Genomic DNA, 144,179 nt, shown 5'->3' on the forward strand with positions numbered 1-144,179 from the left:
TATTCCCATTTGGGACCCGTTGCCAGTTCAGAAGATCATAGGTTGCTCGAGGATCACCATTGACGTCGAATCTTACTTCATCTCCAAATGCAGTTGTAAATTTCACCTTCTTTAAGTAATGCAGGACCTTTGCAAATAAATCACATAATATTATTTTATATTTTGATACCTGCTATGTTTAAAACCAACATTGTGTAATTTAAATTCACTAGGAAGCTGAGGCTATGCTGTAACATACACCTGAGTTTGGAGTGGTTTTAGGTGTCAATTAGGTATTAACCTATGAGTCACAAGTTTGTGGGTTCAAATCCCACTCCAGAACTTGACCATATATCCACAATGGACACTTCAGTGAAGTGTCGACGGAGTGCTGCACCATTGGTGGTGTCACCTTTCAGATGGGCATCTGACCTCTCAAGTGGAAGTAAATGACCAGATGGCACGATTTGAATAAGAACAGGTGAATTCTCCTGATTATTTATTCCTCAACCAAAAGCTGAAAGAGATGCTCAGGTCATTTATTCCATTACTCTTTCTGGGAGCTTGCTGTGCATGCTGGCTCCTGTGTTCCCTACATTACAAAAGCGACTTTACTTCAATAGTGCTTCATTGGCAAGTGTTACATCGATGCAGGTTCTTTCTTTCTTTGAAATTCAAAAATGGCAGCATAATTCTGAAGTCCGGCCCGTTTTTTATTCTGGACTAAAGACAAGTGGTCTGATATTCCAATGCTGGACTTCCGGGCAACACACTGGACTCATATTGGAGACTTTTTAATAGTTTGAGAAGAGAATGCTTTCATGCACATTTTGTTAACGATTGGAGCTCTGTCTGTATTTTCTTTGCTGCCAATTGCTTCTCTTCATGTTTCGCTGTTATTGGCCTCTAATTGGGAAAGAAGGCAGCATGTTAGCACAGTGGGTAGCACTATTGGTTCACAGCTCCTGCGAAGAGAAACGAGGTAGATGACCAGATGATTTTGTTTAGATAATACACTAAGGGCGGCGTGGTGGCACAGTGGTTAGCGCTGTCGCTTCACAGCTCCAGGGTCCCAGGTTCGATTCCTGGATTGGGTCACTATCTGTGTGGAGTCTGCACGTTCTCCCCATGTCTGTGTTGGTTCCCCCAGGTGCTCCGGTTTCCTCCCACAAGTTCTGAAAGACATGCTGTTAGGTAACTTGGACATTATGAATTCTCACTTTGTGAACCCGAACAGGCGCCGGAGACTCGGGGATTTTGATACTAACTTCATTGCAGTGTTAATGTAAGCCCACTTGTGACAATAAAGATTATTAAAATTAATGTAAAAGCAATATATTGTGGATGCTGGAAATCTGAATGACAAGCCATAGGATAGATGGTAATGTAATGGCAATGTCACTGGACTTGTGGTCCAGGTCAATACCTGATGGGTATGTGTTCAATTCCCATCATGGAAGCTGAAATGTAAATTAAATTGATACATTTTAATGATGGCTTTCTAACCATCCTTTATCATTTTTAAAAAACTTATCTGGTTCACCTCTGTCCTATAAGGGAAGAATATCTACTATTCTGCCTATATTTAGGGCAGCCTAGTCGCACAAGTGGATAGCACTGTGGCTTCACAGCTCCAGGGTCCCAGGTTTGATTCCCGGCTGGGTCACTGTCTGTGCGGAGTCTGCATATTCTCCCCGTGCCTGCGTGGGTTTCCTCCGGGTGCTCCGGTTTCCTCCCACGGTCCAATGACGTGCGGGTTAGGTGGATTGCCATGATGAAATTTCCCTTAGTGACCTAAAAGGTCCGGAGGGGTTATTCGGTTACAGAGACAGAGTGGTAGTGAGGGCTTAAGTGGGTCGGTGCAGACTCGATGGGCCGAATGGCCTCCTTCTGCACAGTATGTTCTATGTTTTATGTTCTATATGTGTCTCCCAACCTAAAGCAATGTGGTTGGCTCTTAACTGCCCGCTGTAATGATCCCGTAAACCAGTTCAGTTTAAGGGGAAATTAGGAATGGGAAACAAATGCTGGCTATTCCAGTACTGCCCACAACCTGTGAGAGAATTAAAATAAAGCTTGACAAACTCAGCAGGTCAGGAAGCATCTGTGGAGAGAGACAGAGTAAACATTTCTGATCGATGAGCCTTTATCAAGTTCTGATGCTGGCTGACCTGCTGAGTTCTTGTTTAGGGCAGATTCACTTTGGTTTAACGTCCCACCTGAAGAATGTAATAGCAGTATGAGGAAACAGGCAACCTCCAAACTGACTGTACCTGTTAAAGCAGTAGATCCTCAAATTTACAGCAAACTACATCAGATAGACAAATAATTTCAAAAAGTGAATGCGTGGAATTCACTGCAACTTCTCAATTGCTTTTCTGAAAAGCAGCAGTCAAAGTTGAATTGCATTTAGTTGTGACACTCACCAATTGCACGCCTGATTATATATTTATTGGGATTAGTACAACTGAGTGCGATCAACAAAAGGCAATCACCAGAAATCCAGGGTGGAATTGGGAAGAAACCTGTTCACTCAAAGAGTGGTAAACTGGACAGGCATATGCAGGTGAAGGGAATGGTTGGTTACAATGGTAGATTTAGATGAGGAAGATGGTGTGGGGCATAAACACCAGCCTAGACCAGTTGGGCAGAATGGTTTCTGTGTTCTATATCCTATGTAATCCTGTGTAATGTGACAGAGCATTGCTGGCTACATTGAATGGAACTTTGATTTCAAACAGGCCGGTATTCTCCGATCGTTGGGATTCTCATTTCCCGCTAAAAGTGCACCCCCTGCCTGCGGGTTTTCTGGTGGCGTGGAATGGACTTCAATGGGAAATCCCATGGAGAAGCGGCAGGAAAAGAGAATCCTGCTGCCAATGAACAACGTGCTGCCAAGAAACACATGGCTGAGGAATCGGAGAATCCCTCCCATGATTTGTACAGGGGGTGAATTTATACTGTAATTTTTTATAAAAATACAACTTACCTGCCAAGGTTTAAGTTTTGAAATGTCTGGGCATGTTTCGTTGACAAATGGCCCTTGGCCTTTTTTACACTGTAACATATTATGGATGGAATGGGCCACAGCATAAACAGCTCGATAAGTATTATATGAAACTCTCAATTGTGTTTCATCAGTGAATGCATTTTGTGCAACTTTTAAATCTTCTTGCCCAGTGCACACATGCTTTAAAGGCCCAAGCCTTGCGTTCTCTGTGTCGTTGTGTGATGTCCATGTGCAGTGAAACACAGTTTCCCAAAGCTGCTTAATATATTCATTCCCTGGATAGGTAGATGGATGGAGCCTGACCAGGAACTGTTTAATTCCTGGAATATCGGCCCTACGAATTGCCAATCCCAATGTCCCACCCATAATCTCGGAATTGGCTGCCGTTGACAGCAGTGCTGCTGTGCTCCAGCCTTCACTCGCTAACCATTGCAGTCCAGTGACATTCTGCCGCACAAGTTCTTCCACCAAGAAGTTCAGGTCTATCTCTGGAGCAAAGACAAGAATAACTTTAACATTTGAATTTTTAATGAGCTCAACTTGATGCAAGATTTTCTCCTTGTCATTAAATTTGGGAAGATATTCAGCGAAAGCCACGCAGGCTCCAATTTTAGTGACTTCTTCCACAAAGGCTGTAATACCCAAGTGGCCATAATCATCGTCAGATCCAAACGCCGCCAGCCAGGTCCAACCAAAATGTTTCACCAGCTGCACAAACGCTGCGACCTGAAAATAATCGCTGGGTATAGTTCGGAAAAACGTTGGAAATTCCTTTTTGTTGCTCAGGCACATGCATGACGAAAAGTAACTAATCTGTGAAAACATCAAAAAGAGATTTCATTTTTAGTTCAATACCTTCATCATTCAGGAAGACCAGCCTTCAAAACGTCCCTTCAAGAAGAAGCAGATTTTCAGTTTGCTGCCACAATGTGAAACTGGCATTACGGATTGGCCGACTGTTAAAGGGTCCCACTCGGTTCAATCACCATTGAATTCAATGCAAAGTCAAATTGAGCAGGGCTCGGTCATGAGTTTTATGCCCAGGTGGGAAGCTGCAAGTCCAACCTTAGTATCCCTCACAGATTAGCACATGTACACATTCAGAACAGTTATGAGCCGCACATTTGGCCGAATTTGCTAACTAAAAATAATGTGCCAATGTCACAGAACACAGAATCGTTACGCTGCGGAAGGAGGCCATTTGGCCCATTATGTCTGCACCGGTTCTTGAGTGTCATGACTTAGTGCTGTTCCCCTGTCTTTTCCCTGTATCCCTGTACAATATTTCTGTTCAAATAACCATTTGTGCCTCAATTGAAAATGCCTCCACCACTTTTCCAAGGCATGTGCATTCCAGACTCGAACCACTCATTGTGTGAGAAGACTTTTTCTCACATCATATTTTACAGTCCAGTCCTTCCTTTAATAAAGATCCTAATCAACTCTGAATAGTGGAGAGCAGAATGTCTTATGAATGCTGTTGGTACCTGGCCACTATTATTTATTATAGTAACTTGTAAGTTGTTGTCCATTCATAGATGTACGATATTAGGAATTCTTCCAGGTATCAATTAAATGGATGTTGGCACGAGGAAATAAACTAACTTTTCCTTTTAGAAATCCTATGGATTTCTAAATATGAAGATCCCAAGTTTAATGCAGACTAAAGCTCTCTCTGCTTTGACTTAACAATGTATCTTCGCGCAAACCTTAAAGAGCACCAAACTAGTCAGACCTATTTTGTCGGGTACCAGGTAACGAGTGAGATCAGCAATAAGTGCCAGTTTGGACTGTGGGTTGAATAGCATCAGGAACTGAAGCGAAGAACCACGTCAAAACAATTTCACATAGAACCCTGACAACCTGGAAAGAGGGAATACATGTGTTTTGTTTCTCGGTCGAAGGTTTGGATACAGATTCCACTGGTATTGTTTCACTTGTCACTGAACCCACATGTCCATAAATGTATTTAGCAGGACTTGGACTTGTTCGTCTCTCTGTTTTAAGAATTCCTTTGAGTGTTGATACCAAGCAGCAATATTGTGAGAGAAATTTAGAATGTAGAATTGGTTTCGATTGAATACTGCCTGCATCTAGAACATAGAACATAGAACAGTACAGCACAGAACAGGCCCTTCGGCCCTCGATGTTGTGCCGAGCCATGAGTTTCATAAGTTCTTTTGCTTTCTCTCTTTGTCTCAAATTCTCCAACACACTCATTTGAAAAAAATACAATTCCAGGTCAGAAAGGTTCCCTCCAATATCTCAGCTTGTGGGAGCTTTGACATGGTTTATGTGCACGCTATGAGACTCTGAAGAGTGCCAAAGCTGAATATATTCTCATCCTTCTGCGCATCAGCTCACATACCCTTTCGACGGGGCTCAGTGAAGCAACTCTGGGCTATATTTATTTTCCTAACCCAGCGCCAGTATGACTAATGCTGCACCCATAGAACTGCCCAAGCCTAGGTTAAGTAACTCAGAACAAAGTGCTCAAAACTGGATGTTTCTTTGTTGAAATGGCTCAGAGTGACTGAGGTACATTGGACTCAGGAGGAGGCCATTCAAATGATTTGGGCCGAGCTACTCTGCATTCAATTTATCTGCACCTCAAGTGCATTTAACTGTCTTTGCTCCACAGCTTTAACAAAAAAACTACCAATCTCAATCTTCAAGCATCAGTTGTCCCAGCATGCACAGCCATTTGAGAGGGGATGAGTTCTAAATTTCAGCCACACTTGACCTCCACGCTAATGACAATGTTGCTAACACTTACATGTTAAATGTTTTATTGCTTACCATTGGTATTCCAAAGAGCCCCGCTGTCCTGGCAATGGTTATGGATTGTGTTGAGCCAGCATCTGCAATAAGTGCATGCACCGGAGAGCCTCCATTACATCTCGAGAGCGTAACATTTTCTTCTTGGCCATTAAGAATTGTTAGGGCTGCTCTAAGAGCCAATGCTGGAGTGGCACAGGAATCATAAATCTTGTAGCCCAGCGTGATATTGGGAAGAAGCGATGGGTCATTATTAATTTCTTCAATGGCAAAGATCATCAGTTGAATCCAGCGGAAAGCTCTCAGGTTAAATCTGATGGAAACAAAGACATTTTGACTCTGAAAAAATCACGGAATCATAAGTATTTATGCAGCTGGGTCTATCATACACTACGACACCAGAATGACATAATGAGTATGTGCATTTATATAATCACATTTCCAACCTCTGAAGAAATAATGGCATATGGTATTGAAGCGACTAGAGTCTATTCGTGGATTGGTGAAATGATCCATAAATAGTGCATTGTATTACTGTGCCAGATGTGATTTTTTATTGATTTGATCAAGAAATTATTTTACAGACAACTAAAATGTATGTTCAGTGTAAATAGCTCCCCTTTATAACAACATCTCCTTTGGCCCGGGATCTGTCCCACAGCCCTCTAGTTTCTGACTCCTACCAAAATGCACTCCCTCCCTTTCTCTGGCTTCACCTAGCTTGGACCTACTCTGTGGAATATCTTCCTGAAATATCTTTGAATCTCTACTTCTTCCTCCACTTGTACTCAATAATCAAGAAGACTCTACTCACTCTAAGCACCGTGGAGTCTCTGGTTGTGTTTGGTAAGAAGTCCTTGGCGGCACACCTCGGTAATGAATGGGAAAAATTCCACCAATGATGATGTCTCCACCTTGCGTGAGTTCAGGCAAATTAAACTTTCCTTGAAGGCGGCAGATTCGATCGTCTTTGGCAAACACACAGGTCACCAAAACAAACAGCACCCACCACAGCAAATACATTGCTATTGTTGCTGGCAGGGTCTGCTGCTGGTAATTGGAAACAGGGCAGGTTTCATTTCTTATATTGAGTTATTATTGCCAATTGAACAAGCAACCAAAAACATAATTAAAACAACAGAAATCCCACATGAACTTCAGGTTTAGCAACACCTGTGGCATTTTCTGATTACTGTGTTCCATTGCCTGCACCTCAGTTAGTTTAACTTTTTAAAAAATAATCTTTATTGTCACAAGTAGGCATACATTAACACTGCAATGAAATAACTGTGGGAATCCCCAGTCGCCACATGCCAGGGCCTGTTCGGGTACAGGGAAGGTGAATTCACAATGTCCAAATTAACAAACAGGACGTGTTTCGGGACTTGTGGGAGAAATCCGGAGCACCCGGAGAAAATCCACACAGACATGGGAGAACGTGTAAACTCCACACTGACAGCGGCCCAAGCTGGAATTGAACCCGGGGCCCTGGCGCTGTGAGGCAACAGTGCGATCCACTGTGCTACCGTGGAATTATTGTGCGGAGGGTAGTAATAAAATAATTATTTTCCCTGTATTTCTAACTTGTACGATGAAAATCGCAGACAGGGAAGAAGAAATCAGTTGGGAAATACATAGATACATAGAACATACAGTGCAGAAGGAGGCCATTCAGCCCATCGAGTCTGCACCGACCCGCTTAAGCCCTCAATTCCACCCTATACCCACAGGCCAATAACTCCTCCTAACCTTTTATTTGGACACTAAGGGCAATTTATCATGGCCAATCCACCTAAACGGCACGTCTTTGGATTGTGAGTGGTAACCAGAGCACCCGGAGGAAACCCAGGCAGACACGGGGAGAATGTGCAGACTCCGCACAGACAGTGACCCAGCGGGGAATCGAACCTGGAACCCTGGCGTTGTGAAGTCACAGTGCTAGCCACGTGCTTGTTATGTACTTCGCACACATTGTAATTTGTCTGTTCTCTCACACCAAAATATATTTCCAGGGTTTCTATTCTTATTAAAGATTTCCTGCATTTGCAGTTTTCTATTGTTTTCCATTAAAGTGTACTATTTTGCAAAATATCCAAAATGGAGTAAATAATTAGAGACACTGAATTGGACACAATTGAGCAGACTTCAAACTACATCCTCTGTTGGGCCCGTTTAGCGTTGTGTTTCTTGGTGACTGCAGCGCTGATGAACACCCAGCAATTCAACAGCACTTTGCCATTTTATTGTCCTCGGGGAGATTCACTCCACTGAGGCTGCACAGAGGGATTTCCTGCTGGTAACTGAAGCTTGAAAAGCTTGAAAGGCTCCTCACAGATCGGGGCGCCATTTTGACCGGCTACCCCGATCTACGCCCCCCCACTTCTTTATTGACCAGCCTCTCAATCCTCCCCCCGCCAGCCTGGAGGAGGCCCCTGGGAACATACACCATACCTCCTCTCCAAGTGGAAAGGTCCCCCCCATAGCCAGGTGCCTGGCAGTGCCAGCCGGGCAAACTGGCACTGCCAGCTGAGCACCGCTAGACAGGCACCCTGGTAGTGCTGTCTCGGCACCCTGGCACTGCAAGAGAGGCACTGCCAGGGTGCCAGGCAAGCGGTGCCAAGGTGTCCAGCTGCCAGGGGGAGTGTCAGGGTACCACCTTGCCCTGTCACCCACCACCTGGGAGTCTCCAATGGCCTGGGAGACACCCCAGATGCCATTACACCTGATCCACGTTTGTGTGGACCAGTACAAAACAGCACCCTAGCGAGGTCTCACAGGTGCAGCCATTGAGTCACGGGCGCCGGGGGAAAACTGTCGGTCTGGATATTTAAATGAGTCCAGCAAGTGTGAGATACTGATCGCGACGGGCGATATCGAGTTGGGAGACTTGTAATCGGCCTGCGCGGAACCCTAGTTAGTGTTCTCGCGTAATCCACCCGTTGCACCCGGCTCCATGTTTGGAGTGACGGGAGTTGCTGAATCGAACCCATAAGGTCACAATTACAGGGCAATGAAGAGGGGATAGCCAGTGGGACTGAGCTGGTGCAATAATAATGGACTGAGTAGCCTTCTGTGCAGTATGGTTCTATATTTTTAAGCAACATTCAGGTTGGCTAAATTCGGAGCACTTTTGCTTCTAAATTATGAGGTAAGAGTTTAAAATCCATTCTTGTGCGTGAGTGTGCAAGGCTGACACAACTCCTATCCAACACTTAAACAATGGCACTGCAATTGCTAACCCTGGGACAGGAAAGGTGGCTGATGTTGGTTGAGCCTGTAGTTAGAGATAGCAGAGTATTCAACGCTGCTGAACACTCCTCCCTCAACCATACCGCGTAAAGTCTGATGAATTATCTTACTGCAGTTTGCTGATCCAAAATGTTTATCTGTGCAATGACAGGCAACATATTTCAAATTCAGAAACGATTGGAAGGACCCAGCAGATATAGCAGCAAATGAAGGCAGAAAAAGAGAGTTGATGGCACAGATTGCTCCTGTATCTGCCTATCCGACCCAGGAACCGAAAACTGGACCACCTAAGGTCTGAGTCCTTTCATTTGGAACTGAGAAAAGCGCGAATTGTGACAGGTTATGAACAAGTGAAAGGTGGATTGTGGGAGGAGCAACCAAGAAAAGGTTAAGGCAGAGTACAGGAGAGATTAAATGACAAAAAGTTTCTCCGTGCACAGGCAAAGGCTGTGGGAATGGGGCAAATAAAGAAACAAAAAACTGTGGCGAGTGTGGTGTTCTTTGTGGTCTAGATCCTAGGATAGTGTTCACTATCCTAGTATTCACAAAGTGTTCACAAAGACCAGAACTAGCCGTTGTATTAAACAAAGCTAAAGATTTATTTACAGTACTTAATTGAATTCGAACTCTTACTTCTATATAATAAACAATTGACAATAAACATACAATCTACACTCATCTACCACTAATCTCTAGACCAATACAATAACTCTGATTTGCTCTCACTCACACTAACTTTCCTACAGTCTTTCTCCTAACCTTCTCCTCAACACTCTCCCAGAAAGCCCAGCATCGATGCTTTATATAATTCTGCATCTAGCTCCCTCTAGTGGTTCATTCAGACATAACATCACCGCTTACAGTTCTGTACATTTCTCATAATGACACAGCAAGATGAGGGATGAATGGCAAGAAAGCAGCCGCTGAATGCAAAGTAGGGAGAAAACGCGTTTTCATTTTTCAAACCAAATTTATTACAATTTCTTATTTTTCTCCTAATGCTTGTGTCCAGATACATTTTGGCAAAGGTATCAGAGCAAAATATTCATCTACTGTATCAAAGCCTGGAGTGTAAGGAAGTGGGGCATGGAAGAAAAACAAAGTGACCTAAAACGGCCAAATAATGCCGATATTAGTGTGGTATCACCAGTGACGTGCACTTTGGCCTGTATGGGAACCTGCTCTGGTAATCAAACCCTCCTAAAGGACTGTTTCTCTTTTGTACTGTGTTGAATTTTCCCTGGGAAATGGATTAGTCGTCCAGCCTTAAATCGGGATTATATGGAGTTGGATTCTCCAACTTCCCAACAGTTTCCGGGCAGTAGGAAGTGACGTGCCGTTCGCCAGAGATGGGATTCTCTGCTCTCGCTGCTATCAACAGGAATTCCCATTGTAGCCACCCCAGAATGCTGGGAATCCATGGGCAGGGGTGCACAGCCGATGGAACCAGAGAATCCCGCTGTCAGATAACGGCTGGAGAGTTCTGGCCATGGTGTGTAAAGCCAGGCTCAAAGAGCTAGGTGTTCATTTCCGCTTCTATTTTGCTGGGTGTCTGATGACTATTTATATAAATATTCCTTTTTTTATTTGACCAACATGGGGAGTTATTGAACAGTGTGAGCTCCACCTGACCTGTCACAATACCCAGCCCATTGAGACATCACATGAGCTATAAACAATAATATATGTTTGGTGTACAGAACTTGAGCATTGCTGAAAAAAGCGATATTCTATCAAAATTGTTCAGCTTTCCCTCATCATGACATTGATGCAAGGCAAACCAACTCTAAAGGGAACAAACAATTCACTGTTTTCTGCTGCATTCTCCATGGCCACACATCTACCAATCAGAATCCACTTGCCAAGGAAACGGTGCTCTCTTCCCATGCATTAAAAAAATGTTTTCTTTATTGTTGATTTAGTTATTTATTTTTAAAAGTTAGAGTACCCAATTCATTTCTCCAATTGCGGGGCAATATAGCGTGGCCAATCCACCTACGCTGCACATCTTTGGTTTGTGGGGGCGAAACCCACACAAACAGGGGGAGAATGTGCAAACTCCACACGGACAGTAACCCAGAGCCGGGATCGAACCAGGGACCTAGGCGCCGTGGGGCTGCAGTGCTACCCAATGCAGCACTGTGCTGCCCTTGCTGTTGATTAATCTTGTGTGGCTGATCTGATGAATACAAGATGAAAAGCTTTGATAGCATATGCCTCAAATACTCAAGATATAAATGTTGGGCAAACCAAATGGAGTTTTAAGGGATTTATATTCGTAGTAGTAAACATTAAAATAAGGTATAGTTTTAGGTGTGTTTAATTTAATGTTTTGGTGCCTGGAAAAGATTTACAGTTAGATTCATGCCAGACAAAGGGTTTTGTTGGTGTGGGGCTTGGATAAGTTTCAACTGTGATAGAGAGAGTTGCTTGACAGATAGAGGCCCCTGTAAGGGAAATGATTCCTTTGTTCTTTAGTTTGAGCTGCAACCTACAGTAGTTTGTAGGTAGACAGCTGGAGTGGGAACAGGTCCTATAGCTGTGCTCAAAACAATGGTTTTATAAAGCTAGAGAGGAAACAGCTCTTCCAGCTTTGTTAAAAGAAAAGCTATGGAATGCAGTAATGGTAAGCTAAAGAGCAGCTAGTTAAGGAAACGAAGTTAATGAAAATTAGTTTCCAGGTGATCTGAGGGTAAAGGTACAAGAAGAGAGAGTTCTCAGTAAAGACAGAGAGTTCAGAGGGAGGCTGAGACAGAGAGACATCTGAAATGATTTTCAGGTTTGTGAGATTTTAGGACCGCCTATAGAACGTGAATTGGAATATATGTGGAATGGGTGGCTGGATCTCAAGTGTTTAAAAGCAGTCAAGACAAACAATATCATGAAAAGGGTCGGTGTAAAATCGTAGACTGGATTCACCGGTAAAAGTGGAGCAGCAGTTCTATTCACAAGTGTTATTTGGAAAACGTGGACATGATTTTAGGATGCAAACCATTAATAGAGATATGAGAAGATTTTAAAGCATGTTTTGGGGATTAGAATTTGAAAACTCTCATGTGACAATCATCTGGTTGGATTCTGAGGAGAAATCCACAGATACTAACTTGGGTTCAGAGTGGATTGTGTCTTTGAAAAAAAGGACTTTGTGCGAATGAAACAATTGTAGTTTCAAAAATACTGTGCCATCTGTGTTAAACCTAGAACCTCTATCTAATTGTCAACCTAAGTGGGAGGAAAGGAGAATTATATTATAACCTTTTTTTCAATTTTAATGTTGTTTCCTCTGTTAAGACCAATTGGCGGTCCTGTGATTCTGTTCCTCTACATTTAAAAAAAAGAAAGTGAAAGTTACGGGCCTGGATTCTACATCCCACCGTATCAGATTTCTGGTTCAGCATGCCAGCGGAATGCTCCATTTCGCCGGCTGGTCAGTGGGATTTCCCATTGTGGGGCACCCCACACCATTGGAAAACAACCGCAGGCAAAATAGAGCGTCCCGACGGCGGAGAATCCAGCCCACTGTGTTTTGAGCCAGGGTTCCAGTCTGGGATCATTCCATACGTTTATAACATCAACTGGACCACATAAAATGTGGAGGCTCGTGTGGAATTTCCAAAATGTGGGCAAAGGATGACTTGATGCTGAACAGTACAACATGTTTTGGGATTTATGGTTGAATGGTGGGATCTGTGACTCCGTAATGAAGAGTAAGTGGGGTAATGACGTAGTGGACAAAAGAATTTGAGTTACTGTGAGATATATTGGGCTCGATTCTCCCAGAGGCCCGACGCCGTCGTGAAACCTGGAGGGGTTCACGACGGCATCGGAAGCTTCTCCCGGCCCCCTATTCTCCCCTCCCCGGGGGGATAGGAGGGCCATGTCGGGAAACTCGGCCGCGGGGCATTGACACTGGCAACAAGGCCCGGCGCGCCGAAAATGTCATTAGGCACGTCAGCCGCACATGCGCAGGTTGGACAGCGCCAACCCGCGCATGTGCGGTTGCTGTCTTTCCCCTCAGCCACCCCGTAAGACGTGGCAGCTTGATCTTGCAGAGGGGAAATAGTGCGTCCGATTGAGATGCCGGCCTGACGATCGGTGGACACCGATTGCGAGCCTGTCCCCTCCCGAGCACAGTCGTGGTGCTCATTCCCCACCAGGCCCCCTACAAGCCCCAAACGGGCATCTCACACCCGTTTCACGACGGCAGCGACCAGGTGTGATTGTGCCATCGTGAAACGGTCGCGAACGGCAGGCCGCTCGACCCATCAGGGTCGGAGAATCACGGGCTGCGGTGAAAAATGGTGGCCCGCGATTCTCCAAGCGGCATGTCGCAAAACGCGACACGCCATTTTGGGGGGGGGGAATAGCGGGAGGTGCGAAAAACTTGAACCAAAGATGGAGATGCAGGAAAAGCAAAGAGAGGGAAAGAGAGAGCTGTTCAAGAGGAAATTGAAATGAGGACACTTAGATTGGATTGGATTGGATTGGTTTATTGTCACGTGTACCAGAGTACAGAGAAACGTATTGTTCTGCATGCAGCTCAGACAGATCTTTCTGTACATGAAAAGAAAATACATAATAGGGCAAACATAAAATACACAACCTAAATACATAGACACAGGCATTGGGTGAAGCATACAGGAGTGTAGTACTACTCAGTAGAGAAGGTGTGCGAAGAGATCAGATCAGGTCAGATGAGAACTTGACATGGTAATCGAGAAAAGGCGACAGGGAGAGAGAGGAGCATGTGGAGGAAACCCACACAGAAACGGGGGGAACGTGCAGACTCCACTCAGTGACTCAAGCTGGGAATTGAAACCGGGCCTTGGCGCTGTAAAACAATAGTGCTAACCACTGTGCTACTGTGCCCCCCCCCCCCCCCCACCCCAGCCAAGGGTGGTGAATCTGTGGAATTTTCTGCGCAGTGAAGCAGTTGAGGTTACCTCATTGAATGTTTTTTGGAAAATATAGATAGATTTTTTGCACGGTAAAGGGTTGGTAGGCGATTAAGTGGAGCTGAGTCCACAAAACAATCAACTTGATCTTATTGAATGATAAAGCAGGCTCAAGGGACCAGACTCCTGCTCCTGCTCCCAGTTCTTATGTTGTTATATGTGAGTGTTACTGCATAATCTCACTATGATGGCTCTCACCTGATACCCAAACATAAACACTATCTAGTTGGGACCATTAAAGGGCAGATTGGAAATAAACATGACTGATTTGTCCTCTCTTACCAAAATCTCATTTTCAAATTCTTTGAACTGACACCAATTCATAAGAAGAGTAATCAAAAGCAGAATTATCACAAAATGAAGGGAGAAATTGGAAGAAAGTTATTAAGCATGGTTCATATATTTTCTGTTGCAAGCCTTGGATTTATATCACAGGAATATAGGAGCAGGTGTCGGCTATTTTCCATTGAGCCTCCTCCACTATGCAGTATGATTATGGTTGGTCATCACTTCAGTGCCCTTTCCCCACACCATCCTCTTATCCCTGATGTCATTGGCATTCAGAGATCTGTCAATCTCTACTTTAAACATGCTCAATGACTGAAATTCCACAGCCCTTGATGAGAGTCTAGAAACCCATTTTTCTCTTGTGACTCCTGAACCACAGGGAAATGTTGTTTGATAGATAGCTTTGAAATCTCGCCTGTGCCATCAATTTCACAATGTTTATTTACACAGGATAAAGGGGTTTGATGTGCTTTCAGTTTCTGCTATAGATAGTTTTATGAATATAGAAAGTAATCAATAAATGATAGGGGCTGGTTTAGCACAGTGGGCTCAACAGCTGCCTTGTCAGGCTGAGGAAGGCCAGCAGTGCGGGTTCAATTCCCGTACCGGCCTCCACGAACAGGTGCCGGAATGTTGCGACTAGAGGCTTTTCAAAGAAACTACATTGAAGCCTACTTGTGACAATAAGTGATAATTATGTTTTATTATTATTATTATAACTTTCTTTTTTTTAAATAAATTTAGTGCATACAATTAATTTTTTCCAATTGAAAAATGAAAATTGCTTATTGTCACGAGTAGGCTTCAAATGAAGTTACTGTGAAAAGACCCTAGTCGCCACATTCCAGCGCCTGTTCGGGGAGGCTGTTACGGGAATTGAACCGTGCTGCTGGCTTGCCTTGGTCTGCTTTCAAAGCCAGCGATTAGCCCTGTGAGCTAAACAGCCCCCCAATTAAGTGGCAATTTAGCGCGGCCAATCCACCTACCCCGTACATCATTCAGTTGTGGGGGCAAAACCCATGCAAACACGGGGAGAATGTGCAAACTCCACATGGACAGTGCCCCAGAACGGGGATCGAACCTGGAACCTTTGGCGCCGTGAGGCAGCAGTTCTAACCACTGTGCCACTGTGCTGCCCCTAAATAGCTGTTTTTTAACGATTTTTTTAACTCATTCCATTGTCCCCAACGTGTCCGTTGCTTCACTACAGTATATAGTGGGTGAATTAGCATGAACGTTACACAACTTGGCATTGGGATCATGAGAGGTTCTTTGGGTGGTATACCTAGGAATAGGAGAATGAGGGGCCCTTAATTCTGGGGGCCATATCTTGACATGGTGGTACGAGAGGCCATATGGGTTGTTTGGGGGCATACCTTGGCACGCGGGCATAAGGGGTCATTCTCATTGTGTGTAGCTAGTCCTTGGCGTAGGAGGCATGAAGGATCATAGGCGTAGTTTGGAGGTCATAGCTTGGCATGCGGACATGGGGGCCACAAGGGTGGGTGCAGAGGCATGAGGTGACATGGATGATGCATGGAGAATAGGTGGGGGGGTGGTGAGGGTGAGAGGACATTTCTGTTTTTACAACTGGGTAAAGGTCCCACAACAATGAGGCTGGCCTATTAAGCAGCCTGCCTTGACCACAGGCAACCCCTGTGGCTGCCTTCAAACTCTTTCCTGGGTTGTCTGAACAAAAGAACCCCACAGCCACCCACCCACAATACAAATCCCATCCTTGCGACACTTTCTCTTGAGGTGGGCTGGCCAAGCAGGAAACTTTCATAACTCCCGCTACCCGCCTTGAGGATAAATATCCAGTGTGTCATGTACGTTGTGAGGATATTGAGCTTGACATGTATGATGCACTCGAGAACTTTACACAACAGCTGGACATTGCTGGATGGAATTAATTATGATTTCAGCATGGTGAAGAGTTGAAATGTGATGCCCAGAAAGTAATGAAGATCCCATCAATGGCACCTTGCATCATGGGGATGCTTAATATCCTCACAAAGCTGTGTACTCGCTCCACCTGATTACCTCTGGCAAGAGAGAATGAAATGCATTCAACTCTTGGAATACAGAGAATGTTTTGTTTATTAAATAGACAACAGTAGCAAAGATTTGAAAATCAACTCCATAACTTTCCACATGTCTGACTAACCAGCAAACAACAAGGGAAGCCACCGTTCCATATTGGTACCGTCAGAAAGCTAGATCGGCTCATTTTCGCAATAGAAAACAAACACACGGCATCGCCTATTGCAGGTCATTCAACAGAAATTGAAGATAAGTCTGAGAATGTATTATCATGTCCGGAACTTTGTCAAAGAAAAGATCTGTCCATCAATGTGTGACGTGTTCCACGTATCAGAGCCATTCTCCATCCAGGAGCCGCAGCTGTTCAGGCGCCTCCCACACGGCCCAATCTCACCGGAACCAAATCCTGGCATCCACATATTCCACAGGCGCTCAAGATGCAGTTCAACACCCTGGACTTCCAGCGTGTTTAACCCGTGGGGACATGCCAGTTACATACAGCACTCACCAGCAACAAAAGCATCAGCAATCTGCAAAAGCATGTCTTCAACGGCATCATCAGGTGGCTCGTTTGGAATGCTGTTGTGCACCAGGTCCCGCAGCGACTTCTTGCTTCAAACCGGATTGCTTTCTGGACACATACATTCCCCGAGCCCGGTGTTCCAGGACCCAGGCATCTTTCTTTCCGCCTGCAGAAAATGAAATAAACAGCAACAGCAGCCTCCAGGCATTGAGTCAGTGACTTCCCTTCTGTGACAGTGGATAACAAACCACGATCACTTGCTCCAGTCTGCAAGGAGGCAGATGGATAGAAATTAATGGCCACAGTCACAGCCACTGTGAAAGCTGTCCACTGTTGGCTCTAAATCTGCATTTGTTGCTTCAACAGGTGGAATGTTCACAGCTCGACCCTCCACCTCCCCCCCCCCCCCCCCCCAAACCGAGCAAAGTTGATGGAGAGCTAACTCACTCCATGCCGGCTCGCTCCACATATAATGTGCTGCCTGTGGGCTTAATAAAGACCAAGTGAGACTTCCGCACTTCACTAGAGAGGGAGTCCTCTACTCTGGAGCTGCTGGCAAATCTGATTGGCTGGTAGCTTCATCAGTCCCGGCACCATCACAATACATTCGTGGCTGCTGCTGGGACTGAAACAAGAGGAGATAGAGGCCTGTGGATCCCTGAAGCCGGAAAGTCCGGTGCATGGACAGGGAGGGTTTTGTTAGATCGGTGGGGGGGGGGGGGGGGGGGGGGCATAGGGGGGATGCTGTTGGTGGGGGGAGCTGAGTTTAATGCTGTGGAAGGTTAGGAAGAAAAGGGGAATTCACCCCTCCTCCTGTCCCCTCCCCTGAATATTCAATCCTCCACTGTCCTCCCCTTTGCTGAATGTGGTTTAAAAACTGAGCCGTCCATTCCTGCCTGACTGCCCACACCGGCCGTTTTAATATTTTTAACCAGCCTTAAAAGTACAAAGCCAATGCACAGAATGGACAGGGGAAACTTTAATCCATCTCATTGCTTGCTCCAAAAAAGAATTGCAATTCAATTTTAAGGCCATGGGCGGGATTCTCTCTCCCGCCGCGCCACATTTCTGTTTCAGTACGCTGGCGGGATGCTCTGTTACGCCAGTGGGCAATGGGGTTTTCTGTTGTGGGACAGCCCCACGCCGTCAGGAAACCCCCAGACTGCCGGTTAAACGGAGCATCCCGCCGGCGGAGAATCTCACCCCAGGTCTCCACAAGAGAGACATACAAGATCCAAGCTGACAGTAAAGGTATTGCACCTCATCTAGGGCTTGATCTGATGCTTGCTCTTAGCATAATATCAGAGTGAATGGTAATGATCCAAATTGGCCCTTGATTACCTAATTAAATATGGCGAGTAGGCTGTCAATTGTGGCACCCACCCACCCGCCCCCCCAATATTATGGGGGTGAGCTCAGGGTGGACAGGAAGCTGGTGGTGGGAGCACCTGCCCTATTTTACATGCCGTGCTTCCAGAAACACGAGTAAGCATATAAAATGCAGCCCGCAGTGAAGTACAGCATGATAGCACAGTGGTTAGCATTGTGCCCATTGAGATAGTACATTGGATTATTCTGTCAATTTTACACGTTATATCATAGAAGTGCCCACATATTTTATTTTTTTAATTTTAATTCAGTGGAATTGAATTATTGTGCAGAGCTATTGAACAAAAATTAAGAATTATTTCCGAATTTAAAAACATTGTAGTTTTCACAACTTCAGGAAATCCCAAAGCATGTTTCACAAATTATGGGCAGATTCTCCGGTTGCATAGCCGCGCGTTCCTTAGCGGCGCGCTGTTCGCTGGCAGTGGGATTCCTGCCGCTTGTCGATGGGATTTCCCACTGAAGCCAGCTACACCGCGGGCAAGGGTGCATTGCTGGCGGTAACACAGAATCCCAACAGCCGGAGAATTCCGGACTATGGCCGCGATTCTCCACCGGCGTGGTTCTCCGTTTTGCTGGCGCCCGGGGGTTTCACGACGGTGTGGGGCTGCCCCACAATAGGAAACCCCATTGATCGGCTGGCGGAATGGAGAATCCCGCCGGCCGGTCGGGGGACAGATGTGACGCAGCGAGGCCGAGATTCCAGACCAATGTTTGTTAAAATTCGGACACTGTTGTAATGTCGGAAACACAGCAGCCAATTTTCACACTTCAAGCTCCCACTAACAGCAACATGATAACGATTAGATAAACTGTTTTAGTGATGTTAGTTAAAGGATGACTATTGTTCAGGACACAGTTTAAATAGAATTGTTAAAGGGATGGCTCAGCAAGCACTCACATGTGTATATTAATGTTTATTTGCACTCATAAATTTTCCAAGGAACCTTTTCTATGGTACAAACATTACAATATACAAAAGTGACAAAAACTAATTTTAGCATTGCAATAAAAGCCATGACCCTTGCATACTTTGTTTTTGGACTGGCCAAAGATTATTAACCTTCCAGCATTCACAATGTGTTCGCGGGTGGCCTGCCCATTAGATTTTTCTTGGTGTTCAGTTCCGGTTTCAATAGAATGATATAAACCTTTGGAGCAAATATACAGCTAAGCAAACCAAAACTGGAAGACAATATTGCAAATATCTCCACAGCTACTGTGTCCTTTCCAGAGTTGATGTAAACTGGAATGAAAGTTATCCAAACGGCACAGAAAATCAGCATGCTGAAGGTGATGAACTTTGCTTCGTTGAAGCTATCTGGCAACGCACGCGCTAGAAATGCAAGAATGAAGCACATGACAGATAGTAAGCCGATGTAGCCCAACATGGAATAAAAGGCTGTTGCTGACCCCACATCACATTCTAATATAATGGTTGCACTTTGATGTTGAAAATTTTTGGCAGGATATGGGGGTGATAAGGTCAACCAAAGAATACATATCACAACTTGAATTGAGGGCAGGGAAAATATAGAAAGCCTTCGCTGCAGAGGGCCAAACCATTTGCCCACATCATTGTTTGGAAGCCTTGCATTGAATGCCATTAACACCATGATTGTTTTCCCAAGGATACAAGAAATGCAAAGGACAAACACAATAGCGAATGCTGTATGTCGCAACATGCAGGACCAGATCGTTGGTTGACCGATGAAGAGAAGAGAGCAGAGAAAGCAGAGTACCAATGAAAATAAAAGAAGGAAGCTTAATTCAGAATTGTTTGCTTTGACAATAGGAGTATTCTTGTAACGGTAGAAAACAACAATAACAGCCATTGATATACAAGCACCGGATATGGACAATGCTGTTAATACGATCCCCATGGTGCCTCCAAATGACAAAAATTCAATTTCCTTGAGGATGCATTTGTCTCTTTCTAGGTTTGGCCAGTAATCTAAGTGGCACGCCAGGCAATCCACTGCATCTGTAGGAAACGACACAGAATATTTTTCGAACAAATGTCCAAGACAAATCTATCTATATTTATCAAAACGGATCAAAAATAGGACACACAGAACTTGTCAGTTTTGAGTTGGTTTGTTCCCCATTGATCAATTGTGACAAACTGCTCAAAAATCATCGGATCGGATTGCTGAACCTATTTGTGGGTTTGGAATACTCAGCTGGTACCCCAATGTCATCAACGCAAAGTACAGGCTTATCTGCTAAAGTATGTTAGTTACAGTTAGCAAAACTAGGATTGCTCACCTTCAAGCAGACATTTCAGGAGGAGATGCAATAGAGGTGTTAGGTATTGGTAGAGTTAGGAAGGAGAGCCTGTTCCCACGGGGAGTAAGAACTACTCAACAGATGCAAATTTAAGGGCTTGACAAAAAGCATAAGAGGGATTTTGTTTTTAATATGGCAGTATATCATGATCTGGAATGCACTGTCTGAAATGATGATGGATTTAGATTCAATAGGAACTTCCAAAGGGAGTTGGGTAAATACTTGACCGGGGGTGGGGGGAGGAAATTGTAGTACTTTGCCGATAGTGCAGGAATGTGTAACCAGTTAGATAACTCTTCAAACTGCCTGCACAAACACAATAAGCTTACTGTCCTTGTTCTCTGCTGTAAGATTCTATGATCTGGAAATATCTATAAACTGGCATCAAAAGATAATTTTCACCTACATTCTGCAGCATAAAATACAAATATTTCCTGTCCTCTTTTCATAAAACTCAAGGATCTGAGGTGATATTATCTGTGCGAGAGTTAAGAGTCTTCGGAGTATTTTGCCGAAGTTCCCTCCCCTAGGAAGTTGGGGATGCTGTTGATGAGTATATTCAAGGCTGAGAGCAAGGGATTTTTGACACTCTAGGATTGAGGGACATTGAAATTGGATGGGAAAGTGAAGCTTAGATTAAAGATCAACCATGATCTTATTGAATGGTGGCGTAGATTCAAGGGGCTGTACGGCCAACTCCTGTTTCTTTTTCTTATGTTCTTATGAAGCATTGAACTTGACAATAATAATAATAATCTTTATTGTCACAAGTAGGCTTACATTTACACTGAAATTAGGTTATTGCGAAAAGCCCCAAGTCACCACATTCCAGCCTCTGTTCGAGTACGTTTTATAGGGAGATTTCAGAATGTCCAAATTACCTAAATACATAATTACCTAACAGCAGGTCTTTCAGGATTTGTGGGAGGAAACCGGAGCACCTGGAGGAAACCCACGCAGACACAGGGAGGACATGCAGTCTCTACACAGACAGCGGCCCAAGCCGGGAATCAAACCTGGGACCCTGGAGCTGTGAAACAACAATGCTGCCCACTGTGCTACCATGCATGGGAAAGTAAGTTAGGTGGTGTGTAAAACAGATTGCCAATTTGCTCTGGTCCTTTGTGCCATATTTTCCCCAGAGCAATTTAACCTACGTACTTTTTTATAAAGGCTTGACTATTAAATTCTTATCTCGCTGCTAAAGAGTAGCCTTTTGAGTCGACAACACCACCGATCTAAATAGACACATCACAAAACCAATTAACATATTGCTTGTCCTCAAAGTCCACAGATATGTTTGTGGGCAGACAAGTCAGGATAGACAGAGACAGAGACAGAGACAAAGGCAGACAAAAGGCAGACAAAGACAGACAGATAGACAGATAGATAGATAGATATACGCACCAATTTCATTACTAATTTCACCTTCAGCACAGGGTATACAATCATAACAACAAATTGGCTCCCCTGTTCTGGCTCCTTTTCTTGTTCCAGGCAGACAAGATACACTACACTTTGCCTCAATGACCTGGATGGGAAATGAAAAATACGTTTAAATTTTATTACGTCTATTTTATGCAGGATTACAGATAAGGGGCGAAATTCTCCGACCTCCAGCAGGGTCGGAGAATCGCCTGGTGCCGCCTAAAATCCCGCCCCCGCCGTGGCAGAGATTCTCCGCCACCCGGGAAGTGGCGACGGCAGGAATCTCCATCCCGGATGTGCCGAAGTCCCGCCGCTGGGAGGCATCTCCCGCCACCGAGGTTTGAACCACCTCTGGAACGGTGGGATCAGCGGCGCGAGCGGGCCCCCGGGGTCCTGGGGGGGCGGGGGGCGATCGAACCCCGGGGGGTGACCCCACGGTGGCCTTGCCCGCGATCGGGGCCCCCCGCTCAGACTCCGGGCCAGTGCCCTGGCGGCACTCTTTCTCCTTCCGCGTCCGCCATGGCGGAAGCGGAAGAGAACCCCACATCGCGCAGCGAAAGCCTTTCGGCCAGCCCCGCTGCCGGGGGCGCCGGTTTTTTGCGCCAGTCTTCTTGTGAAAACCGCTCCGGCGCGGGGCTGGCCCCCAAAGGTGGGGAGAATTCCCCACCTTTGGGGAGGCCCGACCCCTGAGTGGTTGGCGCTACTCCCCTACGCCGGCACCCTCCGTCACGCCGGGTAGGGGAGAATGCCGCCCAAGGTTTGTTTGACCTTGAGAAAATTATGAAATTTGTTTGATTATCTGCCACGTGTACAAAAATAAACTGATGACTGGTACATTGATACAGAATAGCTTTCACTGTTCTATGATGAAGATTTCAGTCATTTTAACATTACAAATGAATCACAGTATTTGTAGTGATGTCATTGTGTTGTAATTCACAGACTGACAGTAAAAACAACACATCTCCGTGATCCCCTGCACAAGACAACGGATTTCACTTGGACTGAGCAACATGAGCAAGAGTGGAAGAAGTTCAAGACTTCACTGACCACCACGGCAGTTCTCACATTATTTGAGCCATCTAAGCAGTTTGGTGTGTCAACAGACGTATCCAAAGATGGCCTGGGTACAGTTCTTCTGCAACTCAAGCATGATGATTGGAAACCAGTCGTGTATGCATCACGGTCCATGATGACAACAGAGCAGAGTAACACTCAAATCAAAAAAGAATGCCTGGGTTTATTTGCAGGCTTGGAGATATTCCACGACTATGTCTATGGACTTCCAACTTTCACAGTTAAGACAGATCATCGTCTTTTGGTTAACATCATCAAAAATAAATCTCAATGCTATGACTTCAATCTCATCTACATGCCAGGCAGATATTTATCCTTAGCAGATGTATTATTATAAGCACAGATGCAAAGTATTGGTGGTGAGATTACTGAGGATGTTGATCTGCTCGTCAATTTTATTTCCACACTACTACCAGTATCAGATGCAAAATTAGATGAGATCCATGAAGAGACTAGGAAGGACCGAACACTTCAGGAGGTTATGAGGAACATCAACTCACATTGGCCCATAGGTCAATGTATGGAGTTCAAAAATATAAGATCTGAACTCAGTATCATTAATGGAGTAGTACTTTGTTTGAACAGCATAATCATACCTCAATCACTTCGCAAGGATGTATGTAAGAGGATACGCGAAGGACATCTTGGGATTGAAAAATGTAAACGGAGAGCTCGCGGCTCTGTTTACTGGCCAGGTATAAACCAGGATACTGAAAGGGTGGTCAGCTGTCGTGACACATGCCAGACGCATTGTTGCAAGCACACAAGAAAACCAATGCAAATATCTGATTTACCTAGGGCATTATGGCAGCAACCATAAAATCATAGAACTTACAGTGCAGAAGGAGGCCATTTGGCCCATCAAGTCTGCACCGATTCTTGGAAAGAGCACCGTACTTAAGCCCACTCCTTCACCCTGACCCTGTAACCCAATAATACCATCTAACCTTTTGGGCACTAAGGGGCAATTTAGCATGGCCAATCCACCTAACCTGCACATCTTTGGACAGTGGGAGGAAACTGGAACATCCAGAGGAAACCCACACAGACACGGGGAGAAAGTGAAACCTCGACAGTCACCCTGGAACCCCGGAGCTGTGCGGCAGCAGTGTTAAACACTGCACCACCATGCCGCCCTTGAAAGTAGCTCTTGATCTCTTTCACCTACGGGGGAAAGATTATTTAGTGATCATAGACTATTTTTCAAAATATCCCAAAGTGGTGCTACTGTCAAGCATAATGGCAAGCAGTGTAATACTGCATACAAAGTCAATTTTTGCTTGACATGGGATTCCGCAAGTCGTCGCCAGTGACAACGGTCCTTGTTTTAGCTGTAAAGAGTGGCAACACTTCGCAGTCAAATTTGATTTCAATGACGTCACGTTCGTTGTACCCTCAAGCCAATGTAAAAGCCAAAAAAGGTGTACCTATTGTTAAGCAATTATTGAAGAAAGCAATGGACAGCCAATCTTATCCATATCTCTCACAATTGAGTTACAGAGCGTCACCATTGTCATATGGTAGATCGCCAGCAGAGGTACTCATGAATAGAAGGTTGCGTACCACACTTCCATACTTGGCAAAGAAGGAGGAGAATGCAGTGATACTGCAGGAAATGCAAAACATTAAAGGGAAACAAAAGTAGTTATAAGATACAGTGTCCAAAATTAATACTGTTAGACTCATGGACTCATGATACATGATATCACATGTAACTACACTGATGATAATGTTTCATTTATTCTTTCAAAGGAAAGGGGTTTTATTGATGTCATGATTGTGTTGTAATTCACCGACTGACCACTAGGATTCCCACCAGTATATAAGGGAATATTAAAGTCAGTTGACCTCAGACTGGCTGGAGGAAGTTGAAGAGAGAGATTGCTTTGCATGAGTTTATTGTTTTTCATCTGTTGTCTTGTATATAGTTTGCCCGCAGTTAAAGTTAATAAATTGTTCATAACTTAGCTTCAAGTGTTCTTGTAATAAATCAGACCATCCGCACAGAATATTGCAGTATTAGAAATACCAGAACTGATTAATTAAAACCTCTCTTGCCATCATCTATCTATCTTCATGAATCTTTTGATAAGATTAATTGTGTTTCTGGTTCTCATTGGTGAAGATCTCAATTTTGTGCGATTCACAATGGAGGTAGTGAGTTGGAAGACCTGAAATTGCTAGTTCCATTAAAATGGGGAGAGTTGTAAAATGGGCTGTCAACTCACTTTTACCTGATTGACAATATTGAACAAAGGCAAGATCCAAATCCACTCTGTACTATCTCCAAATCTTTTTCTTTTGTCTTTATATCTTTCTGATTGTTCGAATCTTTTCTCTAATTGGGTACCACTCATTATGATGAGATTCCAAAATCATTATCTCTTATTCTATGTGAACATCTTTTGCTCCTCTATCCCTTGATCTTTATCATTGTTATAGCGGCAAACACTAGTTTGTTGCTGAACATAATCCTTACATCTAAGGTGACTTTTGCCACCCAAACCTTTGGATGCACTGGAAAAGGTATTTACAGAATTGTGCCTTACCATTTTTTCTCCCCCACTCCACACTATACCTTCCTTCTCTATAACAAGTTGGTTGTCTGTACCGACAGATGCATCATACTCGCCAACTTTAATGTACTTCATATTCCCATTTGGGACCCGCTGCCAGTTCAGGAGATCATAGGTTGCTGGAGGATCACCATTGACATCGAATCTTACTTCATCTCCAAATGCAGTTGTAAATTTCACCTTCTTTAAGTAATGCAGGACCTTTGCAAAGAAATCACAGAAAATTATTTTATATTTTGAAGCCTGCTATGTTTAAAACCAACATTGTGTAATTTAAATTCACTATGAAGCTGAGGTTATGCTGTAATTTACACCCGAGTTTGGAATGGCTTCATGTGTCTTATAGATATTAGCCTCTGAGTCACAAGTTCATGGGTTCAAGTCCGACTCCAGAACTTGACCACATATCCTCAGCTGGCACTTCAGTGAAGTGTCGAGGGAGTGTGGCACCATTTGTGGTGTCACCTTTCAGATGGGCATCTGACCTCTCAAGTGGAAGTAAATAACCAGATGGCACGATTTGAATAAGAACAGGTGAATTCTGATACCGTGGCAATATTTATTCCTCAACAGAAAGCTGAAAGAGATGCTCAGGTCATTTATTCCATTACTCTTTCTGGGAAGTTGCTGTGCATGCTGGCTCCTGTGTTCCCTACATTACAAAAGTGACTTTACTTCAATAGTGCTTCATTGGCAAGTGTTGCATCGATGCAGGTTCTTTCTTTCATTGAAATTCAAAAATGGCAGCATAATTCTGAAGTCCGGCCTGTTTTTTATTCTGGAATAAAGACAAGTGGTCTGATAGTCCTATTCTGGATTCTGGCAATTTACTAAACTCATATTGGAGACTTTTAATGGTTTGGGAAGAGGATGCTTTCATCCACATTTTGTTAACGAATGGAGCTTTGTCTGTATTTCGATTGCTGTTAATTGCTTCTATTCATGTCCCACTGCTATTGGTTTCAGATCAGTAAATTAATCTGTCTGGAACCTAACCTGAAAATCTAAAAGTTTTCAAATGTATCTATCATACTTAAGGTACTATATTTGGGCACACAAGCAGAATATTTATTTTAAACTTTCAAGGAAAGTATTAAGAGAAAGAAAATCTGCTAATTTCAGAGATATTGAAATATCTCATGGTAATGAGATTCTAATTGATAAAGAAACTTTCCCGTTTCTACAGTGCCTACCACAAGGTCAGGATGTCTCAACAGGCTTTGTAATCAATATGTACTTTTGGAGTGTAACTAGATTTGCAATGTAATAAACAAGGCGGCCAATTTGAGCACAGTGGACTCCCACTATTAACGAGGGAAATGACCAGATGATTTTCTTTAGATAATACACTAATGTAAAAGCAATATACTGTGGAAGCTGAAAATTTGAAACACAAGTCATAGGATAGATGGTAATGTAGTGGCAATGTCACTGGACTTGTGCTCCAGGTTAATGCCCGATCGGTATGTGTTCAATTCCCATCATGGAAACTGTGAAATGCAAAGTCAATTCATACATTTTAATGGTGGCTATAAAACTATCATTTTTTGAAAACTTATCTGGTTTACCTCTGTCACTTCAGGGAAGAAAATCTACCATTCTGACCTGTATGTGTCTCCCAACCTAAAGCAATGTCGTTGACTCTTAACTGCCCTCTGAAATGGTCCAGTATACCAGTTCAGTTTAAGGGGAATTAGGAATGGAAAACAAATACTGACCATACCAATTATGCCCACAACCTGTGAGAGAGAGGCAGAGTAAACATTTCAGGTCGATGACCCTACTGATGAAAGGTCATAAGATGCTGGCTGACCTGCTGAGATTTTGTTCAGGGCAGATTCACTTTGGTTTAACGTCCCATCTGAAGAACGTAATTACGGTATTAGGAAACTGGTTGATTCCAAACTGACCGTACCTGTGAAAGCAGTATATCCTCAACTTTACAGCAAACTACAACAGATAGACAAATAATTTCAAAAAGTGAATACATGGAATTGACTGCAACTTATTGTGAGAGTTATTCACCTTCTCAATTGCTTTTCTGAAAAGCAGCAGTCAAACTTGAATTGCATTTAGTTGTGACACTCAATCAATTGCACGCCTGATTATATATTCATTGGGATCGGTATAACTGGGTGCTATCAATGATGGATAATCACCAGAAATCCAGGGTAGCATTGCAAAGAAACCTCTTCACCCAAAGAGTGGTAAACTGGACAGGCATATGCAGGTGAGGGAATGGATGTTTACAATGGTAGATTTAGATGAGGAAGGTGGTGTGGGGCATAAACACCAGCATAGACCGGTTGGGCAGAATGGTTTCTGTATTCTATATCCGATGTAATCCTGTGTAATGTGACAGAGCATTGCTGGCTACATTGAATGGAACTTCGATTTCAAACAGGCCGGTGTTCTCCGTTGGGATTCTCATTTCCCACTGGAAGTGTACCCCCTGCCTGCGGGTTTTCTGGTGGCGCGGAATGGACTTCAATGGGCAATCCCAAGGAGAAGCAGCAGGAAAAGCGAATCCCGTTGCCAGTGAACAACGTGCTGCCAAGAAACACACGGCTGGGGGACGGGAGGGTGGGATTTGACAGGGGGTGGATTTAAACTGTAATCTTTCAAGAATAATACAACTTACCTGCCATGGTTTGAGTTTTGAAATGTCTGGGCATGTTTTATTGACAAATGGCCCTTGGCCTTTTTTACACTGTAACATATTATGGATGGAATGGGCCACAGCATAAACAGCTCGATAAGTATTATATGAAACTCTCAATTGTGTTTCATCAGTGAATGCATTTTGGGCAACTTTTAAATCTTCTTGCCCAGTGCACACATGCTTTAAAGGCCCAAGCCTTGCGTTCTCTGTGTCGTTGTGTGATGTCCATGTGCAGTGAAATGCAGCTTCCCAAAGCTGCTTAACATATTCATTCCCTGGATACTTGGATGGATGGAGCCTGACCAGGAACTGTTTAATTCCTGGAATATCGGCCCTACGAATTGCCAAACCCAATGTCCCACCCATAATCTCAGAATTGGCTGCAGTTGACAGCAGTGCTGCTGTGCTCCAGGCTTCACTCGCTAACCATTGCAGTCCAGTGACATTCTGGCGCACAAGTTCTTCCACCAAGAAGTTCAGGTCTCTCTCTGGAGCAAAGACAAGAATAACTTTGACTTTTGTGTTTTTAATGAGCTCAACTTGTTGCAAGATTTTCCCCTTGTCATTAAATTTGGGAAGATATTCAGCGAAAGCCACGCAGGCTCCAGTTTTAGTTACTTCTTCCACGAAGGCTGTAATTCCCAAGTGGCCATAATCATCGTCAGATCCAAACGCCGCCAGCCAGGTCCAACCAAAATGTTTCACCAGCTGCACAAACGCTGCGACCTGAAAATAATCGCTGGGTATAGTTCGGAAAAAGGTTGGAAATTCCTTTTTATTGCTCAGGCACATGCATGTTGAAAAATAACTAATCTGTGAAAACATCAAAAAGAGATTTCATTTTTAGTTCAATACCTTCATCATTCAGGTAGACCAGCCTTCAAAACGTCCCTTCAAGAAGAAGCAGATTTTCAATTTGTTGCCACAATGTGAAACTGGCCCACAGATTAGCCCATGTACATATTCAGATCAGTTATGAGCCGCACACTTGGCCGAATTTGCGAACGAAGAATAATGTGCTCATGTCACAGGAACACAGAAATGTTAATACATAGAGGGGGGCCATTTGGCCAATTGTGTCTGCACCGGCTCTCCAGACAAGCATCATTACTTTGTGCCATTCCCCTGTCTTTTCCCTGTATCCCCGCACAATGTTTCTATTCAAATAACCAGCTATGCCTCAACTGAACCTGCCTCCGCCACTTTTCCAGGCAGTGCATTCCAGGCCCGAACCACACGTTGTGTGAAAATACTTTTTCTCACATCACATCTTTCAGTCAAGCCCTTACCTTAATGAAGATCCTAATCAACTCTGAATACTGGAGAGAGGAATGTCATATGAATTAATCATTGAATCATTGAACTAAAAGTGCAGAATGCTGTCAGTACCTGGCCACTATTATTAATTATAGTAATTTGTAAGCTATAGTCCATCCAAAAATGTATGATATTCAAATTTTTTCCAAGTATCAATGAGATGGATGTTGGCACGAAGAAATAAACTAACTTTGCCTTTCTCAGTGTCAAGATACCAAGTTTAATGCAAAATGAAAATCTCTTATTGTCACGAGTAGGCTTCAATGAAGTTACTGTGAAAAGCCCCTAGTCGCCACATTCCGGCGCCTGTCCGGGGAGGCTGGCACGGGAATCGAACCGTGCTGCTGGCCTGCTTGGTCTGCTTTAAAAGCCAGCGATTTAGCCAGGTGAGCTAAACCAGCCCCTGCTCTCTCTACTTTGACTTAACATTATAGCATCACGCAAACCTTAAAGAACACCAAACCAGACTGACCCATTTTGTCGGGTACCAGGTAACGAGTGAGATCAGCAATAAGTGCCAGTTTGGACTGTGGGTTGAATCGCATCAGGAACTGAAACGAAGAACCCGTCAAAACAATTTCACATAGAACCCTGACAACCTGCAAAGAGGGAATACATGTGTTTTGTTTCTCGGTGTTAGGTTTGGATACAGATTCCACTGGTATTGTTTCACCTGTCACTGAATGCATGTGCACATAAAGGCACAAATGTATTTAGCAGTACTTAGACTTGTTCGTCTCTCTATTTTAAGAATCCCTTTGAGTGTTGATGCCAAGCAAGAATATTGTGAGAGAAATTTAGAATGTAGAACTGATTTAGATTGAATATTGCCTGCATCGAATTTCATAATTTCTATTGCTTTCTCTCTTTGTCGCAAATTCTCCGACATACCCTTCTGATAATACAATTCCAAATCAGAAAGGTTCCCTCCAACATCTCAGCTTGTGTGAGCTTTGACATGGTTTATGTGCAGGCTATGAGACTCAGAAGAGCGCCAAAGCTGAATATATATACCCATCCTTCCGAGCATCAGCTCATCCACCCTTCTGACAGGGCTCAGAGATGCAACTCAGGGCTATATTTATTTTCCTAACGCAGCGCCTGTATGACTATTGCTGCACCCAAAGAACTGCCCAAGCCTAGGTTAGGTAACTCAGAACAAAGTGCTCAAAACTGGATGTTTCTTTGTTGAAATGGCTCAGAGTGACTGAGGAACATTGGACTCAGGAGGAGGCCATTCAAATGATTTGGGCTGAGCTACTCTGCATTCAATTTATCTGCACCTCAAGTGCATTTAACTGTCTTTGCTCCACAGCTTTAACAAAAAACTACCAATCTCAATCTTCAAGCATCAGTTGTCCCAGCATGCACAGCCATTTGGGAGGGGATGAAATTTCAGTTACAGTTGACCTCCATGCTACTGACAAAGTTTGTAACACTTTCATGTTAAATTTTTTGCTGCTTACCAATGGTATTCCAAAGAGCCCCGCTGTCCTGGCAATTGTTATGGATTGTGTTGAACCAGAATCGCCAATAAGTGCATGCACCGGAGAGCCTCCATTGCATCCCGCGAGTGTAACATTTTCTTCTTGGCCATTAAGAATTGTCAGGGTTGCTCTAACAGCCAATGCTGGAGTGGCACAGGAATCATAAATATTGTAGCCCAGCGTGATATTGGGAAGAAGTGATGGGTCATTATTAATTTCTTCAATGGCAAAGATCATCAGTTGAACCCAGCGGAAAGCTCTCAGACTAAAACTGTTGGAAATAAAAACGTTTTGACCCTGAAAAAGTCATGTAATCGTAAGTATTCATATAGCTGGGTCTATCATACACTATGACACCAGAAAGACATACTGAGTATGTGCATTTATATAATCACATTTCCAACTCTCAAGAAATAATGGCATAAGGTATTGGAGTGACTAGTCTATTCATGGAATGATACATAAATAGTGCAGCTCATTATTTTACTGTGCCTGATGTGAATTTCTATCGATTTGATCGAGAAATTATTTTAGAGACAACTGAAATGTACACTCAGTGTAAATAGCTCCCCTTTATAACAGCATCTCCTTTGGCTCAAGATCTGTCTCACAGCCCTCTAGGTTCTGACACATACCTTAATGCACTCCTTTACTTTCTCTGCCTTCACCTAGCTTGGACTTACTCTCTGGAATTTCTTCCTGAAATTTCTTTGAATCTCTACTTCTTCCTCCACTTCTACTCAATAATCAAGAAGTCTCTACTCACTCTAAGCACCGTGGAGTCTCTGGTTGTGTTTGGTAAGAAGTCTTTGGAGGGATTCCTCGGTAGTGAATGGGAAAAATTCCACCAATGATGATGTCTCCGCTTTGCATGAGTTCAGGCAAATTAAACCTTCCTTGAAGGCTGCAGATTTGATCTTCTTTGGCAAACATACAGGTCACCAAAACAATCAGCACCCACCACAGCAAATACATTGCAATAGTTGCTGGTAAGGTCTATTGCTGGCAGGAAGTCTGCTGCTGGTAATTGGAAACAGGGCAGGTTTCATTCCTTATATTGAGTTTTTTGTTGCCAATTGAACAAGCAACCAAAAACTTAATTAAAACAACAGAAATCCCACATGAACTTCAGGTTTAGCAACACCTGCGGCATTTTCTGATTATTGTGTTCCATTGTCGGCACCGAAGTTAGTTTAACTTTGCTCAAGTGAGTCTGAGCCACTGGAAGACTATTTGGGAGAATTATTGTGCTGAGAGCAGTAATAAAATAATTATTTTCCCTGTATTTCTACGCCACATGTTGAAAAGCGGAGACTTGGAAGAACAAATTATTTGGTAAATAATTAATGCTTGTTACGTACTTGGTAAAGTATGTTTACTTTGAGAGCCTTCTTTCCTTGTTTTCTTCTTTGGTTTCAGTGTGACTGAATCAAGGAATAGGAATTTAAGTTCATTGGACATGAGAAGCAAATGTATAATTGAGTGGAAAGCGATCTGACGTTTCTGAAGGTCTGTTTTTTTCCTGCTCAAAAGTAGCCGAACTCAGTGAAAACACTGCATCAGAATAGCAATAAACCTCTGACCACTGGTGGCCACTGATCATATCTATAAATTCTGCACACACAATACATTGTAACCTATCTGTACTCTCACAACTATAACATATTTCCATGATTATTATTCTTATTAAAGATTTCTTGCATTTGCAATTTTTCCTTTTGTTTTCTATTTTACTGAAGAATATTGCAAACTATCCAAAATGGAGTAAATAATTAGAGACACGGAATTTGGCGCGATTGCGTTTAACGTCTTGCGTCTCGGTGACTGCAGCACCTGGAAACACCCTGCTATTCAACAGCGCTTTTATTTTGGCCTCAGGCAGATTCTCTCTGCTGAGGCTGCACTTAGAGGGATTTCCTGCTGGTGGGCTGAAGCTTGTGGGCGCCAGTTTGACCGGCTGCCCCGATTTCCACCTCCCCTTTCTTTATTGAACCCCTCCTCCCCTCCTCCCTCAACCTAGGGGAAGCCCCTGGGAACACCCTTACACCTGCTCTCCATGTGGAAAGGTCACATCCCCCCCCCCCCTCCGCCCCTGGCAGTTCCAACCGGGCACCCTGGCACTACCAACTGAGCACTGCTAGCCTGGCACCCTGGTAATGCTGCCCAGGCACTCCGGCATTGCCAGACAGGCACTGGCAGTGTGCCCAGGTGGCACTGCCAAGGTGCCCAGGTGCCAGGGGGAGTGTCAGGGTACACGTTGCCCTGTCACAATTACAGGGCAATGAAGAGGGGATGGGCAGTGGGACTGAGCTGGTGCAAGAATAATGGACTGAGTAGCCTTCTGTGCAGCATAGTTCTGTATTTTTAAGCAACATTCAGGTTGGCTAAATTCGGAGCACTTTTGCTTCTAAATTATGAGATATGAGTTTAAAATCCATTCTTGGGCGTGAGTGTGCAAGGCTGACACAACTCCTATCCAACACTCAAATCATGCTGCTGCAATTGCTAATCCTGGGACAGCAAACGTGGCTGATATTGGTTGAACAGATAGTTTGAGATAGCATTATAATTATAAAGAGGACAATCCTAGTTTTGCTAATCTCTCCATGTAACTAAAATACTTCAGCAGAAAAACTTTGGGTTGATAGAATTTTGGGTACAAGCTGAGTATCCCAAACCCACAAATAGGTTCAGCAATCCCATCCGATGATTTTTGTCCAGTTTAAGTCATCATTGATCAATTGGGGAACAAACCAACTCAAAACTGACAATTTGTGGGATGTCTGAAATCTTTCAACTGAGCATTGGGGTGTTAAACAGTCAGTTAAAACTTGAGGAAATGGTTTCCAATCCTACTCAATATAGGTAGGATGGGCTGAATGGCCTCTTCCTGTGTCATAAGATTCTATACTTCACCTCTGACTGTTGAATAGGAAACATGGAGTAGAAATTTATAAGTTCTTAGAAAGCATTATCAAAAGCCATGAAAGGAATTAAGTGTTTTGGGCAGGTTCTGTGTGCCCTATTTATGATCCGGTTTGATAAAAATAGATAGATTTGTCTTGGAAATTTGTTGGAAAGATATTCTGTGTTGTTTCCTGCAGATTCAGTGGATTGCCTGGCATGCCACTTAGATTACTGGCCAAACCTAGAAAGAGACAAATGCGTCCTCAAGGAAATTGAATTTTTGTCATTTGGAGACACCATGGGGATCATATTAATGGCATTGTCCATATCCGGTGCTTGTATATCAATGGCTGTTACTGCTGTTTTCTACCGTTACAAGAATACTCCGAGTGTCAAAGCAAACAATTGTGTTCCATTTGGATAACTTTCATTCCAGTTTACATCAACTCTGTAAAGGACACAGTAGCTGTGGCGATATTTGCAATATTGTCTTCCAGTTTTGTTTTGCTTAGCTGTATATTTGCTCCAAAGGTTTATATCATTCTATTGAAACCGGCACTGAACACCAAGAAACATTTAATGGGCAGGCCACCCGCGAACACATTGTGAATGCTGGAAGGTTAATAATCTTTGGCCAGTCCAAAAGCAAAGCATGCAAGGGTCATGGCTTTTATTGCAATGCTAAAGTTAGTATTTATCACTTTCGTATATTGTAATTGTTGGACCATAGAAAAGATTCCTTGGAAAATTTATGAGTGCAAATAAACATTAATATACACATGTGAGTGCTTGCTGAGCCATCCCTTTAACAATTCTATTTAAACTGTGTCCTGAACAATAGTCATCCTTCAACTAACATCGCTAAAACAATTTATCTAATCGTTATCATATTGCTGTTAGTGGGAGCTTGAAGTGTGAAAATTGGCTGCTGTGTTTCCGACATTACAACAGTGTCCAAATTTTAAAAGACATTGGTCTGGAATCTCCGCCTCGCCGCGTCACATCTGTCCCCCGACCGGCCGGCGGGATTCTCCGTTCCGCCTGCCAGCCGATCAATGGGGTTTCCTATTGTGGGGCAGCCCCACGCCGTCGGAAAACCCCCGGGCGCCAGCAAAACGGAGAACCACGCCGGCGGAGAATCGCGGCCATAGTCTGGAATTCTCCGGCTGTTGGAATTCTGTGTTACCGACAGCAACGCACCCTTGCCCGCATTGTGGGCTGGCTTCAGTGAGAAATCCCATTGACAAGCAGCGGGAATCCCACTGCCAGCGAACAGCGCGCCGCTAAGGAACGCGCGGCTATGCAACCGGAGAATCCCACCCATAATTTGTGGAACGTGCTTTGGGATATCCTGAAGTTGTGAAAACTGCAATGTTTTTAAATTCGAAACTAACTCTTAATTTTTGTTCAATAGCTCTGCACAATAATTCAATTCCACTGAATTAAAATTTTAAAAATAAAACATGTGGGCACTTCTATGATATAACGTGTACAATTGACAGAACAATCCAATGTAGTATCTCAATGGGCACAATGCCAACAATTATGTTTTTAGGTCTACAAAGCAGTTGAGAAGAATAGAAGTGAAGGTGTGACAAAACAAGAGGTTTTGTCGAGGGCGCACAATGTCCCGAATTTAAAGCAATTCTTTACTCGAGCAAAGAACAAACAAAGAACAAAAAACAAAGAAAATTACAGCACAGGAACAGGCCCTTCGGCCCTCCCTCCCAGCCTGCGCCGATCCAGATCCTTTATCTAAACCTGTCGCCTATTTTTCAAGGATCTACTCCCCTCTGTTCCCCACCCGTTCATATATCTGTCTAGATGCATCTTAAATGATACTATCGTGCCCGCCGCTACCACCTCCGCTGGCAAAGCATTCCAGGCACCCACCACCCTCTGCGTAAAAAACTTCTCATGCACATCTCCCTTAAACTTTCCCCCTCGCACCTTGAAATCGTGACTCCTTGTAATTGACACCCCCACTCTTGGAAAAAGCTTGTTGCTATCCACCCTGTACATACCTCTCATAATTTTGTAGACCGCAATCAGGTCCACCCTCAACCTCCGTCTTTCCAACGAAAACAATCCTTATCTACTCAACCTTTCTTCATAGCAAGCACTCTCCATAGCTAGCACACTCCATACCAGGCAACATCCTGGTGAACCTCCTCTGCACCCTCTCTAAAGCATCCACATCCTTCTGGTAATGTGGTGACCAGAACTGCACGCAGTATTCCAAATGTGGCCTAACCAAAGTCATATACAACTGTAACATGACCTGCCGACTCTTGTACTCAATACCCCGTCCAATGAAGGCAAGCATGCTGTATGCCTCCTTGACCACTCTATCGACCTGCGTTGCCACCTTCAGGGTACAATGGACCTGAACTCACAGATCTCTCTGTACATCAATTTTCCCCAGGACTCCTCCATTGACCGTATAGTCCGCTCTTGAATTAGATCTTCCAAAATGCATCACCTCGCATTTGCCTGGATTGAACTCCATCTGCCATTTCTCTGCCCAACTCTCCAATCTATCTATATTTTGCTGTATTCTCTGACAGTCCTCCTCACTATCTGCAACTCCACCAATCTTAGCATCATCTGCAAACTTGCTAATCAGACCACCTATACCTTCCTCCAGGTCATTTATGTATGTCACAAACAACAGTAGTCCGAGCACGGATCCCTGTGGAACACCACTAGTCACTTTTCTCCATTTTGAGACACTCCCTTCCACCACTACTATCTGTCTCCTGTTGCCCAGCCAGTTCTTTATCCATCTAGCTAGTACACCCTGAACTCCATACGACTTCACTCTTTCCATCAACCTGCCATGGGAAACTTTATCAAATGCCTGACTGAAGTCCATGCATATGACATCAACAGCCCTTCCCTCATCAATTAACTTTGTCACTTCCTCAAATAATTCTATTAGGTTTGTAAGACATGACCTTCCCTGCACAAAACCATGCTGCGTATCACTGATAAGTCGATTTTCTTCCAAATATGAATAGATCCTATCCCTCAGTATCTTCTCCAACAGTTTGCCTACCACTGATGCCAAGCTCACAGGTCTATAATTCCCTGGATTATCCCTGCTACCATTCTTAAACAAAGGGACAACATTAGCAATTCTCTAGTCCTCCGGGACCTCACCCGTGCTCAAGGATGCTGCAAAGATATCTGTTAAGGCCCCAGCTATTTCGTCCCTCGCTTCCCTCAGTAACCTGGGATAGATCCCATCCGGACCTGGGGACTTGTCCACCTTAATGACTTTAAGAATACCCAAAACTTCCCCCTTCCTTATGCCGACTTGACCTAGAGTATTTAAACATTCATCCCCAGCCTCAACATCCGTCATGTCCCTCTCCTTGGTGAATACCGATGCAAAGTACTCATTAAGAATCTCATCCATTTCCTCTGACTCCATGCATAAATTCCCTCTTTTGTCTTTGAGTGGGCCAATCCTTTCTCTAGTTACCCTCTTGCTCCTTATATACAAAAAAAGGCTTTGGGATTTTCCTTAACCCTGTTAGCCAAAGATATTTCATGACTTTGGGGGCAGCAGGGTAGCATGGTGGTTAGCATAAATGCTTCACAACTCCAGGGTCCCAGGTTCGATTCCCGGCTGGGTCACTGTCTGTGTGGAGTCTGCACGTCCTCCCCCTGTGTGCGTGGGTTTCCTCCGGGTGCTCCGGTTTCCTCCCACAGTCCAAAGATGTGCGGGTTAGGTGGATTGGCCATGCTAAATTGCCCGTAGTGTCCTAATAAAAGTAAGGTTAAGGGGGGGGTTGTTGGGTTACGGGTATAGGGTGGATATGTGGGTTTGAGTAGGGTGATCATGGCTCGGCACAACATTGAGGGCCGAAGGGCCTGTTCTGTGCTGTACTGTTCTATGTTCTATGTTCTATGTTCTATGACTCTTTTTAGCCCTCTTTATTGCGCGTTTGAGATTTGTCCTACTTTCCCGATATTCCTCCAAAGCTTCATCAGTTTTAAGTCACCTAGATCTTATGTATGCTTCCTTTTTCATCTTAGCTTGTCTCACAATTCCACTCGTCATCAATGGTTCCCTAATCTTGCCATTTCTATCCCTCATTTTCACAGGGACATGTCTGTCCTGCACTGTAATCAACCGTTCCTTAAAAGACTCCCACATTTCAAATGTGGATTTACCCTTAATCAGCTGCTTCCAATCCACATTCCCTAGCTCCTGCTGAATTTTGTTATACTTGACCTTTCCCCAATTCAGCACTCTTCCTTTAGGACCACTCTCGTCTTTGTCCATGAGTATTCTAAAACTTACGGAATTGTGATCGCTATTCCCAAAGTAATCACCGACTGAAACTTCAACCACCTGGCCGAGATCATTCCCCAATACCAGGTCCAGTATGGCCCCTTCCTGAGTTGGACTATTTACATACTGCTCTAAAAAACTCTCCTGGATGCTCCTTACAAATTCTGCTCCATCTACACCTCCCATACTACAAGAGTCCCATTCAATGTTGGGGAAGTTAAAATCTCCCATCACGACCACCCTATTGCTCCTACATTTTTCTATTATCTGTCTACATATTTGTACCTCTAATTCACGCTTGCTTTTAGGAGGCCTGTAGTAAAGTCCCAACAATGTTACTGCACCCTTCCTATTTCTTAGCTCTACCCATATTGCCTCAGTGCTCGAATCCTCCATCGTGCCCTCCTTAATCACAGCTGTGATATCAACTCTAACCAGTAATGCAACTCCTCCACCCCTTTTACCTCCCTCTCTATCCCTCCTGAAGCATCTATACCCTGGGATATTTAGTTGCCAGTCTTGCCCTTCCCTCAACCAAGTCTCAGTAATACCAATAACATCATATTCCCAGGTACTAATCCAAGCCCTAAATTCATCTGCCTTACCTGCTACACTTTTCGCATTAAAACAAATGCACCTCAGACTATCTGTCCATTTGCATTCATCATCTCTTCCCTGTCTACTCTTCCCCTTAGTCACATTGAGATTATTATCTAGTACCTTACTGGCTTTAGTTGCTGCCTCTTTACTGACCTCTAACTTCCTAATCTGTTTCCCATTCCCCTGCCACATTAGTTTAAAACCTCCCCAACAGTGTTAGCAAAAGCACCCCCTAGGACATTTGTTCCAGTCCTGCCCAGGTGTAGACTGCCGATTTGTAATGGTCCCACCGCCCCCAGAACCGGTTCCAATGTCCCAAAAATCTGAACCCCTCCCTCCTGCACCATCTCTCAAGCCACGTATTCATTCTGACTATTCTTGAATTTCTACTCTGACTGTCTCGTGGCACTGGTAGCAATCCTGAGATTACTACCTTTGAGGTCCTACTTTTTAACTTATCTCCTAACTCCCTAAATTCTAATTGTAGGACCTCATCCTGTTTTTTACCTATATCGTTGGTGCCTATATGCACCACGACAACTGGCTCTTCACCCTCCCCCTACAGTATGTCCTGCAGCCGATCTGAGACATCCCTGACCCGTGCACCCGGGAAGCAACATACCATTCGGGTGTCTCGTTTTCGACCACAGAAATGCCTGTCTACTACCCTTACAATTGAATCCCCTATGACTATAGCCCTGCCAGTTTTTTTTTCCGCCCTTCTGTGCAGCAGAGCCAACCACGGTGCCATGAGCCTGGCTACTACTGCCTTCCCCTGGTGAGTCATCTTCCCCAACAGTATCCAAAACGGTATACCTGTTTTGGATGGAGATGACCGCAGGGGACACCTGCACTGCCTTCCTGCTCTTTCTCTGCCTTTTGGTCACCCATTCCCTATCTCCCTCACCAATCCTAACCTGTGGTTGACCATCTCACTGAACGTGCTATCCACGACCTCCTCAGCATCACAGATGCTCCAAAGTGAGTCCATCCGCAGTTCCAGAGCCGTCATGCAGTCTAACAGGAGCTGGAGCTGGACACACTTCCCACACATGAAGGAGTCAGAGGCATCGGCCGCGTCCCTGAACTCCCAGATTGAGAATGAGGAGCATAACACGGGTCTGGGATCTCCTGCCATTTTTACACTTTACCTTAACTGAGTACAAATATAATATCAAATAATGAATAAGTGAAAGGAATAAAGATTTTACTTACCAATCCCAATACTTACCAACACATGAAGAGTTTAATTTCTCCCAGCTACGGCTAATTGGAGCACTTTCCTTACCAGCCAATCAGGTCACTGCTTTGCTCTGATGTCACTCTTCTGGACAGACCCCAGGCCACTACCCCCGCCGAAAATCTGAAGGCCGCTTCTCCGGCAGCTGTGTCTCCGCCGCTCTCCTCGTGCTCACTGTGTCCTCGCCGCTCTCCTCGCGCTCTTTTATCCTGTGTGCTACTAGTAACAGAACATTTCAAATACTGTTTACCAGAGAAGTTAATCCTCTCAGATCACATAGAAACGCATGCACAAAAGATTTTAAATGTGCACAGAAACCGGTTATGGGGCACTAGCGTCAGCCCGCCATTGGCCGGCACTGGGACCTTTACATCCCGCCACATTGAACGGGGTTTCCCAGTTGTTCACACCCCCCGCCGTCGGGGAACCAGTGTCAGCGACTCGCCATCGACGGGACCGATAATCCCAGCAGCGAGACTACCCAGAAAATCCCGCACGAAGGCTAATCTGACACCAAGGTACTGAAAAAGTATTATTTTGTTGACCACATCATTGATTATAAGAGATGATGACAAAAACTGCGACTCTCACGTAGAGTTATTTTGGTGCTAGAAATGCTGTTTTGGCTCCAAGATGGGATCCCTGGTGCTTGTTCGCGTTTCTTGTGCTAGTCACTCCTGGGAATATTTGATGAGGGCATTAGCAGGAAGCATGTACCAGAGGTATGGAGAGTGGGCAGCTCACAGTGACAATCAGCTTATGATACTGATGTGACATCAATGTTGCCGTTGTGGAGTTCAGTGTTTCAGGTAACAGAGCTGAACATGTGTTCAGCAACCCGACCACCCCCTCTGCCACTGCTACTGAAAGGGAATCTTCAACTTCTTTCAGGGTGCTGATTGACTTCTACTGGAGTTTGCTGCGTTGGTGGCATGTTTAGTGATTCCTACAAATATCTCCAGGCAGCGGTGTGGAAAGTGCAGTAGGATTGCATCATGATCTCAAGAATTTTACATAAATCACATGCTCCCAGATATGGATGGCATTTTATACATTCCCCATGTGGGGATGGCAGGGAGAATATACAGAGATAATATAAGATCGGAGAAGCTGGTGGAAGAGGAAGAAGGGGCTGGTTTAGCACAGTGGGCTAAATAGCTGGCTTGCAATGCAGAACAAGGCCAGCAGTGCGGGTTCAATTCCTGTACCGGCCTCCCCGAACAGGCGCAGGAATGTGGCGCCGAGGGGCTTTTCACAGTAACTTTATTGAAGCCTACTTGAGACAATAAGCGATTATTATTGTTATTGGAAGGATAAAAGAGAGGAGGACTCTCAACAGAGGACGTATCGGCTGAGATTGTCAAGGGAGCAATTCTCTTACCTGAATCTCAGTGAGGAAGACTGTATCTGATGACTCTAATAATAATAATCTTTATTGTCACAAGTAGGCTTACATTAATGCAATGAAGTTACTGTGAAAAGCCCCTCGTCGCCACATTCTAGCGCCTGTTCGGGTACACGGAGGGAGAATTAAAAATGTCCACATTACCTAACAGCACGTCTTTCGGGACTTGTGGGAGGAAACCCACGCAGACACAGGAAGAACGTGCTGACTCCGCACAGACAGTAACCAAGTCAGGAATTGAACCTGGAACCCTGCCACTGTGAAGCAACAGTGCTAACCACTGTGCTATCATGCTGTACTGCACTGTGGGCTGCATTTTACATGCTTGCTTGTGTTTCTGGAAACACGGCATGTAAAATAGGGCAGGTGTTCCCACCACCAGCTTCCTCTCCACCCTCAGCTCACCCCCATAATATTGGGGGGTGGGTGCCACAATTGACAGCCCACTTGCCATATTTAATTAGGTAATCAAGGGCCAATTTGGATCATTACCATTCACTCTGATAATATGCTAAGAGCAAGCATCAGATCAAGCCCTATATGAGGCCCAATACCTTTACTGTCAGCTTGGATCTTGTATGTCTCTCTTGTGGAGACCTGGGGTGAGATTCTCCGCCGGCGGGATGCTCCGTTTAACCTGCAGTCTGGGGGTTTCCTGACAGCGTGGGGCTGTCCCACAATAGAAAACCCCATTGCCCACTGGTGTAACAGAGCATCCCGCCGGCGTACTGAAACAGAAATGTGGCGCGGCGGGAGAGAGAATCCCGCCCCATGACCTTAAAATTGAATTGCAATTCTTTTTTGGAGCAAGCAATGAGATGGATTAAAGTTTCCCCTGTCCACTGTGCATTGGCTTTATAACTTTAAGGATGGTTAAAAAAATTAAAACGGCTGGTGTGGGCAGTCAGGCAGGAATGGACGGCTCAGTTTTTAAACCACATTCAGCAAAGGGGAGGACAGTGGAGGATTGAATATTCAGGGGAGGGGGCAGGAGGAGGGGTGAATCCCCCCTTTCTTCCTAACCTTCCACAGCATCAAACTCAGCTCCCCACACCAATAGCACCCCCTCTTTGCCCCCCCCCCCCCCCCCCCCGATCAAACAAACCCTCCCTATCCATGCCCCGGACTTTCCGGCTTCAGGGATCCACAGGCATCTATCTCCTCTTGTTTAAGTCCCAGCAGCAGCCATGACTACACCTTGATGGTGTCGGGACTGATGAAGCTACCAGCCAATCAGATTTGCCAGCAGCTCCAGAGTAGAGGACTCCCTCTCTAGTGAAGTGCGGAAGTCCCACTTGGTCTTTATTAAGCCCACAGGCAGCACATTATTATATGTGGAGCGAGCTGCCGTAGAGTGAGTTAGCTCTCCGTCAACTTTGCTGGGATCGGGTGGGGGGGGGGGGGGGGGGTCGAGCTGTCAGCTGTCTGCTCCCCTCTATTATTCAGCCCTAAGGGGGTCCTCACTGAATATTCCACCTGTTGAAGCCACAAATGCAGATTTAGAACAGTGGACAGCTTTCACAGTGGCTGTGACTGTGGCCATGAATTTCTATCCATCTGCCTCCTTGCAGACTGGAGCAAGTGATCCTGGTTTGTTATCCACTGTCACAGAAGGGAAGTCACTGACTCGATGCCTGGAGGCTGCTGTTGCTGTTTATTTCATTTTCTGCAGCTGGAAAGAAAGATGCCTGGGTCCTGGAACACCGGGCTCGGGGAATGTATGTGTCCAGAAAGCAATCCGGTTTGAAGCAAGAAGTCGCTGCGGGACCTGGTGCACAACAGCATTCCAAACGGGCCACCTGATGATGCCGTTGAAGAAATGCTTTTGCAGATTGCTGATGCTTTTGATGCTGGTGTGGTGAGTGCTGTATGTAACTGGCATGTCCCCACGGGTTAAACACGCTGGAAGTCAACGAAGTTCAACTCTACATTGAGCGCCTGTGGAATATGTGGATGCCAGGATTTGGTTCCGGTGAGATTGGGCCGTGTGGGAGGGGCCTGAACAGCTGCAGCTCCTGGGTGGAGAATGGCTCTGATACGTGGAACACGTCACACATGGAGTTGATTTTCAAATCTTTGCTACTGTTGTCTATTTAATAAACAAAACATTCTCTGTATTCCAAGAGTTGAATGCATTTCATTCTCTCTTGCCAGAGGTAATCAGGTGGAGCGAGTACACAGCTCTGTGAGGATATTAAGCATCCCCATGATGCAAGGTGCCATTGATGGGATCTTCATTACTTTCTGGGCATCACATTTCAACTCTTCACCATGCTGAAATCTACATTAATTCCATCCAGCAATGTCCAGCTGTTGTGTAAAGTTCTCGAGTGCATCATACATGTCAGGCTCAATATCCTCACAACGTACATGACACACTGGATATTTATCCTAAAGGCGGGTAGCGGGAGTTATGAAAGTTCCTGCTTGGCCAGCCCACCTCAAGAGAAAGTGTCACAAGGATGGGATTTGCATTGTGGGTGGGTGGCTGTGGGGTTCTTTTGTTCAGACAACCCAGGAAAGAGTTTGAAGGCAGCCACGGGGGTTGCCTGTGGTCAAGGCAGGCTGCTTAATAGGCCAGCCTCATTGTTGTGGGACCTTTACCCAGTTGTAAAAACAGAAAGGTCCTCTCGCCCTCACCACCCCCCCACCTATCCTCCATGCATCATCCATGTCACCTCATGCCTCTGCACCCACCCTTGTGGCCCTCATGTCCGCATGCCAAGCTATGACCTCCAAACTACGCCTATGATCCTTCATGCCTCCTACGCCAAGGACTAGCTACACACAATGAGAATGACCCCTTATGCCCGCGTGCCAAGGTATGCCCCCAAACAACCCATATGGCCTCTCGTACCACCATGTCAAGATATGGCCCCCAGAATTAATGGCCCCTCATTCTCCTATTCCTAAGTATACCACCCAAAGAACCTCTCATGATCCCAATGCCAAGTTGTGTAACGTTCATGCTAATTCACCCACTATATACTGTAGCGAAGCAACAGACACTGTGGGGACAACGGAATGAGTTTTTAAAATCGTCAAAAAAAAGCTATTTAGGGGCAGCACAGTGGTTAGCACTGCTGACTCACAACGCCGAAGGTTCCAGGTTCGATCCCCGCTCTGGGTCACTGTCCACGTGGAGTTTGCACATTCTCCCCGTGTTTGAATGGGTTTTGCCCCCACAACTGAAAGATGTATGGGGTAGGTGGATTGGCCATGCTACATTGCCACTTAATTGGAAAAAATTAATTGGATGCACAAAAATGTATTTAAAAAAAAGAAAGTTATAATAATAATATAATATAATTATCACTTATTGTCACAAGTAGGCTTCAATGTAGTTTCTGTGAAAAGCCCCTAATCGCCACATTCCGGCGCATGTTTGGGGTGGCCGGTACGAGAATTGAACCCGCGCTGCTGGCCTTGCTCTGCATTACAAGGCAGCTGTTGAGCCCACTGTGCTAAACCAGCCCCTATCATTTATTGATTACTTTCTATATTCATAAAACTATCTATAGCAGAAACTGAAAGCACATCAAACCCCTTTATCCTGTGTAAATAAACATTGTGAAATTGATGGCACAGGCGAGATTTCAAAGCTATCTATCAAACAACATTTCCCTGTGGTGCAGGAGTCACAAGAGAAAAATGGGTTTCTAGACTCTCATCAAGGGCTGTGGAATTTCAGTCATTGAGCATGTTTAAAGTAGAGATTGACAGATCTCTGAATGACATCAGGGATAAGAGGATGGTGTGGGAAAAGGGCACTGACGTGATGATCAATCATAATCATACTGCATAGTGGAGGAGGCTCAATGGAAAATAGCTGACTCCTGCTCCTATATTCCTGTGATATAAATCCAAGGCTTGCAACAGAAAATATATGAACCATGCTGAATAACTTTCTTCTAATTTCTCCCTTCATTTTGTGATAATTCTGCTTTTGATTACTCTGCTTATGAATTGGTGTCAGTTCAAAGAATTTGAAAATTAGATTTTGGTAAGAGAGGACAAATCAGTCATGTTTATTTCCAATCTGCCCTTTAATGGTCCCAACTAGATAGTGTTTATGTTTGGGTATCAGGTGAGAGCCATCATAGTGAGATTATGCAGTAACACTCACATATAACAACATAAGAACTGGGAGCAGGAGCAGGAGTCTGGTCCCTTGAGCCTGCTTTATCATTCAATAAGGTCAAGTTGATTGTTTTGTGGACTCAGTTCCACTTACTCGCCTGCTAACCCTTTAACGTGCAAAAAATCTTTCTATATTTTCCTTAAAAACATTCAACGAGGTAACTTCAACTGCTTCACTGTGCAGGGAATTCCACATATTCACAACCCTTGCCTGGGGGTGGGGGGGGGGGCACTGTAGCACAGTGGTTAGCACTATTGCTTCACAGCGCCAGGGCCCAGGTTTCTATTCCCAGCTTGAGTCACTGTTTGTGTGGAGTCTGCACATTTACCCCGTGTCTGTGTGGGTTTCCTCCACGTGCTCCTCTCTTTCTCTCTTTCTTCTTTTCTCCATTACCATGTCAAGTTCTCATCTGATCTGATCTCTTCGCATATCTTCTCGACTGAGTAGTACTACACTCCTATATCCTTCACCCAATGCCTGTGTCTATGTATTTAGGTTGTGTATTTTATGTTTGCCCTATTATGTATTTTCTTTTCATGTACAGAAAGATCTGTCTGAGCTGCATGCAGAACAATACTTTTCACTGTACACGTGACAATAAACCAATCCAATCCAATCCAATCCAAGTGCCCTCATTTCAATCACCTTTTGAAAAACACTGGGCGCGATTCTCCCAAAACGGGAGAAATCGTAAGGCTGGCGTCAAACCCGCCCGGGTTTGACGCCAGCCCCCCCCTTCCCGACCGGGAACCGATTCTGGTCCCCGGTCAGGGCTAGCAGCCCGACGCCGTAAGCTCCGGCATCACGGGCTTAACGAATTTCGTTAAGCCCTTGCCGGAGTTAGCGCCGGCTGACGCGTCATATGACGTCAGCCGCGCATGCGCGGATTGAAAGACTCCAATGCGCGGGCCGGGTTGCCCCTCAGCCGCCCCGCGAATGGATACTGCGGGGCGGCGGAAGGACAAATAGTGCACGGGCATCGGGCCCGCTGCCCGCGATCGGTGGGCACCGATCGCGGGCCCATGGCACCCTTGGCACGGCCGTGGTACTGCCGTGCCAATCGGTGCCATGGTTATAAAATGCGAGTGTTTACGGCCGTTTTTACGAACGGCCAGACCAGGTGTGTTTGCCGTTCGTAAAAACAGCCATAAAGGGCTGGGAACTCGGCCCATCTATCAGCTGTGAATCGCTGCCGGCCGTAAAAAAACGGCGGCAGCGATTCGTGTCGGGAGTTGGGCGTGGGGGGGGGGGGAGAATAACGGGAGGGCGTCGGAACAGCGTGGCCGTAAAATTTTACGAGCCACGCTATTCTCCGCACCGTCGGGAGTGCGGAGAATCTCGCCCACTCTCTTTCCTTCTCTTTGCTTTTCCTGCATCTCCACCTTTGGTTCAAGTGTTTTTTTGCAATTGAAACTTTAGTCAATTCAATTGCCACACTTTGAGAACTTGGCCTATCAGGCAAGTCTTGCAATTAATGTTTTGCCATGCTTTCAATAATCAGTTTTCCTTGCCTCTACAGGTAATCCTAATTTCAGTTTATCTGCCAATTCAGCTAATTGACTCTTGGTAACTTTCTGTAAACCAGTCAGAGTTACATCTTCCATCTTTAAAAAAGTCTTCGCAATTTACAATTCTATTTTGGATTCTAACTTGTACAATATATCTCACAGTAACTCAAATTATTTTGTCCACTACGTCATTACCCCACTTACTCTTCATTACGGAGTCACAGATCCCACCATTCAACCATAAATCCCAAAACATGTTGTTCTGTTCAGCATCAAGTCACCCTTTGTCCACATTTCGGAAATTCCACAAGAGCCTCCACATTTTGTATGGTCCAGTTGATGTTATAAACGTATGGGAAGATCCCAGACTGGAACCCTGGCTCAAAACACAGTGGGCTGGATCCTCCGCCGTCGGGACGCTCTATTTTGCCGGCAGCCCGGGGGTTTTCCAATGGCTTGGGGTGCCCCACAATGGGAAACCCCATTGACCAGCCGGCGAAACGGAGCATTCCGCTGGCATGCTGAACCAGAAATCTGGTGCGGTGGGATCGAGAATCCAGACCCATAACTTTCACTTTCTTTTTTTAAATGTAGAGGAACAGAATCACAGGACCGCCAATTGGTTTTAACAGAGGAATCAACATTAAAATTGAAAAAAAGGTTATAATACAAATCTCCTTTTCTCCCACTTAGGTTAACAATTACATAGTGGTTCTACGCTTAACACAGATGATACAGTATATTTAAAACTACAATTGTTTCATTCATACAAAGTCCTTTTTTTCTTTTTTTCAAAGACACAATCCACTCTGAACTCGTTAGTATCTGTGGATTTCTCCTCAGAATCCACCCAGATGATTGTCACATGAGAGTTTTCAAATTCTAATCCCCACGACATGCTTTAAAATCTTCTCATATCTCTATTAGTGGGCAGCACGGTAGCATTGTGGATAGCACAATCGCTTCACAGCTCCAGGGTCCCAGGTTCGATTCTGGCTTGGGTCACTGTCTGTGCGGAGTCTGCACATCCTCCCCGTGTGTACGTGGGTTTTCTCCGGGTGCTCCAGATTCCTCCCACAGTCCAAAGATGTGCAGGTGGATTGGCCATGATAAATTGCCCTTAGTGTTCAAAATTGCCCTTAGTGTTGGGTGGGGTTGTTGGGTAATGGGGATGGGGTGGAGGTGTTGACCTTGGGTAAGGTGGTCTTTCCAAGAGCCAGTGCAGACTCGATGGGCCGAATGGCCTCCTTCTGCACTGTAAATTCTATGATTCTATGATTAATGGTTTGCATCCTAAAATCATGTCCACGTTTTCCAAATAACTCTTGTGACTAGAACTGCCGCTCCACTTTTACCGGTGAATCCAGTCTAGGATTTTACACCAACCCTTTTCATGATTTTTTTTGCCTTGACTGCTTTTAAACACTTGAGATCCAGCCACCCATTCCACAAATATTCCAATTCATGCTCTATCGGCGGTCCTAAAATCTCACAAACCTGAAAATAATTTCAGATGTCTCTCTGTCTCAGCCTCCCTCTGAACTCTCTGTCTTTACTGAGAACTCTCTGTTCTTGTACCTTTACCCTCAGATCACCTGGAAACTTATTTTCATTAACTTAGTTTCCTTAACTAGCTGCTCTTTAGCTTACCATTACTGTATTCCATAGCTTTACTTTTAACAAAATTGGAAGAGCTGTTCCCTCTCTAGCTTTATAAAACCATTGTTTTGAGCACAGCTATAGGACCTGTTCCCACTCCAGCTGTCTACCTACAAACTACTGTAGGTTGCAGCTCAAACTAAAGAACAAAGGAATCTTTTCCCTTACAGGGGCCTCTATCTGTCAAGCAACTCTCTCTATCACAGTTGAAACTTACCCAAGCCCCACACCCACAACACCCTTTGTCTGTCATGAATCTAACTGTAAATCTTTTCCAAGCACCGAAACATTAAATGAAACACACCTACAACTATACCTTATTTTAATGTTGACTAATACAAATATAAATCCCTTAAAACTCCATTTGGTTTGCCCAACATTTATATCTTGAGTATTTGAGACATATGCTATCAAAGTTTTTATCTTGCATTCATCAGATCAGCCCCAGGTTCGATCCCGGCTCTGGGTCACTGTCCGTGCGGAGTTTGCACATTCTCCCCGTGTTTGTGTGGGTTTCGCCCCCACAACCCAAAGATGTGCAGGGTAGGTGGATTGGCCACGCTAAATTGCCCCTTAATTGGAAAAATGAATTGGGTACTCTAAATTTTAAATATAAGTAACTAAATCAACAATAAAGAAAACATTTTTTTACTGCATGGGAAGAGAGCGCTGTTTCCTTGGCAAGTGGATTCTGATTGTTCGATGTGTGGTATGGAGAATGTAGCAGAAAACAGTGAATTGTCTGTTCCCTTTAGAGTTGGTTTGCCTTGCATCAATGTCATGATGAGGGAAAGCCGAACAGTTTTGATTGAATGTCGCTTTTCTCAGCAATGCTCAAGTTCTGTATACCAAACATATATTATAGTTTATAGCTCATGTGATGTCTCAATGGGCTGGGTATTGTGACAGGTCAGGTGGAGCTCACACTGTTCAATAACTCCCCCTGTTGGTGGAATAAAAAAAGGAAGATTTACATAAATAGTCATCAGATACCCAGCAAAATAGAAACGAAAATAAATACCTAGCTCTTTGAGCCTGGCTTTACACACCATGGCCAGAACTCTCCAGCCGTTATCTGACAGCGGGATTCTCTGGTTCCATCGGCGGTGCACCCCTGCCCATGGATTCCCAGCATTCTGGGGTGGCTACAATGGGAATTCCTGTTGATAGCAGCGAGAGCAGAGAATCCCATCTCTGGCGAATGGCACGTCACTTCCTACTGCCCGGAAACTGTTGGGAAGCTGGAGAATCCAACTCCATATAATCCCGATTTAAGGCTGGACGACTAATCCATTTCCCAGGGGAAATTCAACACAGTACAAAAGAGCAACAGTCCTTTAGGAGGGTTTGATTACCAGTGCAGGTTCCCATACAGGCCAAAGTGCACGTCACTGGTGATATCACACTAATATCGGGATTATTTGTCCCTTTTAGGTCACTTTGTTTTTCTTCCATGTCCCACTTCCTTACACTCCAGGCTTTGATACAGTAGATGAATATTTTGCTCTGATACCTTTGCCAAAATGTATCTGAACACAAGCATTGGGAGAAAAATAAGAAATTGTAATAAATTTGGTTTGAAAAATGAAAACGCGTTTTCTCCCTCCTTTGTATTCAGCGACTGCTTTCTTGCCATTCATCCCTCATCTCGCTGTGTCATTATGAGAAATGTACAGAACTGTAAGCGGTAATGTTATGTCCGAATCACCCACTAGAGGGAGCTAGATGCAGAATTATATAAAGCATCGATGCTGGGCCTTCTGGGGGAGCGTTGAGGAGAAGGTTAGGAGAAAGACTGGAGGAAAGTTAGTGTGAGTGAGAGCAAATCATAGTTATTGTATTAGTCTAGAGATTAGTGGTAGATGAGTGTAGATTGTATGTTTATTGTCAATTGTTTATTATATAGAAGTAAGAGGTCGAATTCAATTAAGTACTGTGAATAAATCTTTTGCTTTGTTTAATACAAAGGCTAGTTCAGGTATTTGTGAACACTTTGTGAATACTAGGATAGTGAACACTATCCTAGGATCTGGACCACAAAGAACACCACACTCGCCACAGTTTTTTGTTTCTTTATTTGCTCCATTCCCACAGCCTTTGCCTGTGCACGGTGAAACCTTTTGTCATTTAATCTCTCCTGTACTCTGCCTTAGCCTTTTCTTGGTTGCTCCTCCCACAATCCACCTTTCACTTGTTCATAACCTGTCACAATTCGCGCTTTTCTCAGTTCCAAATGAAAGGACTCAGACCTTATCTGGTCCAGTTTTCGGTTCCTGGGTCGGATAGGCAGATACAGGAGCAATCTGTGCCATCAACTCTCTTTTTCTGCCTTCATTTGCTGCTAGATCTGCTGGGTCCTTCCAATAGTTTCTGAATTTGAAATATGTTGACTGTCATTGCACAGATAAACGTTTTGGATCAGCAAACTGCAGTAAGATAATTCATCAGACTTTACGCGGTATGGTTGAGGGAGGAGTGTTCAGCAGCGTTGAATACTCTGTTATCTCTAACTACCTGCTCAACCAACATCAGCCATGTTTGCTGTCCCAGGGTTAGCAATTGCAGTGGCATTGTTTAAGTGTTGGCTAGGAGTTGTGTCAGCATTGCACACTCACGCACAAGAATGGATTTTAAACTCTTACCTCATAATTTAGAAGCAAAAGTGCTCCGAATTTAGCCAACCTGAATGTTGCTTAAAAATATAGAACCATGCTGCACAGAAGGCTACTCAGTCCATTATTCTTGCACCAGCTCAGTCCCACTGGCTATCCCCTCTTCATTGCCCTTTAATTGTGACCTTATGGGCGCGATTCAGCAAACCCCGTCACTCCAAGCACGGAGCCGGGTGCAACGGGTGGATTGCGCGAGAAGACTCGCTAGGGTGCTGTTTTGTACAAATGTGGATCAGGTGTAATGGCATCTGGGGGGGGGGTCTCCCAGGCCATTGGAAACTCCCAGGTGGTGGGTGACAGGGCAAGGTGGTAACCTGACACTCCCCCTGGCATCTGGACACTTTGGCACCGCTTGCCTGGCACCCTGGCAGTGCCTCTCTTGCAGTGCCAGGGTGCTGAGACAGCACTACCAGGGTGCCTGTCTAGCGATGCTCAGCTGGCAGTGCCAGTTTGCCCGGTTGGCACTGCCAGGCATCTGGCTGAGGGGGGGACCTTTCCACTTGGAGAGGAGGTATGGTGTATGTTCCCAGGGGCCTCCTCCAGGCTGGCGGGGGGGAGGATTGAGAGGCTGGTCAATAAAGAAGTGGGGGGGCGTAGATCGGGGCAGCCGGTGAAAATGGCGCCCCGATCTGTGAGGAGCCTTTCAAGCTTTTCAAGCTTCAGTTACCAGCAGGAAATCCCTCTGTGCAGCCTCAGTGGAGTGAATCTCCCCGAGGACAATAAAATGGCAAAGTGCTGTTGAATTGCTGGGTGTTTATCAGCGCTGCAGTCACCAAGAAACACAACGCTAAATGGGCCCAACAGAGGATGTAGTTTGAAGTCTGCTCAATCGCATCCAATTCAGTGTCTCTAATTATTTACAGTAAGAAGTCTTACAACACCAGGTTAAAGTCCAACAGGTTTGTTTCAAACACGAGCTTTCGGAGCACGGCTCCTTCTTCAGGTGAATGGAAAGGCTTGTTCCAGAAATGTTTATATAGACACAGTCAGAGATGCCCCGGAATGCGAGCACCTGCAGGCAATCAAATCATCAAAGATGCAGAGAGAGAGGTAACTCCAGGTTAAAGAGGTGTGAATTGTCCCAAGCCAGTTCAGTCGGTAGGCCTCTGCAAGTCCAGGCTTGTTGGTGGGGGCCGAATGTAATGCGACATGAATCCCAGATCCCGGTTGAGTCCGCATTCATGCGTGCGGAACTTAGCTATAAGTTTTTGCTCAGCAATTTTGCGTTGTCGCGTCTCCTGAAGGCCTCCTTGTAGAATGCTGACCCGGAGATCAGAGGCTGAATGTCCTTGACTGCTGAAGTGTTCCCCAACTGGAAGGGAACAGTCCTGCCTGTTGATAGTCGCTAATTATTTACTCCATTTTGGATATTTTGCAAAATAGTACACTTTAATGGAAAACAATGGAAAACTGCAAATGCAGGAAATCTTTAATAAGAATAGAAACCCTAGAAATATATTTTGGTGTGAGTGAACATACAAATTACAATGTGTGCAAAGTACATAACAAGCACGTGGCTAGAACTGTGACTTCACAACGCCAGGGTCCCAGGTTCGATTCCCCGCTGGGTCACTGTCTGTGCGGAGTCTGCACGTTCTCCCCGTGTCTGCGTGGGTTTCCTCCGGGTGCTCTGGTTACCACTCACAGTCCAAAGACGTGCGGTTTAGGTGGATTGGGCATGATAAATTGCCCTTAGTGTCCAAATAAAAGGTTAGGAGGAGTTATTGGCCTGTGGGTATAGGTTGGAATTGAGGGCTTAAGCAGGTCGGTGCAGAATCGATGGGCTGAATGGCCTCCTTCTGCACTGTATGTTCTATGTATCTATGTATTTCCCAACTGATTTCTTCTTCCCTGTCTACGATTTTCATCGTAGAAGTTAGAAATACAGGGAAAATAATTATTTTATTACTACCCTCCGCACAATAATTCCACAGTAGCACAGTGGATCGCACTGTTGCCTCACAGCGCCAGGGCCCTGGTTCAATTCCAGCTTGGGTCGCTGTCAGTGCGGAGTCTGCACGTTCTCCCGTGTCTGCGTGGATTTCCTCCGGGTGCTCTGCTTTTCTCCCACAAGACCCGAAACACGTCATGTTTGTTAATTTGGACATTCTGAATTCTCACTCCCTGTACCCGAACAGGCCCTGGCATGTGGCAACTGGGGATTCCCACAGTTATTTCATTGCAGTGTTAATGTATGCCTACTTGTGACAATAAAGATTATTAACAAAAATGTTAAACTAACTGTGGTGCAGACAATAGAGCGCAACAATCAGCAAATGCCACAGGTGCTGCTAAACCTGAAGTTCATGTGGGATTTCTGTTGTTTTAATTATGTTTTTGGTTGCTTGTTCAGTTGGCAATAATAACTCAATATAAGAAATGAAACCTGCCCTGTTTCCAATTACCAGCAGCAGACCCTGCCAGCAACAATAGCAATGTATTTGCTGTGGTGGGTGCTGTTTGTTTTGGTGACCTGTATATTTGCCAAAGACGATCGAATCTGCCGCCTTCAAGGAAAGTTTAATTTGCCTGAACTCACGCAAGGTGGAGACATCATCATTGGTGGAATTTTTCCCATTCATTACCGAGGTGTGCCGCCAAGGACTTCTTACCAAACACAACCAGAGACTCCACGGTGCTTAGAGTGAGTAGAGTCTTCTTGATTATTGAGTACAAGTGGAGGAAGAAGTAGAGATTCAAAGATATTTCAGGAAGATATTCCACAGAGTAGGTCCAAGCTAGGTGAAGCCAGAGAAAGGGAGGGATTGCATTTAGGTAGGAGTCAGAAACTAGAGGGCTGTGGGACAGATCCCGGGCCAAAGGAGATGTTGTTATAAAGGGGAGCCACTTACACTGAATATACATTTTAATTGTCTCTAAAATAATTTCTTGATCAAATCGATAAAAAATCACATCTGGCACAGTAAAACAATGCACTATTTATGGATCATTTCACCAATCCACGAATAGACTCTAGTCACTCCAATACCATATGCCATTATTTCTTCAGGGTTTGGAAATGTGATTATATAAATGCACGTACTCATTATGACTTTCTGGTGTCAGTGTATGATAGACCCAGCTGCATAAATACTTACGATTCCGTGATTTTTTCAGAGTCAAAATGTCTTTGTTTCCATCAGATTTAACCTGAGAGCTTTCCGCTGGATTCAACTGATGATCTTTGCCATTGAAGAAATTAATAATGACCCATCGCTTCTTCCCAATATCACGCTGGGCTACAAGATTTATGATTCCTGTGCCACTCCAGCATTGGCTCTTAGAGCAGCCCTGACAATTCTTAATGGCCAAGAAGAAAATGTTACGCTCTCGAGATGTAATGGAGGCTCTCCGGTGCATGCACTTATTGCAGATGCTGGTTCAACACAATCCATAACCATTGCCAGGACAGCGGGGCTCTTTGGAATACCAATGGTAAGCAATAAAACATTTAACATGTAAGTGTTAGCAACATTGTCGGTAGCGTGGAGGTCAAGTGTAGCTGAAATTTAGAACTCATCCCCTCCCAAATGGCTGTGCATGCTGGGACAACTGATGCTTGAAGATTGAGATTGGTAGTTTTTTGTTAAAGCTGTGGAGCAAAGACAGTTCAATGCACTTGAGGTGCAGATAAATTGAATGCAGAGTAGCTCGGCCCAAATCATTTGAATGGCCTCCTCCTGAGTCCAATGTTCCGCAGTCACTCTGAGCCATTTCAACAAAGAAACATCCAGTTTTGAGCATTTTGTTCTGAGTTACTTAACCTAGGCTTGGGCAGTTCTATGGGTGCAGCAATAGTCATACAGGCGTTGCGTTGCGTTAGGAAAATAAATATAGCCCAGAGTTGCTTCACTGAGCCCCGTCGAAAGGGTATGTGAGCTGATGCGCAGAAGGATGAGAATATATTCAGCACTCTTCAGAGTCTCATAGCCTGCACATAAACCGTGTCAAAGCTCCCACAAGCTGAGATATTGGAGGGAACCTTTCTGACCTGGAATTGTATTTTTTTCAAATGAGTGTGTTGTTGAATTTGAGACAAAGAGAGAAAGCAATAGAAACTATGAAATTCGATGCAGACAGTATTCAATCGAAACCATTTCTACATTCTAAATTTCTCTCACAATATTGCTGCTTGGTATCAACACTCTAAGGAATTCTTAGAATAGAGAGATGAACAAGCCCAAGTCCTGCTAAATACATTTATGGACATGTGGGTTCAGTGACAGGTGAAACAATACCAGTGGAATCTGTATCCAAACCTTCGACCGAGAAACAAAACACATGTATTCCCTCTTTGCAGGTTGTCAGGGTTCTATGTGAAATTGTTTTGACGTGGTTCTTCGTTTCAGTTCCTGATGCGATTCAACCCACAGTCCAAACTGGCACTTATTGCTGATCTCACTCGTTACCTGGTACCCGACAAAATAGGTCTGACTAGTTTGGTGCTCTTTAATTTTTGCGCGAAGGTACATTGTTAAGTCAGAGAGAGCTTTAGTCTGCATTAAACTTGGGATTTTCATATTATAAATCCATAGGATTTCTAAAAGGACAAGTTAGTTTATTTCCTCGTGCCAACATCCATTTCATTGATACCTGGAAGAATTCCTAATATCGTACATTTATGAATGGACAACAAATTACAAGTTACTATAAGTAATAATAGTGGCCAGGTACCAACAGCATTCATAAGACATTCTGCTCTCCACTATTCAGAGTTGATTAGGATCTTCATTAAAAAACGGACTGGACTGTCAAATATGATGCGAGAAAAAGTCTTCTCACACGATGAGTGGTTCGAGTCTGGAATGCACGCGCCTTGGAAAAGTGGTGGAGGCATTTTCAATTGAGGCACAAATGGTTACTTGAACAGAAATATTGTACAGGGATATAGGGAAAAGATAGGGGAACGGCGTTAAGTCATGACACTCAAGAACCGGTGCAGACATAATGGGCCAAATGGCCTCCTTCCGCAGCGTAACGATTCTGTGTTCTGTGACATTGGCACATTATTTTTAGTTAGCAAATTCGGCCAAATGTGCGGCTCATAACTGTTCTGAATGTGTACATGTGCTAATCTGTGAGGGATACTAAGGTTGGACTTGCAGCTTCCCACCTGGGCATAAAACTGATGACAGAGCCCTGCTCAATTTGACTTTGCATTGAATTCAATGGAGACAGAACCGAGTGGGATCCTTTAACAGTCGGCCAATCCGTAATGCCAGTTTCACATTGTGGCAGCAAACTGAAAATCTGCTTCTTCTTGAAGGGACGTTTTGAATGCTGGTCTTCCTGAATGATGAAGGTATTGAACTAAAAATGAAATCTCTTTTTGATGTTTTCACAGATTAGTTATTTTGCGTCATGCATGTGCCTGAGCAACAAAAAGGAATTTCCAACCTTTTTCCGAACTATACCCAGCGATTATTTTCAGGTCGCAGCGTTTGTGCAGCTGGTGGAACATTTTGGTTGGACCTGGCTGGCGGCGTTTGGATCTGACGATGATTATGGCCACTTGGGTATTACAACCTTCGTGGAAGAAGTCACTAAAACTGGAGCCTGCGTGGCTTTCACTGAATATCTTCCCAAATTTAATGACAAGGAGAAAATCTTGCATCAAGTTGAGCTCATTAAAAATTCAAATGTTAAAGTTATTCTTGTCTTTGCTGCAGAGAGAGACCTGAACTTCTTGGTGGAAGAACTTGTGCGGCAGAATGTTACTGGACTGCAATGGTTAGCGAGTGAAAGCTGGAGTACGGCAGCACTGCTCTCAACGGCAGCCAATTCTGAGATTTTTGGTGGGACGTTGGGTTTGGCAATTCGTAGGGGCGATATTCCAGGGATTAAACAGTTCCTGGTCAGGCTCCATCCATCTAACTATCCAGGGAATGAATATATTAAGCAGCTTTGGGAAACTGTGTTTCACTGCACATGGACATCACACAACGACACAGAGAACGCAAGGCTTGGGCCTTTAAAACAAGTGTGCACTGGGCAAGAAGATTTAAAAGTTGTCCAAAATGCATTTACTGATGAAACACAATTGAGAGTTTCGTATAATACTTATCGAGCTGTTTATGCTGTGGCCCATTCCATCCATAATATGTTACAGTGTAAAAAAGGCCAAGGGCCATTTGTCAATGAAACATGCCCAGACATTTCAAAACTCAAACCTTGGCAGGTAAGTTGTATTTTTATAAAAAATTACAGTATAAATTCACCCCCTGTACAAATTATGGGAGGGGTTCTCCGATTCCTGAGCCGTGTGTTTCTTGGCAGCACGTTGTTCATTGGCAGCAGGATTCTCTTTTCCTGCCGCTTCTCCATGGGATTTCCCATTGAAGTCCATTCCACGCCACCAGAAACCCCGCAGGCAGGGGGTGCACTTCCAGCGGGAAATGAGAATCCCAACGGAGAACACCGGCCTGTTTGAAATTGAAGTTCCATTCAATGTAGCCAGCAATGCTCTGTCACATTACACAGAATCACATAGGATATAGAACACAGAAACCATTCTGCCCAACCGGTCTAGGCTGGTGTTTATGCCCCACACCATCTTCCTCATCTAAATCTACCATTGTAACCATCCATTCCCTTCACCTGCATATGCCTGTCCAGTTTACCACTCTTTGGGTGAAGAGGTTTCTTCCCAATTCCACCCTGGATTTCTGGTGATTGCCTTTTATGGATCGCACTCAGTTATACTAATCCCAATGAATATATAATCAGGCGTGCAATTGGTGAGTGTCACAACTAAATGCAATTCAAGTTTGACTGCTGCTTTTCAGAAAAGCAATTGAGAAGGTGAATAACTCTCACAATAAGTTGCAGTGAATTCCACGCATTCACTTTTTGAAATTATTTGTCTATCTGATGTAGTTTGCTGTAAATTTGAGGATATGCTGCTTTAACAGGTACAGTCAGTTTGGAGGTTGCCTGTTTCCTAATACTGCAATTACATTCTTCCGATGGGACGTTAAACCAAAGTGAATCTGCCCTAAACAAGAACTGAGCAGGTCAGCCAGCATCAGAATCTGATAAAGGCTCATCGATCAGAAATGTTTACTCTGTCTCTCTCCACAGATGCTTCCTGACCTGCTGAGTTTGTCAAGCTTTATTTTAATTCTCTCACAGGTTGTGGGCAGTACTGGAATAGCCAGCATTTGTTTCCCATTCCTAATTTCCCCTTAAACTGAACTGGTTTACGGGATCATTACAGCGGGCAGTTAAGAGCCAACCACATTGCTTTAGGTTGGGAGACACATATAGAACATAAAACATAGAACATACTGTGCAGAAGGAGGCCATTCGGCCCATCGAGTCTGCACCGACCCACTTAAGCCCTCACTACCACCCTGTCCCTGTAACCGAATAACCCCTCCGGACCTTTTAGGTCACTAAGGGCAATTTCATCATGGCCAATCCACCTAACCTGCACGTCTTTGGACCGTGGGAGGAAACCGGAGCACCCGAAGGAAACCCACACAGGCACGGGGAGAATGTGCAGACTGCGCACAGACAGTGACCCAGCCGGGAATCAAACCTGGGACCCTGGTGCTGTGAAGACACAGTGCTATCCAGTTGTGCGACTAGGCTGCCCTAAATATAGGCAGAATAGTAGATATTCTTCCCTTATAGGACAGAGGTGAACCAGATAATTTTTTTTAAATGATAAAAGATAGTTACAAAGCCATCATTAAAATGTATCAATTTAATTTACATTTCAGTTTCCATGATGGGAATTGAACACATTAACCTGGACCACAAGTCCAGTGATATTGCCACTACATTACCATCTATCCTATGGCTTGTGTTTCAGATTTCCAGCATCCACAATATATTGATTTTACATTAATTTTAATAATCTTTATTGTCACAAGTTGGCTTACATTAACACTGCAATGAAGTTAGTATCAAATTCCCCTAGTCTCCGGCGCCTGTTTGGGTTTACAAAGGGAGAATTCATAATGTCCAAGTTACCTAACAGCATGCCTTTCAGAACTTGTGGGAGGAAACCGGAGCACCTGGGGGAACCAACGCAGACATGGGGAGAACGTGCAGACTCCACACAGATAGTGACCCAATCCAGGAATCGAACCTGGGTCCCTGGAGCTGTGAAGCAACAGAGCTAACCACTGTGACACCACGCCGCCCTTAGTGTATTATCTAAACAAAATCATCTGGTCATCTACCTCATTGCTCTCAGCAGGAGTCTACTGTGCTCAAATTGGCCGCCTTGTTTGTTACATTACAAAATAATTACACAACAAAAGTAGATATTGATTACAAAGCCTGCTGAGACATCCTGGCCTTGTGATAGGCACTATAGAAACAATAATAATAATCTTTATCAGTGTCACGAGCAGGCTTAGATTAACACTGCAATGAAGTTACTGTGAAAATCCCCGAGTTGCCACACTATTGCACCTGCTCGGGTACACATATGTCCAATTTACCGAACAAGCACCTCTTTGGGGATTTGTGGGAGGAAACCAGAGTACCCGGAGGAAACCCACACAGACATGCAGAGAACGTGCAGACTCCGCAGACAGACAAAAATCTAACCTGGGACCCTGGCGCTGTGAACCAAGAGTGCTACCCACTGTGCTAACACGCTGCGTTCTTTCCCAATTAGAAGACAATAATAGTGAAACATGAAGAGAAGCAATTGGTAGCAAAGAAAATACAGACAGAGCTCCGTTCGATAACAAAATGTGCATGACAGCATTCTCTTCTCAAACTATTAAAAAGTCTCCAATATGAGTCCAGTAAGTTGCCCTTTTTGAATTTCAAAGAAAGAAAGAACCTGCATCGATGTAACACTTGCCAATGAAGCACTATTGAAGTAAAGTTGCTTTTGTAATGTAGGGAACACAGGAGCCAGCATGCACAGCAAGCTCCCAGAAAGAGTAATGGTATAAATGACCTGAGCATCTCTTTCAGATTTTGGTTGAGGAATAAATATTGCCACAGTATCAGAATTCACCTGTTCTTATTCAAATCGTGCCACCTGGTCATTTACTTCCACTTGAGAGGTCAGATGCCCATCTGAAAGGTGACACCACCAATGGTGCCACACTCCGTCGACACTTCACTGAAGTGTCCGTTGCGGATAAATGGTCAAGTGGGATTTGAACCCAAGAACTTGTGACTCAGAGGTTAATACCAAATTGACACCTAAAACCACTCCAAACTCAGGTGTACGTTACAGCAGATCCTCAGCTTCCTAGTGAATTAAAATTACATAACGTTGGTTTTAAATATAGGAGGTGTCAAAATATAAAATAATTTTCTATGATTTATTTGCAAAGGTCCTGCATTACTTAAAGAAGGTGAAATTTACAACTGCATTTGGAGATGAAGTAAGATTCGATGTTAATGGTGATCCTCGAGCAACGTATGATCTCCTGAACTGGCAGCGAGTCCCAAATGGGAACATGAAGTACATTAAAGTTGGCCAGTATGATGCATCAGTCGGGACAGACAACCAACTTGTTATAGAGGAGGAAGGTATAGTGTGGAGTGGGGGACAAAAAATGGTAAGGCACAATTCTGTAAATAACTTTTTCAATGCATCCAAAGGTTTGGGTGGCAAAAGTCACCACAGATGTAAGGATTATGTTCAGCAACAAACTAGGTTTCGCCGCTACAACAATGATAAAGTGGAGGGTGGCACGGTGGTTAGCCTCACGGCGCCAAGGACCCGGGTTCACTTACGGCCTAGGGTCACTGTCTGTGTGGAGTTTGCACACTTGCACCATGTCTGCATGGGTCTCATCCCCACAAACCCAAAGATCTGCAATGCAGATGGATTGGCCACTTTACATTGCCCCTTAATTGGAAAACAAATGAATTGGGCACTCTAAATTTTTAAAAAATAACAATGATAAAGTTCAAGGGATAGACAAGCAAAAGATGTTCACATAGAGTGAGGGATAATGATTGTGGAATCTCATCATAATGAGAGGTGTCCAGTTTAGAAAAGACAAGAACATTCAGGCAGATATAAAGGCAAAAGGGAAAGATTTGGAGATAGTACAGAGTGGATTTGGATCTTGCCTTTGTTCAATATTGTGAATCAGGTAAAAGTGAGTTGACAGCCCATTTTGCAATCCTCCTCTTTTTGATGGAACTAGCAATAGAAAGTTTGCCAACTCACTACCTCCATTTTGAATCGCACAATATTGAGATCCACCCCAATGAGAACCAGAAAAACAATTAATCTAACAAAAGATTCATGCAGATAGATAGATGATGGCAAGCGAGATTTTGGTTAATCAGTTCCTGATGTTTCTAATACTGTCATGTTCTCGTTGGATGGCCTGGTTTGTTACAAGAACACTTGTAGCTAAAGTTATAAACAATTTATTAACTTTACCTGCTCGTTCTCCCCGGTATGCGTGGGTTTCCTCCGGGTGCTCTGGTTTCCTCCCACAGTCCAAAGATGTGCAGGTTAGGTGGATTGGCCATGATAAATTGCCCCTTGGTGTCCACAATTGCCCTTAGTGTTGGGTGAGGTTACTGGGTTATGGGGATAGGTTGGAGGTGTGGGCTCGGGTAGGGTGCTCTTTCCAAGAGCCGGTGCAGACTCGATGGGCTGAATGGCCGCCTTCTGCACTGTCAAGTCTACGATTCTATTCTATGATTTACTTGTGGGTAAACTATTTACAAGACAGCGTATAAAATACAGTAAAATAACGCAAAGCAAACTCTCTCTTGAACTTCCTCCAGCCAGTCTGAGGTCAGCTGACTTCACCATTCACTTGTATACTAGTGAGACTCCTGATGCTCATTTGGTCAATTACAACACAACCATGCTGTCACTACTTCCCCTTTACTTTGAAATATTATATTAATATATTGTCATCAGTATAGTTTTGTAAAATTTAGAGTACCCAATTATTTTTTTTTCAATTAAGAGGCAATTTAGCTTGGCCAATCTACCTATCCTGCACATCTTTTTGGTTGTGGGGGCAAAACCCACACAGACACGATGAATGTGCAACCTCCACATGGACAGTGACCCAGGGCCGGGATTCAAGCCCAGGACCTCAGTAGCGTAGGCAGCAATGCTAACCACTGTGCTACCATGCTGCCCCATCATCAGTATAGTTACATGTGATATCATGAGTCAATGAGTCTCGCAGCATTATTGTTTATTCATTTTTCAATTACATACATATTTATATATATATATGCTCAAGAACAGACAGGATACAGTACAAATAGTCCAAATCTACAAATTGAATTGATTAGGTTTCTGCTGACTCTGATTGATCGTCTCCAAGTTTGACCTTTCTGCTCAGAACTTGTAGATTCACTATTCCCCGTGATATTCTCGTGCCCAGGAACTGCTGAACGACCTGACACTGCAGCTTGCGTTGATTCAGATGTAGATTCGCCATCCATCAGGGTGTTGTGAAAGTCTTCTCTGGTTTTCAAGAGGGCACAACAATGTCTTCTTAAAACCAACCCATCCTGTGTCTGTACATTGTAGGAACGAGGTGCTACTTCTTCAAGTACAATGGCTTTTTTCGACTAATTGCCTGAATCTTCTATTCTCACAATGTCATCACTACTCCGAGGTGGTAAAGTTCTAGACACTCAATCATAGAACTGCTTTTGCTTCTCTGGAATGTTTTGCATTTCCTGCAATACCACTGCTTTCTCCTCCTTTGCCAAGTATGAAAGTGTGGTTTGCAACTTTCTATTCATGATTAACTCTGCTGGTGATCTACCATGTGACAATGTACATCTTTTTCTGCATTTTCTTTGACTTGAGGGTATAACAGACTCGACGTGATGTGATTGAAATCATATGTGAAATCTAATGTTGCCACTCTTTACAGCTAAAACAAGGACCGTTGTCAGTGACAACGACTTGCTGAATTCCCTGTCCGGCGAAAATTGCCTTGGTATGCATTATTTCACTTCTTGCCATTACGCTTGACAGTAGATCCATTTCGGGATAGTTTGACAGACAGTCTGTGATCATTAAATAATCTTTCCCTTGTAGGTGAAAGAGATGAATAGTTACTTTCAAGGGCGGCATGGTGGTGCAGTGGTTAGCACTGCTTCCTCACAGCTCCAGGGTCACAGGATCAATTCCAGACTTGGGTGACAGTCTGTGTGGAGTTTGTACTTTCTCCCTGTGTCTGCATGGGTTTCATCTGGATGTTCCTGTTTGCTCCCACTGTCAAAAGATGTGCAGGTCAGGTGGATTGGCCACGCTAAATTGCCCCTTAATCAAAAAAATGAATTGGGTATTACATATTTATTTAAAAAATAATAATAATGAGGTCAGACCTTATATTGTAGAATTCCATACATTTATCTGTGTCCAGTTTTGGGCCCCACATCTCAGGAAGGACATACTGGCACTGGAGTGTGTCCAGCGGAGATTCACACGGATGATCCCTGGAATGGCGGGTCTAACATATGATGAACGGCTGAGGATCCTGGGATTGTATTCATCGGAGTTTAGAAGGTTAAGGGGAGATCTAATAGAAACTTACAAGATAATACATGGCTTAGAAAGGGTGGACGCAAAGAAACTGTTTCCGTTAGGCGAGGAGACGAGGACCCGTGGGCACAGCCTTAGAATTAGAGGGGGTAAATTCAGAACAGAAATGCGGAGACATTTCTTCAGCCAGAGAGTGGTGGGCCTGTGGAATTCATTGCCGCGGAGTGCAGTGGAGGCCGGGACGCTAAATGGCTTCAAGGCAGAGATAGATAAATTCTTGATGACGCGAGGAATTAAGGGCTACGGGGAGAATGCTGGTAGGTGGAGTTGAAATGCCCATCAGCCATGATTGAATGGCGGAGTGGACTCAATGGGCCGAATGGCCTTACTTCCACTCCTATGTCTTATGGTCTTATGATCTCTCGGCCAATGTGAACTGATGTTCCTCATAAGCTCTTGAAGGGTTTGATCCTTCCTGGTCTCTTCTTGGATTTCACATAGTTTCGCATCTGATAGTGGTAGTAGTGTGGAAAGAAGATTGACATGCAGATCAACATCCTCAGTAATCTCACCACCAATACTTTGCTTTGCTGATGCAGCTGCTAAGAATAAATATTTGCCTGGTATGTAGATGAGATTGAAGTCATTTTTTGATGATGTTAACCAAAGGACGATGACCTGTCTCAACTGTGAATGTTGGAAGCCCATAGACATAGTCATGGACTATCTCCAAGCCTACAATTAAACCCAGGCATTCTTCTTCAATTTGAGCGTACTTTTGCTCTGTTGTCATCATGGATCGTGATGCACACACGACTGGTTTCCAATCATCAGGCTAGAGTTGCAGAAGAACTGTTGCCAGGCCATGTTTGGACATGTCTGTTGACACTTTAATGTGCTTTGACGGGTCAAAAAATGTGAGACCTGCCGTGGTGGTCAGTGAAGTCTTGAACATCCTCCACTCTTGCTCATGTTGCTCAGTCCAAGTGAAATCCGTTGTCTTGTGCAGGAGATCAGGTAGATGTGCTATATTTAGTGTCAGGTGATGAATTACAACACAACCGTGATATCACTACAAATACCATGCCAGCCTTCCCGAACAGGCGCCGGAATGCGGCGACTAGGGGCTTTTCACAGTAACTTCATTTGAAGCCTACTTGTGACAATAAGCGATTTTCATTCATTTCATTTCATTTGTAATGTTAAAATGATTGATATCTGCATCACAGAACAGCAAAATGTAAATTCTATGCACTGTAAATTCCATGATGCTATGATTCTATGAAAATTATTCTGTATCAATGTCACAGTCATCAGTTTATTTTTCATAATTTTCTCAAGGTCAAACAAACATTATCTGTAATCCTGCATAAAATAGACTTGTAATAAAATGGAAACTTATTGTTCATTTCTCATCCAGGTCATTGAGGCAAAGTGTAGTGAATCTTGTCTGCCTGGAACAAGAAAAGGAGCCAGAACAGGAGAGCCAATTTGTTGTTATGATTGTATACCCTGTGCTGAAGGTGAAATTAGTAATGAAACTGGTGTGTATATCTATCTATCTATCTATCTATCTATCTATCTATCTATCTATCTATCTATCTATCTATATATCTATCTGTCTTTTATCTATCTGTCTATCTAAGTATCTATCTATCTATCTATCTATCTTCTATCTATTTTCTATCTATCTTCTATCTATCTGTCTATCTGTCTATCTATCTGTCTATCTATCTGTCTCTCTCTCTGTCTGTCTGTCTGTCTATCTATCTATCTATCTATCTATCTATCTATCTATCTATCTATCTATCTATCTATCTATCTATCTATCTATCTGTCTATCTGTCTATCTGTCTATCTGTCTATCCATCTATCCATCTATCTATCTATCTATCTGTCTATCGGTCTATCTGTCTATCTTTCTGTCTATCTATCTATCTTCTATCTACTTGTCTATCTACCTGTCTCTCTATCTTTCTAGCTATCTATCTATAAAAGTATGAGCGTTAAATTGGTCTTGGGAAAATATAGCAAAATGGACCAGAGCAAATTGGCAATCTGTTTTCCACACCACCTAAATTTCTTTCCCATGCCTCCTTGATTGTGCTCCATAAGAACATTAGAATAAGAAACAGGAGCAAGAGTTGGCCATATGACCCCTTGAGTCTACACCACCATTCAATAAGATCATGGTTGACCTTCAATCTAAGTTTCACTTTCCCATCCAATTACCATATCCCTCATTCCCAGTGTCAAAAATCCCTTGCTCTCAGCCTTGAATATACTCAGCGACAGCATCCACAACTTCCTCGGGCAGGGAACTTCCGCAAAAAACTCTAAACATTCTTCACTCTCGCAGTGAAGAAACTTCACCTAATCTCATGCGAGTCTCGGCAACAAGGGAAGAAGGTACCTCTCGGCTACCTTCCTTTGGCAATGCTGGGTTCCTCGATCAAGCAGTGTGTTGATTTGAATGAGTGAAACCCGCAAACTCCACTTCCCCAATCTCTTGTAAGCAACCCCAACATAGTTCGTTTTGTGGGCTTCACACATGGAGAGTCTCCACCCACCACTGGATGAATGCCAGTAGGGAGGGGGAAGGGGGGATGTGACCCTAAAGTGGCATTAATTGCACATTAACTGTTTCAAGAAGCGGGCAGGCAGTAGGGTCCCACTCACCACCCCCGACCCAGTTCAATGGCCCCCACCACCAAACACACCTGGGAGAGCGTGTTAAATTCTGCCCCTGTTTTCCGCTGCCTCATACCATTGATTTTCCTCCAATGTATTTCATTTTGAGCCATATGGTAGATACAAATAGGATTCACTTCATTTGTGAAACACTCAAACAGTGGGAAGCGGGAAGTGGGAAGAAACTCAGAGAAGGGTCATACTGCACAGATAATTTCAGCTCAGATACTTGAGTTTTACGAACAGAGGACAGGAAATATTTGTATTTTATGCTGGAGAATGTAGTTGAAAATTATCTTTTGAATGCAACATAGATATTTCCAGATCGTAGAATCTATCAGCAGAGAACGAGGACATTAAGCCTATTGTGTCTGTGCCGGCAGTTTGAAGAGTTATCTAACTGGTTACACATTCCTGCACTATCGCCAAAGTACTACAGTTTCCTCCCCCCACCCCCCGTCAAGTATTTACCCAACTCCCTTTGGAAGTTCCTATTGAATCTAAATCCATCATCATTTCAGTGCATTCCAGATCATGATATACTGCCATATTAAAAACAAAATCCCTTGTATGCTTTTTGTCAATCCCCTAAATTTGCATCTGTTGAGTAGTTCTTACTCCCCGTGGGAACAGGTTCACCTTCTTAACTCAACCAAAGCGTTTCATGATAGTTAACACCTCTATTGCACCTTATCCAGAAATGTAAGCCTGTACTTTGCATTGATGACATTGGGGTACCAGCTGAGTACCCCAAACCCACAAATAGGTTCAGCAATCCCATCCGATGATTTTTGGGCAGTTTCAGTCACAATTGATCAATGGGGAACAAACCAACTCAATACTGATAATTTGTGGGATTTCCAAAAACTATCAAGTGAGTATTGGTGTTAAACAGTCAGATAAAACTTGAGGAAATGTTTCAAATCCTACTCAATATAGATAGGATGGGTTGAATGGTCTCTTTCTGTGCAATAAGACTCTATACTTCACACGCTGCTTGTTGAATGGGAAACATGGAGCTGAATTTTACAACAGCAAATGTTCTTAGAAAGCATTCCCAAAAGTCATGAAAAGAAATAAGTGTTTTTGGGCAGGTTCTGTGTGTCCTAGATATGATCCATTTGATAAATATAGATTGATTTGTCTTGGAAATTTGTTGGAAAAATATTCTGTGTTGTTTCCTGCAGATGCAGTGGACTGCCTGGCGTGCCACTTAGATTACTGGCCAAACCTAGAAAGAGACAAATGCATCCTCAAGGAAATTGAATTTTTGTCATTTGGAGGCACCATGGGGATCATATTAACAGCATTGTCCATATCCGGTGCTTGTATATCAATGGCTGTTATTGCTGTTTTCTACCGTTACAAGAATACTCCGATTGTCAAAGCAAACAATTCTGAGTTAAGCTTCCTTCTTTTATTTTCATTGGTACTCTGCTTTCTTTGCTCTCTTCTCTTCATCGGTCAACCAACGATCTGGTCCTGCATGTTGCGACATACAGCATTCGCTATTATATTTGTCCTTTGCATTTCTTGTATCCTTGGGAAAACAATCATGGTGTTAATGGCATTCAATGCAAGGCTTCCAAACAATGATGTGGGGAAATGGTTTGGCCCTCTGCAGCGAAGGTTTTCCATATTTTCCCTGCCCTCAATTCAAGTTGTGATATGTATTCTTTGGTTGACCTTATCACCCCCATATCCTGCCAAAAATTTTCAACATCAAAGTGCAACCATTATATTAGAATGTGATGTGGGGTCAGCAACAGCCTTTTATTCCATGTTGGGCTACATCGGCTTACTATCTGTCATGTGCTTCATTCTTGCATTTCTAGCGCGTGCGTTGCCAGATAGCTTCAACGAAGCAAAGTTCATCACCTTCAGCATGCTGATTTTCTGTGCCGTTTGGATAACTTTCATTCCAGTTTACATCAACTCTGGAAAGGACACAGTAGCTGTGGAGATATTTGCAATATTGTCTTCCAGTTTTGGTTTGCTTAGCTGTATATTTGCTCCAAAGGTTTATATCATTCTATTGAAACCGGAGCTGAACACCAAGAAAAATCTAATGGGCAGGCCACCCGCGAACACATTGTGAATGCTGGAAGATTAATAATCTTTGGCCAGTCCAAAAACAAAGTATGCAAGGGTCATGGCTTTTATTACAATGCTAAAGTTAGTATTTGTCATTTTTGTATATTGTAATTGTTGTACCATAGAAAAGATTCCTTGGAAAATGTATGAGTGCAAATAAACATTAATATACACATGAGTGCTTGGTAATACATCCCTTTTTTACTGAACAATGGTCATCCTTCAATCGCCAAAATACATCGTCTAATTGTTATCATGTTGCTGTTAGTCAGAGCTTGAAGTGAAAATTGGCTGCTGTGTTTCTGACATTAAAACAGTGTCTGAATTTTAAAAACAAATTCTACATTCGCAAACAGCGAAATCGCGAACAGCGATTGGGCGGAGAATAGCTTCCTACGCCAAAATCGCAGCTGCCAATTTGACGGGAAATGGCGATTCTCCATCACCTCGAAAACAGCGTCAATGCAACGCACGCTATGTGTAGTTTAAACACCGTTTGCATATAATTCGTGGGCCCACTCGCGATTCTCGGCCTCCGATGGGCCGAGTTCCCGAAGGCACACTCCACGTGTGCTGTTATTAATCATGAAGCTGGCATGGTGCTGCTGAGAGAGGAGGTAGGACACGGAGAGGAACGACTACATGCTGCTGGCCGGACACTGGCCGTGTTGGTGGGGGAGGGTAGGATGGGTGGATGTGCGGGGCGGCAGGGAGTCAGGTTGGGTAATAGGCCCAAGGGCTGGGATTGCCCCCCATGGGACTGGAGGGGTGTCTACTGACCATCCACCGTGGTCCCAGGTTCTGCACAGTGGCACCGGTTATATGGGTGCCCCACCCCAGCACCCCACCCTGACCTCCCGCCACACCGCTTCCCACCCCAAACTCGCTGCCCAGTCAGCCGCCACCTAACGGCTGATCATCCGGGGCAACACCCACGGCAGCCCTCAGCGAGGGTGGTGCCAGCCACCCGTACCCCTGGCATCAGGGACGGGCGCCATGACCCACCATGGTGCCAGACACCAACGGGGCATGGGTGAGGGGATGGTCGGTGGGTAGGGACATGCGGGGGCAGAGCCCGCAGTGCCAACCAGGGCCACCATGTAGCCCGGTGGACCTGGTTGAGCACGGGGGTATGCACCATGCTAACATGTTGGCCTTCCACCCCCTGAAGACGATATTGGAATTCGACCAGCAATGGCGACCTTTCTGCTGGTCGCCGCAGCTCGGCGAGATGCACTGCGGCTGTATGACCGGGAGCTGCTCGAAGAGGCGGAGGAAGCTACAGCAGCAGAGCAGGCTGCAGAGGAGCAGGTGGCAGCCCGACAAGTCGAGGAGGAGGAGGTGCCAAGGGGGCGCCGCATGAGGCCTCATATGCACCGGCACTGCCTGACATTGGGGGACCAACTGGGCAGGGCATGCCGATGGAGACTCCAGCTGAGCAGGGAGACAGCATGACACATCTGCCAGATGATGGCACACCTGGCACCGTGAAGTATGGGGGAGGACATCCTCTCCCGGTAACCATCAAGGTGACAGTCACCCTGAACGTTTAAACCACGGGGTCCTTCCAGTTGCCGAGTGGGGCATGTCCAGGATCTCACAGACCTCGGTGCACAGGCGCATCCAAACCATCACGGAGGCCCTATATTCCCAGGAGAATCAATACATCCAGGCCGGGATTCTTCCCTACCCAGCGGGGCGGGGGCTCCCGGCGTGACGGAGTGACATGAACCACTTTGGCGTCGGGCCGCCCCAAACGTGCGGATGTCTCCGCACCTTTAGGGGCCAAGCCCTCACATTGAGGGGTTAAGCCCACACCAGAGTGGTTGGCGCTCCACCGGCTGGCGTGGACGGCCTTTGGCGCCACGCCAGCCGGGCCCGAAAGGACATCGCTGGCCGGCGTAAGTCCGCGCATACGCCAGAGCGTCAGCAGCTGCTGACGTCATCCCGGCGCATGCGCAGGGGAGCGGGTCACTTCCGCCTCCACCATGGTGAGACCATGGTGAAGGCAGAAGGAAAAGAGTGCCCCCACGGCACAGACCCGCCCGCTGATCGATGGGCCCCAATTGTGGGCCAGGCCACTGTGGGGGGACCCCCGGGCCAGATCGCCCCGCCCCCCCCACCCCCCCAGGACCCGCCCGCCCGCGCCGCCAGTCCCACCGGTCAGGTAGGTGTTTTGTTTCCCGCCGGCAGGAGAGGCTTGACAGCGGCTGGACTTTGGCCCATCGTGGGCCAGAGAATCGCCGGGGGGGGGGGGGGGGGCGCCGACCGGCGTGACGCGATTCCCACCCCTGTCAAATCTCCGGTGGCGGAGAATTCGGGACATGGCGGAGGCGGGATTGACGCCGGCCCCCGGCGATTCTCCGACCCGGCGGGGAGTCGGATAATCCCGACCCCAGTTCCATGTGTACCGGGCCCACCAGGCTGCTCGGGCAGCGGGGTTCACCGCCATCGACAGAATGCCCCGGGTCCAGGGAGTGATTGACGGGATTCATGTCGCCCCTACGAGCACCTGCGGATAACAGGCCGCTCGACACAAACCGAAAGGGGTCCCACTCAACGAACGTGCAGCTGATATGTGACCATCGGCTGGGCAGCATACACCTCTGCACCCGATACACGGACAGTGTGCACGATGCCTTCATGCTGGTACACTCAATGATTCCTGGCATGTTGGAGATGTCCCCCCAACCTTGGCTGGGATTTTAGCTCCTGGGTGACAGGGGTTATCCACTGCGGTCTTGGCTGATGACACCTATCCAGGGGCCACAGACCGACGTGGAGACCCGCTACAATGATGCACATGCAGCGACCAGGTCCGTAAGCGAGCGGTGCTTCAGCCTCCTGGAGATGTGGATCAGGTGCCTGGACCGTTCTGGAGGGGCCCTCCAGAATGATGCTGAGACGGTCGCCTGCATTGCAGCGGCCTGCTGCATCCTCCACAACATTGCACAGCAGAGGAGTGCAATTTTGAGGAGGAGGATGAACACCAGAACTAATCCATCAAGGAGGATGTGAGGGAGGGCAAGAATGGGCAGGACATGGGATCCAGGCAGGCATGGGAGGCCAAACAACGTGTACGCTAGGGCGAACGCACATGGGGCACTCTGATCGCCTCCAGGTTCACCGGCCAGGGTTGGGGGGGACTGGCCAGGAACATGGATACCGCATCCCAACCCCACACATCCTCACTTTCCAGCCCGGCTACCACCCCGCCTGAACTCCCTCCATGATACATAACTACCGTACTATGGGGTGGGGACCCTGGGGACAGTGAAGGGTGAAGGGTGATGACAACCCGCTCTGCAATGAGCTCTCTTGCTCCACATCGTATGACAACGTCTGACTCCTGCCCACGGTAGCACCTTCCACCTGGGTGATCCTGCATGCGAGCTGGCCAGCCCATCACACGGTCCCAGCGAATCCTTGGGGTGGCAGTGGTGGGGTCGTTCGGGGGGCTGGGGAGGAGGATGGGGAACACTGGCCACTCACAGGGCCTGCACCATTCCCTCCCCCCCCCCCCCCCCCCCCCCCTCACCCCAGCCATGTCAGACCAGCCCACCCCTCACACCCATCAGACAGAGCACCGGGACAGGTAGTAACAGTGATATCACGTGTCTATTGTGCACAAATATATATAGGTTTGTGCCCTAGCCCCATCACTAAATTGTGCCCTGCACCCATGCCAACTTAACTGGTGTCTAACTTTCTGACCTTACGAGCCGTAACGCTACGTCTTGATGGATTCCCAGATGGTACATCAGGAATGGAGGCGGCCTGCTGTGACCCCTGCCCTGCAACAAGGGTCCCTGTTGGCAGGCATCTTCTGGGGTAACCCGGGCTGAATGGGCATGGCCGCTGCTCGGGTGTCCCAGGTGGCGTGGTGCTACCCTGTTCTTCCCGCTGCCCACCGGATGCACCAAGCACGGTTTGGGGGGGGGGGGGGAATCTGCGGTGTTCCGGCACTTCTCCTGCGGGAGTCACTGGCATGGGCCCTGTCACCTCCTCCACCTTTAGAGTGCCCAATAACCCCTGGGCTACGCCATGGGATGGGGGTGTGAGCGGAGCTGCCTCCTGAGGCTTCCCTGCCACCTGGCGCTGCCAGTCCTGGAGGCCCACTCTGGTCTTGACCAGGGTCCTCACACTCGCAGCCAAGGAGCACAGGGAGTGGACCATCTCCATCTGGGACTGCGCAACATCAACTTGCGACTGTGACACCACCTTCTGGGTTTGTGTCACATCAGCCATGACTGCGCCATCTCGATATGGGATTGGGCCAACCTGGGCCATGGCGCCGACGTTCCCAGCCATGGCCTGCTGTAACTTGGCCATGCTCAGGAGCACCGCTGCAATGTCCAGATGGCTCTGGCACATGGCTGCCAGTGAGAGGGCAGCCCTGTCCTGGGCCTCGGCCATTGTCTTCACAGAATGGCCCAGGCCTTGGACATGCTGATCCATGGCCGAAATCGTCACTCCCAATGCCTCCACCGCGGACACCACACGTGTGGTGTTGGCCTGGGGGGCACGCATGGTCGGCACCACCTCCTGCTCATGCAGGTAGTTGGACTCCTCCACCTGCGCCAGGTGCTGGATGCTCGCCGACAACCCCTCATGCAGTCCCTGGCTCTGCCATTGCATCTCCACTCTCGTTGGGACTGTATGTTCCAGACGCCCGGGACCTATCAGGACGACAGCTAGTCCCTGGATTCAGCCTTTTCTCTGACCTTCCGACCCTCTCGGGCGTTCCTACCTCCACTTGCTGTACTGGATCACACGGGCTGCTAGGTAATGTGGACATTCTGAATTCTCCCTCTGTGTACCCGAACAGGCGCCAAAATGTGGCATCTAGGGGCTTTTCACAGTAACTTCATTGCAGTGTTAATATAAGCCTACTTGTGACAATAATAAAGATCATTATGTTGATTCTAAGAGAAGTCAATATCATTTGGTTAAAAATAAAGCCAATTAAACACAATGCTTTTCTCACAAGTGAAAGCAGACTCATCAAGGCTTCACTATCCTCCTTCACTGAAAATTGGCCCGCGGTGATTTGTAATGAATGTCTCATTATGTTGTTTCCACATAACATCAGCATTGTAATGAGCCAGGCTTGACTAGTCACTAAATTAGCGCTTTTTAAATATTTGTAGTGCAGTGGTCAATCCAGTGATAGATTGTGAATATTTGTCAACAGAGGAGTATGAAAATTTGAAACACAAACTCAAAATACTGTAAATACTCAGTACATCTGGCAGCATCTGTGGAGGAAGAAACAGTTGCTTCAGGTGATTTCTTATCAGAACTACCCAGAGATTGTTTGGGAAGTACATTCGGCCCTTTGAGCATGCCCCGTCATTCATTATGATCAAGTTCATTACCCTGATCCCGCCTTCCCCCCATATCTCTCAATCCCTTTAGCCCCAAGAGCTATATCTAATTCCTTCTTGAAATTACACAATGTTTTGGCCTCAACTACTTTCTGTGCTAGCGAATTCCACAGATTCACCACTCTCTGGGTAAAGAAATTTCTCCTCATCTCAGTCCTAAAAGGTTTACCCGTTATCCTCAAACTATCACCCCCTAGTTCTGGACTCCCCACCATCGGGAACATTCTTTCTGAATCTACCCTGTCTAATCCTGTTACAATTTAGTATGTTTCTATGAGATCCCCTCTCACTCGTCTAAACTCCAATGAATATAATCCTAACCGATTTAGTCTCTCCTCATATGACAGTCCCGCCATCCCAGGAATCAACTTGGTAAACCTTCGCTGCGCTCCCTCCATAGCAAGAACATCCTTCCTCAGATAAGGACACCAAACTGCACACAATACTGCAGGTGAGGCCTCACCCATGCCTTATACAATTGCTGTAAAGCATCTCTATTCCTATACTCAAATCCTCTCGCTATGAAGTCTAACATACCATTAGCCTTCTTTACTGCCTGGTGTACCTGCGCGCTTACTTTCACGACTGGTGCACGATGACATCAAGGTCTTGCTGAGTATCCAACTCTCTCAATTTACATCCATTCAAGTAATAATCTGCCTTCCAATTTTTGCGACCGAAGCGGATGACCTCACACTTATCCACATTATACTGCATCTGCCATGCATGTACCCACTCACTCAGCCTGTCAAACCCCGCTGAAGCATCCCTACGTCCTCCTCACAGCTCGCCCTTCCACAACTTTGTATCATCTGCAAATTTTGAGATAATACATTTAGTTCCCTGGTCCAAATCATTAATAGATAGTGTGAGCAGTTGGGGTCCTAGCACAGATCCCTGCGCTACCCCACTAGTCACTGCCAGCCAATCAGAAAAAGACCCATTTATTCCAAATTTTTGCTTCCTGTCTGCTAACCAGCTTTTCATCCATGTCAAGACATTACACATAATCCCATGCACTTTAACTTTCCCTATTAATCTGCGATGTAAGTCCTTGTCGAAAGCCTTCTGAAAGTCTAAATAAACCACATCCACCGGTTCTCCCTGGTCAACTCTACTAGTTACAGCGTCAAATAATTCTAGTAGATTTATCCAGCATGATTTTCCTTTTGTAAATCTATGCTGACTTTGTCTGATTGCACCAAATGCTGTGCTATGAAATCTTGAAAATGGACTCCAGCAACTTCCCGACTACCTTGCTTTAAGAATAGTGGAGTTACATTCGCTACCCTCCAATCTGTAGGGACCATTCCAGAGTCGAAAATGACCACTACTATTTCTCAGGCTACTTCCTTCAGTATTCAGGGCTGCAGATTATCAGGCCCTGGAGATTTGTCCGCCTTCAATCCCATAAATTTCCCCAAAGCTATTTCTTTATTAAAAATCAGTTCCTTCAGCTCCTCACTACAACTTGTGCTTCTCAGAACTTCTGGTTCATTATTCAAGTCTTCCTTTGTGAAGAAAGAAGTAAAGTACAAATTTAGTTCCTCAGCCATTTATTTGTTCCCTGTTATGAATTCTCCCGTTTCTGTTTTTATTCATCTTTTTCTCTTTGCACACCTATAGAAACTTTTACAGTCAGTTTTTATGTTCCCCACTCGTTTATTTTCAAATTGTATTTTCCCCTTCTTAACAATCCCTTAGTCTGCTTTGCTGAATTTAAAACTGTTACCAATCCTCAGGTCTGCTAGGTGCGATTCTCCGCACCCGACGTGGTGTGGGAGAATCGCGGGAGGACCCCCTGACAAAATTCACGCCCCCCACGCGCTCCCTGCAATTTTCTCCCCCCACCCCGACTCGGAAGAATCGCCGCTCGCCGTTTTTCACGGCGAACGGCGATTCTCCGACCCGGATGGGCCGAGCGGCCAGCCGATCGCGGCCGTTTCACGACGACCCTCCCGATTTTTCCCGGGGGCGGAGAATTCCGCCCGCCATTTTTCTTGCTAATGTGTGTGCCTCTTCCTGGAATCTAATACTATCTCTAATTTCCCTTATAAGCCATGGTTTAGTCACAGTTCCCTTTCTACTCTTGCGCCAAATAGGAAGAAACAACTTTTGGAATTCATCTATTCATTCCTTGAATTCCTGCCATTGCCTGTCCACTGTCCTTCCTTTCAGTAATGTTTCCCAGTCCGTCACAGCCAGCTCATGTCTCAAACCATCATAGTTACCTTTATTGAGGTTCAGAATCTTGGTCTAGAATCAACTACCCCACTACTCACCTTGATAAAGAATTCTTTTTTTTTAACAGACAATTTTATTGAAGTATTTTTGGCATTGTAAACAGTAACAATATACATTAGTGTGCAGATACCAATTACAAAAAACATAGTGCAAATAACAGTACCACTCTCGCAGATAGACCCGCCTATTCTTCCCCTCTACTCTAAGTTATTCTACCCCCCCCCCCCCCCCCAAGCTGACGATTAGTTCCCCGCGAAGAAGTCGATGAATGGTTGCACCTCTGGGCGAACCCCGGTAGTGATCCTCGTTTGGCAAACTTGATTTTTTTCCAAGCCGTGAAAGCTTGCCATGTCCGACAGCCATACTTCGGTCCTTGGGGGCTTTGAGTCCCTCCAGGCCAATAGTATTCATCGCCGGGCTATCAGGGAAGCAAAGGCCACAACGTCGGCCTCTATCCCCTCCTGTACTCCCGGGTCTTCCGACACCCCAAAATCGCCACCTCTGGACTCATTGCCACCCTTGTTTTCAGTACACGGGATATGACATCCGCAAATCCCTGCCCGTATCCCCTGAGTTTTGGACACGCCCAGAACATGTGGACATGGTTCGCTGGTCCTCCCCCACATCTAGCACACTTGTCCTCCAGCCCAAAGAATTTGTTCATCCGGGCCACCGTCATGTGGGCCCGGTGAATCACCTTGAACTGAATCAGACCGAACCTGGCACATGTTGCGGTTGCATTTACCCTCCTCAGAGCGTCTACCCATACGCCTCCCTCCAACTCCCCACCAAGCTCCTCCTCCCACTTCAGTTTCAGTTCCTCGGTCCCTGTGTCCTCCACTCCCATAAGCTCCTTATAAATATCTGAGACTCTCCCCTCTGCTACCTCACCCCTGGAAATTACCCTGTCCTGGATCCCCCTTGGTGGATGACGTGGAAAGGATGGGACCTGTCTACGTACGAAATCCCGCACCTGCAATTACCGAAAGTCATTCCCCCTCACCAGTCCGAACTTCTCCTCCAGTGCCCTCATGTTCGCGAAGCTCCCTTCCAGGAACAAGTCGCCCATCCTTCCCACCCCCGCCCTCCGCCACGCTCGAAACCCGCCATCCATCTTCCCCGGGACAAATCGGTGGTTGTCACATATTGGGGACCAGACCGACACTCCCATTTCCCCCGCATACTTCCTCCATTGGCCTCAAATCCGCAAAGTCGCCACCACTACAGGGCTGGTGGAGTACCTGGCCAGCGGGAGCAGCAGGGGAGCCGTGACCAGGGCTGCCAAGCTGGTGCCCCTGCACGAAGCAGCCTCCACCCGCTCCCAAACCGACCCCATACCCACCATCCATTTCCTTATCATGGCTATGTTAACCGCCCAGTAGTAGTTGCTGAGGCTCGGCAACGCCAGCCCCCCCTCGCTACGGTTCCGTTCCAGCATCCCCCTCCTTACCCCCGGGGGCTTCCCCACCCAAACAAATCCCAGGATGATTTTATTGATTCTTTTAAAGAAGGACCGCGGAATGAAAATAGGGAGACACTGAAAAATAACCAGGAATCTCGAGAGGATCGTCATCTTCACCGTCTGTACTCTCCCAGCTAGTGACAGCGGGAGTGCATCCCACCTCCGAAACTCGCTCCTCATTTGCTCCACCAGCCTGGACAAGTTCAATTTATGCATCTTACCCCACTCGCGCGCCACTTGTATCCCTAGATACCTAAAACTTTCCCCAACCAGCCTAAATGGTAGCTCCCTCAGCCTATTCTCCTGACCCCTCGCCTGCACCACAAACATCTCGCTTTTCTCCATGTTCAACTTGTAGCCCGAAAACCGGCCAAACACCCCTAGGATTTCCATAATCCCGTCCATCCCTGCCGCGTAGAGTGAAACCTTGTGTTCTATCCCCCCCCCCCGACCATTCCCTTCCATCCCCTTGCTACTCTCAGAGCAATTGCCAGCGGTTCTATGGCCAACGCAAACAGCAGTGGAGAGAGGGGGCATCCCTGTCTTGTCCCGCGGTGTAGTCTAATATACTCAGATGTAATCCTGTTCGTCCTTACACTAGCCTCCGGGGCCTGATATAGCAGTTTAACACAGTCCACAAAGCCCTCGCCAAACCCAAACCGTCCCAGCCCCTCCCATAAATAGTCCCACTCCACCCGGTCAAAAGCCTTTTCGGCATCCATTGCCACCACTACCTCCACCTCTCTGCCCTCCGGGGGCATCATAATCACATTGAGTAGCCTTCTTAGATTGGCTACCCTAGCTGCCTGCCCTTAACAAAACCCCTTTGGTCCCCCACAATCACGTCCGGTACGCAGTCTTCGATTCTGGTCGCCAGGATCTTGGCCAGCAGTTTAGCGTCTACATTAATCAGGGAGATTGGCCTATAGGACCCACAGACCTCCGGATCCTTATCCCGTTTTAATATCAGAGAGGTGGTGGCTTGTGACATCATCGGGGTAACACCCCATTGTCCCTCGCCTCGTTAAACACCCTAACCAGCACCGGCCCCAGTATACCCGCAAACTTTTTGTAGAACTCCACTGGATACCCATCCAGCCCGGGGCTTTACCCGACTGCATGGCCTTCAGGACCCCCATTACTTCTTCAGCTCTAATCGGGGGCCCCAGCCCCTCTACCATCCCCCTGCCCACCTTTGGGAAGGTCAGCCCATCTAAGAAGTGCCTCATCCCCTCTGACCCCGTGGGGGGTTCCGAGGTATACAGCTTATTGTAAAAGTCCCTGAATACCCTGTTCAGTCCTGCCGGGTCTCCCACCCGGTTCCCTGCCCATCCACTACCATCCCTATCTCCCTGGCCGCCTCCCTCTTCTAAAGTTGCTGTGCAGGCATTCTGCTGGCTTTCTCCCCATGCTCATACACCACGCCCCTGGCCTTTCTGAGTTGCTCTATAGCCTTTCCAGTGGATAGCGCTCCCAGCTCCGCCTGCATTCTTCGTCATTCCCTAAATAGCTCTGCCCTCGGGGACTCCACATATTCCCTATCCGTCCATGTCATCTCCTGCACCAGTCTGTCCATCTCTGCTCTGTCCATTCTGTCTCCATGGGCTCGGATTGAGATCAGTTCCCCTCTCACCACAGCCTTCAACGCCTCCCAGACCACCGCTGCTGAGATGTCCCCTGTATCGTTGACCTGCAGGTAGTCCTGCATGCATTTCCCCACAAAAGAAAAAGCATACAAAGTGGCAAGGATTGGGAATCATTTAAAAGCGAGCAGAGGACAACTAAAAAAGCAATAAGGGGAGTGAAGATGAAATATGAGTGCAAGTTAGCTAGTAATATAATTGAAGATAGGAAGAGTTTCTTTCAATATATAAAAGGTAAGAGAGAGGCAAAAATAGACAGTGGACAACAGGAAAACATGGCTGGAGAAGTAATAATGGGAAATAAAGAAATGGCAGAGGAACTGAATAGTTACTTTGCATCAGTCTTCATGGTGGAAGACACCAGTGGGATGCCAAAGCTCCAGGAGAATAAGGGGGCAGAGGTGAGTGCAGTGGCCATCACTAACGAGAAGGTTCTGGGGAAACTGGAAGGTCTGATGGTGGATAAGTCACCTGGACCGGATGGACTACACCCCAGGATTCTAAAAGAGATAGCTGAGGCAATTGTGGAGGTATTGGTGGTGATCTTTCAGGAATCACTGGAGGCAGGAAGGGTCCCAGAGGACTGGAAAGTGGCTAATGTAACACTACTGTTTAAGAAGGGAGGTAGGCAGAAGACGGGAAATTATAGGCCAGTTAGCCGGACTTCGGTCATTGGTAAGATTTTAGAGTCTGTTATTAAAGATGAGATCGCAAAGTATTTGGAAGTGCATGGTAAAATAGGACTGAGTCAGCATGGCTTTAACAAAGGGAGGTTATGTCTGACAAATCTGTTAGAGTTCTTTGAGGTAACAAGGAAGTTAGACAAAGGAGAACCAGTGGACGTGATTTATTTAGATTTCCAAAAGACCTTCGACAAAGTTCTGCATAGGAGACTGTAAAATAAGTTAAGAGCCCATGGTGTTAAGGGTAAGATCCTGGCATGGATAGAGGATTGGCTGACTGGCAGAAGGCAGAGAGTGGGGATAAAGGGGTCTTTTTCAGGATGGCAGCCAGTGACTAGTGGTGTGCCTCAGGAGTCTGTGCTGGGACCACAACTTTTCACAATATACATTAATGATCTGGAAGAAGGAACTGAAGGCACTGTTGCAAACTTTGCAGATGATACAAAGATCTGTAGAGGGACAAGTAGTATTGAGGAAGCAGGGGGGCTGCAGAAGGATTTGGACAGGCTAGGAGAATCGGCAATGAAGTAGCAGATCAAATACAATGTGGAAAAGTGTGAGATTATGCACTTTGGAAGGAGGAATGGAGGCATAGACTATTTTCTAAATGAGGAAATGCTGAGGAAATCAGAAGCAAAAAGGAAATTGGGAGTCCTTGTTCACGATTCTCATAAGGTTAATGTGCAGGTTCAGTCGGCAGTTAGGAAGGCAAATGCAATGTTAGCATTTATGTCAAGGGGGTTAGACTACAGGAGCAGGGATGTACTTCTGAGGCTATATGAGGCTCTGGTCAGACTCCATTTGGAGTATTGTGAGAAGTTTTGGCCCCATATCTAAGGATGTGCTGGCCTTCGAAAAGGCCCAGAGGAGGTTCACAAGAATGATCCCTGGAATGAAGAGCTTGTCATATGAGGAACGGTTGAGGACTCTGCGTCTGTACTCGTTGAAGTTTAGAAGGATGAGGAGGGATCGTATTGAAACTTACAGGATACTAAGAGGCCTGGATAGAGTGGATGTCGAGAGGATGTTTCCACTTGTAGGAAAACTAGAACCAGAAGACACCATCTCAGACTGAAGGGACGATCCTTTGAAACAGAATTGAGGAGTAATTTCTTCAGCCAGAGTGTGGTGAAGCTGTGGACCTCTTTGCCGCAGAAGGCTGTGGAGGCCACATCACTGAGTGTCTTTAAGACAGAGATAGATAGATTCATGATTAATAAGGGGATCAGGGGTTATGCAGGGAAGGCAGGCGAATGGGTTTGAGAAAAATATCAGCCATATTGAATGGTGGAGCAGACCGATGGGCCGAGTGGCCTAATTCTGCTCCTATATCTTATGGTCTTATGGTCTAAGCTATATATGAAGGGTCACTGGTCGAGACCAGTCAGAATGCTTTGTGATGTGGAGAGAATTTGAAGATGGTGTGTTGTGGGACTGAGACAGGCTCTTGAGGTAAGTCATTTGGGGCAAATCATTGCTCTTCTTTTACAATTAGAGCTACACATTTGGAAACATAAAGACCATATACTTAACAAGACATTCCTGCAGCCTGTCGATAAACCAAGCTGCAGATGAATAGAAATCTGATAACTGTTCGAACTGTCTGAGATTACCTCTCGAACCCGCTCATTTGTGTAGATCCCTCATTGAAAAAGATTCAAGATTAACTTTTTGAGGTTCTGATGGAACTTCACGCTGGTGCAATCTTTGCCTGGCTAATAACAGCCACTACGCTGGGGGAAGTCAATTCATCTTGTATGAAATGCTTGGAGTTGTTTTTAAGGGACTGATACACAAGAATGAAAATCTGTGTCTTCCTGGCCAAACACTGCCCTGATTAGGATTCGTTAATTCAGCACAGATCCAATCTGGGGTCTCTACCTTCATGATTAAGTTGCGCATCGTGTAAACCAACCGAGCCTTCTGGGAGGAGGGCAGGGCTTTCTAATTCTTATTTTAGAAGATATTAGGACTCTGAAGTAAAGAGTAGTTTCCGTTGCCTTTATCCATGGAGATCTAAATGAGAACATTGTGCATTCTTCAGGTAATATCTATTCTCAGGTGGGATGAAGGCTTTGGTGATTTGGGCAGTGTTGAGCTATTCAGGTGGGTTTGCTTGTTACGTTTAATCATCCATCTATTCACTTGACAGTAGTTAATCTGCTGAGAGAGTATAAATGAGGGGTGGAAAGGAACAGAGTGATAGTTGCTGCATGAGAAATATGGGAATGTGTTTCCCGTTGTGTTTGAGTTTGTTTCTTCTGAAGTCTGCCATTGCTGAAGCATCTGATCCAATGTGCAGACACCAAGGGAAATTCGATCTTTCTGGAGTCTCCAGGAAGGGCGATGTTGTCCTGACAGGCTTGTTTCCTATTCATTTTCGAACAATTCAACCAAACCTGTCTTTCCACGAGGAACCATCACCACCAGTCTGTGACGGGTAAGTCAGGATGTAAGGGTGTCCTGTATTTTGTTTACACTGGAACACACCTCAAATGATTACGGTGAATATTTTCATGTGATTTCAAATCATTAACCCTATCTAAATTATCTAAACTACAGACTAAGACTTAATTTTTACGGAGTGTGAATAAACATTTAGTAACAATCTGTTTGAAGAATAGGTGATTAGAAAGTTTTTATTTTCTCACAGATATTAGGATATGAGACTTTATTATATGTGGTTGTTAAAGTTGGGCCAATCACCAGGTCAAAGAAGGAAATACTAAGATGAAATAGCATGAGAACGTGATGAGGATCAGTATGGTGAGGAGGTAGAAAACTTATAGACACAAATGTGCAAAATTTCCATACCTCTATGAGAATATAATTAATATGCCGAGTAATATACCTTTGTAATGAAATAGCCAATAATGTATTAGTATGATTTAGCTTGGTAAATATAATCATAAGAATCTCAGGGCACTAGGAATTATCATTGCAATAATGTTGAATACCAGGTGATGGAAAATTTTCTTCAATCTCTGAGTGTAGTCTTATTGTTTTTTTTTCATTATGCATTTGTGAAAAATGCCAGCGAGATTGTCCAGTAGAATTTAGTAAGCAAACTTAGCAATTGGGCATCTCATTTTAATGTTTTCACATTCTGTTGTGAAATAGGTTGACTAGAAGGTGTTCTCACCTTTTGAGGAAAAATGAATGTATCTGGAACTTAGCAAATTAACATTTAAAGGACCATTTTTCCATCCCATTCCTCCAATCTTCTGCATTATTTACAACAGTGACTACGCTACTCTTTCAACAGATGGGTGATGCAGCTTCACCCATTTTGTGCCATTGCACAAGTCGGATTTCACATACTATCAATTGTTTTGCAGGATGTTCATGTCACGGAATGTTCAGATCATGTTAGCAACATCAACCGAGATTGAAAAGTCAAAGCCAATTTTCTGCCCACAGCTAAAGGGAAATTACTCCACTATGTTTTTGAATTAAATATGGCAACTTTTGGGGCAGCACGCTGGCGCTGAGGTCCCAGGTTCGATCCCGGCTCTGGGTCATCGTCCTTGTGGAGGTTGCACATTCTCCATGTGTCTGTGTGGGTTTTGCCCCCACAACCCAAAGATGCGCAGGGTAGGTGAATTGCTCCTTAATTAGAAAAAATGAATTTGGCACTCTAAATTTATATTTTTTAAAAATGGCATCTTTGCCTTTAAAGTTTTATTATTATGTTGCAATTAAATTTTATTTTGGCACCGGTGCGCTTATTAAATGAAATATTCTCCTTCTTTGTGACCCCTGCAATGGCATCTATGAACTGAAAGGTCAGTCTTCATGGAATAGAAAGTTTCTTGCGCGACATTGACGAGATCACTGTATCGGGAGATAGGCGAGTTCTGAAGCAGCAATTATTTTTTAATTTTGTTGTCTCCAAGGAGACATTAACAAATTATTGCTAATTAGTGCTGAGTACAAAACTATCCTAAGATGTTCATAGCAATCTACTGGGAAATAAATTTAGATGGCAGATTATACGGCACTTATTGCTATAAGTTAAAGTAGTGGAGGACGATATCGGAATGGATTTGACATTTATTCAGAGTTTATATTTAAGTTATACTGCTCGGAGTGCATTAACGTGGAATAGGTTCATTTTAACTTTGATGCAAATTTCTGTTGTAAGTTCCAGGTGTCAAAATTCACATTCAGAGAAATAACAATGGAAATTGATGAAAATACTTTGCAGGTCAGGCTGTGGAGCAGGAAACAGTTGACATTTCAGAGCGATGACCTTTCATTCCAACCGCAGGCTATTAGAGATGAACAGCTTTTAGGCACGTTCAGAGCCACAGTGAAAATGGGGATAGGTAAAGGACCAAGGGAAGGCCTGTGATTGGATAGAATGATTATGTGACAAAAGCATAATGATGCAAGGCAAAAGAAGATGGAAATGGTGCAAACGTGATGCTGGTTTGAAGTCATTCCGGCCGTCTACCCTCCAACCCCGATCGGTCTGAAATCTGACAGGGGGATGGGGAGATATGAAGAGTGGGGGAGAGATATCGGACAGCAAGCCCTCCCATGGGCCAAGTTAAGACTGTAAGTAGCCAGTCAATGGCCTCTTACAAGCTTCATTCAGCACCCTCTGCTATATTACCCATGGCAGTAGGAGGCCACATCATACTAGAAAACCAACAGCTTTTGCTGTGCCGTCTGGTCTTGGATCAGAGTGACAATCTCCTTTGGGGGCCCCCTAGACCCATTGTAGACACCACCTTCCTCGGTCAACCCCTCTTAACTCTCCCTCCTGCCTTTTGAACCTGAGCCCTGCTCCCTGTCCCCGCTCCTTTTGCCGAGACAGTTATCTAGTCTCCTCAGCATGGTGAGACTGCATGTAAGCCCAACAGTGATCACCACTCCTAGTTGGCATTGCTGGGGCTGCATCGTTGCCGCCGACCTGATTGATTGGCTTCCAGCGTAAAATTGCTCTGGGTCAGATCTTGAGATCACAAGCAAGTGCCCTCAACTTTTTACTCAGAGGGACACACAATAAAGCCCATATAACCCATCCCATAATTTTCTGATCAGCGACCAGAGCCTCATTAGCTAAACCAAAAGTTATAACTTTAATAATTTTAGCAGCTACTGAAATATTTCATTGTCCAGCAGGCTGCAATTAAATTCTTTCTTTCCCAGTCAAATTGATGACGGTACGTTATTTATATGTGAATTATTTTGGTCTGACACATGGGGATGGATTCTCCAATTTTGAGGCTATGTCCCCACGCCAGTGCGGGAACAGTGGCATTTTACGACAGGAAAAATGGCGTAAAACGGCCACCGATCTTCTGTTCGTTGGGGCGAGCATCAAGGTAGCGTAGAGCATCCACGTGCCGTGATACATGGCGGCGGCCGTTCGCGGACCCGGCCCACAAAATAGTCCCCCCTTTTGACTGATCATGGGACCACACCCCCCCCCCACAGTGCCTCCAGTCCCTGATAATGTCCCCCCTGCCTGCGGATCAGCCTTCCCCCGACTGTGGCGGTGCTGGACTGAGTCTGCAGCTACCACACCGACTTCCAACGGATGAGGCTGCCCCAAAACGACGGCGTCGGAAATTTGGCCAGTCGAGGGCGGAGCCTCAGGCAATGTCCTGAGGCCATCGACACATGGCACGGCGCCCCCGATTTGGTCGGGAACTGTGATTCTCCGGCCGATCGCCGAATGCGATTTCAGCTTCGGCGACAGGAGAATCCAGCCCATGATATGTAAAACCTTCTAAGCTTTAAATTTGTAAAACAGCAACTAACCAATGAACGTCTATTTCTCAGTTTCAATTCCAGGTCTTTTCGTTGGATGCAGACGATGATCTTTGCACTGCAAGAAATAAACAAAGACCCAATGCTCCTACCAAATATAACTTTAGGTTATAATATTTATGACACCTGTACCACACCGACTCATTCACTGAGGGCAGCATTAACATTAGCCAGTGGACCGTATGAAGATGCCTCCAATTACAACTGTGAGGGAACTTCCTCCATCCCTGTGATTGTTGGTGACTCAGGGTCAACGCAATCTTTGGTTGTAGCAAGAACCATGATGTCCTTCAATATTCCAATGGTGAGATCATGTTTATGAACAGCAACTTCGGGCCACACGCATGAAAGAAAGAACAAAAACACTTGCTCTCCTGTCTTTGGGAGACCAAAAGTACTTCACATTTAAAAAAAAGAATTTTCACGTAATTGTTGGCAAATTTGCAGACAATTTTGTTCCCCAAGACAGGGTTTATTTATTGAATTAGAAGTTAGTTTGCTTTTGATGGTCTTTTAAGAAGGAATGTTGTTCAGGATTTTAGGCGTGCTCCCTATTCTTCCTTAAGTTCTGCATTTTTAAAATGTATTCTTTACAGCGATGCAGGCATTGCTGGCTAGACCACAGGAACATAATTAGGCACAGAATTAGGCAATTCCGCTATTTAATCAGATCATGGCTGATTTCTTCCTGGTCTCAAATCCACCTCCCTACCTGTTCCCCATATCCCTATAACCTGTTTTTTTATTATAAATATATCTATCTCCTTCTTGAAACCATTTAATGACCAGACTCCACCGCACTGTGGGGCATCGAGTTCCACAAATTCACCATCCTCTGCGGGAAGCAGTTCCTCCTCATCTCAGTTTTAAATCTACCACCTCTCAACCTATATCCGTGATCCCTTGTTCTCGATTGCCCTACAAGGGGGAACATCTGATGTATGTTTACTTTATCAATCCCTTTTGGTATTTTATATACCTAGCTCAGATGCCCTCTCATCCTTCTAAACTCCAGCGAGTATAAGCCCAAACTGTTTACTCTCTCCTCATATGTCAAACCTTTCATCCCCAGAATCAATCTGGCGAACGTCCTGTGAACTTCCTCCAATGCCACCACATCCTTCCTCAAATAAGGAGACCAAAACTGGGCACAATACCCCAGATGTGGTCTTACCAACTTGCTATACAATTGCAACAACATTTCTCTACTTTTTATACTCCAGTCCTTTTGTAATAAACGCTAACATTCCATTTCCCTTTTTAATTTCATGTTGTACCTACATACCTTTCTGTGATTCATGAACAAAGACACCGAGATCCATCTACTTTACATTTTGAATCTGCTTTACATTTAGATTTAGATTCCATTTATTGCCCCATCAATAGCTGCCCTTGAGAAGGTGGTGGTGAGCCACCTTATTGAATAGCTGCAGTCCATGTGGTGTCGGTACAGCAAAGTGCTGTTGGGGATGGAGTTGCAGGATTTTGACCAAATAACAGGGGATGAACAGCAATATAGTTCCGTCAGGATGGTGTATGGCTTGGACGGGAACAGGCAGGTGATGGTGTTCAAGGTGGTTGCGGAAGTGCTCTCATTTGAGCCTTGATGAGTTACTACAGTTCATCCTATAAATCGGTGATGAAGGAAGTGAATTTCTGGTGTAGGGAGTGCAAATCAAATGATCTGCTTTGTTCCGGATGGTGTTGAGCTTCCTGTGTTGTTGGAGTTGTACTTATTCAGTGAAGTAGAGAGTATTTCATTGCACTCCTGACTTGTGCCTTGGTTAACAGACTTTGGGGAGTCAGGAGGTGAGTTGCTCAATGCAGAATTATCAGGTTTTGACTTGATCTTCAAGCCACAGTATTTATATGGCTGGTCCAGTTCAGTTTCTGGTCAATGGTAACTCCTAGGATGTTGGTAATGGGAGAATTCAGCGATGCTAATGGCATCCTTGTGATGGCAACGATTTCTATCTTGAACATGTTCAATAATTGAGATTCCACAGACCTCTAGGGCTCGAGAATTCCAAAGATTCACCATCCCGGAGTGAAGAAATTCCTCCTCATCTCAGTCTTAAATGGCCAGCCCCTTATTCTGAGGCTTTATCACCTGGTGCTAGACTCATCAGCTCAGGGAAGCATTGCATTTACATCTACCTTGTCACGCCCTAGTTAGAATTGGCTAAGTTTCAATGAGATTTATTTTCATTCTTTGAAAATTTAGAGAATACAAACTTAATTTCCTCAATGTTTCCTCCTAAGACAATCCTGCTATCCCAGGGATTAGTTGCACTCCCTCTCCAGCAAGTATATCCTTCCTAAGGTAAGTGAGACCAAACTGTTCACAATACTCCAGATGTGGTCTCACCAATGCTCTATACAACTGCAGCAAGACAATCTTGCTATTGTACTCAAATCCCTTTGCAATGAAGACCAACATACCATTTGCCTTCTTAATTGCTCGCCACATCTAGATGCATGTTCAAGATCACCCAGGTCCATTTGGACATCAACACTTCCCAACCTCTTACCATTTAAGAAATTAAAACAATAATAATCTTTATTGGCACATGTAGGCTTATATTAACACTGCAATGAAGTTACTGTGAAAATTCCTCAGTCGCCACATTCCGGCGCCTGTTCGAGTACACAGAGGGAGAATTCAGAATGTCCAAATTACCTGAAAGCACGTTTTTTGGGACTTGTGGGAAGAAACCTGAGCACCTGGAGGAAACCCACGCAGACACGGGGAGAATGTGCAGACTCCGCATAGACAGTGGCCCAAGCCGGGAATTGAACCTGGGACCCTGGCGCTGTGAAGTCATAGCGTTAAGCACTATGCTACCATGCTGCCCCTACTCTGTCTTTCTGGGTTTTTTTAAACCAAAGACAATAACTTCACTATAAAGGTGTTGGGCATTGATAACATTTCTGCAATAGTATTGAAGAATTGTGATCCCGAATTAGTCGTGGTCCTGGTCAAGTTGTTCCAGTACAGTTACAAAACTAGAATCTACCCAACAATATGGAACATTTCCCAGGGATGTCCAGTCCACAAAAAGCAGGTAGATTCAACCTGGCCAATTGTCACCCCATAGGTCAATCTCAATCACCAGAAAATTGTCGGAAGGTATCATGGACCGAACCATCAGCAGCTCTTACTCAGTAATAACCTATTCACTGATGTTCAATTTGCATCTCACCATGGTCACTCAGCTCCTGACCTTATTACAGCCTTCGTCTAAACATGGACAATGAGCTGAACTCAGAGGGGGTGACAACAAGCATTTGATCAAGGAGCCCTAGCAAAACTACAGTCAGTGGGAATCAGGGGGAAATCTCTCCACTCGTTGGTGTCATGCCGAGTACAAATTTGAATTTTACATCTTCTTGACCAGCTATCCCAGAAAATGAATCAAAAAACAGTGCAGTTACTTTAATCGCTTCAGATCTTAGCCAGGTTCCCTTCACAGTACCAGATGTTTGCACTATGATGGAGGTTGATCAGTGTCCCAGGATAGAGAACGTGGGTTGACATTTGTATCAGAGGCCATTTAATGGGGCTCAGCTTTAACGCGGGATTGTGTAAACTATCGAGTTCTCAATTGAAAAGAGTGGACTGCAACCAAGTCTAATTGATGCTTTGGGAATCAAAAGACATTTGATGACATTCATTGTGTCAAGCTATTTCACATTGTCCCAACAGTAGAAAGAGAGGGCATCTGGCCTGGGCGCCCTATGCTGTCCTTGTTCATGTATTCGCTGTGATTGGCCCCTTGTTCCGCACAGTAACCAATCACTGTTTGTCGATGTGCCATTTGTCAATGTACTCTGTAGATTATTCTTTTTTTTTGTCTACTATGTACGTACTGTGTACGTTCCCTCGGCCGCAGAAAAATAATTTTCACTGTGCTTCGGTATATGTGACAATAAATCAAATCAAATCAAGTGGTGGGGAGAGATAAATTAAAAACTAATCCCTGAAAATCTGGGGGTTTGTCAATTTCAGTGAGGCGGTGGTCATTTCGGAGATGATGGAGGCAGTTTTTATTGACTCCTTAAGAAAATATTATTTTGGGATGAAGCAGAGAAGTAATTTATGACTTGCTCTATAACCTACGAATTCCACAGCATTGTACCTGTGGGAGTACACCAAAGCTACACTGGGGGCAAACACCCACCCACCCCCTCCCTGGAATTCTCCATGTATGGATCGCACAGCAATTGCTGGAAATTGCTTTACAATCTGAACCGTCCAATAATGTAATTTCAACTGCAGTCTCCAAATGGTTCTGATTGTCTTACAGAAATAGTTACCCAGAAAAACCTAGAAGGATTAAACCCACTTCTAACTCTAGGGTAGCTATAGTTCTGCCAACCTCCCCCCCCCCCCCCCCCCCAACCCCCCACCCACCCCCATAGGATCTCCATGACAACATTCTCCCTTTACCCTCCCAAGTACCCTCACCCCATCCCTCCAAATTACTCCCCCAACTGCCCTCACTCACCAGCCAGGGAAAGACCAACTACTATCCTGACCCTCTACAGTACCCTTGCCAACCCTACCACCTTCAAAGTCCACCTGCACCCCTGACCACCCTCCCCATTCACCTGTCTACACACTCACCCTCCCATTTACCCTCCCCGTTACCAGAATATACCTCAACCCCAACTATTCTTCCCAACCCCCTGACCACTCCCAAACCCAAGCTACCCTCACCATCCTTCACTAGCTTCCAAACCTCCCAAATAACCTCCCAACCCCACATGGGACCACCTGATCACCCTCTCAATTGCCCTTCAGCCCCCCCTCAAACTATCCTCCCATTCCTTTTGACTACCTTCCCCTCCCTCCACAAACTGCATCCAATCTCTAACTACTCACAACAATCCCAAACTCCCCCAACTACCCTCCCCACCTCCAGACTATTCTCTTGACAACAACGGCCAACTTCCAACCCTACCCCCCCCCCAAATATCCCGCCACCCCTCCTGAATACCCTTCCCAACACACAACAACTCTGACTGCTCACCCTTCCATATTGACCACCCTACCATAGCCACTAGACATCTCCCCCAACTGACCAGCCACTGACCCCTACACTGACCAAAACCCACTGACCAAACCCACCACTGACCAGCCAATCCCCCTAACTGACCACCAGCCCCCAAACCCGACCCACTCCGACACTCCCCACCCCACTCAGCCCCCCACACCATCCTACGCACTCACTTTCAACACTTAGCTTCTTCCTGGCTTCTCATATTTCTAGACCTTCAAACCTACCTACTTTACCACAGCTAGGATGTGTCTTCCTTTCCCTCAACTCTCCTGCACCTGACTGAAGGCCTTAGTAACCCGCTGCACTGCACCTTTCTCACCTGGCCTGAGTCGGAAGGTTGCAGCTGCATTTCAGTGCAAGGAAATAGAAGTAATAATCTGATTGTGATTGCCACTCCAATTATGACCCAATTATAATAATAATAACAATAATCTTTATTGTCACAAGTATTGTCACATTAACATTGCAGTGAAGTTATTGTGAAAAGCCCCCAGTCGCCACACTATGGTGCCTATTCGGGAACACAGAGGAAGAATTCACAATGTCCAAATTACCTAATAGCACGTCTTTAGGGATTTGTGGGAGGAAACCGGAGCACCCGGAGGAAACCCCCGCAGACACGGCGGAACGTGCAGACTCTGCAGACAGTGACCCAAGCCGGGAATCGAATCTGGGACCGTGGCACTGTGAGGCCATAGTGCTAACCACTATGCTACCGTGCTGCCCAAGTGTAGCATTCTTTTTTTACAAGTTACCTTGGACCTTTAATTCTTTTCCTAACCAATAATTTTACTCTTTCTATCTAAGTGACCACTGTTTATGGGAAAGCTTTGATATTTTCTGTTATCAGCCTGTACAATCTTGGGGATGGGTTGATGGGATATTAGCTTTAACTAGATAGAATGCAAAAAACAGTGATCCTGCTCAATTTCTGTGCTTTAGACTGGACCTGTGAGGCCAACCAGAATTTGAGAAATATCCTTAGTTGTGGGTGTTGATGACCAGAGTGTTTGTCAACGTAAATGTTGTGAGAAATGAACTTGCTCGTTTTACTTATTTGAGGATTGTCACGTGTGTAAAAGAAGAAAAGAAGGTCATACATTGTATAACTAAATCCAATTGAACTGAGCAGTTCCAAAGGACAAGAGGAACGTGACTTCCTGACCTAGTTGTGGATGTGGGTTTGGACAGTGCTGAATGGTTAAGAAGAGGAGAAAGTTGTGAACATTGAGATCTCAATATATCCCATCTTCCAAGTTAATACGGCCTGATTTAAATAGAATGACACAAGATATACCGCACAGTGACAGGTCAATTAGCCTGAAAGATCAATTCCTGCTTACGTGAGCTTCCTCCACCTTTCTTCAACTCACCCTTTCAATTATCTTCATGTTCTTACTCAGTTTCTGAGTAAGGAATGGGATGGGGCACGGTAGCACAGTGGATAACACAGTTCCTTCACAGCTCCGGGGTCCCAGGTTTGATTCCCGGCTTGGGTCACTGTCTGTGCGGAATTTGCACTTTCCCCCTGTGTCTGAATGGATTTCCTCTGGGTGCTCCTCCCACAGTTCAGAGATGTGCAGGTTAGGTAGATTGGCCATGCTAAATTGCCCTTTGTGTCCAAAAAAAAGGTTGGGGTTGCTGGGTTACAGGATGGAGGTATGGGCTTCGCTACGGTGCTCTTTCCAAGGGCCTGTGCAGACTCGATGGGCCAAATGGCCTCCTTCTGCATTGTAAATTCTATGAGTTTGTCATTGCATCCATACTATTTGTATTAACTATTTGTCTGTGGGTTAAAATTCCTCTTCAATTTCTTTCAATAATTTGTACCATTCTATTGTGTTTTCTGCAACTGCATTCATACTTTGTCCTAATATTAGCTCTGTTCCTATTTCTTATTTTGTTAATGAAATATTATATGTCTTTGACTTGTTTCCCCCACAGGTCAGCTATTTCTCATCTTGTACCTGTCTCAGTAACAGAAACGAGTTTCCGGCCTTTTTCAGAACAATGCCAAGCGATGCCTACCAGGCTAAGGGCGTTGCCCGACTGGTGCAGCGGTTTGGCTGGACCTGGGTTGGATCGATCGTGGGTGATGACGACTACAGTCACAACGCAATTCAAGCATTCAGCGATGAAGTCAGAAAACTTGGCGTTTGCATTGCTTTTACTGAAGTAATTCCAAAGGTATACTCCAGGCGAAAGATACTTCAAATAACAGAGAACATCAAGGCATCTACCGCGAGGGTCATTGTCATGTTTGCTCTTGAGGGAGATGCGTACCCTTTGATCAGCGAGGTCGTAAAGCAAAACATCACCGGTAGACAATGGATAGCGAGTGAGGCCTGGGTTACATCAGCTTTGATTGCCACCAAAGAAAATTTCCTGTCTTTGAGCGGGACAATCGGATTCGCAATCCACAGGGCAGAAATTCCAGGCCTGAGAAGTTTTCTGCTTCAAGTGCATCCTTTCAAAACTCCAAATAATCTCTTTGTGAAAGAATTGTGGGAAGTTATATTTAACTGTTCTTTTGGGATGGCAGTTGAACAGAAAGGGAAACCTGCATCGATATCATCTCAGAAAAAATGCACTGGATTAGAAGAGCTAACCAATACTTACAATATATATTCCGATGTGTCAGAATTAAGAATTTCATACAATGTGTACAAAGCAGTGTACACGATAGCGCATTCTCTTCATAATTTATATTCATGTGAAAATGGTAAGGGCCCCTTTGAAAATCAGACTTGTGCCAACATCTTCGACGTCAAACCTTGGCAGGTAAAGTGTTTTTTGAATTCCAAAACAACTTAAAATCTATAAAGTTCAATTGTGCTGCGGGCTCAAGGGTCATGTCGACACTGAGGTACAAAAGAGACAGGGAGAAAGGGAAGAAAAATGTTAGATGGGAAATCATCAAGCAAAAATGTTTTTCTTTATTCGTTCATGGGATGTGGGCTTCACTGGCTGGGCGAAGATTTGTTGTCCACTCCACATTGCCCTTAAGTTGAGCGGTTTGGAAGCCATTTCAGGGGACACTTAAGAGTCAGTTACATTGCTGTCGGCCTGGAGTCACATCTAGGCCAGACCAGATTGCAGATTTCCTTCCCGAAAAGACATGAATGAACCACATTTAACAACAATTGATGATAGTTGTCATGGTCACCATTACTGAGTCTAGTTTTTAGTTCCAGATTTCTTAAATGAAATCCCCCCAGCTGTCATGGTCGGATTTGAAACCGGGACCTCAGATAATTATCCTGGACGTCCGGATTATTAGTCTCGTGACATTGTCACTGCTTCATCATCTTGGCCTGGCATTCAGGTGGTTATACTGGGATGACAAGATGCCATCATGTGCTGACCCAGCCAGAAGTTTAGGAGTAATCAGCAGAGAACCTCACTTGGATGGGGTTGCTGGACATGTGCTGATCTGTACTGTGGGGCTTGTCATCATCGAGGAGGACACTAAGTGCCTTCTCTCTAAAAGGCTCAATTACCTCTTCTTTGACTCCCATGTAAATGGAAGAGGGCACAGTACAGTTTGTTTTTAATGAATGGTAAGATGGGTATAATGGTCTTTTACTGTTATTAAAGCTAAATGAGTTTTGTTTTCATTCAGGGGATGTGGGGTGCGCTGGCCAGATCAGCATTTATTGCCAATCCCTAATTGCCCTTGAGAAGGTGGTGACCTTCTTGAACTGCTACAGTCCATGTGGTGTAGATACATCAACAGTACTGTTAGGGATTGAGTTCATGATTTTGAACCAGCGACAGTGAAGTAATGGCAGTGTATTTCCAAGTCAGGATGATGCGTGACTTGGAGGGGAGCTTCCAGATCATGATGTTCCCATGTATCCACTGCCCTTGGCTTTCTAGAAGGTAGCAATTGTGGGTTTGGAAGGTGCTGTCAAAGACCCTTGGTGAGTTCCTGCAAGAACACAAGAAACAGAATCAGAAATAGATCACCAGGCCCCTCAAAACTGCCCCGCCATTTAATACGATCGTGTCTGATCTATGCCAGCCTCAACTCCTTTCCTGTGCCATTTCCCCATATCCCTCTAATCCTCAAAATATCAAATATTTATTCATCTCCACTTTAAATACAAGAGTGCAGTGCCTCTTGTAGATGGTACACACCTCTGCTACTGTGCATCAATTGTGAAGGGAGTGAATGTCTGTCAATGGCAATCCAGCGGGGCTGCCTTGTCCTGCATGGCTCCTTGAATGTTGTACAACACCAGGTTAAAGTCCAACAGGTTTGTTTCAAACACGAGCTTTCGGAGCGCAACTCCTTCCTCAGGTGAATGCGCTCCGAAAGCTCGTGTTTGAAACAAACCTGTTGGACTTTAACCTGGTGTTGTAAGACTTTTTACTGTGCTCACCCCAGTCCAACGCCGGCATCTCCACATCCTTGAATGTTGTTCATGCTGCGCTCATCCAGGCAAGTGGATAGCATTCCATCACACTCCTGACTTGTGCTATGTAGATAGTGGACAGGCTTTGGGGAGTTAGGTTTCCTAGCCTCTGACCTGCTCTTGCGGCCACGGTATTTATACGGCTGGTCCCGTTTGGGTTCTCGTCAATGGTAACACCCGGAATGTTGATAGCAGGGGGAATTCAGTGATGGTAATTTTGAGTTTCAAGGGGTGATGGTTAGATTCTCTCTTGCTGGAGATGGCCATTACCTGCCACTTGTGAGGTGCGAATGTTACTTGCCACTTGTCAGCCCAAACCTGGATATTGTCCATGTCTTATAGCATTTACATGTGGACTGCTTCAGTGTCTGAGGAGTCACAAATCGTGACGAACATTGTGCAATCATCAGCGAACCAAACTGATTGGCCTGCAACAACCACAACCATCTTCCTTTTTACTCATATGACTCCAACCAGTGGAGAGTTTTCCCCTGATTTCCATTGACTCCTGTTTTGCTAGGTCTCCTTGATACCACATTCAGTTAAATGCTGCCTTGGTGTCAAGGGCAGTCAATCCCAATGGGGTTTAGCTCTCTTGTCCATGTTTGAACCAAGTCTGTAATGACTTCAGGAGCTGAGTGACCCTGGCAGCACCCAAACTGAGCATCAGCGAACAAGTTATCACTAAACAAGAACTGTTTGATAGCATTGTTCATGACCTCTTCCATCACTTTAATGATGATCGAGAGGAGACTGATGGGACGGTAATTGAATTTGTCCTGCTTTTATCGTGGACAGGACATACTGGGCAATTTTAAACATCTGTGGACAGATGCCACAGTTGTACCTCTACAGGGGAGGGTTGGCTATGGGCGTGACAGGTTTCAGAACTCAAGTCTTCAGTACTATTTCCAGAATATTGTCCGCCCCCACAGCCTTTACAATATCCAATGCTTTCAACCGTTTGTCATTTAGTTAACAGAAATGCAAAAATGTTTGTAGTCTCACTTTGAAGTCAATGCAAAAGAAAATCAGATGGAATTTAAGTGCCCACATGCACCCCACCCCCCAATAAACCCCACAGAGATGAATTCGGATGCAAGGGGTGTCCGATTCAATTTGCCAGTTGGAGACTATACTATCTTTTCACATCACCCAGGGGCTGGTTTAGCTCACTGGGCTAAACCGCTGCCTTTTATAGCAGACCAAGCAGGCCAGCAGCACGGTTCAATTCCCGTACCGGACAGGCGCCGGAATGTGGCGACTAGGGGCTTTTCACAGTAACTTATTTGAAGCCTACTCGTGGCAATAAGCATTTTTATTTCATTTCATTTTTCATTTCATCAAGTTCAAGGCAGGAACGATGCCGGGTGACCTTTCCACCCAGCGGTCAATTAAAGCCCTGAAATTAGTATTCAACGGGCGATAGGTGGGAGGAACTTGCCATGAGGGGAAATGGCGCAGCAAAGCCTGTCCGGTTTGCCAGCAGCCTACCAGGCATGTCTGGCATTCACAGGCACTCAGACTTCAATTGAGAGATTTAGCATCATGGGTGCTGGGGGAGCACGTTAAATGTCCCCGCCCCACCCCCTCGCTTCCAATGCCCGAGACCCCCATGCCTCCCACATTCACTTTGATCTTGAGATGCAGCACATTGATCCTTAAGGCAGCAGTGGCTACAATAAAGCAGGGGCCTCACGGTAGCATGGTGGTTAGCATCAATGCTAACAGCTCCAGGGTCCCAGGTTCGATTCCCGGCTGGGTCACTGTCTGTGTGGAGTCTGCACGTCCTCCCTGTGTGTGCGTGGGTTTCCTCCGGGTGCTCCGGTTTCCTCCCACAGTCCAAAGATGTGTGGGTTAGGTGGATTGGCCATGCTAAATTGCCCGTAGTGTAAGGTTAATGGGGGGAATTGTTGGGTTACGGGTATACGGGTTACGTGGGTTTAAAGTAGGGTGATCATTGTTCGGCACAACATTGAGGGCCGAAGGGCCTGTTCTGTGCTGTACTGTTCTATGTTCTAATACCGGGTGGTGCTCCTGGCACTGGGGAGCTGATTGACCAATAATACTGCCCTGTTTTGGATTTTGTGGTGTGGGAGGCCCTACAGTGTCCAGGTAAGTGCCTGATTGCCTGATAATTGTGTCAGGTCTCTCGGAGAGAAGCGAACTGAGATTCCCAGCATTTCTCTAACTGGTTGGTGGGAACCCCATCATACACATTAAATTCCACCCATTGTGCGAGGTGTAAGATCGACTGTTGATTTGCTAGCACCCATTTTGTGTCACCTTCCCTCTGTCTCTGCAAATTTCTAGCAATAAACCTGCAATCTAGGGAATGGCAGGAATTTGAGCCAATTAATTCATTAAGAAGAAGTAAAACTGATAGTTTGTGATGCTTTTGTGAGGAAGTTCTATCACCCTGTTGGCCGATGTTCTAACTTGTAAATTTTCACTAAGCTCGCGCATTACTTGAAAGAAGTAAGATATGCCATTAAATTGGGAGAAGAGATCTATTTTGATGAGAACGGTGACATTGTTGCAACCTATGACATTGTGAACTGGCAGAAGAACGAAGATGGTTCAGTCAGATTTGTGCATGTGGGACATTTTGATTCAGCTACAGATTCAGGTCAAGATCTTGTGGTAAATGAAACGGCGATCATCTGGGCTGGTGGAAAAGTTGAGGTAAATCATTGCACTTATTTGTCTATTTTAAAGGCCTGTTAATACCATTCACAATATGCAGAGTAAATTTTTGATTTTCATCAGATCTAGAATCCGACATTTGCTTTCCATCAGCATTTTCATTCTACTTGTTAAGTTAAGCTTGTAGGGGGCAGCACGGTGGCTCAGTAGGTTAGCACTGCAGTCTCACGGCGCTGAGGTCCCAGGTTCGATCCCGGCTCTGGGTCACTGTCTGTGTGGAGTTTGCACATTCTCCCCGTGTTTGCGTGGGTTTCGCCCCCACAACCCAAAGATGTGCAAGGTAGGTGGATTGAACACACTAAATTGCCCCTTAATTGGAAAAAATTAATTGGGTACTCTAAATTTATAAAAAATAAAAAAAATTTAAGTTAAGCTTGTAGAACCTTTAGATATCTTAAATAAGCTAACTCTAAAAACTGGATTGTCAATTTCTCAATGGGATAGGAATGTAAGCTATTCCTTACAAGCCATAGAATCCCTACAGTGCAGACAGAGGCCTTTCGGCCCATCAAGTCTGCATCGACCATCCAAAAAAAGCCCTCTAACTTGGCCCACTACACCACCCTATCCCCGTGCACTGATTATGGCCAACCCATCCAACCTGCACATCGTTGGACTGTGGGAAGACTGTGCAAATTTGATCATCTCTAATGCTTATCATAATATAGGTATAATAACCAAAATAGATCTTTCCAAAAATATGAGTGTCACTTTATGACTTTTCTAATCACCTTGCAGAAAACCTGCTCTGGTTCTTCTCTGCCGATAATGTTAGCTGCTTATAACAATGTAATCCATACAGGATCGGTCAAATTAGTGCAGACCATTGAGAAATTTGAAACATGTGAGCTGCACACAAAACTTTTTAAGATCGTGTTTTCCACAAACTTTCATTCTGATTCATTATTCATTCAACTGCAGTAAGCTCTGCCCACAAAACTGATTATGTTTCCAGGTTGAAATCGCAAGCCTCCGTAAATTGTGTAGGTTCGGAAAGGTCTCCAAATTGTGTTCAGTTTCTGAGTTATGCTGCAGGCAGCAGCAAGCACATTTTGAAAGTTTTCGCATAACAAAAAAGAAAATAATTTCCTAGGAGGAAAAATAAATGGTTAAAAAAAAGGGGAAATGAAATACTGGCCTGAACTGGTTTTGTACACCTTAAAATTGAACACCAATAAAAACTGGGAAATAAGCCTGTTGGTCCAAACTGTTTTATTTTCCTTCTGGGTTGCCAATAAACTGATTAGCGTATGTCATCAAAACTATTAAATTGTTCATCTAGTTTTTGAGTCATTTTCAGTTATTCTAAGTTATTCGGTTATTCTCACTCACAGCCAAGGACATCTGATCAACAGTTACTTAGTTTATTTGATAAATCAGCTGTATTGGATTGCCACTCTTAAATACATTCGGGATACATTTTAATTGAAAGGTGAAAATTATCTTGCACTAGTTCATGGATGATTTTCCTTTTTTGATTCTGCAATTTTAGCAGTAAATAGAAGTGTAATCCAACCAGTGCAAGTCTATTTTTTAACTTAACGTGCCCAATTTGTTTTTCCAATTTAGGGGCAATTTAGCATGGCCAATCCACCTATACTGCACAAGTGCAAACTCCACACGGACAGTGAGCCGGGGCCGGGATTGAACCTGGGTCTTTGGCGCCGTGAGGCAGCATTGCTAACCACTGAGCCACCGTGCCACCCCAGCCACCAGTGACATTTTGGGTGCAATTTCACAATTCTCAAAGCAGAAACTCCACCCAGTGGTTACTCTCGTGGTAGCATTTCTTCTGATCTCAATTGCCAGTGAAATTATAATCCACTCTTTTGTAATTTTGCCAGGCACAGAAAACAAAACTACTATATTACAATGTCAGTAATACAGTGCACCAGAGGAAATCTTCTCTCACTATTTCTAGAATTTGCTCAGTTATTCATTATGAAATGATACACACATTTGTTTCTTTCTCATTGACATGCCAGGCCCCAGAGTCATTATGCAGTAAACATTGCCTTCCCGGAACAAGGAAAGCAATTCGAAACGGGGAACAGATCTGCTGTTTTGACTGTCTACCATGTGCTGATGGTGAAATTAGTAATGAAACAGGTATATAGATTTATCTTTTGATTGCCTGTTACTATAATTAGGCTTGAAAGTAATTATTTGCTTCAACTCAATGGATGACAGGCAAGATGAAGAAAATGTTTATTTTGTAATAAATCGTTATGATCTGGAACGGCATGCCTGCAAGGCTGGTGGAAGCAGATTCAGGAGTAACTTTCACAATGGAATTAGGTAGATAGATGAAAAGGGAACATTTGCAAGGCTTTGGGGAGAGAGCAGGGGAGTGTGTTAATGGACGACACGGTGGTACGGGTGGTTAGCACTGCGCCTCACAATTCCTGGGACCCTGGTTCAATTCCGGCCTCGAGTGACTGCCTGTGTGAAGTTTGCACTTTCGCCCCATGTCTGCATGGGTTTCCTCCGGGTGCTCTGGTTTCCTCCCACAGTCCAACAATGTGCAGGTTAGGTGGATTGACCATGCTAAATTGCCCCTTAGAGTGTCCAAAAGGTTTGGTGGGATTACTGGGTTACAGGGATAGGGTGGAGGCGTGGACTTAAGTAGGGTGCTCTTTCCAAGGGCCATTGCAGACCAATAAGACCATAAGACATAGGAGCAGAATTAGGCCACTTGGCCCATCGAGTCTGCTACGCCATTCAATCATGGCTGACATTTTTCTCATCCCCATTCTCCCGCCTTCTCCCCATAACCCCTAACACCTCAGGGGCTGGTTTAGCACAGCGGGCTAAACAGCTGGCTTGGAATGCAGAACAAGGCCAGCAGCACGGGTTCAATTCCCGTACCGGCCTCCCCGAACAGGTGCCGGAATGCGGCGCCTAGGGGCTTTTCACAGTAACTTCATTGAAGCCTACATGTGATAATAAGTGATTATTATTATTATTATTATTATTATTAATAATCAAGAACCTATTTATCGCTGTCCTAAAGACACTCAGTGATTTGGCCTCCATAGCCTTCTGCGGCAAAGAGTTCCACAGATTCACTACCCTCTGGCTGAAGAAATTCCTCCTCATCTCTGTTTTGATCGTCCCTGCAGTCTGAAATTGTGTTCTCTGGTTCTAGTTTTTCTTACTCGTGGAAACATCCTCTCCACATCCACTCTATCCAGGCCTCGCAGTATCTGTAAGTTTCAATAAGATCCCCCCTCATCCCTCTAAACTCCAATAAGTGCAGACCCAGAGTTCTCAACCATTCCTCATACGACAAGCTCTTCATTCCAGGGATCATTCTTGTGAACCTCCTCTGGACCCTTTCCAAGGCCAGCACATCCTTTCTTAGATACGGGGCCCAAAACTGTTCACAATACTCCAAATGGGGTCTGACCAGAGCCTTTTACAGCCTCAGAAGTACACCCCTGCTCTTGTCATCTAGCCCTCTCGACATGAATACTAACATTGCATTTGCTGACTGAACATGCACATTAACCTGAAGAGAATCGTGAACAAAGACTCCCAAGTCCCTTTGTGCTTCTAATTTCCTAAGCATTGCCCTATTTAGAAAATAGTCTAATTCTCCATTCCTCCTTCCAAAGTGGATAACATCACATTTTTCCACATCATATTTCATCTTCTTTGCTCACTCTCCTAATCCTTCCAAATCCTTCTGCAGCCCCCTGCTTCCTCAATACTTCCTGTCCCTCTCCAGATCTTTGTATCATCTGCAAACTTAGCAACTGTGCCTTCAGTTCCTTCTTCCAGATCATAAATGTATATTGTGGAATGTTGTGGTCCCAGCACAGACCCCTGAGGCACCCCTGGGGCAGCACGGTAGCATTGTGGATAGCACAATCACTTCACAGCTCCAGGGTCCCAGGTTCGATTCCCGGCTTGGGTCACTGTCTGTGCGGAGTCTGCACAGCCTCCCCGTGTGTGCGTGGGTTTTCTCTGGGTACTCCGGTTTCCTCCCACAGTCCAAAGATGTGCAGGTTAGGTGGATTGGCCACACTAAATTGCCCTTCGTGTCCAAAATTGCCCTTAGTGTTGGGTGGGGTTACTGGGTTATGGGGATAGGGTGGAGGTATTAACCTTGGGTAGGATGCTCTTTCCAAGAGCCGGTGCAGACTCGATGGGCCGAATGGCCTCCTTCTGCACTGTAAATTCTATGTAAAAAAAAAACTAGTCACCAGCTGCCATCCTGAAAAAGACCCCTTTATCCCCACTCTCTGCCTTCTGCCAGTCAGCCAATCCTCTATCCATGCCAGGATCTTACCCTTAACACCATAACACCCGATGCACCATACAGCCTTCTTCTGCACTCTAGGGATTCTATGATTCTATTATTAGCCCTTTCAAATAGCGAACACAGGCACAATAAGCCATAAGTTCTCCTTCTGTGCTGTGCGCTATTTCACTTCTAACTATGACACAATGGATAAATGCAGTGCATTGCACGTATAGGGAAGAGGGGCCTCGAGGTTGACTCTTGTTGAGTTAGGATGCACTGGTAATAATCTGGAGGCCGGCTAGGCTCAGTTGGCTGGACAACTGGTTTGTGGTGCGGTGCGAGGCCAACAGGGCATGTTCAATTCCCGTACTGACTGAGGTTATTCATGAAGAGCTGTTATTCCCCGCCTTCTCAACCGTGCCCCTCGCCGAGGTGTGGTGATCCTCAGGTTAAATCACTGCCAGCCAGCTCTCCCCCCCACAGGGGAAAACAGTTTATGATCATCTGGGACTACGATGATTGTACTAGTAATCCTCCAAGAATCATTTAAATCTGGAAAAATCTCAGAGGATTGGAAAACTGCCAATGTAACTGCCAAGTAACTATGGACCAGTTAACTGAACTTCTGTCATTGGGAAAAATCTTAGAGTTCATTATCAAGGATTTAGACATAGACATAGGGCGGGATTCTCCTTCTCGTGGACTAAGTCCCCACGCCCGCCGGAAAATGGGCCAGAATCACGCCGGACTTTTTCCCTGTAAATCCGGGACGATTTCCCGTTCTCCAACGGGTCAGCAGGTCTCTGGCATGTGTCACACAGCTCTAGCTGCCGGCGGGGCCCTGCTGCACAGACGACACGTCCGCGCATGCGCGCGGCAGCCCACCTCGGCGCGGGCGCCACCGACATGGCAGAGCCACACGGTGGGCCCGCGCGGAGGAAGATTGGTCGCTCTCGGATTGCGATGGCCCACCGATCGGTGGCCCCTGATCGCGCGCCTGCCCATCGTTGAGGCCCCCCCCGTGTCCGATACCCACACACCCCACCATAACGCCCACATTAGCCGTGACTCCAAGTTCCCACCGGGAGGAACCACATTGGGACCACGCCAGTGGGAACTCGGCCGGTCGATCGCGGAGGATCACCGGGAGGGGGCCTTTTCCAACGGCCCCCAACCGGCGCTGCCTCGATCGCACGCGTGCGAATGGTGGCGGTTCTCCGGTTGCCAGAGAATCACGTGCCGGCATGGGGGCCTATTTTGGGTAATTCTCCGCCCCCGATGCGAGTGCAATTTCAGCGTGGATGGTCAGGGAATTCCGCCCATAGTATTTACAGTGCAGAAGGAGACCAATCGGTGCATCAGGTCTGCACTAGCCCTTGGAAAGAGCACCCCACTTAAGCCCACACCTCCGTCCCATACCCATAAGCCAGCAACCTCACCCAATCCCTTTGGACACTAAGGGCAATTTAGAATGGCCAATCCACCTAATCCGCACGTCTTTGGACTGTGGGAGGAACCCGGAACTCCCGGAGGAAACCAACGCAGACACAGGGAGAACATGCAGACTCCGTACAGACAGTGACCCAAGCCGGAAATTGAACCTGGGACCCTGGGGCTGTGAAGCAACAGTGCTAACCACTGTGCTACTGTGATGTAATTGAAGAACATTTCGAAATGCATAATATAATCAAGCAGAGTCAATCCATCTTCATGAAGGGGAAATCTTGCCTGACAAATTTATTAGAATTCTTTGAGGTGGTAATGAACAGTTAAGATGAAAGGGAACCAGTAGATGTAATATACTTAGATTTCCAAAAAATCATTTTGTGAAATACCACGCGACTTAATATCCCCTTGGTTTTGTGGGTTGCATGCATAGGAAATTGGGGAAGTGATAGAATGATGTGAAGATACCGGCACTGGACTGGGGTGAGCACAGTAAGACGTCTTACAACACCAGATTAAAGTGCAACAGGTTTATTTGAAATCACTCAGTATCCGTCAGTTGATAAAGGAGCAGTGCTCCAAAAGCCTGTGATTTCAAATAAACCTTTTGGACTTCCATGGTTTTGTGAGACTTCTTACTGTGACTGATAGAAGACAGAGAGCTGGGCTAAGTGGTATTGATGCTGGACCAGGGGAGGCAATGGCATAGTGGTAATGTTGCTGGTCTACCAATGCAGAGATCCACAGTAATGCTCTGGGGACCTGGGTTCAAATCCCACCATGGTAGGTGCTGAAATTTGAATTCAATTAAAATCTGGAATAAAAAGTCTAATAATAACCATGAAATCACCGTTGATTGTTGTAAAACCGCAACTGGTTCACTAATGTCCTTTAGGGAAGGAAATCTGCCATCCTTACCTGGTCTGGCCTACATGTGACTCCAAATCTAAAGCAATGTGATTGACTCTTAACTGCCCTCTGAAGTGGAGTGCTACAGAGATCTGCTCTGGGGGCCACAATTATTTTCAATACATATCAATGACTTGAGCGAGGGATGCAAATGGCTTATTGTCACGAGTAAACTTCAATGAAGTTACTGTGAAAAGCCCCTAGTCGCCACATTCCGGCGCCTGTTCGGGGAGGCTGTTACGGGAATCGAACCATGCTGCTGGCCTACATGGTCTGCTTTTAAAGCCAGCAATTTAGCCCAGTGTGCTAAACAGCCCCAATGTGACTGTACATTTGAATGTGGATGTTTTGCGGGAGACACAAAAATAGATGGGAAAGCAAGTGGTGAGGATGACACAGAAAGTCTACAGAGGGATATAGATAGGTTAGCTGTGTGGGGAAAAACTTGGGAGATGGAATATAATGAAGGAAAATATGACGTTATGCACTTTGGTAGGAAGAATAAAGGAGCTGAATGTCATTTAAATGGTGAAAGATTGCAGAAAGCTGCAGCACAGACGGATTTGTGCGTCGCCGTGCATAAATCACAAAAAGCTAGCTTACAAGTTCAGCAGGTAATTGAGAAGCAGCTAAATGGAATGTTGGCCCTTATTTCAGAAGGAATGGAGTTTAAAAATAGGGAAGTCCTGCTAAAAATGTACAAAGCAGTAGTTAGACCACCCCTGGAATATAGTGAACAGTTTTGGTCCCCTTATCTAGGGATAGACATACTGTCATTGGAGGCAGTAGAGAGAAGGTTGACTGGGTTTATCCCAGGTATGGAGGAATTTGCATATGAGGAGACGTTGAAGGGTTGGAACTGTACTCATTGGAGTTTAGAGGAATGAGAGGTGATCTTATTGAGCCATATGGGATTCTCAGGGAGCTCGACAGGGTTGATGCTGAGAGGATGTTTCCTCTTGTGGGAGAGTCAAGGACCAGAGGACATGATCTCAGAGTAAGGGCTTGGCCATTTAAGACAGAGATTAGGAGGAACTTCTCTCAGAGGGGAGTGAACCTGTGGCATTCTTTAATGCAGAGGGTTGTAGAGGTTAGGTCATTAGGTATGTTCAGGGCTGAGATAGAAAAAAATGTAATCAGGGAATCAAGGGTAATTGGGATAAGGCAGGATAGTGGAGTTGAGAACTGTATCAGATCAGCCATGCTCTCACTGCGTAGCAGAGCAGATTCGTTGGGCTGAATGGCTTATGTCTTATGGTCTTATAGTTCATCCCAGCCAGAATTACTGTTGGAGCAAAAAAAAGGCCACTGATAAGCATTCTGGTTAATAGCAAACGCAGCCACTCAGATTAGAAGTCCCGACATAGAGGGCGGGCTTCTCCATCAGCTGGCGCCAGACTCAGAAAAGGCAATTGGGCGTAGAATCGGTTTTGCCGCTGAAATTGTGGCGGGCGGCAGTTTCATGCCAAATCGCAATCCTCTGGTGCCTTGACAGTAGGGTCAATGCGTTCCAGAATGCACGTACAGTGAACACCATTGGCATATCATTAGCGGGCCTGACCCAGTATTCTCTGGAACCTCTGTAAGGCTCCACCTCCACTGGGGTGAATTCCCGACCGAGAGATTCACTTGTGCTTTTAAAAAGCGCAATGGTTGCTGAGGGAGAGAGAGGGGGTACAGAAAGTGTCCAACATCGCCATAGTTTGCTGACAGTTGTGCCACTGGCCAGGGAGCTTCTACCGGGGCCGGTGGGAGAAGCGGGGATGGGTGGCCAGGAGGTGCTTGTGGGGTCAGGCTGAATGGGCACGGAGCACCATTGCCGCGGCCTGCAAGGCAGACATGCAGCGTCGCATGCTGCTGACAGCCCACTGTTAACCCAGGGCCACAGGTTGTATGGGTCCCCCCTCAGGGCATCCCCCACCAGGTGCCCTCTGACCCCACGACCCATCAGGGAGATGGACACGCTCCAGTGGAGCCAGTGCCATCTTGTTGGCTGGGATGAGTGGGTGTGGGAATGTAATTTATATATGTGGCTGCTGCTTGTCAGTTTTCTGAGTGTCAATCACGAACCCAGCAAATTCGGCAGCATTTCTCGTTGGAATCGATTGTGTTCCATGTGGCGACGTGCAAGCCCCTCAACGGTCGCTGTATCAGTCCAGGTGTGGCGCTAGTTTTGCTGTTGTGGAAGTCCACAAACTCTGCCCGGCATCAACACCTCAGGAACGGAGAGCCCCCCCAGGGTGTCTGTTGAGTGCCATGTTAGAATCCGCTTGTTACCTTACCTATTGTCACAGCCCAGGCTCACACATAGTGAATAGTAACTTGGGAACTTCAAGTGAAGCTGACTGTTCTAATCCCCTCCTTCCATTCTTTTCACTGTATCCTTCAATATTTTCATTCTTCAAATATGAATGCAACTCTATAAGTAATATGATGTAAGTACCGGAAAATGGTGTTTTACATTAGGTTTTGAGTCAAGCCTAGGTTTGGATAAAAGCTTTTTCTCTTGGTAAATGCACAAGACATTTTCATCCAAGTTCCTAGGGGACACATGTCTGCTGTCTTGCATGACCTCCTCCAGTTTAGCTCAAATTGACAACATAATAGCAATTTCACTCAGTAACATCGCAAACATAGGAAAGGCAAGCTATGGGATTCTCCGTCGGCGGGAACCTCCGCTTTGCCGCCTGGAGGTGGCCACAATGGGAAACCCCATTGGTCCACTGCGGGGGTGCACCGCACCGGAAAACGGGGCCGGTGGGACAGAGAATCCCGCCCAAAGTGTTTCATTGCAATAAGGCAGTGTATATATTGGGCAAAAAAGGTTCAGGACAAAGGGATGTTATTGTTTGCTACACCTGACCTGGGACAACTTGACACTGGAATTCAGCACTTGACGAGGGAAAGCATTGTTTTTGTCAGCATTAATGACACACACATGATGAAACTAATTAAAATATCTCAAATTATTCTATGGGACTCAAATGAATCCAAGAAATGATGTGGAGATGCCGACGTTGTACTGGGGTGGGCACAGTAAGAAGTCTTACAGCACCAGGTTAAAGTCCAACAGGTTTGTTTCAAACACGAGCTTTCGGAGCACTGCTCCTGACCTGAGGAAGGAGCAGTGCTCTGAAAGCTAGTGATTCGAAACAAACCTGTTGGACTTTAACCTGGTGTTGTCAGAATGCAAGAAAGAAAAATGAGGGAAATGTTTAAATGTTTGCAAACTCATGTTGTTGTGGATTGAAAGCTGTTTATCAATATTTTTAATTGATTTTAGATTCACTAAACTGCGTCCCATGTGCACTGGAACACTGGTCCAATCCACAAAGAAATGAATGCATTCCGAAAGAAATTGAGTTCCTCTCATTTGAAGAGGCGATGGGGATCACACTGACGACTGTGTCCTTGCTCGGAACAGCCAGCACCGTGTCTGTTGCAGGGGTCCTCTGGTATTACAGGAAGACTCCGATTGTTCGCGCCAACAATTCCGAACTCAGTTTCCTTCTTCTCCTCTCGTTGATGTTGTGTTTCCTGTGCTCGCTGACTTTTATCGGCCAGCCATCAGTGTGGTCCTGCATGCTGAGGCACACACTGTTTGGGGTCAGTTTCGTCCTCTGCATCTCATGTGTGCTGGCCAAAACGCTGGTGGTGCTGATGGCGTTTAAAGCCACTCTCCCCAACAATAACATGATGAAATGGTTTGGGACTCTGCAGCAAATCCTCAGCGTCCTGCTCTGCACTGTGGTCCAAGTTGTAATCTGTGTTGTCTGGCTTCTTGTGTCCTCGCCATTTCCAGTAAAGCAGACCAAATATTACAACCAGAAGATTATTTTTGAGTGTGATTTAGGCTCAGTGACAGCATTTTGCTGTGTGCTGGGTTATATCGGCTTTCTCTCCTGCATGAGCTTTGTCCTCGCATTCTTAGCTCGAAAGCTGCCGGATAATTTCAACGAGGCGAAGTTCATCACCTTTAGCATGCTAATTTTCTGTGCAGTTTGGTTGACGTTTATTCCAGCCTACATCAGTTCTCCTGGAAAATACACTGTCGCTGTCGAGATCTTTGCCATTTTGGCATCAAGCTTTGGTTTGCTTATCTGCATATTTGCTCCAAAATGTTATATCATTCTATTCAAACCAGAAAGAAACACTAAGAAATATCTTATGGGTAAAACATGTTCCAAAAAGTCAACTTAAATTAATGTTCGTCCTTACTTCACTGATTTTAATTTCATGGTTCCTACAAGTTATGCACTGCGGGGATGGTGAGGGATGTTGGCGTACAGCAAAATTACAAATTTGTTTCCAAAGAAAAGAATATACTTGCATGTAATGCATAAAGCAAACTTTAGCATGTGGAATGATACTATACAATCACCACTGGTGAATTTTGTGGGTCTTTGGTGTCCTGGGGCAGCAAGGTAATGGGGTAAGAATTTACTTGTTTCACCTACGTAACCATCATAGAATAGAATCACAGGATTTCCAGTCGAGAAAGAGGCTATTCTGCCCATCGAGTCTGAACTGGCCCTTGCAAAGAGCACCCTACTTAAGCCCACACCTCCACCCTAGCCCCGTGGCCCAGTTACCCCTCCTATTCTTTTTTTGGACACTAAGGGCAATTTATCACGGCCAATCCACCTAACCTGCATATCTTTGGACTGTGGGAGGAAACCGGAGCACCCAGAGGAAACCCACGCAGACACGGGGAGGATGTGCAGACTCCGCACAGACAGTGACCCAAGCCGGGAATTGAACCCGGGACCCTGGATCCGTGGTGCAACAGTGCTAACCACTGTGCTACCGTGCCACCCATTGGTGAAATTGTCCTCTACTTGGTTTCCCTGTTGAAATCGTAAATGAAAACTCACAAGTCTTTCCTGCATTGACAGCTATTGAATTGCTTGGGCACAGTTAAAACAGGGAAATTGAGTGAGGAGTGTAGGCTCTTCAGGGCGTCCACCTGAGTTTTCCTTCCCATTCCAAATAATAGTTAAAATAATCTTTCAGATTCCTTTAGTGTTGCATTCCTCTTTCTTATTTTCCTGCAGTCGCTGCTTTCAGGCAATGCAGACCAATTGATCCATCAAGCCAGTTGCAAAATATGTCACAAATAATTCCCTCTTTACTTAATTTTCCCTGTGAAATTTTCTCTCATGTCCCATTCTTGCACCTCATCATAAATTTGCTCACCAATCTGTTAACGTATATTTGCTTCAGGTACAGTTTTGCTATTATTTTCGTCGCTAGTTTGCCTTTGTATAATCAGCAAAAAGTCAAATACATTAGCATGTGTTCATCGTCTCCTCAGGTGATTAGTCTGTAAAGGGTTGATTAAGTCATCTGACATCTGTATTTGTTGACTTAACAATTAATTTTTTTGTTGTCTACATTAAAATAAAGAAAAACTGGAAGCAACAATTTTCCTTTGTGAACTGACTCTGCCATTACGTTAAGTGGCAAAACGATGCTGAAGTTCCTTGGGACTGAATCAGTTTGCAGAGTGCTCCCAGAGGTGTATCAATATTTTGAAGGGGTTAATGGGGGCTTGTCCAAATTAGCAGAGGCTGCCGGAAAGCGTATTAACAGTTGCAGAGCCTCTCCAAGTGTGTGCCAATGCCGACAGACTTCACTGAGAGTATGAGAGGGGCGCCAACGCAAAACAATGCTTTCGATAGGTCATTCACTCAGAATAGTTTGAATGCTTACAAACCTTAGAATTAACTTCCCGGTTCCCCCAAAAGGGGAAAGATTCTCTAAACATGGGTGGCATGGTGGCAGAGTGGTTAGCACTGCTGCCTCACAGCTCCAAGGTCCTGGGTTTAATTCCAGCCTCGGGTGATTGTCAGTGTGGATTCTCCCCATGTCTGCGTGGGTTTCCGCCGGTTTCCTCCCACATTCCAAAGATGCGCAGGCTAGGTGGATTGGCCATGCTAAATTGCCCCTTAGTGTCAAAAAGGTTAGGTGGGGTTACTGGGTTACAGTGATCGAGTGGAAGCTTAGGCTTAAGTAGGGTGCTCTTTCCAAGGGCCGGTGCAAACTTGATGGACCCAATGGCCTCCTTCTGCACTGTAAATTCCTTGATTTGCCCAGTCAAACCCCCTCAAAGTTATCTCTCAATCTTCAATGAGTGTAGCATCTCGCATTTTGCCCAACTCCAGTGAATATACGCATTGGACAACCTCTTAGCATACTCTGGTATCATATATACGTGTCCTTTCCTTCATGTGTAAATTTAAGTTGTGGTTGCACAAAAGCTCTTGGGCACATGGAAGAGGGTAGCTGTTAATAGAGTAAGTTCATCTGCAAAACTATCGCAGAGGAATTGCAAATTAACCAACTGTGAGGCCATCAATTTGGAGCTAAAAAGGACAGATTGCTGCACTTTCTCAATGGTGAAAAGGTGGCAGCCACAGATGTCCGAAGAGATTTACAGGCCCAAGGAAATAAAATGACAAGAGCAAGTACAGAAAATAATCAAAAAGCTGAATAAAACCGAGGAATAGAATATATGATCTGAGAAGCCATGTTACAGAGCCCCATTAGAACACAGCTTGAGAATATTGTGTTCAGATCTGCACACCGGGCAACCAGTAGTTAATGCTAGGTAATTTATTAATTTTAAATCTGAAGTAGATTGATTTGTGTTTACCAAAGCCAATGGGGATATAGGGTAAAGGCAGGTATGTGGTGATCTACCACTGTATATATATGTGTGTGCTTGCATTAGGGGATGTACGACAGTACCTGTATTACAGGTTTTCCGGTAAGTCCCTGCTAGCTAGCTCCACCCACAGGGAGCAGTATAAATATTCATAAGTTTCCCTGAGATGCCAATCTACAGCTACAGCCGAAGGAATAGCATCTCACTGTAATAAAGCCTCTCTTGTACCGATTCGAGTCTTTGTGTACAATTGTTAGCGCCACAGGGTATGTGGAGTTAAATCACAGGTTAGCCATGGTCTCATTGAATGGTGGAACAGGCTCATGGAGCTAAATGGCCTTCTCCTGATCCTACATTCCACTATACCCAGATATTGGCACAGAATGGAAAGAGTCCATTAGAGTAGGAAGATTCTTATATTGAACTAAATCACTCACTTGGGTCGAAAAGCCAGTTTTTGTGTTATGGATTACTCATAAACTTGGTGTCATCATCGAACAGAGCATTACATCTCAGCCAAGACCTTCCATTACATGATAACTCTTTCCATCTGGAGGCACCGAATAATGATCACACTTTGGAGCTTTGATTAATTTTTACATCTTCTTAATCCAGCAGCACCAAGGTGAATCATAGTGTCCCCACTACTGTTGACATTGTAAATAATTGTAGCTTCTCACATCCTGACCTTCTCTCTTTCCAAAGTTTCATCACCACCTGCTTCCCAAAATAAGCTCTGTCCTTACAAACCATCACTCAATCTCCAATCTCGCTTTCCTCTCCAGAGTCCTCAAATGTGTTGTGGCCTCGTAAATACTTGCTTATCTTTTCCACTGATCTCCTGATTCGAATCTCTCCAGTCAGCTTTCCACACTTATTGCAGTATCAAAATGGCCCGAACCAAAGTTATCATGAAATCATAGAATCATAGAATTTACAGTGCTGAAGGAGGCCATTCAGCCCTTCGAATCTGCACTGGCCCTTGGAAAGAGCACCCGACCCAAGCCCATTTCTCCTATCCCCGTAACCCAGAAACCCCACTTAACCTTTTTGGGTACTAAGGGCAATTTAGCATAGCCAATCCACCTAACCTGCACATCTTTGGACTGTGGGAGGAAACCAGAGTACCCGGAGGAAACCACGCAGACACGGGGAGAAAGTGCAGACTCCGCACAGTGACCCAAGCCGAGAATCGAACCTAGGACCCTAGAGCTGTGAAGCAGCTGTGCTAACCACTATGCTACCGTGCTGTCCAAATGACATCAATGACATCCTCCTGACTGATACTTTGTCCTGCTTCATCTCCCTGAGAATTCAGAATTCCCTGAGCTTCGGACATGCCCAAAACATGTGGACATGATTTGCGGGACCCTCCTGCACACCTCAGACACCTTTCCTCCACCCCAAAAAACCTGCTCATCCGGGCCATAGTCTGCCCACTGAACCACCTTGGTTCAGTATTAGGCTGAGCATGGCACATGATGAAGTCACGTTGACTCTGTTCAGAGCATCCTCCCACAGATCCGCCTCTAACTCCTTTCCCAACTCATCTTCCCATTTACACTTTTGCTCACCTATCTGAGTTTCCTCCCACTCCATAAGTTCTTTATAGATTTATGATACCTTCCCCTCCCCCATTCCCGTTCTGGAGACTAAATTTTCCTGTATCCCCGCGGCGGTAGAAGCGGAAAGGTCGATGTTATGTTACTGGAAAGAATGCTAGAAGTCGTCCAGTAGTTGACGGAAGGTTTATTGTTCTACACAACTTAAATGATTGTGTGAGCTCTTACTTACAGAACTGCACTTGTAAAGGTTACACTTCTCTATGCTCTGCAACTAGGCCTGACCACACTAGCAGCCCTGAGCTCACTTCCGTCCCTGTTCTCCTCACCGTCTCTTCAGCCAAAGTGAGGGGGAGGGCCTTCGGTATTTCCATTTCCCATCAGCCCCTTCTGTAGACACTCAAATGAGGATCACTACATCCCCCTTTTTCACTTTTTTTTTCATAGTTGCAGAGCCGTAACTAAACACAAATTCAAACATAGTTAGTTTTATATACAAAGACAGAGTAGAGCAATGATAGTGTCAGTCCATGTTCACAAGTTCAGACGGCTGGGTGCACGTCTGATCCGGGTAGACCTCCTGAGTGGGCATGGAGATCCAGAGTCTTTTATGTCCATGTGGACACCTACTGCTGGAGTTCCAGGATGTTGCATGACAGAGTCCTGCAGATCTAATGTTGGAAATGCAGGTTGCCGAGGAATAACCTTTAGCAGGTCTCAGCGATTGCGTTGAAACAGTGTTTCATCGTCAGACTTCACAACGTAAGATCGTGGCGATATTTGGCGGAGAACCATCGCCATGTTAGACCAACCCCCAGCCGGGTGTCACAACCTCACCGTGTCGTTGATTGCTAACGGATGCAGTATTTTTGCCTGCCAGTCATAGTGCTGCTTTTGCACCTGACGTTGGTGATGCATCTTGTCCAGGACTGGCGAGTGATTGGGATTGGCGAAGTGTAATGCCGGTAGCGTTGTCTGCACATCTCTATTGAAGAGCATTTGAGCCGGTGATAGCCCAGAGCTCAAAGGCGACGAACGGTATGACAAAAGGGTCAAGTGTATGTCGGACTTTGAGTCAGCAGCCTTGCTGATTAGTTGTTTAATAATGGGGACACCTTTCTCCACCCTGCCATTCGATTGAGGTAAGTGTGGACTTGACGGCACATGCTTGAAATGGTACTGTTTTGCGAATTCCAACCACTCCCAGCTGGCAAAGCAAGGACCATTGTCGAACATGGCCGTCTGTGGCATGCCATGCCTGGAGAAGGTTTCTTTGCAGACCTTGATGACTGACACCACTGTGAGATCCGGGAGTTTCAGTACTTCCGGAAAGTTGGAGTAGTAATCGATGAGCAGAACATAGTTTCGGCCCATGGAGTGAAACAAGTCTATGCCAACTTTGTCCCACGGTGACGTCGCCATCTCATGCTGCTGCAGTGGCTCCTTGCATTGTGCCGGTCGATATCTTTGACACGTGTCACATGTGAGCACCATGTTCGTTATGTCCTCATTTATCCCAGGCCAATAAACGGATTGGCGTGCTCTCCTTTTGCACTTTTCAGCACCAAGGTGCCCCTCATGAATCCTGCAGAGCATGTCCGCCTGGAGCGCCAGTGGGATGACGATTGTGTCATTCCGCAGTATGATGCCATCTTCCATGGACAGTTCAGTTTGGACATTTTGGAACTGTGGGCACCGCCCTCTTGGCCAGCCATGCTGAAGGTTGTGTATGACTTGAAGCAGGGTGGCATCTTCCCCTGTATCCTGACGAATTTGCTGCAGCCTCTCGTCCGTTGCTGGGAGTGTCTCCCTGCACCACTGTGCATGAGCTTCCACATCATTAATGGAAGCCGGAGGCGGATTGTCAGCGTCAATGCCTCGGGATAAGGTGTCAGCTATTATTAGGTCCTTACCAGGCGTGTAGACCAGCGTGAGGTCGTACCTCTGCAACTTCGTCATCATGCGTTGTAGGCGCGGCGTCATATCATTGAGATCTTTGTTGATGATGTTTACCAGTGGCCTATGATCAGTTTCCACGAGAAATGTGGGGAGACCGTACACATAGTGGTGGAATTTGGTCACGCCTGTGATCAACCCCAGGCACTCCTTCTCTATCTGTGCGTACCTGCACTCTGTGGCGGTCATCGCTCGCGAAGCGTAAGCCACTGGGGCCCAGTCCGACTGGTCATTCTGTTGCAGTAGCACCGCACCAATTCCATGTTGACTGGGTTTTGCTGGGTCAAAAAATGCCAGCGTTGGAGCTGCCATCAATTGGTGTCTCAGATCATCCCATTCATCTTGGTGATGTTGGGTGCAGGCAAACTCCGTGTCCTTCCTTATCACTTTCCTTAACGCCGTCGTCTGTGCTGCTAGGTTCGGTATGAACTTGCCTAGGAAGTTGATGAATCCCAGGAACCTGAGCACCGCTTTCTTGTCACGTGGTCTCTGCATGCTCTGAATTGCTGCTATCTTCTCAGCGTCCGGCTTCACCCCGTGCTCTGATATTGTGTCACCCAGGAAGGTCAGAGAGGACCGTGCGAAGGTGCACTTGGCCTGGTTGAGCTTCAGCCCAAAGTGGTGGATTCTTTGGAAGACTTGTTTTAACCTCGCAATGTGGTCTTCCTCTGTCGTTGACCATATTATGATGTCACCAACATAGACACGGACGCCTTCAATGCCTTCTGTCATCTGCTCCGTTATTCGGTGAAATATTTCGGATGCAGATATAATCCCGAAGGGCATCCGATTATAACAATAACGTCCAAACGGCGTGTTGAAGGTACACAGCAGTCGGCTGGAATCATCGAGCTGCATTTGCCAGAAGCCCTGTGAGGCATCAAGTTTGGTAAATATGCGAGCTTGTGCCATTTCGCTCGTTATCTCCTCTCGCTCGGGGATAGGGTAGTGTTCCCTACGAATGTTCTTGTTCAAATCCTTGGGACCTAAACAGATTCTGAGCTCACCAGACGGCTTCTTGACACACACCAACGAGTTGACCCAGTCAGCCGGCTGTGTGACTTGTGATATGATGCCTTGCGATTGGAGGCGTTGGAGTTCAGCTTTTAGCTTGTCCTGCAATGGAGCTGGTACCCTCCTTGGCGCATGAATGAACGGTATTGCATCCTCTTTGAGCAGGATTTTGTATTTGTAGGGTAACGTACCCATGCCAGAGAAGACGTCGGGATACTCACTGAGAAGCAGCTGTATGTCATCGGCCAGGCGTGATGAGTCAGCCGCGTGCATGAAGATCCTTTGAATTAGCCGCAAATCCTTGCAGGCTTGAGCACCTAGCAATGAAGTTCTTTTGTCGTCCACAATCTCAAATCGTAGTCCTGTTGTGACTGCCTTGTTGACTACTTGTAGGTGGCAGGGTCCCCTTGAGGTGATCTGGTTCCCATTGTAATCTGTTAACTTGCATGCAGCAGGTAGCATCTCGTGTGTCCCTGGGATGGATGCGAGATCTTTGCTTGTCATCAAGTTTGCGGATGCTCCCGTGTCCAGCTTGAACGTGATGGGGGAGTTGTTGACTTGCACCTTGGCACTCCATTCGCTTGTGGATTTGATGGCATGCACGTATCGAGGCTGTGTGGTCAGCTTATGTGTTTCCACTGTGGTGTTTATGGTTCCAACGCCATACGTGTTCTCCCAGGAGTGGAACTCTTCGTGGTCAGAGAAATTTTCTTTGGGTGTCGGAGTGTCCATTGCATCTACTGTGCGTACGTTAAAGTTTCCATGCCTTTGCATTGTAGAGTAGTATTTGGCTGTGGACTGACACGGGGAGGCAAAATGGTTCATTTTGGAGCATTTTAGACACCTTTTCCCTTGTGCAGGACATTGCCCTTTTAAATGGGCGGTGCCACAGCGGTGACACGTCATGACGTCCGTGACATCATGCGTGTGTAGCGTTCGCGCATGCGCAGCGCAATTTTCATACTGGGGCCGGTATTGTGGGTAATGTGCATGTGCGTACCGGGTCCTTCCGGGGTCGCGTCTGTCCGGATTGCGTGCATGCACAGACGTGCTGTTATGGGCACTAGCCACCGGAAGACAAGGCCTGTGAGGAGAGGCCACCATTCTTACGTCTGCCTCGTGGTGGGGTTTCTCCATGTTTCGTTTTTCAAGAAGCTCCAGGTACTGCTGATTTTTCTGCTCCTGTTGTAAGCATTTTGCTATCGTGGTTTTTAGTGTAAAGTCATTTTTCAGCATTAATGATTCCCTTAGTTGATGACTTCCGGTGGTGGCGATGACGTAGGAAGCCGCACATTTGGGAGCTCCAGATTCAAACGGACTTTTCCGCTCTTTTTAGAGCCCAAAACGGAATTTTTTTCGACGTCTCCCAGTGGGAGAAGGTGTGGTAATCGATTTTCTCCGCATTTCATTACTCGAACTCGGAGTGGAAAGGGGAAAAAAACGGCAGCAGCTCCCCAGAAAAAACGGGGGAAGGATTCCAAGATGGTGGCCGGCGGAGCACCAGAGGAGTGGAGGCTGTGGGCGCAGGAGCAGCAAGCTGCTCTCCTGCGCTGTTTAGCAGATTTTAAGGCTGAGGTGCTGAGCTCTCTGCAGGAAACGAATAAAAAGCTTTCGGAGATTCAGACGACCCAGGGTGCTGCCATCCAGGCGTTGCAGGCGCAGGCCGCTGAACGAGAGGAGGAGGCCGTGGTCCTCGTGAGTAAGGTGGAGGGGCACGAGGCACTCCATAAGAAGTGGCAAGACCGCTTTGAGGAGCTTGATCACCGCATGAGGCAGAAGAATCTGAGGATCTTGGGCCTTGCGGAGGGGCTGGAGGGGTCAGATCTGACAACCTACGTGGCCATGAAGCTGAACTCGCTAGTGGGGGCAGAATCTTTCCATCTGCCCCTGGAGCTGGAGGGAGCCCACAGAGTACTGGCCAGGAGGCCTAAGGAGAACGAACCCCCGCGTGCGGTGCTGGTGAGGTTCCACCAGTTCAGTGATCGGGAGTGTGTGCTGCGCTGGGCCAAGAGGGTGAAGAGCAGCAATTGGGAGAATGGGGTAGTACGGATCTACCAGGATTGGAGTGCGGAGGTGGCTAAGCGGCGGTCCAGGTTTAATCGGACGAAGGAGGTGCTCTATAAGAAGAAAATAAAGTTTGGAATGTTGCAGCCTGCGCGCTTGTGGGTAACTTATTTGGAGCGGCATTATTATTTTTATTCCCCGGAGGAGGCGTGGGCCTTCGTGCGGACGGAGAAGCTGGACTCGAACTAGGGGTTGGGGGTTGCGGGGTCAGTTGTAATGCTTTATTGCTGGTTTCTGCTGTTGCTGTGTTTTTTCTGTACTTTTGTAATTTTGATATGCTTATTTATTGGGGTGTTGTTCTGTTTTATGTTGGGGGGCATTGTTTGGGTTTTGTATTTTGCGGTGGGGGTTGGAGGGGTTTGTTGTATTCTGTATAGGGTTGGGGGTATGGAGTGGGACTGGTATTTGGGAGCTGCGTCAGAAGGGTGTGGTGGGGCAGTGCGAAAGCGCGGGCTTTCCTCTGGTTTCCCGCGTTGCGGGGCTGGGGGGTGGAGATGATGACGGGGGGGCGGGGCCTTAACTGGTTCCTCCCCGCGCTGGAGCGGTGTCCTGAGGAGTGACAGGGTGGGGGATGATCCCACTTTGGGAGGAGTCGGGTTTTTGGTGGGAGTTTCCGGGGTCAGCAGAAGTTAGCTGACCCACAGAAGTACAATGGAGGACGGTTCGCGGCTAGGAGGGTTCCTAGCCTGGGGGGTGGGGGGGGGGGGAGGTCTGATTATGGGGAGGGACGTCAATTGGATCCTTCACTGGATCGGTCCAGTTCAAGGACGAGTAGGAGGCCGGCGGCGGCCAAGGTGCTGAGGGGGTTTATGGACCAGATGGGAGGGGTGGACCCATGGAGGTTTGTGAGGCCGAGGGCTCGGGAGTACTCTTTCTTCTCCCATGTACATAGGGTTTATTCTCGGATAGACTTCTTCGTGGTGAGTAGGGGACTGATTCCGAGAGTGGAGGAGGCCGAGTATTCGGCCATTGCAATCTCCGACCACGCTCCGCATTGGATGGAGTTGGAGATGGGGGAGGTGCGGGACCAGCGCCCGTTGTGGCGGTTGGATGTGGGGTTGTTGGCGGAGGAGGAGGTGTGCAGGAGGGTCCGGGCAAGTATTGAGGGGTACCTCGAGGTGAATGATACGGGGGAGGTCCGGGTGGGGATGGTCTGGGAAGCCCTGAAGGCAGTGATTCGTGGGGAGCTGATATCCATCCGGGCACACAGGGAGAGGAGCGAGAGGAGTGAGAGGGATAGACTGGTGGGGAAGATGCTGGAGGTAGATAGGAGGCACCAGAGGAGGGATTGTTGGGGGAGAGGCGCAGCCTACAGGCTAAATTTGATTTGTTGACCACTAGAAAGGCGGAGGCACAGTGGAGGAAGGCACAAGGGGCAGTGTATGAACATGGTGAAAAGGCGAGTAGGATGCTGGTTCATCAGCTCCGCAAGCGGGATGTGGCTAGGGAAATTGCTGGTGAGAGATAAGAGTGGGAATGTGGTGCGGAAGGGGGTAGAGGTGAATGAGGTCTTCAAGGACTTTTACGGGGAACTGTACTGGTCGGTGCCAATGGTGGAGAGGAGGGGAATGGAGAGTTTTCTCGACGGGCCATATTTCCCGAAGGTGCAGGAGGAGCAGGTGGAGGGGTTGGGGGCACCGATTGAGCTGGAGGAGCTGGTTAAGGGGATCGGGCAGATGCAGTCAGGGAAGGCGCTGGGGCCGGATGGGTTCCCGGTGGAATTTTATAAAAAGTTTGTGGACCTAGTGGGCCCCTTGCTGGTGCGGACACTTAATGAGGCATGGGAAGGGGGGACTTTGCCCCTGACGATGTCGCGGGCGCTGATTTCGTTAATCTTAAAGAGGGACAAGGACCCCCAGCAGTGTGGTTCATACAGGCCCATATCTCTCCTTAATGTGGATGCCAAGGTGGTGGCAAAGATCCTGGCCACCAGGATAGAGGACTGTGTGCCGGGGTTGTACACGAGGACCAGACAGGTTTTGTTAAGGGAAGGCAGCTGAACACGAATGTGCAGAGGTTGTTGAATGTCATCATGATGCCGGCGATCGAGGGGGAGGCTGAGATAGTGGTGGCGCTGGATGCGGAGAAGGCCTTCGATAGAGTGGAGTGGGGGTACTTATGGCAGGTGTTGGGGAGGTTTGGATTTGGTGAACGGTTTATTAGATGGGTGAGGCTGCTATATGAGGCCCCGATGGCATGTGTGGCCACGAATGGGAGGAGGTCGTAGTACTTCCGGCTTTACCGAGGGACCAGGCAGGGTTGCCCCCTGTCCCCCTTGTTGTTAACATTGGCAATCGAACCATTGGCGATGGCGTTGAGGGATTCAGGGAGGTGGAGGGGTTTGGTGCGGGGTGGGGAGGAACATAGGGTGTCGTTGTATGCCGATGACCTGCTACTGTATGTGGCGGACCCAGTGGGAGGGATGCCGGGGGTGATGGAGCTGCTAGCTGAGTTTGGGATCTTTTCAAGCTATAAACTAAATCTAGGCAAGAGTGAGGTGTTTGTGGTGCACCCTGGGGACCTGGAGGAGGGAATTGGTAGGCTCCCACTTAGGAGGGCAGGGGAGAGTTTTAGGTACCTGGGTGTGCAGGTGGCCAGGGACTGGGGGACTCTTCACAAGCATAATTTCACCAGGCTTGTGGATCAGATGGAGGAGGAGATCAAGAGGTGGGACATGCTGCCATTGTCATTGGCGGGGAGGGTGCAGTCCGTCAAAATGACGGTGCTTCCGAGGTTCTTGTTCCTCTTTCAGTGCCTGCCCATCTTCATCCCCAGGGCCTTCTTTAGGAGGGTGACTAGCAGTATTTTGAGCTTTGTGTGGGCACATGGGACTCCGAGAGTGAAGAGGGTTTTCCTGGAGCGAGGGAGGGATAGAGGCGGGCTGGCGCTGCCCAACCTTTTGGGGTACTATTGGGCGGCCAATGTGTCAATGGTGCGTAAATGAGTGATGGAGGGGTGGGGGGGGGGCGGCGTGGAAAAGAATGGAGATGGCGTCTTGTAGAGGTACGAGCCTGGGTGCCCTGGTAACGGCGCCGTTGCCGCTCTCTCCTAAGAGGTTTACCACGAGCCCGGTGGTGGCGGCGACCCTAAGAATCTGGGGACAGTGGAGACAGCATAGGGGGGAAACAGGGGGCTCGATGGAGGCTCCATTAGGTGGAAATCATCGGTTCATTCTGGGGAACACTGATGGGGGATTTAGGGGGTGGCAAAGGGTGGGCATCAATAAATTGAGGGACCTGTTTATTGGCGGGAGGTTTGCGGGCCTGGGGGAACTGGAAGATAAATTTGGGCTCCCCCAAGGGAACATGTTCAGATACTTGCAGGTAAAGGCGTTTGCTAGGCGACAGGTAGAGGGATTCCCTCTGCTGCCCTCGCGGGGGACGACGGACAGAGTGCTTTCGGGGGTGTGGGTCGGAGAGGGGAAGGTGTCTGACATTTATAAGGTAATGCAGGAGGTGGAGGAGTCATCAGTAGAGGAGCTGAAGGCTAAATGGGAGGGGGAACTAGGGGAGCAGGTAGAGGATGGGACTTGGGCGGATGCCTTGGAGAGAGTCAACTCTTCCTCTTCATGTGCGAGGCTTAGTCTCATCCAATTCAAGGTGCTGCATCGGGCCCATATGTCTGTGACTCGGATGAGTAGGTTCTTTGGGGGTGAGGACAGGTGCACCAGGTGTTCGGGGAGCCCAGCGAATCATGCCCATATGTTCTGGGCATGCCCGGCACTGGAAGAATTCTGGAAGGGGGTGGCGGGGATGGTGTCGAGGGTGGTTGGATCCAGGGTCAAGTCAGGTTGGGGACTTGCGATTTTTGGAGTGGCGGCGGAGCCGGGAGTGCAGGAGGCGAAAGAGGCCGGTGTTTTGGCCCTTGCGTCCCTAGTAGCCCGGCGGAGGATCTTGCTGCAGTGGAAGGATGCGAGGCCCCCAAGTGTGGAGACCTGGATCAGTGACAAGGCGGGATTTATAAAATTGGAGAGGGTCAAATTTGCCCTGAGAGGATCAACACAAGGGTTCTATAAACGGTGGCAGCCTTTTCTGGACTTCCTGGCTCAGAGATAGGTAACTGGGTCAATAGCAGCAGCAACCCGGGGGGGGGTTCTTTATTATTGTTTCTATTTTTTCTATGGTTATTTAACTTAATATTGTGTTAATTTAAGTTGTTGTTAATATGTTTTGTTGTTCATTGAGGATGGGCGAATGTTTATGACTGTTATCATTATTGTTATTGTTGGTATTATATTGCGGTTCGTTGTTGTTATATAAATACAAAATTTTTAAATTAAAAATATTTTTTTTTTAAATGATTCCCTTAGTTTTTCGTCGGAATGACCATAGATTAATTGATTCCTGATGATTCAGTCTGTTACATCAGCATAGTTGCAGCCTTGTGCAAGCAAACGGAGATCTGTGACAAAATTGGAGATAGTCTCCCCGTTTTTTTGGAATCGGTTATGCAGGTTGAATCATTCCATGATTTCATTTGATTGATATTTACAGTGGTCATCAAATTTTGCCACTATCACTTGATATTTAGTTTTATCTTCAGTATCACCATACGTAAAAGAGTTATAAATGTCTATCGCCTGCTGGCCTGCCAATGAGAGTAATAGCCCAATTTGTCTATCATCGGTGGCTGCATTTAAGTCCATAGCTGCCATGTACATCTGAAGCTGCTGTTTAAACATTTTCCAGTTACTATTTAAACTACCGGTAATTTTTAGCATCCCTGGAAGTAGCGTGCGATCCATCGCTTCAGTAGGTTGTCTGGAATCAAAATGCTGCGAAGTCTTCCACAGTCGGGCGGCCGGCCATTTGCTTTTGCTGGTTGCGTTGGTTCTTTCTGGTCTCTAACCTGATCTATCTAGTGCTGTTCAAATAAGCCACTCCTGTACCATGTTATGTTACTGGAAAGAATGCTAGAAGTCATCCAGTAGTTGAAGGAAGGTTTATTGTGCTACACAACTTAAATAATTGTGTGAGCTCTTACTTACAGAACTGCACTTGTAAAGGTTACACTTCTCTATGCTCTGCAACTAGGCCTGACCACACTAGCAGCCCTGAGCTCACTTCCGTCCCTGTTCTCCTCACCGTCTGTTCAGCCAAAGTGAGGGGGAGGGCCTTCGGCGTCACTCTTATACGTCCCCGTGCTGCCCCCTGGTGGTATTTCCATTTCCCATCAGCCTCTTCTGTACACACTCAAGTGAGGAACACTACAGTCGAAACCTGCCTTCACACAAAATCCCTCACCTGCAGATAACAAAACCCATCTCCTCCCGGCAACTCAAACTCCTCTTCCAGATCCTCCAAACGGGGAAAGCTCCCATCGATAAGCAGATCCCCCTGCTTCTCAATTCCTGCTCTCTGCCACCTCCGAAACCCCCCATCCAGCCTCCCCGGGACAAACCGGTGATTACCACAAATTAGAGCCCACATCAATGCTCCCTCCACTCTCATACGCTTCTGCCACTGCCCCCAAACTCTCAGGGCCGCCACTATCACTGGGCTTGTGGAGTACCGGGCCGGCGAGAATGGCAGAGGAGCCATTGCCAATGCCATAAAACTTGTGCCCTTACCTGAGGCCCCCTCTCCCACACCGATCCCTCCCCCACTATCCACTTCCTGATCATGGCTGTATTGGCCGCCCAGTAGTAGTTCCTAAAGTTGGGCAGTGACAACCCTCCCCCCACTCAGCTCCGCTCCAGCAGCACTTTCTTTACTCACGGGGTTTTACCCGTCCACACAAACCCAGAGATCACCGCATTCATCCGCTTAAAAAAGGCTTTTGGTATAAAAATAGGGAAGCACTGGAAAACAAACAAAAATCTTGGGAGAACCGTCATCTTTAAGGTTTGTACACTCCCTGCCAGTGACAGCGGGAGCATGTCCCACCTCCAGAAGTCCACCTTCATTTAACTAACTGGGCCAAATTTAATTTATGTAGCTGCTCCCATCCCCGTGCCACCTGAATACCCAGGTAATGAAAACCCCCTCCCACCACTTTAAATGGCAACTGCCCCGGTCTCCTCTCCTGCTCCCTCGCCTGGATCACAAAAACTTTGCTCTTACACAAGAACTGGTCAAATTCCCCTAAGATCCGCATAAACCCTAGACCCTCTAACAGGTCAGAAATATACAGGAGTAGGTCGTCTGCGTATAACGAGACCCTGTGTTCCACCCCCCCACCCTCCCCCCAGACTAGCTCCTCCAGTCCTTTGACATTCTCAGTGCCATCGTCAATGGCTCTATAGCCAAGGCAAACAACAGTGAGGAGAGGGGACATCCCTGCCTTGTCCCCCGATGCAGTCTAAAGTAGTCCAAACTCACCCAGTTCGTCCACACACTTGTCACTGGTGCCTGGTACAGCAGCCAAACCCAGTTGATAAAGCCCTGCCCAAACCCAGACCGTCCCAGGAACTCCCACAGATAATTCCACTCCACCCGGTCAAAGTCCTTCTCCGCTTCCATAACGGCCACCACCTCCACCTCCCTCCCCTCGAAGAGCATCATGATCACATTCAAGACCCTTCTAACATTGGCCGTTAGCTGCCTGCCTTTGACAAATCCCGTCTAGTCTCCCCCTATCACCCCCCGGAACACAATCCTCTATCCTCGAGGCCAGAATTATGGCCAGCAATTTGGTATTGACATTCAGTGGGGAGATTGGTCTGTATGACCCGCATTGCTCTGGGTCCTTCTCCCACTTCAGGGTCAATGAGATCAAAGCCTGTGACATTGTTGGGGGAAGAACACCCTGCTCCCTTGCCTTATTAAATACCCTCACCAGCAGCAGGCCCAGCATCCCAGAAAACGTCTTGTAAAATCCACTGGGTAGCCGTCCATTTCCAGGTCCTTACCCAACTGCATGGTCTCCAATCTCTCTACTACTTCGACAATCCCGATCGGGGCTCTCAACCTCTCCACCAACCCTTCCTCCACCTTCAGAAACTCCAACCCTTCCTGAAACTGCCTCATCACCACCACCCCAGCTGGGGCTCTGATTCATACAGGAGACTGTAAAACTCCTTGAACACCCCGTTCACCCCCGCTGGGTCCAGGACCGTGTTCCTCCCTCTGTCCTTCACTCTTACTATCTCCCTGGCTGCCTCCCTTTTCCTGAGCTGGTGTGCTAGCATCCTACTGGCCTTCTCACCATACTCATAGCCGCCCCTCTCACCTTCCTCTACTGTCCCGCTGCGTTCCCTGTAGATATCAGACCAAACTCCATCTACAGCTTCTGCCGCTCCTTCAACAGTCCCGCCTCTGGGGCTTCAGAATACCTTCCGTTAGGGAGTATCTCCCTAACCAGCCTAGCCATCTCTGCCCGCTCCACCATCTCCTAATGGGCCCTCATCGAAATCAGCTCCCCCCCTAACTACTGCATTCAGCGCCTCCCACACCATTGCTGCCAAAACCTCCCCCGTGTCATTTCTCTCCAAATAATTCTGGATGGCCTCCCTCACCCGCCCGCACAACCCCTCATCTGCTAACAGTCCTAGATCAAATCTCCATTGTGGCTGCTGACCCCCTTCCTTGCTGACCCGTAAATCACCCAGTGTGGGGCATGCTCCGACACAACAATCGCCGAATACTCAGCATCTACCACCCCCACCAGCAAAGCCCTGTTCAAAATGAAAATTTCAATCCGGCAGTACACTTAGTTAACATGGAAGAAAAATGAAAACTCCTTCACTCTTGGCCGTCCGAACCTCCACAGATCTGCCCCTCGCACCTGCTCCATGAACCCTTTTAGTTCCTTCGCCACAGCTGGCACCTTCCCTGTCCTTGAACTCCGCCGATCCAGCCTCGGATCAATGACCGTATTAAAGTCCATCCCCCATGAGCAACCTATGCGAAACCAGGTCTGGAATCTGTCCCAACACCCGCCTCGTAAACTTCGTGTCATCCCAGCTTGGTGTGTAAATATTCACTAATACCACTGCCATTCCCTCCAGCTTCCCACTCACCATAACGTACCTACACCCCGAGTCCGCCACGATACTCCATACCTCAAATAACACCCGCTTATTGATCAAGATCGCAACCCCCCCCCCCCCCAGTTTTACAGTCTAGCACCGAATGAAATACCTGCCCAACCCACCCCTTCCTCAGCCTAGTCTGATCCACTACCCTCAGGTGTGTCGCCTGTAGCATTGCCACGTCTGCCTTCAAACTATTCAAATGCAGGAACACGCAAGCCCTCTTGACCGGCCCATTCAGCCCTCTCACGTTCCACGTGATCAGCCTGGTCAGGGGGGACCATCTCAAGCCAGCCCTCAGATGTCCATGGTCACCCACCTCCAATTTCTCTGTCCCTTCCCTGTCAGCAAAACAATTTCCCCCCTACCTCCTCCCCCCCCTATAACAAAATAATAACAATCCCAACCCCCCACAATAAAATTATCACCTGCGCTTCCGTGAGCTAGCCCGCCCAGCTAGCCTGGTATCCCCCACCCATGGAGCCAAGCATCCTACCCCCACTGATCTCCCTCCCCACACTCGAAGATACATACGCAAAACATAACAATCCCCAACAAACACAAAGAAGAAAATTCCACCCATCATCCCCCATTAAGAACAAAGTTCACCCGCATACAAAACTGAGCAATGGCCCAAAAATTGGTACAAAAACAATACACACAGAACCCAAAGAGAAAAGCAATTCAGCAGCATAGGTACAGAATTACTCGCCCCCAAGTTCAATGTCCTCCGTCAGCTGCCAGTCCACTGTCCTTAACAAAGTTCATCGCCTCATCTGGCGACCTAAAATAAAGTTCTCGACCCTCGTAAGTGACCCACAAACGAGCTGGATACAACATGCCGAACTTCATCCCCTTCTTGAAGATGGCCGATTGAACTTTATTGAAGCTCGCCTTTCTTTAGGCCAATTCTGACCCCAAGTCCTGGTAAATGCTCAGCTCGTTATCTTCCCATTTGCAGCTCCTTGTCTGCCTGACCGACCTCAAGATCTGTTCCTTGTCCAGGAACCGGTGCTTTCATACCACCATCGCCCTCAGCGGCTCATTCATCCGTGGCTTCCTCATAAGTACTCTGTGTGCCCTGTCCTCCTCCAAGGGCTGAGTAAATGCACCTTCCCCCAGCAGTTTCTTGGACATACGCGCCACATATGCCCCTGCGTCCGATCCCTCGCTGCCCTCTGGGAGGCCAACGATCCTCAGGTTCTGCCTGCGCGACCTGTTCTCCAAATCCTCCACTTTCTCTTGCAGCCTTTTCTGGTGGTCCCTCATCAGCTCCATCTCTGCCGTCATCGCGGTTAGCTGGTCCTCATGCTCAGCCACCGCCTCTTCCACCTTCTGGATCGCCTGGCCCTGGGCTTCCAATCTTTGCTCCACCCGATCAATCCCCGTCTTAATCGTGTCCAGGTACTCTTGTCTTTGCTTAGCAAAGCTCTCCTGAAGGAATTCCACCAGCAGCTCCATTGACCACTGGGCCGGCAGTCCCAGTCTCTGAGCCTCTGCTATGTTTTTCTGTCCTGCAGACTCCACTCCCTTCTTTGCCCAACAATCTCTCCTTTGCAGACCACTTCTGGTCCACGAATCCATACACCGGTGGGGAATCCTTCTCCTCTACCTCACCAATCCCCTATTTTGCCGATCAAATCCCCCATAAGTCAAGGAAAAACGTCTCAAAGGTCCACCACGAGCGGGTGCTACCAAATAAGCGACCACTCACTCCATGGCCGCCACCGGAAGTCGGGATCATTCACTCTTCAACATCGACTGGATGGTAAACCCCAGGTGCACATTCGGCAGCTCCCGCTGAAAACGGACTTTGGGGCTCTTTTCAGGGCCCCCAACGGAGCTGTGTCGGCAAATCCCGATGTGGGAAGAGGACAGGAGTCGACCCCTACGGTCCTATGGTCCGGACCAGAAGTGGGGTAAGGAGAAAAACGGAGAAAGCACCCCTGAAAAAGCGGGGGATGGAAGACAAAATGGCGGCCGGCAGAGGCCTTGAGGAGCTGAGGCAGTGGGCTCAGAAGCAGCAGGCGACTCTGCTGCGCTGCTTCCAGGAGCTTAAGTTGGAGCTGCTGGAGTCGCTGATGGTAACCAACAGGGAGCTGATGGAGACCCAGACAGCCCGCGGGGCTGCGATCCAGGAGCTGCAGCAGCAGGCCTCCGAAAGGGAGGATGAGGTCGTGGCCGTCGCGGGGAAGGTGGAGATGCACGAGGTGCTCCATAAAAGATGGCAGGAGCGGTTCGAGGAGCTGGACAACCGGTCGAGGAGGAAGAATTTGCGGATCCTGGGCCTCACGGAGGGGCTGGAGGGGTCGGACCTGGCGGCCTATGTGGCGGTTATGTTAAACTCGCTGATGGGGGCTGGGTCCTTCCAGGGGCCCCTGGAGTTAGAGGGGGCCCACAGAATTCTGGCTAGGAGGCCCAAGCCGAACGAGCCGCCGCGGGCGGTGTTGGTGCGGTTTCATCGGTTCGTTGACCGGGAGTGCGTGCTCCGGTGGGCCAAGAAGGAGTGGAGCAGCAAGTGGGAGAACACGGAGGTGCGGATCTCCGGGACTGGAGTGCGGAGGTGGCGAGGCGGAGAGCCGGGTTTAACCGGACGAAGGCGGTGCTCCATAGACAGAGTGTGAAGTTCGGCATGTTGCAGCCGGCGCGTCTGTGCGTCACCTATAAGGATCGGCACCATTATTTTGAGCCCCCGGAGGAGGCGTGGGCCTTTGTGCAGGCCGCGAAATTGGACTCAAACTGAGGGTCTAAGATTGGGGATGCTGTATAATACTGTATTTGTATTTTCTTGGTGCAATGTAAGATGTGGGTTGGCCTTAGGGTGGGTGGGGTGATGTCGATTTGTCTTTTCTATATGGGTTTTTCTGTAGGGGTCTGGTGGACAGGTTCGGGTAGGGGGTAAACAGGGAGTTCGGGGAGCTGGTGGGGGGGGACTGATAATGGGACTGGCCCTGGAGGAGGCGGGGCCGGGCAGGGCGAAAGCGCGGGCTTTCTGCGGGTTTCCCACGCTGGGAGATGGTGGGGGCGGGGTCGGGGCTGAGAAGCGCGGGTCGTTGCTGGCTGTTTTCTTTTCCCGCGCAAGAGCGAGGGGGGGGGGAGGACCCAATGAAGGACACGATGGAGGAGGGGTAGTCCCACGTGGGGAGGAGTCGGAGGTAGGGCGGGAGTGCCGGGGTCAGCATAAGTTAGCTGGCTCACGGGAGTGCTATGGAGGGAGGGGCGCGGCTAGGAGGGGTCCTAGCCTGGGGTGGGGGGGTACCGGGTTGCTGCTGAAACGGTCAGGAAGGAGCTGGAGGACGCAGGGAGTGCTGGAGGGGGGGGGAGTTGCCGCCATGGGAAACTGGCAGAGTGGGGGACGCTGGCCGGTGGTTGGCAAGGGATGGGGTATGGCTAATCGGCAGGGGAGGGGGGCATGGAGCCCTCTGATCCAGCTGATAACCTGGAATGTGAGGGGGCTGAACGGGCCGGTCAAATGGGCCCGGGTATTTGCGCACCTGAAGGGGCTGAAGGCGGATGTGGCCATGCTCCAGGAGACACACCTGAGAGTGGTGGACCAGGTTCGGCTGAGGAAGGGATGGGTGGGCCAAGTATTTCACTCAGGGCTGGATGAGAAGAGTAGGGGGGTGGCGATCCTGGTGGGGAAGAAGGTGCAGTTTGAGGCGTTAACTGTGGTGGCTGACAGTGGCGGGAGATATGTGATGGTGAGTGGTAAGCTGCAGGGGGAGCGGGTGGTGTTGGTGAATGTTTACGCCCCAAATTGGGACGATGCAGGGTTTATGCGGCGTATGTTGGGCCGCATTCCGGACCTGGAGGTGGGGGGCCTGATCATGGGGGGGGGACTTCAACACGGTGCTGGATCCCCCATTGGATCGATCCAAGTCCCGGACAGGTAGGAGGCCGGCGGCGGCTAAGGTGTTGAGGGGATTTATGGATCAGATGGGAGGGGTGGATCCCTGGAGGTTTGCGAGGCCAAGGGCCAGGGAATACTCGTTTTTCTCCCACGTACATAAGGCCTACTTGAGGATTGATTTTTTGTTGTCCTGAGCAGGGGGTTGGTTTCGAGGGTGGAGGATGTGGAATACTCCGCCATTGCCATTTCAGATCACGCCCCGCACTGGGTGGACCTCGGGCTGGGGGAAGAGAGGGACCAACGTCCACTCTGGCGCTTGGAGGTGGGGCTGCTGACAGATGAGGAGGTGGCCGAGAGGGTTCGGGGGTGTATTGAGAGGTACCTTGAGGCCAATGACAACGTGGAGGTCCGAGTGGGGACAGTCTGGGAGGCATTGAAGGCAGTGATGAGGGGGGAATTGATCTCCATCCGAACCCATAGGGAGAGGGGGGAGCAGAGGGAGAGGGAGAGACTGATAGGGGAGATGGTGCTGGTGGATAGGAGATATGCGGAGGCTCCAGAGGAGGGATTGCTGGGGGAGAGGCGTAGCCTTCAGGCCAGGTTCGATCTACTGACCACCAGAAAGGCTGAAGCTCAGTGGAGGAAAGCACAGGGGGCGGTGTATGAGTATGGGGAGAAGGCGAGCAGGATGCTGGCACACCAGCTCCAAAAGCGGGACGCGGCCAGGGAGATTGGGGGAGTGACGGATAAGGCTGGGAAGGTGGTGCGGAGGGGAGTAGATGTCAATGGGGTCTTCAGAGACTTCTATGGGGAACTGTACCGGTCAGAACCCCCGGTGGAGGGGGGTGGAATGGGGCCTTTCTTGGACAAGCTGTGATTCCCGAGGGTGGAGGAGGAGCAGGTGGAGGGACTGGGGGCACCGATCGAGCTGGAGGAGGTGGTTAAAGGGATAGGGAGCATGCAGTCGGGGAAGGCGCCAGGGCCGGACGGGTTTCCGGCGGAATTTTATAAAAGGCATTTGGACCTATTGGGCCCCCTGTTGGTCCGGACCTTTAACGAGGCAAGGGAGGGGGGGGCTTTGCCCCCAACTATGTCACGGGCGCTGATTTCCTTGATCCTGAAGCGGGACAAGGACCCTTTGCAGTGCGGGTCATATAGGCCGATTTCGCTGCTAAACGCCGACGCTAAGCTGCTGGCAAAGATCCTGGCCACTAGATTAGAGGATTGCGTGCCCGAGGTCATTCATGAGGACCAGACGGGGTTTGTGAAGGGAAGGCAGTTGAATGCGAACGTGCGAAGGCTCCTCAATGTCATTATGATGCCGGCCATGGAAGGGGAGGCGGAGATAGTGGTGCCATTGGATGCGGAGAAGGCCTTTGATAGGGTTGAGTGGGAGTGTTTGTGGGAGGTGCTGGAGAGGTTTGGGTTTGGGGAGGGGTTTATCCGTTGGGTGCGGCTGCTCTATGAGGCCCCGATGGCGAGTGTAGCCACAAATAGGAGGAGGTCGGAGTACTTTCGGCTGTACTGGGGGACGAGACAGGGGTGCCCCCTGTCCCCCTTGCTCTTCGCGTTGGCGATTGAGCCCCTGGCCATGGCATTGAGGGAGTCAGGGAACTGGAGGGGCCTGGTGCGGGGTGGGGAGGAGCATCAAGTGTCGCTGTATGCGGACGACCTGTTGCTGTATGTGGCAGACCCGGTGGGGGGATGCCGGAGGTGATGAGGATTCTTAGTGAATTCGGGGGTTTCGCTGGGTATAAGTTAAACCTGGGCAAGAGTGAGTTGTTTGTGGTGCATCCGGGGGATCAAGAGGAGGGGATTGGTAGGCTCCCACTGAAGCAGGCAGGGAAGAGCTTCAGGTACCTAGGGGTCCAGGTGGCTGGGAGTTGGGGGGCCCTGCACAAGCTCAACCTCACAAGGTTGATGGAGCAGATGAAGGAGGAGTTTAAGAGGTGGGATATGTTACCGCTGTCACTGGTGGGGAGGGTGCAGTCCGTTAAGATGACGGTGCTCCCGAGGTTTTTTTTCCTGTTCCAGTGCCTCCCCATCCTTATCCCGAAGGCCTTTTTTAGGAGGGTCAACAGGAGTATTACGGGATTTGTGTGGGCGCATGGGACTCCGAGGGTGAGAAGGGTGTTCCTGGAACGGGGCAGGGATAGGGGGGGGGGCTGGCGTTGCCCAACCTCTGTGGATACTATTGGGCTGCCAACGCAGCGATGGTATGTAAGTGGGTAATGGACGGGGAAGGGGCAGCATGGAAGAGGATGGAGGTGGCGTCCTATGTGGGCACGAGCCTGGAGGCGCTGGTAATGGTGCCGTTGCCGCTCCCTCCAATGAGGTATACCACGAGCCCGGTGGTGGTGGCTACCCTCAAAATTTGGCGGCAATGGAGACGACATAGGGGAGAAGTGGGCGGCTCGATGGAGGCCCCGATACGGGGGAACCATCGGTTTATCCCAGGGAGCATTGATGGCGGATTTCTGGGCTGGCACAGGGCAGGGCAGGAGGTTGAGGGACCTGTTTGTGGAGGGAAGGTTCGCGAGCTTGGGGGAATTAAAGGGGAAGTTTGGACTCCCCCGGGGAACATGTTTAGGTACATGCAGGTGAGGGCGTTTGCCAGGCAGCAGGTGGAGGGGTTCCCCTTGCTGTCCCCACGAGGGGTGCGGGATCGGTTGCTCTCGGGGGTGTGGGTTGGAGGAGGGAGGATTTCGGACATATACCGGGTAATGCAGGAGGTAGACTAGGCCTCGGTGGAGGAACTGAAGGGTAAATGGGAAGAGGAGCTGGGTGAGGAGATTGAGGAGGGGACGTGGGCGGATGCCCTGGAGAGAGTGAATTCCTCCTCTTCCTGTGCGAGGCTTAGCCTCATACAGTTCAAGGTGCTGCATAGGGCACACATGACTGGGACGAGGATGAGTAGGTTTTTCGGGGGCGAGGACAGGTGTGCTAGGTGCTCGGGGAGCCCAGCGAACCACGCCCATATGTTTTGGGCGTGCCCAGCACTGGGGGAGTTTTGGAAGGGGGTAGCAAGGACGGTGTCGAGGGTGGTGGGATCCAGGGTCAAGCCAGGCTGGGAACTCACAATTTTTGGGGTTGCAGTGGAGCCGGGAGTGCAGGAGGCGAAAGAGGCCGGTGTTCTGGCCTTTGCGTCCCTAGTAACCCGGCGGAGGATCTTGCTCCAATGGAAGGATGCGAGGCCCCCAAGCGTGGAGGCCTGGATCAATGATATGGCGGGGTTCATCAAATTGGAGAAGGTGAAATTTGCCCTGAGGGGATCAGTACAGGGGTTCTTTAGGTGGTGGCAGCCTTTCCTGGACTTCCTGGCAGAACGGTAGGGAAATAGGCCAGCAGCAGCAACCCGGGGGGCAACCGGGCATGCAGGTTTGGCGCCGGCCAACCTGCGCATGCGCAGCTGACATCATTAGGCGCCACCGGGCACGTCATTCCCGGCGCGCCGCCTTGATGCCAGCGCCAAGGCCCGGCGGCCGATATTTCCGGAGCGGCGCTCCTAGCCCCCCCAGGGGGGGAGGGGGGAATAGGGGGCGAGGAGCAGCCTCCGACGCCGTTGTGAAACACTCCGGGCTTCACGACGGCGTCGGGCGTTGCGGAGACTACCGCCCGTCTGACTGAGCAACAAATGGAGATAAAAGCGTAGGTGCTCAACAGCATGGTCAAATACTTGGATGTAAAACAGCAGGATTATTAAACATGGAGGGAGGGGAGAGAGAGAGAAATAGAAAGATTTGGAGAGGGAAGTGCAGAATTTTGGTTCCAGGCAGGTAACAATACTGACCAGCGGTGAAGAAAAGAATATTGGCTAAGTGCAAGAGGCTGAGCCAGTGAAGCTCAGAGATCTCAGAGAGTCGCAGGGCAGCAACCGTTTAATGTCCAGGAGGTCGTTTTAAATTTTTTACTGCATTATTATATTTGGGGCATATTTTTGTGATTTGATCCACAATTATTTACAGGTAAGTCATTAACTATTCAAATGTTTAGTTTGGTTTCATAGTGCTCGAAGCTTATGAGAAAATTGATTTTAAGATATATTTTATGCAAAGATATGATTTCAGATAGCAAAGATAGGAAAATAAGCAAACAAGTGAACACAGTTAACATAGACATGTTGTTCTGTTTATATTTTCACATAAAGGATTGGAGTGGCTTTTAATCTCAATTAATTAAAACAAGATCATGCATGGCAATTCAAGTATTGTGCCCAGTCTAATTGAATCTCGGGAAGCAGATGAAAATTTTCCTTTCTATCCCACTGACAATTGATAAATGTTTCCATCTTGCTACAAACGTTTACACATCATTGTCAAAAACTAAAAAGTCTCAGGTGTCAACAATGATAACGGCAAGTTCTGAATCTTTGGGGAATATTAATCGAAAAAAATCAGCATCTGAGTCAAAAATTGCCTCTAAGGTGACTGTGACAGAGGCTGTTTTTGCTTTGCTATTTTCCAAGCTCTTCCTTACTGATCTGCTTAACAAAGCGTATAGTTTATACAAACGGAATATGCAACTGATTTCATGGTCCAGCTATGGGATTATTTGCTTTCTTGGTTATTATTTTGGTTTTGCAAACATTTTGCACCGAATCTCCGGAGGAAATATTTTTAATTTCCACCCAAGCCATACCACTGGGTTAATGAAATCATTCCCCAGTGAAGTTTATCCAATTACTTCCTTATAATCATAAAGAAACTGTTTTGTTCCCCAACGTCATCCATGAACATTGCAGCAAAACACAATCCAATCTCCAGAGCCATTCACACAGCTATTAATAGCCAATATTTACTCCACAGTCTCCATTTGGACAACACTTAGTCCACAATTTTCTTTTCCAACATCTCAAAGCTATATTTCTAAATTGTAATGTAACAAGTGCATTTCCTACAATTACATTTCAAAACAAGGGTCGATAGTACAATAAAGACTGTTTTAAAAGTAACAGTAACATAATTAAGTTTCTCTTTGACATAAAAACATACGAATTAGAGGAAGGAGTAGACCATTCAACCCTTCGAGACTGCTTCACTATTTAGCAAGATCGTGTGCGCGATCTAACTAAAACAATATTGAATCCATTCTGGGCGGGATCAGCTGTGTCGTTCCCGTGCTTGTAGCACAACGGAACGGGCTGCACAGGGGCAGGTGGCAGCCGCACAGGCTGGAGGGCCAGCCAGCTGCCCAACAGGCACAGGAGGAGGAGGTGCCAAGGAGGCATTGCATGAGGCCTCTTGTGTACCGGCACCGCCAGTCATTGGCGACCTTCCAGACCGGGCATGCCGTCGGAGACTCCGGCTGAGCAAGGAGACAGTGCGACACATCTGCTAGATGATGGCACACCTGGCACCGCAGGGGTACGGGGGAGGACACCTGCTCTCGGTGACCGTCAAGGTGATGGTCGCCCTGAACCTCTACACGATGGGGTCCATCCAGTCGCTGAGTGGGCACCTGTCCAGGATCTCACAGACTTCGCCTCACAGGTGCATCCATGCCATCACGGAGGCCCTACAGCAGGCCCCTGGAGTCAGCCTGCCCTCCGACCGTCCGGCCCCTCGCCTGCTCCTACCTCCACCTGCTGTAATGGATGCGATGTGTGGTTTGCACCAGATAGTCAGATAGTGTCCCAGAAGCCTCGTCGCTAATGTGCAGAACCGAGGTAGGTGATAGTCCCTCGGATGGTGGAGGGTGTAGGAGACAGCTGTGACAGAAAGTCAGTGTCGTCCACCGACCCGAGCTCCGGGAGTCCTGAGTCTCGGGCGGGGAACTGGTGTTCAGGCTGCTCTCCTGGTCAGTGCTTGGCTGTCTGGGGGGCACCGTCTCGGGTACTGGCTGGGGGCGGGGGGCTCCGGATGGACCCTCCCCATCTCCAGCAGATCCTGTAAGACACAAGACAAAATGTATGATTTGACAGCGGGCCAAGGGGGTATGGTGGGGGGGCAGGGTTGAGGGGGGTGAGAGGGGTGAGGGTGAGTTAGGGGGGTGTGGGCTGAGGGGGGTGAGGGGTTAGGGGGGTGCTGGTTGAGGAGGGTGAGGGGTATGTGGTTTGAGGGGTGTGAGTGGGGTGTGGGGGGAGCGCGTCCACACATGTGTCATGAGGGTCCGAAACTAAGCTGGGTCTCACTTCCTCGCACGCCGCCGAACTGCACTTCTGTGACCTCTTTTTCCTCCTGCCCACCTGCCCACCAACCACGTCCAGTGCCCTCTGCTCGGGCATGGTGAAGGGCCACAGGTCTGGTTGTCTCCCTCTGGTCATCTCCCGCTCCCACCGGTTGTGTGTAGCCTTCTCCAGGGGGAAGGGGCAAACACAAACAACGACACCGTTAGATGGTCCGACGCCTGCAGCCTCAGGGTTGGGTAGATGGTGGCGTCAATGGCCAGGGCACCCGGCCACGACTGCTGGCATGGGTGCGGGCGTGTGGGGCAGGGTGGGGTTCAGGTGTCCCATGGGGGGGGGGGAAGAGACCGGGTTAGGGATGTGTGGGTAGGCGAGGTTAGTGTCAGGGGCACAGAGCAGCCGACTCACCCTGGCTGCCCTGAGGAGGTGGTGAAGTTTCTTTCGGCACTGCTGGCCAGTCCGGGCGACTTTGCCCACGGCGCTGACCGCCTCTGCCACCTGCGCCCAGGCATGGCAAACGGCGGTGCTTGGTGGCCTTCCTCCTTGGCTGGGGTACAGGGTCATCCTTCTATCCTCCACGATGTCCAGGAGGGAGTTCAGCTCAGCGATCCTGAACCGTGACGCTGTTCTCCTTCCAGCCATCTTATTGGCTGGGACGCTGTGTGGGGGATGGATCGTTTAAGTGTGGCTGCAGTGTGTGAGCCTCATTTGCGCCAATCACAGACCCAGAGAATTTGGCACAATTTTCTATGGAATTGGTTGCATTCTACATGGCGATGGGTCCAGCCCATTTAGAGTAGCTGACTCAGTGCAGCTGTTGCGCCATTTTCACTATCGTAAAACACCACGGTTCCCACGCCAGCGTCAGCACTTAGCCTCAAGATCGGAGAATCCAGTCCATGTTCTCCCACCGGAGGAGAATTGCAACCAATTTATTTTCCCCCGGGAGCTCAAATCGGGAAACAATTCCAGGTGTGATGACTTCAGCCATTTTCGCAGCGGCCTACATCCCACCCCAGGCAGAAGTGAAGAAGGGACTGGACGAATTGTACTCAGTTATAAACAACAATGAAACAGAACACCCGGAGGCCTTGTTCATCGTGGCCAGGGACTTGAACAAGGCCAACCTCAAGAATGTTCTGCCAAAATTCCACCAACACATCTCCTCTCCCACCAGGGGCGATACACTCTCAGCCACTGCTACATAAAAATCAAGAGCGCCTACCGATCCATCCCCCCTGACCGCACTTCGGGAAATCGGACAATAACACGGTGCTCCTTCTCCCAGCATACAAATAGAAACTTAAGCGGGAGAATCCGGTTAAGAAGGTCTTGGAGTGCTGGTCCGAGGAAACAGAAGAGCTCCTACGTGACTGCTTGGAAACAGTGGTCTGGTCCATATTTAAGAACTCAGCGACCAACCTAAATGAGTATACCACCACAGTCACAGACGTCATCAGCAAATGTGTGGACAACTGCGTGTCAAAGAAAATAGTATGTATGTTCCCCATCCGGAAACCATGGCTTAATCAGGAGATTGACTCCCTGCTGAAGGCCAGGTCTGAGGCTTTCAAGACAGGCAACCCTGACCTATACACAAAACTCAGCTACGCCTCCGCAAAGCCATCAGGGATGCCAAGAGACACTAGCAGACCAAGCTAGAGTCACAGACTAGCGTTACAGACTCTCGTTGGTTGTGGCAAGGCCTAAGCAACATAACAGGCTACAAAGTGAAGCCGAGCAGAATCTCCGGAAGCAGTGCATCCCTCCCCGATGAACTCAATGCATTCTATGCTCGGTTCGAGCAGGAAATCATGAAGCCGCTGTCGAGTGTCCCAGCAGCCCATAACACACCCACACTCACCTTCACAACTTCCGAAGTCAGATCGGCCTTCCTGAAAGTGAACTCTCGGAAGGCAACAGGTCTGGACCGGGTTCTTGGTCGTGCACTCAGAGCTTGCGTGGACCAGCTGGCAGATGTGTTTGTGGACATCTACAACCTCTCCCTACTCCGTTCCGAGGTTCCCACCTGTTTCAAGAAGACCAACATCAGACCAGTGCCAAAGAAAAAACAGGCAACATGCCTCAATGACTACCGTCCAGTTGCCGTGACATCAATCGTAATGAAGTTCTTCGAGAGGTTGGTCATGAAACAATTCCAGTACATCAACTCTGTACTCAGAGGATATCTAGATCCATTGCAATTCGCATGCTGCCACACCCAGTCCACAGCAGACGTCATCTCCCTGGCCCTACACTCATGCCTGGAGCATCTCGACAACAAGGAATCCTACATCAACACCATAATCCCAGCCAAGCTCATATCAAAGCTCAAGAACCTAGGTCTTGGCTCCTCACTCGGTAACTGTATCCTCAACTTTGTGAGTCATAGACCAGAATCAGTAAGAATAAACAGCAACAGCTCCTCCACAATAGTCCTCAATACCGGGCCCCGCAAGGCTGCATACTTAGCCCCCCCCCCCCACCCTCCCCCCCCCCCATTATACTCCTTATACACACATGGCTGTGTGGAAAAATTTGGCTCCAACTCCATCTACACGTTTGCTGACGACACAACCATAGTGGGCTGGATCTCGAACAACGATGAGTCAGAATACAGGTGGTAGATAGAGAACCGAGTGGAGTGGTGTACCGATAACAATCTCTCCCTCAATGTCAGAAATACTTAAGAGCTGGTCATTGACTTTAAGAAGCAAAGTACTGTACACACCCCTGTCAGCATCAATGGGGCCGAGGTGGAGATGGTTAGCAGCTTCAAATTCCTGGGGGTACATATCTCCAAAAACCTGTCCTGGTCCACTCACGTCGACGCAACCACCAAGAAAGCACAACGGAGCCTCTACTTCCTTAGGAAACTAAGAAAATTTTGCATGTCCACACTGACTCTTACCGGCTTTTACAGGTGCACCATAGAAAGCATCCGATCTGGCTGCTTCACAGCCTGGTATGGCAATTGCTCAGCCCAAGACCGTAAAAATCTACAGTCGTGAACACAGCCCAGTCCATCACACAAACCTGCCTCCCTTCCATTGGCTCTATCTACATCTCCCGCTGCCTGAGGAAAGCGGGCAGCATAATCAAAGACCCCTCCCACCCGGTTTACTCACTCTTCCAACTTCTTCCATCAGGCAGGAGATACAAAAGTCTGAGAACACGCACAAACAGATTCAAAAACAGCTTCTTCCCCACTGTTACCAGACTCCTAATCAACTCTCTTATGGACTGTTCTGATTAATACAGCACTCCTGTATGATTCACCCAATGCCGGTTTGTGTCTATGTTGTTACCTTGTGTTGCCCTATTATATATTTTCTCCCCATGTACTAAATGACATATTTGAGCTGCTTGCAGAAAAATGCTTCTCACTGTACCTCGGTACACGTGACAATAAACAAATCCAATCCAATCCAAACAAATCCAATCCAATTTCGGATCCCGTGCAATGCAAATTTATGCATGGCGAGGAATACGAGGGATTTCCAAGGGAATCCCGCTATTGGGCTGCCATTTCGAGCAGGCGGCCTGGTTACGAACTACTGTGGTCGGCCACCCCTCCCCGCATGGCAAACCAGCCCACCCCTCCCCAGATTGCCTCAGTGCACCTTTCCCCCAAGTACAGGCATGACCCAACCCGCCCTCACTAGGGAGACCCCCTTAATAGGGAGGCTCTCCCAGGGGGCCCTGGATATGGATACCCACCAGAGATCCCCATAATAGGAAGCCTCACCTGCAAAGACCCCATGAATAGGGAGACCCCCCTGGAACCCCTAAATTAAGGAACCCACCACAGAGACCCCCTTACTGGAGGGGCCCCACAGGTCTCTGTGGGCTGTCCCTTTAGTTAAGACGGTCCCTGTGTGTGGAGGAGGGGTTTCCTTTAGTCAGGGGGTCCCTGTGGTGGGGTTATTCCTTTGATTAGGGGATCTCTGTGGAGGGGTTCCTTCAGTTAGGGGGACCAGGGGCCTTCCTATTAAGGGGGTCCCTAGAGGGGTCTCCATGTTAAGGGGGTCTCAGGGGTTCTCTCATTTTGGGGGTCTTTGGGGGTTAAGAGGGGGTTCTAGCAGAGGTGGGGTGTAGGTAGTGCATTGTCAGGAGGAGGGTTGGACTTTGGATGGAATTTGGGGACAATTCCCTGAAGAGGTTATCCCCTTAGCCCACTCCGAGGACCAGCATGTCAGATGCACGTTAGGTGAGACCTGCAGTAATCCCCGCCCATGTGATACCTGTCCCAGGGCATGGAGAATCACAGAGGGCTGGATATTAGGGTGCCGGACCCGTTGCCCATTTGCATTCATTTACATCCATCCATGAACCTCAATGCCCCTGCCAGTGTCGGGTCGGATCGTTGTGATCAGAGCGGCACCCGCCAATGCCTGCCGTCAATCCAATTTTTAGATTCTCCGTCCCATCGACAAACATGCTTAAAGTGTCCCTGGATGGAGAATTCACCGCAAGGAGTAAAGAGTTGTATTGTAGTTGCTGTGTCTGTATATAATTTACCCCGTTGTTGTTTGAATAAATCACTGTGATTCAAGCAACCTCCTTGTAAATACCTTGCGCTAATATAGCAGGTAGGTCATCATATTGATTATTCAACAACTTTGTCAGTCATATATGGGCACAGATCAGAAGGGAAGACTCGCAAGAGAGACAGTCTGTTGGTCAGGTATGAACAATAACATTAAAGTCATCATCAAGATGTGTGAGATAGGTCAGACCAATATGTCAAGTCAGCACAATGCACCATTGATTCCAAATGAGGTTCCCACCTACCTTTGGTCCAAAATCGCTCCCAACGTCATTTCTAGTCCATGGCACTGACTTCATCGTCACCATGGACTACATTGCCAAGCATGATTTGACAATTGCACGATATGTCACACAACTGTTGCACATACTGGAAGTGCTATTTTCAGTTTATTTGGTGTGCCGACTGAGATCATTATGGACAACAGCCCACAATTTATGAGTAAGCCATTTCGGGATCTGTGTGAGAAGTGGAATATTAATCACACGACTACTTCTTTTCAGTACCCTGGATCTAACAGCCTAGCTGAAAAAATGATTCCCATAGTGAAATCGTTAATTCTTAAATGTCAGCAGACAAAGTAAGATCTTCACATCTTCGCAATGTTACATCTGAAAGTTACACCTTTAAGTGCAAATATTCTGCCACTGACAGAGGTAATGTTTTGCAGCCCTGTGTTCAATTTACCTACTCTTACCCTTTCTACTCTGCGACAAACTAGAGAGAATGCTTTAGAACTAAGAGAGAAGACAGCCAAAATGCAGCAATAAATATGCAGATCCAGAATTGTCAAGTTTAAAGTTAGGACAACACGTTTGTATCCAGAAGGTATGACACACCCAGCTGAAGTGACAAGGGTTTGTTCAGAACAAAGGTCCTATGAAGTCATTACAAACAAAATGCAATAGTAATGCATAACTAAGGACAAATCAGATATTCTAGCTCCTCAATCACTGGACAGTCCTATTGCAAGACAAGAACTCACATGCAACCAAGAACAATATCCAAGAATCACAATCCCACTAATCATTCTCAGCAATTAAAGAAACATCCAGACACAGTTATCATCACAAGATATAGGCATACCAGTTGAGACTCATAGAGCTTTTACACGTATGCTTTAGAGACTGGTAGAGACACCTAGATTCCTCAGTGCCATGAAATTATGTAATGGCAACTAAATATGAACATGTATCGTAAATAGTTATCCATCTTTGAGAGGGCAAAGCATCACCGGGAAATCATCCGAGCCCGCGCCGGTTCGCAGAATCAGAGATGACGCCACGACGCTGGCCCGATGCCAGGGCACGATTCTCCGGTGACCGGAGAATGGCGCGAAAGACATGACAGTTGACGCGGTGCCGCTGGGGGCCAATGAAAGAGGCCCCCGTGCTGATTCTCCTCAGTCAACTGGCCAAGTTCCCTCTGGCGTGGTTCTAACATAGTTCCACCCGGTGGGAGCTCAGACCCATGGCCGTGGTTGCCGTCCTGTTGGGGGGCTAGGGGGAACAGACTCCGAGGGGAGGGCCTCCACGACAGCCAGACCCGCAATCGGGGGCCACCAATAGGCAGGCGCATGCGATCCGGGGGGCCTACCTTCTTCAGCGCCGGCCCGCTGTGCACGGACCCCCGGCCGGCCGCCGCGCACATGCGCGGACCTGCGATGAGCAGTACAGGGCCGCGTACGGCAGCTGGAGCAGCGCAGAGCACTCCAGCGCCATGCAGACCCTCTGTGGGCAACAGAATCACTGAGCCAAGAGACCCGTTGACGCCTATGTGAAACACACCGGTGTTTACACCGGCGTCAACACTTAGCAGCGTGGGGAGAAAGCGAGTAGAATGCTGGCACACCAACTGCGAAAGAGGGAGGCGGCCAGGGACATCGGGGGAGTAAAGAATAAGGAGGGTAACACAGTCTTGGATCCAGGGGGGGTGAACGAAGTCTTTAAGGAATTCTATAGTAAACTATACGAGTCGGAGTCCCTGATGGGAGCGGAAGGGATGAGGCAAATTTTGGACCAGTTGAGGTTTCCAAAGGTGGAAGAGGACCTGGTGGAGGGGCTGGGGGCCCCGATTGAATTGGAGGAGATTGTCAAGGGTATAGAGGGCATGCAATCGGATAAAGCCCCAGGGCCGGATGGTTACCAGGTAGAATTCGATAAGAAATTTTCGGAAATATTGAACCCACTCCTGATGAGGACCTTCAATGAGGCTAGAGAGAAAGGAACCCTCCCCCCAACAATGTCACAGGCTTTGATCTCACTCATTGTTAAATGAGGGAAGGACCCGGAACATTGCGGGTCATGCAGGCCGACTTCGATTTTAAACGTGGATGCCAAATTGCTAGCTAAGATTCTGGCCACAAGAATTGAGGATTACGTCCCAGGGGTGATAGAGGAAGACCAGACTGGGTATGTTAAAGGCAAACAACTCAATGCCAATGTCCGGACACTTTTGAATATTATTATGATGCCCTCAGAGGGAGGGGAGGCGGAGATGGTAACAGCAATGGACGCAGAGAAAGCCTTTGACCGGGTGGAGTGGGAGTACCTCTGGGAAATGCTGGGGAGGTTCGGGTTCGGTGAGGGCTTTATTGGCTGGTTGAAATTGCTGTACCAGGCGCCTGTAGCAAGTGTATGTGCAAACCGGCTGAGGTCGGGGCACTTTGAGCACCGGTGAACAAGGCAGGGGCTTCCCCTCTCCCCGTTACTATTTGCCCTAGCTATAGAACCACTAGCTATGGCGCTGAGAGCCTCGAGAAACTGGCGAGTCTGGTTCGGGGGGGGGGGGGGGGGGGTGGGGGTGGTACATTGGGTCTCGCTATACGCGGATGATTTGCTCCTGTACATTTCGGACCCTGTGGAGGGGATGGGGATGTTCTGCGGATCCTGAGGGATTTTGGTAGTTTTACAGGGTACAAACTGAACATGGGAAAGAGCGAGTTGCCAAGGGGCAGGAGGAGAGACTGAAAGAGCTGCCACTCAGGATGGTAGAGAAAAGTTTTCGTTACCTGGGTATACAGGTGGCCAGGAAATGGGATGCCCTGCACAGGCTCAACCTGACCCAGTTGGTGGAGCAAATGGAAGGGTTCTTTAAAAGGTGGGACATGCCCCACTGTCACTGGCAGGGAGGGCGCAGACCGTGAAAATGACTGTCCTCCCCAGATTTTTGTTTGTCTTTCAGTGCATCCCCATCTTCATTCCTAAAGCCTTTTTTATGCAGGTGAGTAGGATCATTACGGACTTTGTGTGGGCGAATAAGACCCCGCGAGTAAGGAGATCGCTGTTGGAGCGCAATCGAGGTGGGGGGGTTGGCGTTGCTGAACTATCGCAACTACTACTGGGCGGCCAATATAGTTATGATTAGGAAGTGGGCGATGGGAGGGGGTCGGCGTGGGAGCAGCTGGAGGCGGCGTCATGTAAAGGTACTAGTCTGGGAGCTTTGATAACAGCTCGTTTGCCGTTCTCACCGACCCGTTACTCCACAAGTCCGGTGGTGGTGGCGACACTGTGGATCTGGGGACAGTGGAGGATGTACAAGAGGGTGGAGGGAGCGTCGGTTTGGACCCCAATATGCAACAATCACAGGTTTGTTCCGGGTAGGTGGAAGGTGGGTTCCAGAGCTGGCAGAGGGCAGGCATCAGAAGGATGGGAGATCTGTTCATAGACGGAAGCTTTCCCAGTTTGAAGGCGCTAGAGGA

The 144,179-nt window shown here is 46.9% G+C and overlaps 4 protein-coding genes across 6 annotated transcripts in view; 2 read left to right on the forward strand and 2 right to left on the reverse strand.

Annotated features, from left to right (window-relative positions):
- LOC119976106 (extracellular calcium-sensing receptor-like) overlaps positions 1 to 6,739 on the reverse strand; it is a 12,907-nt gene extending 6,168 nt beyond the window's left edge. The window contains exons 1-4 of the mRNA XM_038816277.1: positions 6,582 to 6,739; positions 5,789 to 6,080; positions 2,969 to 3,802; positions 1 to 127 (exon numbers count right to left, since the gene is read on the reverse strand). The exon at positions 1 to 127 is cut by the window's left edge and continues 101 nt beyond it. Of these exons, the coding sequence (XP_038672205.1) occupies positions 1 to 127; positions 2,969 to 3,802; positions 5,789 to 6,046 (1,219 nt within the window). The 5' untranslated portion in view covers positions 6,047 to 6,080; positions 6,582 to 6,739. The remainder of the gene's footprint in view (positions 128 to 2,968; positions 3,803 to 5,788; positions 6,081 to 6,581) is intronic.
- A 12,418-nt stretch (positions 6,740 to 19,157) lies between these two features.
- LOC119976105 (extracellular calcium-sensing receptor-like) lies at positions 19,158 to 40,302 on the reverse strand. 2 transcript variants are annotated; one of them, XM_038816276.1, is made up of 6 exons: positions 40,149 to 40,302; positions 31,030 to 31,321; positions 28,226 to 29,059; positions 25,558 to 25,785; positions 21,911 to 22,034; positions 19,158 to 20,198 (listed from the first exon to the last, which is right to left on the reverse strand). In XM_038816276.1, exons 2-6 carry the CDS (start codon positions 31,285 to 31,287, stop codon positions 19,288 to 19,290), a joined length of 2,355 nt encoding a protein of 784 aa, XP_038672204.1. In that variant the 5' UTR covers positions 31,288 to 31,321; positions 40,149 to 40,302; the 3' UTR covers positions 19,158 to 19,287. The 2 variants fall into 2 exon arrangements, with proteins under 2 accessions (XP_038672204.1, XP_038672203.1); XM_038816275.1 differs by lacking the exon at positions 40,149 to 40,302 and adding an exon at positions 32,412 to 32,469.
- LOC119976104 (extracellular calcium-sensing receptor-like) lies at positions 40,230 to 68,843 on the forward strand. Of its 2 annotated transcripts, none has more exons than XM_038816274.1 (6): positions 40,230 to 40,618; positions 54,629 to 54,920; positions 56,830 to 57,663; positions 60,794 to 61,021; positions 65,366 to 65,489; positions 67,824 to 68,843. In XM_038816274.1, exons 2-6 carry the CDS (start codon positions 54,663 to 54,665, stop codon positions 68,732 to 68,734), a joined length of 2,355 nt encoding a protein of 784 aa, XP_038672202.1. In that variant the 5' UTR covers positions 40,230 to 40,618; positions 54,629 to 54,662; the 3' UTR covers positions 68,735 to 68,843. The 2 variants fall into 2 exon arrangements, with proteins under 2 accessions (XP_038672202.1, XP_038672201.1); XM_038816273.1 differs by lacking the exon at positions 40,230 to 40,618 and adding an exon at positions 53,912 to 54,129.
- A 13,528-nt stretch (positions 68,844 to 82,371) lies between these two features.
- LOC119975985 (extracellular calcium-sensing receptor-like) lies at positions 82,372 to 108,921 on the forward strand. The gene is made up of 6 exons (XM_038815987.1): positions 82,372 to 82,589; positions 85,943 to 86,234; positions 92,938 to 93,774; positions 97,869 to 98,096; positions 100,103 to 100,226; positions 108,005 to 108,921. Exons 1-6 carry the CDS (start codon positions 82,372 to 82,374, stop codon positions 108,919 to 108,921), a joined length of 2,616 nt encoding a protein of 871 aa, XP_038671915.1.
- Positions 108,922 to 144,179: the final 35,258 nt, after the last annotated feature.

Source organism: Scyliorhinus canicula, chromosome 13 (genome assembly GCF_902713615.1).
Source record: "Scyliorhinus canicula chromosome 13, sScyCan1.1, whole genome shotgun sequence".
Taxonomy (NCBI): Eukaryota; Metazoa; Chordata; class Chondrichthyes; order Carcharhiniformes; family Scyliorhinidae; genus Scyliorhinus; species Scyliorhinus canicula.

Coding starts and splice junctions, on each gene's coding strand:
- LOC119976105 (XM_038816276.1), bottom strand. CDS start 31,287: ATGATCTTTGCCATTGAAGAAATTAATAATGACCCATCACTTCTTCCC. Junction 22,035..25,557: donor GGAGTGGGGGAGAAAAAATG/GTAAGGCACAAT, acceptor TTTCCCATCCAG/GTCATTGAGGCAAAGTGTAG. Junction 20,199..21,910: donor TGAAATTAGTAATGAAATTG/GTGCGTATATCT, acceptor CGTTTCCTACAG/ATGCAGTGGATTGCCTGGCG.
- LOC119976104 (XM_038816273.1), top strand. CDS start 53,921: ATGTATTTGCTGTGGTGGGTGCTGTTTGTTTTGGTGACCTGTATATTT. Junction 54,921..56,829: donor GGCTCTTTGGAATACCAATG/GTAAGCAATAAA, acceptor ATGTTTTCACAG/ATTAGTTATTTTGCGTCATG. Junction 65,490..67,823: donor TGAAATTAGTAATGAAACTG/GTGTGTATATCT, acceptor TGTTTCCTGCAG/ATGCAGTGGACTGCCTGGCG.
- LOC119975985 (XM_038815987.1), top strand. CDS start 82,372: ATGGGAATGTGTTTCCCGTTGTGTTTGAGTTTGTTTCTTCTGAAGTCT. Junction 86,235..92,937: donor TGTCCTTCAATATTCCAATG/GTGAGATCATGT, acceptor TTTCCCCCACAG/GTCAGCTATTTCTCATCTTG. Junction 93,775..97,868: donor TCGACGTCAAACCTTGGCAG/GTAAAGTGTTTT, acceptor ATTTTCACTAAG/CTCGCGCATTACTTGAAAGA.